General features: G+C 35.2%; 10 protein-coding genes, 2 long non-coding RNA genes and 1 other non-coding gene across 21 annotated transcripts in view; 5 read left to right on the plus strand and 8 right to left on the minus strand.

The window, feature by feature from the left end:
• Window positions 1-2997: 2997 nt before the first annotated feature.
• LOC130470202 (uncharacterized) lies at window positions 2998-4074 on the minus strand. Its single transcript, XR_008930135.1, has 2 exons — window positions 3842-4074; window positions 2998-3148 (listed from the first exon to the last, which is right to left on the minus strand). It is a non-coding gene; the product is annotated as an uncharacterized lncRNA (long non-coding RNA).
• Window positions 4075-14013: 9939 nt separating this feature from the next.
• Window positions 14014-58308, plus strand: LOC110791764 (protein DETOXIFICATION 27-like). Of its 2 annotated transcripts, XM_056841024.1 has the most exons (9): window positions 14014-14527; window positions 15595-16136; window positions 23566-23652; window positions 23943-23999; window positions 25511-25749; window positions 26488-26606; window positions 26797-26886; window positions 28141-28214; window positions 58001-58308. In XM_056841024.1, the coding sequence occupies exons 1-8, from the start codon at window positions 14216-14218 to the stop codon at window positions 28186-28188; spliced, it is 1494 nt and encodes a 497-aa protein (XP_056697002.1). In that variant the 5' UTR covers window positions 14014-14215; the 3' UTR covers window positions 28189-28214; window positions 58001-58308. The 2 variants fall into 2 exon arrangements, with proteins under 2 accessions (XP_056697002.1, XP_021852221.1); XM_021996529.2 differs by lacking the exon at window positions 58001-58308 and having other exon boundaries at window positions 14015-14527; window positions 28141-29097.
• TRNAA-UGC (transfer RNA alanine (anticodon UGC)) lies at window positions 29730-29802 on the minus strand. Its single transcript has one exon. It is a non-coding gene; the product is annotated as a tRNA-Ala (tRNA).
• On the plus strand, window positions 39832-49050 carry LOC110791763 (protein DETOXIFICATION 27). Its single transcript, XM_021996528.2, has 8 exons — window positions 39832-40253; window positions 40796-41337; window positions 42895-42981; window positions 43332-43388; window positions 44810-45048; window positions 47620-47738; window positions 47863-47952; window positions 48769-49050. Exons 1-8 carry the CDS (start codon window positions 39939-39941, stop codon window positions 48814-48816), a joined length of 1497 nt encoding a protein of 498 aa, XP_021852220.1. The 5' UTR covers window positions 39832-39938; the 3' UTR covers window positions 48817-49050.
• Window positions 51977-58142, plus strand: LOC110791765 (protein DETOXIFICATION 27-like). The gene is made up of 8 exons (XM_021996531.2): window positions 51977-52395; window positions 53180-53721; window positions 54663-54749; window positions 55359-55415; window positions 56180-56418; window positions 56834-56952; window positions 57131-57220; window positions 57890-58142. The coding sequence occupies exons 1-8, from the start codon at window positions 52084-52086 to the stop codon at window positions 57935-57937; spliced, it is 1494 nt and encodes a 497-aa protein (XP_021852223.2). The 5' UTR covers window positions 51977-52083; the 3' UTR covers window positions 57938-58142.
• Window positions 58309-58971: 663 nt separating the features above from the next.
• LOC110791753 (putative clathrin assembly protein At4g40080) lies at window positions 58972-60513 on the minus strand. The gene has a single exon (XM_021996510.2). It carries the CDS (start codon window positions 60303-60305, stop codon window positions 59265-59267), a length of 1041 nt encoding a protein of 346 aa, XP_021852202.1. The 5' UTR covers window positions 60306-60513; the 3' UTR covers window positions 58972-59264.
• A 4339-nt stretch (window positions 60514-64852) lies between these two features.
• LOC110791752 (E3 ubiquitin-protein ligase ATL31-like) lies at window positions 64853-66110 on the minus strand. The gene has a single exon (XM_021996509.2). The coding sequence runs from the start codon at window positions 66071-66073 to the stop codon at window positions 65030-65032; it is 1044 nt and encodes a 347-aa protein (XP_021852201.1). The 5' UTR covers window positions 66074-66110; the 3' UTR covers window positions 64853-65029.
• A 16118-nt stretch (window positions 66111-82228) lies between these two features.
• Window positions 82229-83635, plus strand: LOC110791751 (protein MIZU-KUSSEI 1-like). Its single transcript, XM_021996508.2, has one exon. It carries the CDS (start codon window positions 82277-82279, stop codon window positions 83066-83068), a length of 792 nt encoding a protein of 263 aa, XP_021852200.1. The 5' UTR covers window positions 82229-82276; the 3' UTR covers window positions 83069-83635.
• Window positions 83636-90748: 7113 nt separating this feature from the next.
• On the minus strand, window positions 90749-91456 carry LOC130470208 (uncharacterized). 2 transcript variants are annotated; one of them, XR_008930136.1, is made up of 4 exons: window positions 91403-91456; window positions 91123-91264; window positions 90903-91022; window positions 90749-90801 (listed from the first exon to the last, which is right to left on the minus strand). It is a non-coding gene; the product is annotated as an uncharacterized lncRNA (long non-coding RNA). The 2 variants fall into 2 exon arrangements; XR_008930137.1 differs by having other exon boundaries at window positions 91409-91452.
• A 5664-nt stretch (window positions 91457-97120) lies between these two features.
• Window positions 97121-104968, minus strand: LOC110791762 (probable glucan 1,3-beta-glucosidase A). Of its 3 annotated transcripts, none has more exons than XM_056841026.1 (10): window positions 104708-104968; window positions 104472-104620; window positions 104219-104338; window positions 102524-102715; window positions 101582-101740; window positions 100425-100594; window positions 100173-100328; window positions 99261-99613; window positions 98471-98650; window positions 97121-97955 (listed from the first exon to the last, which is right to left on the minus strand). In XM_056841026.1, the coding sequence occupies exons 2-10, from the start codon at window positions 104595-104597 to the stop codon at window positions 97849-97851; spliced, it is 1563 nt and encodes a 520-aa protein (XP_056697004.1). In that variant the 5' UTR covers window positions 104598-104620; window positions 104708-104968; the 3' UTR covers window positions 97121-97848. The 3 variants fall into 3 exon arrangements, with proteins under 3 accessions (XP_056697004.1, XP_056697003.1, XP_021852218.1); XM_056841025.1 differs by having other exon boundaries at window positions 104472-104587; window positions 104708-104959; XM_021996526.2 differs by lacking the exon at window positions 97121-97955 and adding an exon at window positions 98000-98175 and having other exon boundaries at window positions 104472-104587; window positions 104708-104956.
• Window positions 104969-111713: 6745 nt separating this feature from the next.
• Window positions 111714-113829, minus strand: LOC110791761 (RING-H2 finger protein ATL52-like). Its single transcript, XM_056841027.1, has one exon. It carries the CDS (start codon window positions 113672-113674, stop codon window positions 112274-112276), a length of 1401 nt encoding a protein of 466 aa, XP_056697005.1. The 5' UTR covers window positions 113675-113829; the 3' UTR covers window positions 111714-112273.
• A 5568-nt stretch (window positions 113830-119397) lies between these two features.
• Window positions 119398-131171, minus strand: LOC110791758 (ATP-dependent RNA helicase DEAH11, chloroplastic). Of its 2 annotated transcripts, XM_021996518.2 has the most exons (4): window positions 130220-130360; window positions 128733-128872; window positions 122216-125369; window positions 119398-120858 (listed from the first exon to the last, which is right to left on the minus strand). In XM_021996518.2, the coding sequence occupies exons 3-4, from the start codon at window positions 125364-125366 to the stop codon at window positions 119633-119635; spliced, it is 4377 nt and encodes a 1458-aa protein (XP_021852210.1). In that variant the 5' UTR covers window positions 125367-125369; window positions 128733-128872; window positions 130220-130360; the 3' UTR covers window positions 119398-119632. The 2 variants fall into 2 exon arrangements, with proteins under 2 accessions (XP_021852210.1, XP_021852209.1); XM_021996517.2 differs by lacking the exon at window positions 128733-128872 and having other exon boundaries at window positions 130220-131171.
• A 6333-nt stretch (window positions 131172-137504) lies between these two features.
• Window positions 137505-144179, plus strand: part of LOC110791760 (ribosome biogenesis protein BOP1 homolog) — a 10638-nt gene continuing 3963 nt past the window's right edge. Inside the window, exons 1-11 of one of the 4 annotated variants that reach the window (XM_021996522.2) lie at window positions 137505-137853; window positions 138063-138117; window positions 138240-138361; window positions 138467-138621; window positions 140000-140117; window positions 140242-140343; window positions 143001-143157; window positions 143246-143354; window positions 143471-143573; window positions 143729-143879; window positions 143979-144111. In XM_021996522.2, coding sequence (XP_021852214.1) covers window positions 137611-137853; window positions 138063-138117; window positions 138240-138361; window positions 138467-138621; window positions 140000-140117; window positions 140242-140343; window positions 143001-143157; window positions 143246-143354; window positions 143471-143573; window positions 143729-143879; window positions 143979-144111 — 1448 coding nt within the window. In that variant the 5' untranslated portion in view covers window positions 137505-137610. Of the gene's footprint in view, window positions 137854-138062; window positions 138118-138230; window positions 138362-138466; window positions 138622-139999; window positions 140118-140241; window positions 140344-143000; window positions 143158-143245; window positions 143355-143470; window positions 143574-143728; window positions 143880-143978; window positions 144112-144179 lie in introns of all 4 variants that reach the window. The other 3 variants (XM_021996521.2, XM_021996524.2, XM_021996520.2) reach the window with 3 other exon arrangements.

Genomic DNA, 144179 nt, shown 5'->3' on the forward strand with positions numbered 1-144179 from the left:
AGATATTGACATGTGTCCTACGGGGACCAAAATCATTGGTTATCTATTTAAAAAAAATTGCAATGTGATTTATGACATAGATTTGTTGTGTTAAAAATACATACCTATTGCAAATTTACAATGTCCATAAAATAAAAATATTACAACTCAAAAACAAAAATATATTATAAATGTCTTTATTTTTTTTTGCTCTACAAATAGACACTAATATTGATCCATTTTAGATCACAAAAAAATCTTTATTTTCTTCTCTCTTGTTTAATTTTTTTGTTGTTAACAAAAACTTAAACAATGGCTAACAACTCATTTTTTGTTGTTTAATAAATATGCACTCTAGTACTCTACTATGATCCAACACAATATGAGGAACAACAAATAGAACCTTCAACTAGTACAAGGCTAAGGCAAAATAGGACGAACACCGATGAACCTTTTGAATATTCCTCAAACCGCGCATTGCAAGTTTATCAACATATATGGCCAATAGAGCTCGAGTGTGTGATCATGAAGTACACAAATCTCTTAAGGAAGACCTTATTGAAAATGTATGGCAAAAATGTAGACAAACTAGTGATTCATTAGTTATATGTTAGTAGTATGCAATACCACTTATTTAAGGGTTGTAATGATCGAGTTTTTAGGTAACAAGTTAAATTTATTATTAATATAAATTATATACCTTAACAAGTGAAGTTTTACTTAGTTTAATTTTTAAGTATTTTTAATTAAATATTTATTAGCTGATTATAAAATTTAATTAATAAACAATTAATATGTCATTAATTAACAACGATTAATTATGCCACTAATAATTTGATTATATATATACTTATCCATAACAATATCATGAGATATAAATGTAGGTGAGGTAGGAGAGATATGAATTTTTATGGGTGATGTAGGAGAGATATGAATTTTTGGTGTTTGATAAATGTTGTTAAATGTTGTTGGTGTTGAGTTTGGTGTTGGGGAGAGAGAAATGAAAAAATATTATATTTTATTAGGTTGAAGACCAAAACCAAGGTGTTTGATAACTATGCTCTTAAGATCGAATGTTATCGGGTGCAAAATATGGAATATTTGACTACTTGAGTGATTTTAATGTAGATTTGCTAAGCTATTTGAGATAGGTGTTGATTCAGTAAAGTCCTTTCAAATTATGGAAAAGAAAAAAAATCATCGATGACGTCTAACCCGATAAAACCGTCCAGTTTCTATCTTTTATGTTTGTCAATACATATTTTATGCTCCGTAATATTTTTATCGCAATATGGCCCTGTTATGTTCACCTTATTTCCACTAATTTCAGGAAAAATACGTTCAGATAAGTTCAGATAAATTCAGATAAGATAAGTTCAAGAAAAATAAGGGTTGACCAAGTACAACTTATAACTAAAATAAAGGAAATTTTGTGAAACACTACCTTAATATTTGGACGTTTTGTGAATTACTACCTTATAAAAACTTTTTTATATTTTCCTACCTTATAAGTTTGATATGTTTTAGTAACACTACCTTGTAACAGAAAACGTTAAATCTCTCCGTTTGTGGGCCCAACTCAACGATTTTATTCCATTTCTCTTTCCTCCTTCTCAATCTCTGTTTTCTACTTATCTTTCTCAATCTTTGTCCTCTAATTTCTCAATCTCTTTTCTCTTTCTCATCCGAATTCAATTCTCCTTCTTTCTTCTTCTTCTTCTTCTTCTTTCCTCATTCCCCATTGTTTTTCTGTATCTTCTTCATAGTTGTATGGATTCTGTCCGAATTTTAGTCGCGACATTATTAATTAATTCTTATTACACTATCAATACAAGTATTACTACCGGATGGAGCATTCTGTGCCAACATTGTTATATTATATGTCAAGATTGACTTGATTTGCATGTCTGAGATCCAACTTTGCTGTAATAAGCATGATTCCAGCCTTTTAGTATGACCCATGTTGGGTTTGCATTACTTAAGGTTAGTTGCATTAATTCAATTTAAAAAATGTTGTCAAAATTTGAGTCAGAACCTTTTCCTCAAGACAAATCTGGTCTCTACTCTGTTCTGGCTCTTTCTTCGCTTCCTTTTAGTACCAAAATACAGTACTTCGTATTATTTTTGATGAATTTTGTCTATCTACTTTTGAATCATTACTTAAAATTGTAATACTAGCATAATTGAAGTCAATTACAGTACAAGATTTAGTTTCATGAAAGAAGGTTTTTCATGTCTTGTTGTAGGAGATTGGGGGAATGCCATTTCTCTGTTCATTTTAGTATAATATAAATTGAAACAAGAGCAAATGCTGCCTCATATATAATTCGCATGTAATTAGCCATAACAAATTCGACTAATGTAAGTTTCTTAGAACATGGCTGCAGAAGAGATGCACCCAGTATACAGCAGGTTAAAAGCTAGAACAATTGTTTGTCAAGGAATTGTTTCTGCTGGTGATGTTCAAACCCGGCAAAGAACTCCTCCATTTCCTGGTTGTGTTTTCTTATAATTGTCCTGCAAAATATACGTATGCTAGTCCTTTGCTGAAAACTGAAAAGTAGTAACTGACTTTTCTCTTTCGATCAGTACGTACAACACTTGCATCATATATCTCAGATTCATAATTTCATATCATACAACTATATTACCCTGCATTATACTGTCTATTTCAGCAGAGGCCACTGAAAAGAACAAGAAAAAAAAAGAATTGAATTCAGATGAGAAAGAGAACAAAGATTGAGAAATTAGAGAACAAAGATTAAGAAAGATAAGTAGAGAACAGAGATTGAAAAAGAGGAAAGAAAAATGAAATAAAGTCGTTGAGGTGGGCCCCACAAACGGAGAGATTTAACGTTTTCTGTTACAAGGTAGTTGTAACACCCCGACCTCTAATTACATTATTAAAGCATAAGTAGCAGCGGAATTAACCTAATTGGTCGGGGCATTACCTGCCGTAACTCCCTCTTGGGAATTACAAGGCAACCTTCAATCATAAGATATTAAATCCCAAAAAAATCAATATAATAATCTTTTATATTACCAAAATAAAGGTACATAAATTACTAAAAGTCTGTAATTAAACTATTAAAACTTAAGGCATAAACTAGGTGGGAATTATTAAAGTGAAATCCTCGCCACTACTCGTTCCCATCGATCCCAGCGGTACCTAAAACAGAAAACAAAATAAAGGTGAGCCGAAGACTCAGTAACGAACTATTCTAGCAACGTAAATTCATTTCAATTCGTTTTATTTAATAACACAGGGAGAATAGAATAATGTAAAACATTTTATAAAGTCCTTTATTTAATTCATTTTCAACTTTAGGGTGCACATGCTAGTCGTGGCAAGTATGACATGGTGGAACGTCTTCCACGATGGACCGCTGTCCATAAACATGGGGCCTTGGCCCGAAAACATGAGAGCCTTGGCTCAATGGGCGAATGCCCCATGGGTACATGCATGACCGAGAATCGTAACCTGTGAACATATACTGCCAAACGGACTAGGAATTTTCACTTTCATTTATCATGTTTCGTTTAATTTTACATTTTAGCCTTTTACTTCAGTTGAAGTAACATATTTCCTTTGGATCATAAGATCAAACATCCTTTCTTTCCTGGTTTCTTATAAAGAACATTTTATAAGAAATTCAATCAATCATCATAGCATTTTATAATCAATCATAAAATAAGGAATAATTCCATCAAATCATATTATAATAAATTATTCAATAAAATCATATTTCATTTCCCGCAATTCATAAAACATGTCAAAACATTCATTTAATAAATCAATCATACGTTGTAATTTCATAATCACATTTATAAGGGAATTGCGGGTACTAGCAATAGCCGTTACCTCACTTCCGCGATTTGCTAAGGGTTTTCGTTGGTTCGTTCGTCCTGAGCTCCGAGTCCAATTTCTTTCAAAATAATAAATCATTGAATTAGTACTAGATCGATAATTAATTTAAAATCAATATTTTATAAAATTATAAATTTTATAAGTAGCGAATTTATAAATAACGAATTTTAATATAATTTCGAAATTTGATGAAAATATTATTAATCTAATTTTCAATCAAAATATATATATATATATATATATATATATATATATATATATATATATATATATATATATATATATATATATATATATATTTTATAAATTGTTTGTCATGAATATTATTTAAATTCCATTTTTGTTAAATAAAACTAGTAATTTCCTTTATTAAAATTGATAATTAAACCTGAAAAATAATAAATAATTTTATTAGTAAATATTTATATCATAGAAATAAATTAAAACATGAAACTAATAAATTAGGAAAATCTGAAATCATGAGTTGGTTTCTTACCCAAGGCCCAAATTAATTTGGCCCAATTGATTTTGTGGGTTTGAGGGAGGATAAGAGTCAGGTTTCACAAAGAAACTGATTCCCCTTTTTTTTGAATAGCGCACGAACAGGGCAAGGGGAGGGGATGAAACAGGGGAGGCGGAGCAAGGAGGGCACGAGGAGGAAGGAGGAAAGGGGGCGGCTGGGCGACGCGGTCTGACGCGACGGTGATGGTGGGCGGTGGTTCGCGGCGGAGCAGTTAAGGGGATGGGGGTGGTGATTTGCGAAACAGGGGAGGGGGAAGGGAGCGAACGGGGAGGAGGAGAAAGAGGAGGGAGGTGGCTGGGTGGCTCGGTGGTTTGGCGCGGTTGCTAGTGGTTATCGGAGGGATAAGGTGGTGATGGTGGTGCGGTGGTTGCGTGGGGCGAAAGAGGAGGAAGAAGAAGGAGGCAGGGGACGCGAGAGCAGGGGAGAGAAGGGGAGGGAGTTGTGGTGGTGGCGTGGTGGTGTTCGGTGGTTCTGGGTGCTCGGGAGATGCTGGGTGGTGGAGTGGTGGTGAGGATGGTGGTGCGCGGTGGCTGCCGGAGGTGGTGGTGGTGGTTGGTCCGAATCAGGGAACAAAAGAGGAGAGAAAAAAAATTGAAATTGAATTTGGTTTTTGAGATTGAAACTGAAATTGTGTTTTGTTTTTGTTATTGAAATTTCACTTTAAATTTCTGAATTTGTAAGTAGGTATACTTGGGGTCCAAGGATTGAATTTGGACTGAATTTTGAGGGAAGGAAGGAAGTATTGACTTCCTGGTTTGAGCGTGGGGAGCAAGAAAATAAAGCTGACATTTTCATTTTTTTTTTTTTTTTTTTTTTTTTTTTTTTTTTTTTTTTTTAATAGTAAATTCACAATATTTGGCAAAAATCCAGAATTTGTAATAAAATGTTTAATTAAAATAATTCCTTAAAAATAAATAAATTATCGTTAACGAAATTAAATAATTTCGGTTTATAAATTTATCGTTTAAAATAATTCGTAAAAATGATTAAAATAACGAAATTCGATTATTCGTAATTTAATTAAAACGAAATTAAGTTAATAAATATTTTCAATTTTAATAAATCGAATTTAAAATTTCGGGGTATTACATTCTTACCCCCTTAGAAAAAGTTTCGTCCTCGAAACTGGAGCTCAGTCGAACTAGCCATTCATACTTAATCGTTCTATTTGCTATACAAACATGGCGGAATAACATTATAACATAATCATTCAAATAATATATTAACATGCATACATCTTATCGTTTCTAAACGAATAACTGGGGATATTTCGCTCTCATTTGCGCTTCGACTTCCCATGTGGCTTCAGATGTCAAGTGATTGGCCCACAAGACTTTAACCATTGGAATTACTTTGCTTCTAAGTCGTTTCTCTCTTCGTTCTAGAATTTCAATTGGCTTCTCCTCGTAAGTTAAATCGTTTCGCAATAGCAAGGGTTCGTGCGTAATCACATGGCTAGGATCAGGAACATATTTTCTTAACATCGACACGTGGAATACATTATGCACCTTTTCCAAGTCGGTTGGTAAAGCTAGTCGATATGCTACTGCACCTACTCTTTCTAGTATCTCATATGGCCCGATGTATCTTGGGCTCAACTTTCCCGTCTGACCAAATCTCATTATTCCTTTTGTTGGCGAAATTTTCAAGAACACGTGATCTCCGACCTCAAACTCTAGTGGTCTTCTTCGTTGGTCTGCATAACTCTTTTGCCTACTTTGCGCTGCCATCATTCTTGATTGGATTAAACGAATCTTGTCAGTAGTTTCTTGAATCAATTCTGGTCCTATAACACGCGCCTCATCGATATCACTCCAACATAATGGTGTTCGACATTTCCTTCCATAAAGTGCTTCATAAGGTGCCATACCAATGGTGGCCTGATAACTGTTGTTGTACGAAAATTCAACCATAGGTAAAAACTTCTCCCAGGTTCCTTGAAAATTCAAAATACATGCTCTCAACATATCCTCGACAATTTGATTGGTGCGTTCTGTTTGTCCATCAGTCGTTGGGTGAAATGCGGTACTGAAGTTAAGTTTCGTCCCAAGGGCTTTCTGCAATTCTTTCCAGTAGGTTGATTGATACCTCGTGTCACGATCAGAAACAATCGAACTAGGCACTCCATGCAATCGCACAATAGTGTTCACATATAGCTCGGCCAGTTGATCTAAACTCGAATTACTCTTCATTGCTAAGAAATGTGCTGACTTCGTTAATCGATCAACAATAACCCAAATAGCATTCATTCCCTTGGTTGATCTTGGTAAACCTATGATAAAATCCATTGAAACTGAATCCCATTTCCATTCTGGCACATCCAGAGGTTGCAACAAACCTGCTGGTCTTTGATGCTCGATCTTGATTCTCTGACACGTCAAACATTTAGCCACATATTCTGCCACTTCTTGCTTCATGTTGCTCCACCAATACACTTGCCTTAAATCCTTATACATCTTATTTCCTCCAGGGTGAATCGAGTATGGTGAACTATGAGCTTCTTCTAAAATTCTCTTTTTCAACTTCTCATCATTAGGCACACATAATCTTCCCTGAAACCTTAACGTGCCATCTTCTTGAATGACAAAACCAGGTGACTTCCCGTTTTCCACTTCACTCCTTATTCTTTCTAATTGCAAGTCCTTACATTGCGCTTCCTTAATCTCATCAATCAAAGTTGGTTTCATTACCAACACATTCAAGCAAGCATCTCCTTTGATAAACTCAATTTCCATCTTTTGTAGATCATCTTGGTTGACTCGGGAGAAAGTTAGGATAGAATTTAAGTGAGACTTTCGACTTAATGCATCCGCAACAACGTTAGCCTTTCCGGGATGGTATTGAATATCAAGGTCATAATCTTTAAGAAGTTCTAACCACCTACGTTGTCTCATGTTGAGTTCTTTTTGGGTGAAAATGTACTTAAGACTCTTATGGTCGGTGAAAATTTGACACGAAACTCCATACAAATAATGTCTTCAAATCTTAAGGGCGAAAACAACAGCTGCAAGTTCGAGGTCATGGGTAGGGTAATTTTGTTCATGAACTTTGAGTTGGCGTGAAGCATAAGCTATAACTTTTCCGTTTTGCATCAAGACACATCCTAACCCATTCTTGGAAGCATCACTATAGATTACAAATCCGTCAGTTCCAGATGGAAGGGTAAGAATAGGGGCAGTGGTAAGACGTTTCTTAAGTTCTTGAAATGCACATTCACAATCATCATTCCACACAAATTTGGTATTCTTTCTAACTAATCGGGTTATGGGCAAGGCAACCTTAGAAAAATCTTGAACGAATCTTCGATAGTATCCAGCTAAACCCATAAAACTCCGTACTTCTGGTACATTAGTTGGTCTAGACCATTCCACAATTGCTTTTATTTTCTCGGGATCAACAGATACACCTTTCTCAGAGATAATATGTCCTAAAAATGATATTTCCTTAAGCCAGAATTCACATTTCGACAACTTAGCATATAACTGGTTTTCAATCAACATATCTAACACTTTTCTCAGGTGCTCCTCGTGTTCCTCATTACTCTTAGAATATACCAAAATATCATCAATGAAAACGACTACAAACTTATCAAGGTATGGTTTAAAAATACGGTTCATCAAATCCATAAATACAGCGGGCGCATTGGTTAACCCAAAAGGCATCACAACAAACTCATAGTGACCATATCTAGTTCTAAAGGCTGTCTTTGGAATATCCTCAGGTTTAATTCGAAGTTGATGGTAACCTGACCTCAAATCAATCTTAGAAAACACCTTTGCACCTCGAAGTTGGTCAAACAAATCATCAATACGAGGTAGAGGATACTTATTCTTAATGGTAATCTTGTTTAACTCTCGATAATCTATGCATAACCTCATAGTTCCGTCCTTTTTCTTCACAAACAAGACAGGGGCTCCCCAAGGTGAAACACTAGGTCGAACATATCCTTTTTCAAGTAACTCATCTAATTGTTTCTTTAATTCTTGTAACTCAGCTGGTGCCATTCTATATGGTGCCTTAGAAATAGGGGTGGATCCGGGAATTAATTCAATGCTGAAATCTAACTCTCTTGGTGGGGGCATACTAGGTATTTCTTCTGGAAAAACATGTGGGTATTCACAAACAACAGGTATGTCAGTAATGGAAGGTACAGGGGTATTTAGGTCAACAACACTACATAGGTAACCAGATAACCCACTCTCAATCATTTTACGTGCTCTCAAAGCATGGACAATTTGAATCGTTGGTTTTCTTACTAATTTATGGAATGAAACTCTATCTCCACTTGGTGTTCTAAGGGTCACACTCTGCCTCGAACAATTAAGGTTAGCTTCATACTTAGTCAACCAATTCATTCCCAAGATTACATCAAATTCAGATAGGTCAAAGGCTACTAAGTCTGCTAGAAACTCTACTTTTTCTATTACAATGGGACAATCTCTATACATGGTTCTACATTTCACTATTTCTCCACTAGGAAGGGAAACACTCATAGCATGAAAGTCACAACATGGTTTCAAACTTAAACATTTAGCAAACAATGGTGAAATAAAGGAATGTGAAGCTCCAGAATCAAAAAGAACATGGGCAGGTAACGAATGGATAGAAAAGGTACCGGTGATAACATTATCATCCTCATCTGCTTCATCTTGTCTCATCACAAAAACTCTTCCAGTTGGCGGTGGTCGAGGTGGGTTGCGGTTTGGACCTCCTACATTGTTGTTCCGACCACGATCGTTGTTAGTTGAAACTGGTCCTCTCATGGTTGGCGTCACTTGATTTGGGCAATCTCTGACGTAATGATCATGGCTTCCACATCGATAGCAAGCATTCGTGCCAACACGACATTCACTCTCCACATGACTCCTTTTTCCACATTTGGCACATCCTTGCGACCGATTGTTCCTTCCTTGAAATCCTTGTCCCCTATTATTTCCTTGATTACCATCATTCCTCCTTTGATTTCCCTGGTAACTTTGGTTGGGCTTCTTTGCTCCTCCTTGACTTTGGTTATCATTTCGCCTTTTATACCCAACATTCTTCGCTTCTCGAAGTAGTACCACTCGCTCCACATTAGCTGCAATATCAACCATATCCTGGTATGAAGTAAACCTCTGAGTGGACAACCTATCCTGGTACTTAAGGTGCAGACCTCGTTCGAAACGGTTCATCCTGGACTGCTCTGTCGACACCAAGTCTGGTGCAAACCTTGACAACTCCATAAACTTATTTGCGTATTCCAACACGCTCATTGTTCCTTGTTGCAAGTGTAGAAATTCATCTTCTTTTTGTTTCCTCAAGGATGGTGGATAAAACTTGTCTCTCATTAACTTCTGTAGTTCGTTCCAACCAAATCCAGGCCCATTCTTTCGTTCCTTGATAACTTTCCACCATAATCCTGCTTGGCCTGACAAGTAGAACACTGCGAAATCAACTCTCCATTTCTCAGGGCACTGCAGGGTTTCAAACAACTGATCAATGCGATTTATCCAATCCTCGAACTCAACTGGATCAGGCTTGCCATCATAGGATGGTGGGTTGAGTGACGAAAAGTTCTTGAACATCGTTGCGCTCCCGTTTCCACTAACATCTTTCTTTTTCCGAGAATCATGGACTAATTCGGCCAACATTGAACTCACATTTTCCAATCGTTCCATCCTTTCCTCGTGGCCATTAACATGGACATACTCTTCATGAGTGATGTCGTTATCATCGTGAACATGATGCTCGTTGCGAGCTCCGTTGGTAACATCGTTGATAGCATCGATGGTCGACATTCTGCATAACATATCTTATCAGGTTGAAGCGAAATAATAATATAAAATAGACCCTTTGATCCCGTTCCTACACTCACACTCATATTCATTTTAACTTAGCAAGATTTTAGAACATTATTTTTAACTCATTCCTTAAAATTCTTTACTTAAAGCCTAATGAATTCTATTCGTGCGAAAACCCGTAAGGTTTAGCACTTATGGTCCAGAACCTTTGCTCTTGATACCAAACTGTAACACCCCGACCTCTAATTACATTATTAAAGCATAAGTAGCAGCGGAATTAACCTAATTGGTCGGGGCATTACCTGCCGTAACTCCCTCTTGGGAATTACAAGGCAACCTTCAATCATAAGATATTAAATCCCAAAAAAATCAATATAATAATCTTTTATATTACCAAAATAAAGGTACATAAATTACTAAAAGTCTGTAATTAAACTATTAAAACTTAAGGCATAAACTAGGTGGGAATTATTAAAGTGAAATCCTCGCCACTACTCGTTCCCATCGATCCCAGCGGTACCTAAAACAGAAAACAAAATAACGGTGAGCCGAAGACTCAGTAACGAACTATTCTAGCAACGTAAATTCATTTCAATTCGTTTTATTTAATAACACAGGGAGAATAGAATAATGTAAAACATTTTATAAAGTCCTTTATTTAATTCATTTTCAACTTTAGGGTGCACATGCTAGTCGTGGCAAGTATGACATGGTGGAACGTCTTCCACGATGGACCGCTGTCCATAAACATGGGGCCTTGGCCCGAAAACATGAGAGCCTTGGCTCAATGGGCGAATGCCCCATGGGTACATGCATGACCGAGAATCGTAACCTGTGAACATATACTGCCAAACGGACTAGGAATTTTCACTTTCATTTATCATGTTTCGTTTAATTTTACATTTTAGCCTTTTACTTCAGTTGAAGTAACATATTTCCTTTGGATCATAAGATCAAACATCCTTTCTTTCCTGGTTTCTTATAAAGAACATTTTATAAGAAATTCAATCAATCATCATAGCATTTTATAATCAATCATAAAATAAGGAATAATTCCATCAAATCATATTATAATAAATTATTCAATAAAATCATATTTCATTTCCCGCAATTCATAAAACATGTCAAAACATTCATTTAATAAATCAATCATACGTTGTAATTTCATAATCACATTTATAAGGGAATTGCGGGTACTAGCAATAGCCGTTACCTCACTTCCGCGATTTGCTAAGGGTTTTCGTTGGTTCGTTCGTCCTGAGCTCCGAGTCCAATTTCTTTCAAAATAATAAATCATTGAATTAGTACTAGATCGATAATTAATTTAAAATCAATATTTTATAAAATTATAAATTTTATAAGTAGCGAATTTATAAATAACGAATTTTAATATAATTTCGAAATTTGATGAAAATATTATTAATCTAATTTTCAATCAAAATATATATATATATATATATATATATATATATATATATATATATATATATATATATATATATTTATTTTATAAATTGTTTGTCATGAATATTATTTAAATTCCATTTTTGTTAAATAAAACTAGTAATTTCCTTTATTAAAATTGATAATTAAACCTGAAAAATAATAAATAATTTTATTAGTAAATATTTATATCATAGAAATAAATTAAAACATGAAACTAATAAATTAGGAAAATCTGAAATCATGAGTTGGTTTCTTACCCAAGGCCCAAATTAATTTGGCCCAATTGATTTTGTGGGTTTGAGGGAGGATAAGAGTCAGGTTTCACAAAGAAACTGATTCCCCTTTTTTTTGAATAGCGCACGAACAGGGCAAGGGGAGGGGATGAAACAGGGGAGGCGGAGCAAGGAGGGCACGAGGAGGAAGAAGGAAAGGGGGCGGCTGGGCGACGCGGTCTGACGCGACGGTGATGGTGGGCGGTGGTTCGCGGCGGAGCAGTTAAGGGGATGGGGGTGGTGATTTGCGAAACAGGGGAGGGGGAAGGGAGCGAACGGGGAGGAGGAGAAAGAGGAGGGAGGTGGCTGGGTGGCTCGGTGGCTCGGTGGTTTGGCGCGGTTGCTAGTGGTTATCGGAGGGATAAGGTGGTGATGGTGGTGCGGTGGTTGCGTGGGGCGAAAGAGGAGGAAGAAGAAGGAGGCAGGGGACGCGAGAGCAGGGGAGAGAAGGGGAGGGAGTTGTGGTGGTGGCGTGGTGGTGTTCGGTGGTTCTGGGTGCTCGGGAGATGCTGGGTGGTGGAGTGGTGGTGAGGATGGTGGTGCGCGGTGGCTGCCGGAGGTGGTGGTGGTGGTTGGTCCGAATCAGGGAACAAAAGAGGAGAGAAAAAAAATTGAAATTGAATTTGGTTTTTGAGATTGAAACTGAAATTGTGTTTTGTTTTTGTTATTGAAATTTCACTTTAAATTTCTGAATTTGTAAGTAGGTATACTTGGGGTCCAAGGATTGAATTTGGACTGAATTTTGAGGGAAGGAAGGAAGTATTGACTTCCTGGTTTGAGCGTGGGGAGCAAGAAAATAAAGCTGACATTTTCATTTTTTTTTTTTTTTTTTTTTTTTTTTTTTTTTTTTTTTTTTTTAATAGTAAATTCACAATATTTGGCAAAAATCCAGAATTTGTAATAAAATGTTTAATTAAAATAATTCCTTAAAAATAAATAAATTATCGTTAACGAAATTAAATAATTTCGGTTTATAAATTTATCGTTTAAAATAATTCGTAAAAATGATTAAAATAACGAAATTCGATTATTCGTAATTTAATTAAAACGAAATTAAGTTAATAAATATTTTCAATTTTAATAAATCGAATTTAAAATTTCGGGGTATTACAGTAGTGTTACTAAAACATATTAAACTTATAAGGTAGTAAAATATAAAAAAGTTTTTATAAGGTAGTAATTCACAAAGCGTCCAAACATTAAGGTAGTGTTTCACAAAATTTCATAAAATAAATTTTAATAAGTTCAGTTAAGTTCAGATAAATTCAGATAAAATAAGTTCAGAAAAAATAAGTAAAAATCAGGTGAATAGAATACCTTATTTATTTACGGAAAAAACATAGGGAGTATAAATGAAGCACCATTATTTACGAATAAGGTATTGGCGTATTGCTCTTTTGGGTCTTTGAGTTGAATAAAACTAAACAAAACTTAATAGAGTGAAGTAACCCAAACAAGTATGGAACAAGGCATGTGATTAAAATATGGAAATAAAATTGATGGAAATTAGAGTGAAGTTGGTATCAGAACTTCAGAAGACACAAAAGTAGAAGTCGTGGGAAATTAGTTTTTTTAAATTATTTTGAAATAAGATTTAATCCCAAAACTATTGTTATATTAGACTGTTTTACAATTATTTAACAGACATGTTATATTCAACTTAGTTGGATAAAAGGCGAATGACTACATGAACCTAATAAGAAATACTGTATGTCCCTGAAAAATTACCCCATATTCCTTTATGAAATGTCGTTATTTGTTTGTCTCATATCTTATTTAATAATTTTTTCCACTTACTTTTTATCTGTCTCTCTACTAAAGAGTCCACTTTACTAATCCACGTACACATTTTACACTCACATAGTTTTTTTTTTTTTTGGTTCTACTACGAGAAGTTCCCACCGTCTTCAGCTAGTGGACTAATCTCACGCGGGAGTTTGCATGGGTATCTCAATAGGCAGTATCCCTCCCATTTGAGATTTTTACCATTCTCAAGGCTCGAACCCGAAACATTGATTAAGGAGCAAGAGGCCCTTAATCGCTTATATCAACCTCAATTGGTATTTTACACTCACATAGTGAATACACTATAAAATAATATATTAAGAACAAGAATAAATGTCTTCCCTCAAAAAAAAAAGCAAAGAAGAAATGTCAAAAGTTTATTAATGACCAGACAATCATTCAAGACATTCAAAAGTTAATAGTAAACGTATCCTTTTACAATTTTGCCATCTCTCCTTTATATTCCCTCTCTTTTAAAATCTCATTCGATTCACCAACTCTTTAATTGTCTTTTAGATTAGCAAATTGGACTCTAAATATAGTCCTTAAAAAAAAGCTTACTATGTCTAAAGACAACATCCCCAACAAATTTGAAGACCAGAAAATTCCCCTTTTAAAAAACCACCATAATAATCATTTTTATAATGATGATGATGATGATGAAGAACACAACAATAATAGTAGTCTTGTAAAACGGGTTCGGGTCGAATCCAAGAAGTTATGGAACATCGTCGGCCCGTCGATTGTGGCCCGTATTGCTTCTTACACTATGTTTGTTGTGACTCAATCCTTTGCCGGCCACCTTGGTGACCTTGAGCTTGCTGCTATTTCTATCGGTAACAATGTCATCGTTGCCTTCGACTACGGTCTCATGGTACTGCCTCTGTCCCTTAATACTCGCACCGTTTTGACTTTTTGTACTATTAACATAATTCAATTTAACCCTATTTTATTTCTAATATATGAAAACAAATGTTAGTATATAAAATATTGTTGGTTTCATCTTAATATATATTTTCAAAATCTTAGTATTTTTATAAGTTTTTATAATATGTAGTTAAAGATATTGGTGGTGAAAATTGTGCATTGACAAGCATGTCCAGTCAAAACGGTGCGAGTATTAAGAGACGGAGGGAGTAACTTATATGCCAACTTTATGTTAAAACAATAAACAATATCTATTGATTTATTCATAATTACTATTTATTGGTTCATTCATAATTAGCTGGAGTATAATTGAATTTGACTGAAATTAACTTTGTCTGAAATTATTTTTGCAATTTTTCTATGTTTATGTGTTTTTTTTCCCTCTGTAAAACTTACTGTAATAATTCAAAATAAGTTGAAGCAAACAGACCCTAAATAATTAAATATAGTTTGATTTGGTAGTTACATGATGTTGATGGTTGATTAGGGGCGGAACATAGGGGGCGGGAGCATCGACACACGCTAAGTTTTTTTTTTTTTTTTTTTTTTTTTTAAAAGCTTGTTTAAAGTAGGTAATTTTCTTATTTGGAGGAATATATAGATGGAAAATTAAGGTTTTTGGTTCCGTTTCTATAATGACTAGAAGCTAGTATAAAGTTAAAATGTTAAGTTGATTTGCTACTCAAGTTTAAGGAAAGTAAGGGTTAAAATCTAAATCTAGTTTACAACTCAAATAAGTTTTTATAAATTAAGTTAAGTCCTGATAAATGAAATTAGAAAAAGTAAGTGTTAAAATCTAAATTCGATTTACATCTCAAATAACTTCTTATAAATTAAGTTAAGTCCGAATAATGAAATTAGGTGAATATGACGCATCCTTGATGTTAAGTTGTTTGATTTTTTATGTTTTTGATAAAGTTCAATGATTAGTTGATGTTTTTCCCCCCAATTTTAAGCCAAGAAATTAAACAATAATGGACTAATACAAATGAGGAATTTTGTTAAACAAAATAGTTGGGAATGGCAAGTGCTTTGGAGACACTATGTGGGCAAGCATATGGGGCAAAGAAGTACCACATGTTGGGCGTATACATGCAAAGGTCATGGATTGTGTTATTTGTATGTTGCATCCTTTTGTTACCCTTGTACATATTTGCAACACCTTTGTTAAAGCTATTAGGCCAACCGGACGACGTGTCCGAGATGGCGGGAATGGTTGCGTTGTGGATGTTACCAATTCATTTTAGCTTTGCCTTTCAATTTCCGCTACAAAGGTTTCTGCAATGCCAACTTAAGGCCAATGTCGTGGCGTGGGTCTCAGTGGTCGCACTGGCGGTACATTTATTCGTGTCCTGGTTGTTTGTGTCCGTGTTCAAGTGTGGCATTATTGGTATCGCCGCCACCCAGAACTTTGGGTGGTGGGTGGTGGTGTTTGGGCTGTATGGTTACACTGCTTTTGGTGGGTGCCCCATCACTTGGACTGGTTTCTCTATGGAGGCCTTTTCTGGCCTTTGGGAGTTCGTCAAGCTATCAACCGCTTCCGGCGTCATGCTATGGTAATACTCTTATTTAAACTATCTCCATTTCAAAAGTATCTTTACACTTTTCGTTTTAATATTGTACTCCCTCCGTCCCAAATTAGTTGTTACACTTTCTTTTTTCGTCCGTCCCAGATTAGTTGTTACACTTCTAAATTAGGAATGACCCCACAATTATTATATTGTCTATCTCTTCCCACTAATTTATTTTTGTCCCCACACCCTCTCTCATTCAATTAAAAAAATACCCCACTAACTTCTATCATATCTACTTTTTCAATAAAATAACAATTGATAACCAAACAACCACTTATCACCTAAAACTTTGTGCAAAGGTAAGTGTAACAACTAATCTGGGACGGAGGGAGTATATTTTTTTGTTGGAAAAGTACAAATAGATTAAGACATAGAAGTCATGACCTTATGCCTATTATAATCCGTAATTAAAGTGTTCTAACAATTATTAGGGGGTTAGAGACATTCTTCTTCTTTATACTACTCACTAGATTGATGGTTGACTAATTGACATTGCTAATCAATTTTCTAAATATGGACATTTAATAGGAAGTTTAGTTACATGTAACTACATAGTACTAGCCGAGTAACCCAACAATTTTACATGTTAATCAAATAGTCTTAACTTACATTTGTGTTATTATTTTAACACTATGTATGTTCTAAACATTAGAGCATTATTTTAGTTATAGAATGTTGTTGTTTGAAGAACTGATGTGGCATCCCAAAATATAATGATATTAGCTAACGATTAAAGTTTCATGAACAAAAGTTTAATACTAGTGCAACAACCTCGTATTAATTTGCAACCCCTAGCAACTTTAGTGACGACAACAACAATAATCACATTATAAAATAAATTTTGTTATGAATTAAGGACCTTTTGAGTTTGAATGTTGATTTGTATGACAAATTTGATGTTGGAATAATGAGAAGAAGTAAATGAACAAATTAAACACACACACAAAGATTTAAGGTGGTTCACTCTTCAATGAGCTACATCCACCATGAAGGAGTGTTTGGAGCTTGTATTACTCTTCAATGGAGAAAGAATTACAAAGAGGAATCCTCAAAGGTGAAGAAGAGAGAATTCTATGTATGCTTAGATCTATGGTTTCAACCTCACTTGTGTTTCTCTCTCTTAATTATGAAATTCTCAAACCAATCTAAGGGACAAGAAAAGTCCACGTCGATTGAAACTTGCGGAGAAGAAAACAGTTCACCCGTAGGGTTCGGTCGAACCGAGGTCAGGTTAGGCCGAACTTACCCAAAGTTCGGGCGAACCTCCAATATCTCAAAGCTACTGACTCTCTTCAGGTTCGGTCGAACCATCTAAGAGTTCGAGCGAACTTCCAGCAGGTTCGGCCGAACCTCCAGCATGTTCGACCGAACTTCCCCTGCTTCATGACATCTTCTCGTAAAATAGTCATAACTCCCTCATTTCTCATCCAAAATGAGCTATTGAGCCAAGATTTTGCCTCCAACTTGAATCAACTCAATCTAATGAGTAGATAATGAGATATGTCCATTTGAAGTTAGACCTTCCACTATAACACTCTAACATCCTTCAAGTAAGATTCGAGGCACACATAACAATTCTCCACCTTGACTTGAATCCTCCACACTTTCTCATAATGTAATACCAAAACATACTCAAAACACACTCCCAACAAGCCCTTATCGACTTACATCGAACATGGAGAAAGACCAACTAAATCCACACACAAAGTGTACTTATTTGTCGGCAAAAGTTTTGTCAACATATCGGCGAGATTCTCCTCATTACCAATCTTCTTCAAGAGAAATTTTTTCTTAGCTATCACATCTCGAAAAAAGTTAAATTTTATGTCAATGTACTTGGTTCTCTTGTAGAATGTGATTTGATTCTTAGCCAAGTGTATGGCACTTTGACTATCACAAAACAAGGACACCAAGCTTGAACATGGACTAAACTCTCCCACTAGTCCTTTGAGCCACTTTTCTTCTTTGAATGCTTCGGTAATGGCCATAAACTCAGCCTCCGTAGTTGAAAGAGCTACAACATCTTGTAGCGTTGATTGCCAACTCACGGCCGTACCACCCAAAGTAAAGACATAACCGAAAGTAGATTTCCGGTCATCCAAATCACCTCCATAATCCGAATCACAAAAGCTTTGAAGTCCATTTGCATTTCTACCAAACTCAAGGCAAACGTTTGAGGTACCCTTCAAGTACCTCAACAAACACTCCACGGCTTCCCAGTGGACCTTTTCCGGTCCTGACATATACCGACTAACCATACTCACCGCATGAGCTATATCTTGTCTTGAACACACCATGGCACACATCACACTTCCAACCGTACTAGTTTATGGAATGTGAGCCATTGACTTTTCTTCTTCCTTGGATTGAGTACTAAGCTCCTTTGAGAGCTTAAAGTGAGAACTCAATGGAGTGGAAACGAGTTTTGCATGCACCATGAAGAAGCGCTCAAGCACCTTCTCAATGTATCTCTTTTGATTAAGATACAAAACACCCGCATTCCTATCATGAATTATTTCCATACCAAGAATCTTCTTGGATTCACCAAGATCTTTCATATCAAATTAACTTGCCAACAACTTTTTCAAGTTGTCAATTTCAATCATATTCTTGCAAGCCACCAACATAGCATCTACATATAAGAGCAAGTAGATGAAGGAACCACTCACAAGTTCTGTGTAAAAGACACAACTATCATAAGAGCTCCGTGTGAAATCATATGCCAACATGAACAAATCAAATCGTTTATACCATTGCCTTAGGAGATTGTTTCAAGCCATACAAGGACTTTAAAAGATGACACACATGATTTTCCTTCCCTTTCTCCTCAAAACCTTTCGGTTTCTTCATGTATATCTCCTCCTCCAAATCCCCATGGAGGAATGCGGTCTTCACATCAAGTTGGTGTAACTACAAGTCTTCCATAGCTACCAAGGCAAGCAACACCCTTATGGATGAGTGTTTCACAACCGGAGAAAATACTTCATGAAAGTCAACACCATCAATTTGTGTGAAACCTCTTGCAACAACTCTTGCCTTGTAAACGGGACTACCCGATTTCGGTGTACCTTCCTTCTTCTTGTACACCCACTTGCACCCAACAATTCTTTTGCCTTTCTGTGCAATGCATAGGCTCCCAGTATTGTTCTTGTGCAAGGATTTTCTTTTTCCATGGCTATCAACCACTTGTCGGCATCATTAGAGACATTGCTTTCTTGAATAAACAAGGATCATCATTATCAGTCTCCACTTGACTTACAACGGTGAGAGCATATTGGACATAATCACACTCCTCAATGTACCTACTTGGAGGCTTGATTGGTCTCTTTGCTCTTTCTTCGGCAATATATTTCTTTTGAGCTTGTGGTGTCGCTTCACGAGGTCTCCTTGATGAGGGGCCATCTTCATGTGAATGCTCATCTAGCTCCACCTCCTCCTCGGTATCATGGTGTGAACCTACATCATTGCAAATAGAAAGCTTCTTTCCCGGAGTGATCATACAATTTTCATCAAAAATAATATCTCTAGAAGTTATGACTCTTCTAGATTGGTTACACCATACTCTATAACCTTTAACTCCTAAACCATAGCCAAAAAAAATACATTTTTAGCTCTAGGTTCAAGTTTAGCATCGCTATCATGAATATAAGCAGGACAACCAAATACTCTCAAACTAGAATAATCAACGGATTTTTTTCGTACCATACCTCAAGAGGTGACTTGAAGTTAAGAGCCGAGTGAGGAGAGCAATTCACCAAGTAACAAGCCATTGCAACGGCTTCCGCCCAAAAAAATTTCCTCAAATTTGCTTGTGAAAGCATACATCTAGCCCTCTCTAAGAGGGTTTATTCATTCGCTTCGTAACCCCATTTTGTTGAGTTCTACCCGCAAAAATTCGACGCCGCATAATGCCATGCTTGAGACAATACTTCAAAAACTTCTTCTCTCCGACATACCATGCTCTCCTATATGGCCAAGTCTCAAATGCCATAACTTGGTCTCACTATCACTCATAGTACCCGTGGAAACATTTGCCGAGCCTACCATGGTGGATCCTTGCAATGAGTACAAGCTTCCCACTTTAGAACCCTTCATAAACACAAGAGCACCTTTAATTCACAACCATCATTACTCCACCTTCCGATATGCATTACAACCGTTAGTGTCAAGAGTGTCAAGAGATATCAAATTCTTCTTTAGCTTCAAAACATGACGAACTTTAGTTAAGGTTCTCACAATACCATCAAACATTTTGATGGCTACCGTCCCAATTCCAATCACCTTGCAAGTTTCATTGTTTCCCATGGTGAAATTACATCCATTATACTCCTCATGGGAGCTAAAGAGATCCTTGGGGATCATATGAAACGAGCAACCTGAATTCAAAATTCATTCATCCTTACCCTTGATTCTTCCATGAGTGGCAACCAATGTACCACTATCACTATCGGTATCTACATAGCTAGCCTCGGCGGTAGCATGAGATTCTTTTCCCTTTCCGGACTTACCATTACCTCCCGATTGTTTATTTTGCCACTTCCAACATTCCGACTTAATGTGGCCTATAGTGTGACAATAATTGCAAGACTTGTTACGGTTAGGATTCAGTTTCTTTGACTTGAATTGACCCCTATTCGTTTCCCCAATTACCGCCATTACTAGTAGAAGTCTTCTCATGATTTCTACCCCTCCCAAATAATCCATCATTGTTATTTGATGATTTAGAAATCAATTGATTATCAATTAAGTCATTTTGGGTCAAAGCATCTCTAACATCATCAATACTCATGTCATCTATACCATGCAAGATAGTTTCACGAAAATGTTTATAGAATGGTGGAAATAAACATAACAAGTAAATTGCAAGATCCTCATCATATAAAACAAAATCAATATTTTGAAGATCCATAACAATCGAAAAGAACTCATCTAAAAGATACTTAAGAGAATTACCTTCCTCAAGTCGAAGATCATAGAGTCTACTCTTGAGTAGTAGACGATGGGTGACACTTTTAGCCATATAAAGAGCCTCCAACTTCGACCATAGATCATCCGCGGTTTCCTCCTTGGCAACGTCCCTCAATACTTCATTCGAGAGGCAAAGTTGTATTGTCGACAAAGTCTTCAAATCAATCTCCTCCCACTTCACTTCCGTCATGGTAGTGAGTTTCTTATCCTTCCCTTCAAGAGCCTTGTGTACACCATTTTGTATCAAAATAGCTTTCATTTTCAATTGCCAAAGACCAAAGTTGATTGACCTATCAAACTTCTCAAAATACAACTTCATTGTCGACATGAGTATTCAATACTCCCCAAGAAATCAAGCAAACAACCCAAACACAACCTTAGATCTGATACCAATTTTTATGAATGAAGAACCTTTTTGGGCTTGAATATTGATTTGTATGACAAATTTGATGTTGGAATAATGAGAAAGAATAAATGAACAAATTAAAAACACACACAAAAATTTAAGGTGGTTCACCGTTCAATGAGCTACATCCACCATGCGGGAGGGTTTGGAGCTTCTATTACTCTTCAATGGAGAAAGAATTACAAAGAGTAATTCTCAAATGAGAAGAAGAGAGAATTCTATGTATGCTTAGATTTAGGGTTTCAACCTCACTTGTGTTTCTCTCTCTTAATTCTGAAATTATCATTACATTTGGTATTTATAGTGTTAGACAACAAACCAATCTAAGGGACAAGAAAAGGCCACGTCGAACCTTGCGGAGAAGAAAATAGTTCCGCAAGGTTCGGTCGAACCTTTAAAGGGTTCGGCCGAACCAAGGACAGATTCGAACGAACTTACCCAAAGTTCGGGCGAACCTCCAAAATCTCAAAGCTACTGACTCTCTTCAGGTTCGGTTAGGGATGGCAACGGGTAGGATCTGGACCGGATCCTCTAGGATCCAGATCCAGACCCGTTTTTTAGGCAAGGATCCAGATCCTACCCGGATCCGCTGGGTAATTAAATTGAGGATCCAGATCCAGATCCGACGGATCCTACGGATCCGGGTCCAAAACGGATCCAAAACGGATCCTAACTTATTTTTTCATCAAACGAAACTAATTTTCATTTTAACCTTAAAACATAGTTTAATAAAACTTCAATAACAAAGCTATTTTTCCATACAAGCATTTACTAAAATAAAATTTAACAAATCCAACATAAATAATACTAAAAGTTCAAAAACTTCAATAATACTACAAGTCTTAAGTCTTTACTTTTATATTTTTATATATTTTTTTTATAAAAACGGGTAAACGGATCTGGATCCGGGTAATGACTTAGGACCCGATCCAGATCCGTTTTTAAAACCAAGGATCCATATCCTACCCGGATCCGTCGGGTCCAAAAATTGAGGATCCAGATCCGTTGAAAACGGATCTGGATCCACGGATCCGGGTCGGGTCCATTACCCACTGTCATCCCTAGGTTCGGTCGAACCATCAAAGAGTTCGGGCGAACTTCCAGCAGGTTCGACCGAACCTCCAGCAGGTTCGGCCGAACTTCCCTTGATTCATGAAAGCTTCTCATAAAATAGTCATAACTCCCTCATTTCTCATCCAATGAGTTTATGACCATGCGTTGAAAAGTTATGAGCCAAGCTTTCACCTCCAACTTGAATCAACTAAATCTAATGATTAGATAATGAAATATATCCATTTGAAGTCAGACCTTCCACTATAACACCCTAACATCTTTCAAGGAAGATTCGAGACACACATAACAATTTCAATAGGCCATTTGTATTATTTTTCTCTGCCTTTAATTTAGTGAGGGCCATGATAAAATCTCATGGAGCTACACATGAGTCCGTATTGGAGGACACCTGAGAAATTAGAAACATATAACTATGGTTTCGTTTATTCTGTAATAGGTGGAGTAAGCCACCAATCTTATATTGTATTTTGTGTTAATCAAATATTCTCAACTTAAATGTGAAAAGAAGGGAGTGTATTCATTTTCTTGTACACAATTCATTGGAACTTTTTGACTCTTGGTATTTAGGATATTTTTGTTATTTAACACCTTAAAAAAAATCAGTTTTTGTAATTAACACCTTGCTTAATTTTTGTTATATTTAAACATCTTAAAAAATAAAAAAATAAAAATCGACCAACTTAACGATCTTCGTTAAGAAAAACGTTGGTTTTTAAGTCTATGCTATACTTGCAAGCAATAAGAAGGAGTTGTCTACCATCAAATCATACATTGGAAACTACTACGTGTAACATAGTTAAAAACCAACGTTTTTTTTCTAACGGAAATCGTTAAATGGTGTTAAATTTCAAAAACTGGTTTTTTAAGGTGTTAAATGACAAAAAAAACTGGTACTTATTTTGATTATTACCGAGTATAATATCTCTAATAACAAGTTTAATGTATATAATTATGAACATGCAGTTTGGAAAATTGGTACTACAGAGTATTGGTACTGATGACTGGAAATCTGGAGAATGCTGAGATAGCCCTTGATGCGTTATCCATATGGTATGATTAATTCAATGCTTCAATTTAATGGACCCGTTTTATTATTCCTGAAATCACAAAACTTTCAACATTAAATCAATCAACAAACACTTGTAGTTATTGAAGACCAATCATTTCCTACTTTTTTTTTTTTTTTTTTTTTAACAGAATGACACTTTTTTTAATATGAATGGTACTTCTTTTTTTCCCCCTATTTTGTCTTTTAGCTATTTGTCTTTTACTCTGCACATATCAGATATTCGAAAATACTTCATCTAATAGTAACATGAGAAACGTTGTTGATTGGACAGTACGAGCATCAACGGATGGGAGTTGATGATTCCTATGGCATTCTTTGCTGGTGTCGGGTAAGTTCGTATCTTCGCTTTCTTTTTTTACCGGCAAAATTAACTCGTACTATCTCCGTTTCGTAAAGTTCTTTACGGTTACTATTTGCACGGAATTCAATGCAATAGTTAACTATTAATATATCCAATTTCGTATGTGAAAAAATTATAAAAAGTTGATATTAAGAAAATACATACCGATTGGTGTATATAATAGTAAAAGTTTACGGTCAAAGTTTTCATGCTTTGGACACATATTTCAAAGCGTAAAGAACTTTAAGAATTCGAAGGTAGTATCAACTGCTCAAGTTGGATGGGTCACTTATATTGACAAAGAGATAGGGATATGGGGGGCTACGAAAATTGTTCCAATTTGTTTCAGTTTGAGTAAACTCGACTTATCATTAATTTAAGTGACCCATCCAAACATGTTTAATTAGGATGAATACATGACACAAAGTTTTAGAATGTTGAAAACGTTGAAAGGAACAATTGCTTGAGTTACTTACGTAGGTATTACTCCGTTGAAAGAAAATCAGAAAATGAATGATACAACTAATTCGAGACTTCCGAAATAGGACAAGCAATCAAGAATTAGAGATAGGACAAGCAATCAACAATTAGAGACGGGAGGGAGTATGTTAAGAATAAAGATAACATCGAGTTAGGTTAGGTTTGATTGGGTCAGGTCGGGTCAGGCTTCATGGTAAGCTTAAGTGCCTTGGGTTTGAACGGGCATGTCCCACGTCAAACCCACATAATTCGTGATAAGCCCAAGTGTCTTGGGTTTAAACAGGCTTCATGATGTCAAGTGTCTTGGGTTTGAACGGGCTGGAAATTTTAAAAAGGAGGCCCAAACACGATCCAAGCTCATTTCCACTTCTGTTGGGTCGAACTTTTGTGTCTATGTCTTATTTTAGTTAATATAACTAGTGTGTGGCCCGGGCTTTGCTCCGAATTTTACTTTTTTTAAACATGTGCCTATTGTTAAAAGACTGTATTTTACATTTATATTGGAAAATATAACAAATATTGTAGCTAGTTGAGATGGTAGGAAATGAAACTTTAATCCATGAGGTTTGATGTTCGATCCTTGCTACATGCTTTTTTGGTTGTCAATAGCAAACCGTGATGCTTATTAGTGGTGACGTGGCGTATAAGGAGGGGGTATACGTGACACATATACGTTTTCCTAAACGCCTTTGAATATATTAGTATAGATAGATGTGATTTATCGTGTCGTGTATTGTCGTACTTTTTCCCAAGAAAGTGCTCCAGTCTATCCCACGACCCACGACATTGTGCTTATGTTGGATCGTGCCTTTTCCGTGCAGGGCCTCGGGTCGCGTAGGGCCAGGCCAATGCCATCTTTAATTGTATATTTGTATATGACAAACAATCGGGAATTAGAGACGAACTTTATTAATACGCGTATGTTAGCTTGTTGCACAACTTTGAAATACAAACTAAACAGTAAACATCAGTTATGTTTTTAAGACATTATTAATGATTGGTTTGTTAAATGTGAACAGAGTAAGGGTATCAAATGAGCTAGGAGCAGGGAATGGAAAAGGAGCTAAATTTGCAACGAGGGTAGCAGTTTTGACGTCTGTTGCAATTGGGATTTTCTTTTGGTTGCTAGTTTTGATTTTTCACGAAAAGATTGCTTTTATTTTCTCAACCAGTCCACCCGTCATCGAAGCGGTTAAGAAGCTTTCCGTCTTCTTGGCGTTCTCCATCCTACTCAACAGTGTCCAACCCGTCCTCTCCGGTAATTTCTCTTCTCCATCTATACAATTACATTTTCTTTTAACAAATACAAGTTGAAGAAGTTGGTGGAAACTCAATTAGATCTAGTAGGTCACAAAGTTGAGCCCCATCAGCTAAGAATGGGTTGGTCGGGTTATAAAAAAAGATATTTTTTGGTTCGATCAGGTCGGTCACTTTAGGGTTCGGGTTTACAAATGTTGGTTCAACACCCATAAATTTTGGGTTAGGTTCGACCCAACGGGTTAGATATATTTTTAAGCGAATAAATATACAAAAAAAAGGCGCATAAATTAACAAATTTTCATACACAAGTTTATATTTAGTCAAATTCAACCATAAAATAAGGTATAAATTCAAATCAAAATGAAATTACACCCAGCAACCGTAACAAGAACTTGTTTATTTTGTTTAAATTTCATTACAATCTCATTTATTACTAAAGAACGATTATATATCATTCAATCGGGTAAAAAACGAGTCCCGTCGGGTTTTGACCCAATACTTTTCGTGTTGTTCGGGTTCAGAAATTGGGTTACGGGTCGCAATATCTTGTTCAAGATCCAGTATTTTCAGGTTGGTTTCAGGTGGGTTTCGGGTCTGATCGATTTTTAACAGGTCTACTTGGAAGTGACATAAATGTTGATTCAGTAGGGTCGTTCTTCTTACACAATTGTTGTAGCTAGCCAACATTTAGTTGACCCATGCCTTGTGTTCTCATCTTTATGCCTTTGTTTTATAGGTGTCGCGGTAGGATCAGGGTGGCAAAGCACGGTGGCTTACATTAACATCGGATGTTACTATTTGCTCGGGGCACCACTTGGGTATTTGATGGGCTGGACATTTGACCAAGGAGTTATGGTAATTATTTTCCCATGGTACCCAATTTTCTTTCAACCGACTATGTGGTTTTACTACATGATTAGTTATCCTAGAGTATCTTATGATTCTTATATGATATTTTAATCTCTAGGATAACGTAGTTATTTTTAATATTAATACACATTATATTTGGCCTTGTTGCTAAAAATTAAAATTGAATTGATTTCAGGGTGTTTGGGCTGGAATGATTTGTGGGGGGACTGCAGTTCAAACGCTGATATTAGTTATCATCATAATTCGATGTGACTGGGATAAAGAGGTAATTAAAGTTCAAAGAGTGAAGTTTAGTATTTACTCCATCCGTCCCTCAATGTTTGTTTCATTTGACTTTTCATATCGTACATGACACAACTTAACACGTAAATATCTCTAATTCTATATCCGTCAAAATTATAAAAAATGGATATTCATATGCATTTTACCGAGTCTAACAAGATCTCACATGATTATGTTATTTCTTATAGTTTAGTGAGAATCCATGGTTAAACTTTTGAAAGTTTGATCCAAAACAATGCAATAGGGTAAATATTGAAGGACGGAGAGAGTATTTGATAAACGTTTTTCACCTTAAAAAAAAGGCCAACCGGAAAGATCTGAATAAGCCCAAAACTCGATTTTCAGGTATTTTTACAGTTTTACATACACTTTTGGCCTGAAGCTCAAACCCCTTTGGGCCAAAAGCCCATTAAGCCCAGCTCGAAAAGACTGTTAACTCTATATCACCCTGTAGTTTTGACGGATTTTCAGCGCGGCCCTTTGCTCAGTCTTTAGGGGGCATTTGGTTGTGGGTCTTCAAGAAAAAGGAAAGGGAATGATGGGTTTGCATTTCATTTGTTGTTATTTGTTTGGTGGTTTTTGTCATTCCCTTTACCCTCTTTACACTCCTCGGGGTCGGGCCTACAGGTTAGCCAATTATAGGCTTTTTCATCGAACATTGTCCGACTTCTTAAACTTTTATTGTGGCAAACTAGCAATGAACATTGTCCTACGAGATGGAGCGATTTCCTTCAATATTATTTAAAGAACGTCAAATTTCAAAATGCTCCACTTTCTAACTTAATTCTCACCATACCGTCCACGTCAACATTAAAACAGATCTATTTTTTCTTAACAAAGCGGCACGCTATCTCAGGTTGGTACATAGCGGTTTGGAAAAAAAACAAAAACTTAACAAAAAATAAACTTACAGTACACCCGTTATGTTTTAAAGCAAACTGCCATCTGAGATCATCAAATGACAACACAGACATTGAAGCAAATCGCTTTAAAACATAACCGCTATCTCAGATAGCGGTTTATAACAAAATCTCCATTTGAGATGGCGGTTCAACGCTGAACCGGAAAAAAAAAAAAAAAAATCTCTTTTTACCTTGCTTACGTGGATAGTATGGTGGGAATTAACTTATAAAGTAACGTTTTGGGAATTATTGGATCTTTATACAATATTGAAGGAAATCGTTCCATAAAATGATAAATGATTAGAATTTTGAACTATGCATGGTGTGAATTACAGGCCAACAAAGCAACCATCCATGTAGAGAAGTGGGCAGAAGGCATCTAACTTCAATATGAGAAACCATTATTTAGGTATAAACTAGTGTGTGGCCCGGGCGATGCCACGGATGCTACATTGAATAACTAAAGTTTTAGATTTTTCTTGAGCTCAATATTTGACCAAAATACTTGTCTTCTATAGAATGAAAAATATCTGTTAAGTTCATCAACTACACAGACACGCTAAGTCATTTATCATGGCAAGTAAGTTTTCAATCATATCATCTTACAATGTGTATAATTTATTTTCTCGTGGAACTAAGTGCGTCAAATTTATAAACACCAAATTAGATATATATACAGCTATGTAAGGCAATCCTATAGTTGATTCTTATGAGACTTATGACATCATGTTTCTTCATGGTTGTCATAATGCTTTAATTTTTCTTCTTTTCAAAATAGTCCATAGAAATTAAAAAGTCATTTAAAAATTTATTTGTTTTAGATTTCATGTGAACATTTATTTATAAATTAATGTGAAGATATGAACCACAATTGGTAGTTGGTTAAGATGGTAATGAGAATTATCATCCACACTTGAGGTCTGGTGTTCGAACCTCATTGTATTGATTTTTGGTTGTCCATTACATAATACTTGGTGAGTGGATGATGTGGCGTGAGGAGAGTACTACGTGACACATATACATTTTCCACAACGCCTTTTAATATATTAGTATAGATATAAAGGAGAAAATGTTCCTTATTAAGAATATACAGTACGGAATACATGTCTCGAATATGAGCCAAAGGCAACTCAAGTCACCGGAAATGTAATCAATCCCATCTTCAATGGAATGAACATTATTGCAGTTTGAGTAATGCCAACTTTATATGTACACCCGTTTTATTAGGTATTTTGTTTGGAAATTATACTAATCCGTTTCAAAATGATATTTACACTTTCTATTTTGATTTATCTCATAATGTTTTTTTACTGTGCTTAGGCATGCATAATTTACTCTGTTGCCTTTTTTACCCACAATATTTACAACTTTCTACTCCCTCTGTATTTTATTAGAAGTCACATGTTTACCGACACACGTATTAAGGAAGAAAAATTGAATCTAATAAAAATAATAAAGCAAGTGGGGGAGAGAGTAATAAACAAATAGGAAAAAGAATGATGGAAAAGTATTTTAATAAAAATAGAGAGAAACTTTAATATAGCGGTGGTCCCTAAAAGAAATTAGATATATTTAGTAATTAGAATGTGGGTAGAAAAGTTACTAAAAATTAAAGTGTGACTCCTAATAAAATATGGCCGAAAATAGTAAGTGTGACTCCTAAAAAATACGGAGGGGTTGTGATCGAGCTTTGGTATAAAAATGCGTATTTGAGGATACCAAAACTCGCACTTTTTCGTGTCGGGTCAGCGAGCCGGGCTATAGTTGATCTGTTCTACCTAATTCCCGAAAATAGAAAAGAACAAAAAATAAAAACCGGCTAGGTTAATTGTATATTTGTATTCCATCTAAAAGCACAAAAAGTTGTTTTAATTTTGGTATAGATCCTATAATTAAAGTTTTTTTTTGTTTGAAAAATTAGAAATGGAGATGCGGGGGATCGAACCCCGTGCCTCTCGCATGCAAAGCGAGCGCTCTACCATTTGAGCTACATCCCCTTAATCAACTAATTAACTTGTTAAGTTAGATTTAATGATCGATTAAATAAAAATACAATTAGAATAAAACATCTAGATGATGGAATAAATCAAAATTCATTTCAAGAAAATCATCGCATAAGTCTAAATCTTTTGTCCCCCACAATAAAAATTAACAAATCATTAATGTGTTATACTTATAATTGAGAAAATAAAAAGTATACAAATACAAAATTACGATTTCTAAATCTAATTGGAATCTAATCTATATAATATACTAAAAGAGGGGAAATCAATGTGGTGATGACAAATGTCATTCCATGATTTGCCTCTCTTTTAATTTAAATAATATATTTTTTAAATTCATCTCTATTACTCCGTATAAAAAAGGTTAATTATTATAATTTGATCCCAAGTATAATAATGGTAACTATAATTAATGAATATAAAAAACATATATTTATGTTTCATAGTCAACGATATTAGTATCAAATGTATGTTAATTATGCACGTAGTTACCTTATATATTTGACAAAAAAATCTCCTAACCACATGACATTTGTTAAGAAGGTGACATGTATACATGTTAACTTTTTTAATTAACACAATTCTATTGCAACTTTCATCTAATATCACGCGTAACGTAATTCTACCTAATACTCCGTATATTTGTATATTACATATAAATTAATTAATAGATAAATTATGGTCATATTTAGCTGATTGTATTTAATGATAACAATGACTTATAAAATCTGAACATGAAATATATTTTTCCCCCTTTCCTCCTCCACTGTGGGTGATGTGATCAAGAATATATTTGTCTTGGGTGACAAGGGATGATGAATTTTAAATTGGAATCGTCTCCCTCTCTTATCATGCATCTAATTGATACTCCCTCCGTATTTAAATAGCAGATACATTTGACCTGACACGGGTATTAAGGAAGAATAGTTGAATGAAATATAATAATAAAGCAAGAGGGTTTAGGGTAAATATTTTGATCAAGTAAAATAAGAGGGGATCATTAAATTTTGGATGGGTGTGGGGTGGAGGTGTATAAAATTAATTGTTTAATGTCGTAGTTGGTCATAGGGTAAATTAGATATATTATTTAAATAGATGGTGGGGTTGAAAATTTACTAAAAATGTAAGTGTATCTCCTATTTAAATACGGCCGAAAAGCTAAGTGTATCTCCTATTTAAATACGAAGTGAGTAATAAATATATCAAGATTTTTTTCTTACTACTAACCTACATATTATAATGTTTTGTTTGTTTACTTAATTACTCTGGTAGACAATTGAATTGCCAAAGACTCTATAATTGAGTTTTAAAATTCAAAACTCTTTTACCAAAAAAAAAAAAAAGTTTTGTGTCTAGAGTTGGGTTTGAGGCGGGTGTTAATACACGGGTGGCTGATGGAGTGGGAATTGGAAGGGGTGGGTACCGTCCCTAACATTAGTGTTGGGGATGGGGATGAGAATTTTAGGCGGGTACGGGTTGGAGACTCTGCTTCGCCTCAAAGCTATCTTAACTGAGAATAATGGTGGGGGAGGTGTTAAGTGATCAGGTAATGAGGTAGATGAGACGAGTATTAAGTGAGTATGACTATCAAAGTGAATGGTGGATGAATATTTTTATGCTTGATACAAGTGTTTTTTAGGGATGAAAATAATTTTGTATATGTACCCTTATTTGTTAGGAAAATTTGTTAATATTAATCCAACCTTTGGCCGATTTTCTTTTATAAGCCCACCTATGACATATTTTTCAATAATCTCACCTTTACTACCAATTACTTTTATTGGGCCTAACCGACCGGTTACTGGATAAAAATTCAACTTTTCTAATTTATTTATTTTTAATTTACTTATTTTTCTTTTTTAGGGTTTAGAGAAGAGAGAGAAAGAGTACTGACACGTAAGGATATATTACCACCTACGACAGGTTTATGACATGTTAGGTCCAATAAAAATAGTTGGGTAGTAAAGGTGGGATTATTAAAAAAAGTATGTCATGATTGGACTTAATAAATGAAAATCGGCCAAAGATTGGAATAATATTAACAATTTTTCCTATTTTTTTTTATAAATAAGAAATCAAATGGAGTTACAACATGTCCATCATCGATTTTTAATTACGAGAGTATCTATAAGCTATATTTTGATGATAATTTTATACCATTGTAGTTCAGATTTCATATAAATTTATATTTATATTGTACACAGTGCATAAAATTCCCGAGTATATAGATATTTTTGTTTCAATGCTAATTTTATGTCAATATGCTCAGAAGTGGGTTTATACACTTACATAAATTGGTATGTAGGTAGTGGAGTAAATAACAAAACGGGTTATGATTATAGTGGTAGATATGATGAAGGAATGATGTACGTGATAATTGAATTTTATACCTAACAAAGGCAATGGGAGAAAAATGAGAATGAAAATAACTATTTATCTTGTACTTTCTTTGTTTCCTTTTTAAATTGTAAAATAGATAAATGACACACAATTGAAAGAGGTTAAAAAATGATAAATGATTCATTTAAAAATTAAGCACGAATAAGAAGTAGTTATAACATGTCCATCATTGATTTTAATTACGAACTAGAGTATCTATAAGCTATATTTTGATGATAATTTTGTACCATTGTAGTTCAGATTTCATATAAATTGATATTTATTTTATACACCGTGCATAAAATTCCCGAGTACATAGATATTGTTTTTTCAATACTAAATTTATGTCAATATGCTCAAAAGTGGGTTTATACACTTATATAAATTGGTATGTAGGTAGTGGATTAGATAACAAAACGGGTTATGATTGTAGTGGTATATATGATGATGGAATAATGTGATAATTGAATTTTATACCTAACAAAGACAACGGGAGAAAATGAGAATGTGAATAACTATTTATCTTGTACTTTCTTTGTTTCTTTTTTAAATTTTAAAATAGATACATGACACACAATTTAAAGAGGTTAAAAAAGGATAAATTAATCATTTAAAAGTTAAACACGAATAAGAAGTAGTTGTGTGATTTAGGTTTAATTTAATTAAATTGTCCTTTAACCTTCTTTATATCCCTCCTTAAGTTGTGTATCACAAAACTATGTTGCAAATAAAAAAGAAGTACCATAAAAGAGATTGAAAAAGAAATAGAGGAAATATCATATAGTGAATTCCTTTTTAAATTTCTTTTTGGTTGTAAAACATAAATTGCTAAAAAATACATAACAGTTCTTGATATGACCTATTATCCATATAAATTTTTTTGAAACCCCTATTTTGATTTTTTTTTTTTTTAATTGAAGACGAATAAAAAAAGGCCGTACATGAATACATTAAGTAGTACTCTGTACTCCCTCCGTCCCGGAATACTTGACCTGTTTTCCTTATCGGGTCGTCCCTTAATACTTGACTTGTTTCTAAAAATGAAAATATTCTAACAATATTATATTATTTCTCACTCCATCCCTATTAACCCACCTACCCCCTACTCCATACAAAAAATAATTAAAAATTCAACCCCTACTCTCCCCCAACCCCACCTCTTAACCCACCTCCCACTAACTACATTAAAATAATACCCTACTATCAACTACTACCTATTAAATTAAATAAGTCAATTCAAGTCCCTTAAACTCTGTGTCGGTAAAACCGGGTCGAGTATTCCGGGACGGAGGGAGTATATATTATCAGTATTTTAGTATATTTCATTTGGGTTGGAAACATTGAAGATTCCAAACAGATAGTACAAACACTTAGAATCAGAGGGAGTATGTGTGTGTGTAGAAGATTCAACTTCTCTTCATGACATAAGCCATATGACTATATGAGGCGATGGGATAAAATAAGAGAACATGGAGAAGAAAAACCTAGCTTATTCGAACCACATATCTAACTAAATTCATGTATTCACCATTAAACCTACATACGTAACAAAATGCAATTTTTTGAGAGTCTGTATTTAATTGGTAATTAATATTACCAAAATAATGATTAATATGTTAATGTAAAGATGTCCTCTCCTACACATTAAATTATACTCTTTGTGTAGTTTTAAATCTATGTAAAACTATTATTATAATTAGTAAATCGTGCATCGCACGGGTACTATACTAGTTAGGTACTAGGAGGTGGAGTACATGTATCCAAAAAAATGAAAATTCGAACTAAATCTTGTAGGACGTGGAGTTCATGTATCCGATTTCTACTGTCAAGTAAACCGATAAATTAAAATTGCAATATTTTAATAAAATTTGAATTAAAGAACAAGTAAAATATACTCCGTAGTATAATAATTTTCAAAAATTTTATTTTTGTAATTGTCATTTTTAAGTGCTGAAATAATATGAAAATTTGCCTTTTTCGATATGAGAAATGAGAAAGATGCGCTCCCTTGATCAAATATTTCGATATATAAGTCACCATCATATAAAGCCAAGTGACACAAGTCAATAACCTTCTACATACACTACAAGAAATTGTACTACTATCGACGGGAAATTCCGTCGCTAAAGGCCAATATTTATTGATTAACGACGGATTCCGTTGCGAACCCGTCATAAAAAGGGGTCGTCATTAATGAAAAATCCCGTTATTAACCCGTCATAAAAGACATTTGCGACGGTTATTCCCGTCTTTGTTGGGTTGTTATCCCCGTTGCAAAAAGTCACTTTACGTCGGGATTTTTACCCGTTGCTATTAGGTTGTCATAAAAGATACAAAATTTTGTAGTGATAGTAGCTGTGCACGAAAGAGTTGCGCACACATCACTCCCATTAAGTTGATGGTGTGACTGATCACACAGAAGACGCGTTGTTTTATTAGACTTGTGTATGGTCCTCGTCGCTTGAGGGCCGAGCTTCGACTGTCCTCCAACGCAAGTTTGTGCAAATACGCCGTGTGTAAATCAAAAAAGATTTTGTATGGTACTAAAACTACTAACAAAATGTTAAGATTCTGCCAATGATATGTCACAAAAAAAAAATGGGCCATTGATCATAAATGAGAAAATAAAAAGTTAAAACTACATATTTGGCGAATAAAGTCCTACCTTCTAGGATTACAGGGCTATTTGTTCTTGTCAAATGGTAACCATAACCGTGGTATTGTTCTTCACCTCAGATCCCTCTACCTAATCGTGTTGTGTTCGATTTGATTCATGTTCACATATACAGTGATGTGTCCCTATTATAAAAGTTTATGTCATGTTATCGTATCGGGCTAAGTTTATGTCATGTTCCTCACCTCAGATCCCTCTACCTAATCGTGCTAAGTTTATGTCATGTTGTCGTATAAGAAATTGTCAACTCTGATTTCAGCTCGGTAATCGGGTTCATGGTGTGTTGTCGCATTAGGAATTGACAACTGTTATAAAAGAAGCAAAATCACAAATAAAGAACACAAATATTTAACGTGGTTCACTTATAACAATGTGCTAGTTACGTCCACATGTAGTAACGATAGATGTTTTATCGATATCGGGGTGTTAGAATGTAAGTGTGAGTATTGTGTCCCACACAGGGGCGGATCTTGGTTCCCGATCGGAAAATTTTGTAGTGTATTTTTAGTTACGCCCCCCCCAAAATTTTGTGTATAATTGTATAATTACATAGTATATTGCTTAACTTTTTTCTACCGGACCCCCTCGTAAAACCGTTCAAGGTCCGCCGCTGGTCCCACATTGGATAATAATGCAAAGAGCTTCTAGTTTATAACCTAAGTGTGCTACTCCTCTTATTGTCAATTGGTTTTAGGATGGAACCTCAGTTGTGTTATGTAAGTGGGCTTCTGTTTACTCCTTGATTCCCCCATCTGTTATAACAAATTGGTATCATAGCTGGGCTTTTGATTAGTTGGGCTATTGCACCATCTGCTAAACACTATTGTCTGTGGGCTTATTCCGGTTATGGCCCGTTTGTTCGTGTCTCCTAAGTGGTTAGGGTTTGGGTGCTTTAGCCCATTCTGTTCAAGGGGGGGGGGGGGGAGTGACTTACACTTAAGGGGGGAATTTGTTAGAATGTAAGTGTGAGTGTTGTGTCTCACATGGGATAATGAAGCAAAGAGCTTCTAGTTTATAACCTAAGTGGGCTACTCCTCCTATTGTCAATTGATTTTAAGATGGAACCTCAGTTGGGTTATGTTAATGGACTTCTGTTTCCTCCTTGATTCCCCCGTCTGTTATAACACGAGGAGTACAAATTACATAATACAGTTAGATTGTAGCCTATAAAGTTCCAGAATATAGCATTCTCGAAACAAATCTGCGTGCTGGGTTTTCCAAAGGATTGGCCTCATTCTTCTGATTTTTATTTTGCTAAACTAAATGAAACTGAATTGAACTAAATTAAATTAAACTAAACTAAATAAAACTGAAATAAAACTTAAAAGAACAGAACTTACCGAAAAATAACCGATTCAAAACATATTCTAACATCTGATTCAAAACTCGGTGAATCGGTGGGATAAACTAATCCGATAGGGAAGTTTCAAGTTGAGCTAACAATCATGTGAGCTACTTATCAAATGACAAACTTTAATTTGTTTATGTTGGCAAATTATTCATCACAAAAAAATCGAAAAACAAAAGGACGAAATAAGACATAAATAGACAAAAGAAATCCAGAAGTATATATTATAAAAAATTGAACCATAGAGATAAATATGACTTTTAAGCAAGTACTACCTCCGTTTCAAAAAGTTCTTTACGCTTAGAAAAATGTGTCCAAAGTATAAAAACTTTGACCGTAAATTCTCACATTATATACATCAAAACGTTACATGTAAGATCTTGTTAGATTGGTCTCGGGATGTATTTTCAGAATATCAAATTTTTATAATTTTTTTACATTCGAAATTGGATATATTAGTAGTTAAATATTGCATTGGAGTTCGTGCAAATAGTAACTGTAAAGATCTTTTTGAAACGGAGGTAGTAAGACAATAGATGAATAGACAATTAATAATACAGAATTACAGATTTAAGGAAAACCACTAGTTTGCATGTAAGACAGACGTACATCGTCATTTATGGAACAGTACACATACACATTATTTGTGCTTTCATCATCGATGACGTGTACCTTGATAACACAGTCAAAACGAGTAAAATTAATTGACAATACGAAATTACGAATAGGACTAATTGAAGTTTATCTAAGTTATGAACTAATAACCTGTTAATGCAAGAAAGATAACTAAGAACGTGAGTTAAGAAGTAAGAACATAGAGATTTAACGTAATTTATTAATAAGACGGAGGAGGAGAAATCTTTATTGATCTTGAGCAGTTTAAATTACATACGGAGTATAACAATTAGGTTATAATCACTACAAGAAATTGTACCATTAATGACGGAAAATCACGTTGCTAAAGGCCAGTAATCGTTGATTAATGACGGGATTTTCTGTCGCGAACCCGTCATAAAAGGCGGCCGTCATTAATGGAAAATGCCGTCTTTAACCCGTCGTAAAAGACATTTGTGACAGTTGTTCCCGTATTTGTTTGATTGATTTTGCGACGGAATTTTTAACCCGTCGTTATTAGGTTGTCATTAAAAATACAAATTCTTGTAGTAAATATATATGCGAGATTCCCGTGCTGAATTGTTCCAAATTAAAAGGAGTGGACTAATTAGGGCCGCAACTGAGCCAACATGTTCACTAATAACTCGCGAACAAGTCCGGTCAAAGCTCGGTCAAAACTCGTTATTAATTAATGAACGAGTTTGAATGAATTTCTAGGCTCGATAAGTAAACGAGTCAAGCTCGAATAACATCACGTTCGGCTCGTTAATATTCATGAGCACTCATTTATATCGCATTAATTACTCGTTTATAAGCTCGTTTATAAGCTCGTTTATAAGCCCGTTTATAATTCGCTCAAGCTCGAAAAATAATTTAATGGATTAAAAAAAAAATTAAAGAAAAACTATGACCCTTAAATTTCAAGAAATTCATAAAACGATAGTGAATCTATCATGTAGTATAATATCTCATAGAATATTACAGTCATACATATATATTGTGAAGTTTCTCCTTGAGTCTAAGATTTAAATCAATTTCACGATTTCTCAAAGCTCGTTTATTAAGCTCGAATTCGAGCTCGAGCTAAACGAGCGTGCTCGAGCCGAGACAAGCTCGAACATGAAAAATCCTTATCAAGCTTAGCTCGAACAAGGTAAAACTCGGATCTGCTCGGCTCGTTTGCAGCCCTAGCACTAACATAGCCTTTCACTTCATTATTTTTTTTATATATATTTTTTTATTTTATTTTTATTGTTTATATCAAGCTAGCTCTATAACTACTCTTATAAAAAAAATTACGAAGTATTTGATAGGCACTTAACTTATAGAAATGTCAACTAATTTAGTTGATAAAATCTTAACAGTGTGGTATCATAAACATGAGATCATATCACGTCTACATATTTATCGCTTTACTTTTTATGGTTTTTTTTACACTAAAAAGGTCACTTTACTGATAATAATGTTCATTAATATGCTAATTAGATAAAAGACGAATGACTAGATAATACGTAGCCTAATAGTTTATTAATATGAAATCTAAATTAATTATATAAGAGGGTGTGTCAACATTTTGAAATTAGATAGATATATCTTATATAATAATAGAAGTTCAATCACGTATCCTTCTTGTTTTTATGTCGATCTCTTACATATTCTATCTCTCGATTCACCAACCACCTCGATCACTTGTCTTTTAGATTAGAAATTGGACTTAATAATAGTTCTTTAACTTAAGCTATGTCCAAAGACATCTTCCCCAACAAATTAGAATACTGCTACTTGTGAAGACAATCAGATACATAGTACTCCGTATATTATATTATATTATATTATATAAGAATAGTTTTTATAATTTTTTAATTAAAAAATTCGGTTATATTGTCTATGACAGAGATAAATCTTGAATCGTTTAACTAGGAGATCAGTAGAAGAATTAAACAATATATAGTATGAGATTTACGTAAATACACTAAAATTTAGGGGGTTCGTATACAAAAAATTTCGTTATAGGGGCCCCAAGCCATCACTAAGATACGCCAATGGTCTATGTAATACAGGGGAGGATACGGAAAATTTTAAATAAACATAATGTAATGCATTTGGAGTATAAATGAAATTGAAATTAAAATGTGAAATAAATAAAATTAATTTAAAGTAGAAACATCACATCTAATTAAGGAGGAGAAATAATAAATACTCTCTTTGTCTCTTTTTGCTCTTTACGTTTTCCTTTTTGGGTGTCTCAAAATGTTCTTTACATTTTCTTTTATATTATCATACAAATGTTTTAATATTCTATTAAAATTTGTGTCCATGATTATTTTAACCAATTAAATTTATTGGATCATTTAATCTCTCACACTTTTCTATTGGGACATTAAATTTTTCTCATTTTCTCAAGATCAGAATTTTGATAAGAGTGAAAACATTATAAATAAACGTAATTTTTCTTGTTTAAATAAAAAAAATAGAGGAATCTCAATGCACATTAATTATTCGTTAATAAAACATTAAAAAATCAAACGTAAAGAACAAAAAGAAACGGATGGAATATAAATGATGGTTTTAGGAAAAACAAAAATACCCATAAAGATACAATCATACATGTGACGTTATTATACTCCGTAAAATCTCATATTTTAAAATATTAGTACTCCCTCCGTTCCTTAATACTCGCACCGCTTTCTTTTTCGTACCGTCCCTTAATACTTGCACCGCTTCTATAAATGGATATCTTCACCAATATTATATTATTTCTCACACTTATTTACTACCCACCTACACCGCTACTCCCCACAAAAAATCATTTAAAAATCCACACTCCCCACCCACCATTCCCCACCTCTTACACATTTCCCACTAACTATATTAAAAAAAATAACCATTATCAACTAACACCCATTAAATTAATAAGTCAATTCAAATGTCTTAAATTCCGCACCAGTCAAACCAGTGCGAGTATTAAGTGACGGAGGGAGTATAAGATAACGTATCCTTTTGCCGTTTTGCCATCTCTCTTTTATATCCCCCATCTCTCATTCGATTCATCCACTCTTGTCTTTTAGATTAGAAAATTGGACTCTAATTATAGTCCTTTAAAAAAGCTAAGCCATGTCTAAACACAACATCCCAAACAAATTTGAAGACCAAAAAGTTCCCCTTTTGAAAAACCACCATAATAATCATTTTCATAATGATAATGATGATGATGATGATGAACACAACAACAATAATAGTCTTGTAAAACGGGTACGGGTCGAATCCAAGAAGTTATGGCACATCGTCGGCCCGTCGATCGTGGCCCGTATTGCTTCATACACTATGTTGGTTGCTACTCAAGCCTTCGCCGGCCACCTTGGTGACCTTGAGCTTGCGGCTATGTCTATTGGTTGCAATGTCATCGTTGGCCTCGATTACGGTCTCATGGTAATTTATATACCAATTTTATGTAGAAATCTTTCTTAAAACGATAAACAATATCTACTTATTAATTTCTTGTATAATATATTAGCACGAGTGTAATTGAATTTAACTGAAATTAACTTATCTGAACTTATTTTTACAGTTTTTTTTTATTTATGGGGTTTCTGCCCTTTATTTGGGCAAAATAAGTTTTTTTTTTTACTTGGGCTAAAGAGGTAAAAGTAAGGTTCCTGGTTGCGCCTCTGTAACGACCAGAAGTTGGTATAAAGATCAAATATTAAGTTGATTTGCTAATCAAGTTTAAGAAAAAGTAAGTGTTAAAATCTAAATTCACTTTACAACTCAAATAACTTCTTATAAATTAAGTTAAGTCTGAATAAATGAAATCAGGTGAATATGAAACACGCTCAGTTTTAAGTTGTTTGGTTGATTATGTTTTGATAAAGTTAAAATGATAAGTTTGATGTTTTTTTTCCCTTTTTAAGCCAAGAAATTAGGCAATAATAGACTAATACAAATGAGGAATTTTGTTAAACAAAATATAGTTGGGAATGGCAAGTGCTTTGGAGACACTATGTGGACAAGCGTATGGTGCAAAGAAATACCACATGTTGGGCGTATACATGCAAAGGTCATGGATTGTGTTATTCGTGTGTTGCATCCTTTTGTTACCCTTGTACATATTTGCAACACCTTTGTTAAAGCTATTAGGCCAACCGGACGACGTGTCCGAGATGGCCGGAGTGGTGGCGTTATGGATGTTACCACTTCATTTTAGCTTTGCCTTTCAATTTCCGCTCCAAAGGTTTCTGCAGTGCCAGCTTAAGGCCAACGTCGTGGCGTGGGTCTCAGTGGTCGCATTGGCGGTACATTTGTTCGTGTCCTGGTTATTTGTGTCCGTGTTCAAGTGTGGCATTATGGGTGTCGCCGCCACCCAGAACTTTGGGTGGTGGGTGGTGGTGTTTGGGTTGTATGGTTACACTGCTTTTGGTGGGTGCCCCCTTACTTGGACTGGTTTCTCTATGGAGGCCTTCTCTGGCCTTTGGGAGTTCGTCAAGCTATCCACCGCTTCCGGCGTCATGCTTTGGTAATGCTTTTCTTCATCCTACTCCAGTTTCAAAATAATCTTTACACTTTCTGTTTTAATGTTATAGTCTTTTGCTGGAAAAGGATAAATAGATTAAGACATAAAAGTCATGACCTTATCCCTATTATAATCTGAAATTAAAGTGTTTTAACAATAACGAGAGGGGTTAGAGATATTCTTCTTCTTTATTACTACTCACTAGATTGATGGTTGACTAATTGGCATTCCTAATCAATTTTCTAAATATGGACACTTAATAGGAAGTTTAGTTACATGTAACTACATAGTACTCCCTCCCTTCCTAAATAACTGTCACTTATTGGGAACGGCACGGAGCTTAATAAAATTGTGAAGTGTGTAAGATGTAATGATTGGGAATGTTTTTGTTTTGGGAAAGAAAAAAGTAGATAATTATTTATTGATAAAGTACAAATAAAAGCGGATGTGGAGATTGAAAAGTGGAAAAGTGTAGAATGTGTAAGTAAAAGTAATCATGATTTATAGAAAAGTGGGAAAGTGTATGGAAAAATGTGAAAAGTGTATGGAAAAGTGGGAAACTTATATGTTCAAAAATAGAAAAGAGACACTTATAAGAGAACGCCAAAAATAGAAAAGTGACACTTATTTAAAAACGGAGGGAGTACTATAAGCCGAATATGGTTTCTTCTTAGAAACATTGGGTAATAAGTCGAATAACCAACAATCTTATATGTTGATAAAATAGTCTTAACTTACATGTTCAAGTAGTTATTATTTTAACACTATATGCAGACCATTAGATAATTATTATAGCTAAAAAATGTTGTTACTTGAAGAACTGATGTGTCATTCTAAATTACAACAGTATTAGCTAACGATTAAAGATAATCTAAGGAGCTACGTCAAAATCTATAGAATACGTAGTATAAACCAAAATTAGTTTCTGAATAAAATTTAAAACTAGTGCAAGTGTGCAACAACCTCGTATTGATTTGCAACCCCTAACAACTTGCAACCCCTAACTACATGTGTAAAGAAGGAGTGTATTTATTTTATTGTATGCAATTCACTTAAATATTTAGTACTCTTTTTTTTTTTTGAAGGTATGAATATTTTATATTTAGTACTCTTAGTATTTAGTACTCTCTCCGAATCTAAATGTTATTCCCGTTTCCTTTTTTAATGTCCCAAAATAATCTTTCCATTTCTTTTATTTCCTTTTTAATCTCTTCCTTGTAATTTTAACTTTGTGATTCTATTGGTTTATCAATAAAAAACCTTGTAGTCTCATTGGTTGGTTTATATTTGGATGGATTAATGAGTTGGCATTTTTATTCCTTAAATTCTATTGGTTCAACTATTTTGTTTTCTTGTGAAAATGGAATCAAAAAGCAACAATTTCCCATAAAACTACATTAATAATAGTTAATCTTATAATGTTTCTTTCCTTAATAACCGCGTAAAATGACAAACGGGAATAACATTTAGGTTCGGAGGGAGTAGTATTTATTTTGATTATTACCGAGTAATATCTCTAAATAACATGTTTAATTTATATAATTAATTAATTATGAACAGTTTGGAAAACTGGTACTACAGAGTATTGATATTGATGACTGGAAATCTGGAAAATGCTGAGATAGCTCTTGATGCGTTATCCATATGGTATGTTTTTCTTTTCAATAGAAACAATATAGTTGTTTTTTTAGTGTGTACTACTACCTCCGTTTCTAAAAGTTCTTTACGCTTTAAAAAAATGTGTTCAAAGTATGAATACTTTGACCGTAAATTATCACCATACATCAAAACGTTACATGTAAGATCTTGTTAGATTGGTCTCGGTATGCATTTTCATAATATCAACTTAAATTTTTTCACATACGAAATTGGATATATTAGTAGTTAAATATTACATTAGAATCCATGCAAATAGTAACTGTAAAGAATTTTATGAAACGGAGGTAGTAATAAAGTAGTAGTACCACATTAACACGTGAGAAACGTTGATTTTACAGTATGAGCATCAACGGATGGGAGATGATGATTCCTATGGCATTCTTTGCTGGTGCTGGGTAAGTTTGTGTCTTCACTTTCCTTTTTTCGCTTAAAGAAACTGGCAAAATTGACTCGTACCTACTCAAGTTGGATGAGTTACTTGAATTTACAAAGAGATGGGGATAGAGGCGTAAAGATGGATGTGGGCCGAGCCGAGCCCCACGAGCCGTGGGCCTAACCAGACCGGGCCCACTCCAGGCCCATGTCGTGTCGGGCCGGACCGAAAAGTTAAAAAGAGCCCAGGTCCGGCCCAAGTCCACGGGCTTTCGTGTCGGCCCCTCGTGCCTAAGGCTAATTTTACTACATTTAGCGTGCTTTGTCGTGTCGTGTTTTTTCCAAAAAATTAAGGCCCACGGCTTCGTGCCTGTGCCGGGACGTGCTTTTTTCGTGCTCGTGTCGGGCCGGGTTTTTCATGCCGGGTCGAGTCGGGCTTTGGTCCGGCCCGGCCCACAACCATATTTAGATAGAGGTGCAACGTGTTGAATTCATCGTATCATTAATTTAAGTGACCCATAAAACATGTTTGATTAGGATGAATACATGACACAAAGTTTTAGAAAGTTGAAAACGTTGAAAGGGACAATTCATTGAGTTACTTAAGCTTGAAAGAAAATGAATGATACAACTAATTCGAGACCTATGAAATAGGAGAAGCAATCCAGAATTAGAAAAGGAGGGAGTATATGTAAAGCCTAAAGATGACATCGGGTTCAGGCCATGATTCATGCTAAGCCCATGTGTCTTTGGTATGAACGGCCCCGTGCCATGTCAAATCCACATAATTCGTGATGGTTGGACTGAGAATTTTGAAAAGGAGGCCCAGACACGATCCAAGCCCAATTTCCCTCGTGTTGGGCCAGATCTTTGTGTCTATGCCTTACTTTAGTTAATTCAATGTGCTTTTGTCATGTCGTGTCTTGTCGTGCTTTTTTCAAAAAAGGGATCAAGTCTGGCCCACGAGCTCGTACTCATGCTGGACCTTGCCTTTTCCGTGTAGGGCCTCAGGCCGGCCCAATGCCATCTTTAATTGTGTATATGATAAGCAACCGAGAATAAGATACGGAGAAAGTACATGCATAAATACGTGTATTGTTTTCGATCTTTATTAATACGTGTATGTTTAACCAAGTGTGTCTTGGCCTAGTGGAAAGGATTCCACCTTTCAACCAAAAGGTTGGGGGTTCAATCCCCACTAGGGGCACTTTGAGGGAGGGTTCCCCTTATCACTCCCTCCACTCTCAAAGTGTCTAGTCTACTAATCCGGACGGGTTAACCCGTGCGGGGTTCCGACCCGGTAGAACTATTCATCTTACCTTGCAAAAAAAAAAAAAGTTAATACGTGTATGTTGGCTTGTTGCCCAATTTTGAAATACCAAAATTAAACACCCTATAAGTTTTTAAGACATTGTTAATTGATGAGTTTGTGAAATGTGAACAGAGTAAGGGTATCAAATGAGCTAGGAGCAGGGAATGGAAAAGGAGCTAAATTTGCAACGACGGTAGCAGTTCTGACGTCCGTTGGAATTGGGCTTTTCTTTTGGTTGCTAGTTTTGATTTTTCACGAAAAGATTGCTTTTATTTTCTCAACCAGTCCACCCGTTATCGAAGAGGTTAAGAAACTCTCCGTCCTCTTGGCATTCACCATCCTCCTCAACAGTGTCCAACCCGTCCTCTCCGGTAACTTCTCTTCTCTATCTTACTCCGTATGTACTTCCTCTATTTTTTTATAATTGCACAACTTGAGGTTTCACGCTTGTCAATGCACAATTTAACCACTAATATCTCATTATACACTATGTACAAAAAAATAAAAGCCAAATATTATTAAATTACATTTTGAAACGATTATAATAAGATCCCATATGAATATACTTTTTTTTGCATATATTTCACAAAAGACGATCATATAAGAGTTAATGAGTAGTGCCAAAACTCAAATGGTGCAATGATTAAAAAATGGAGGAAATATGTTAACATATTACACATCTTTTCGTTTAGAAATATTGTTACATTATTGCCGCAACCAATTAAATAGTAGTACATTTTCTTTTAACCAACACAATTTGGTAGAGTTGATGGATAACTTATCTTGTGATGTATAGAGATCAGTAGGTCACAAAGTTGAGGCCCATCAGCTAAGAAATGTTTCGGAATCCTGTCAAATGGGCCGATCTTGTCGGGTTATATGAAAAATATTTCCAGGTTTGGGTTAACTCAACTCTGTCACTTTTGGGTTCGGATTTACAAATGTTTGTTCAAGACACATAATTTTTGGGTTCGGGATACTCAATGGGTTGAGAGATTTTTAAACGCGTATTATATTTTCATAAATTTGTGTAACAAATATACAAAAAAAAAAAAACCGCACAGATTAACAAATTTTCATACACAAGTTGTCAAATTCAACCATAATACAGGGTATAAATTCAAATCAAATTACACCCAACAACGGTAACAACAACTAGGGGTGTAAATGAGCCGAGCCTGCTCGTGAACTACTCGATGCTCGGCTCGCTAAAGCTCGGTCAAAGCTCGGCTCGGGTGGGCTCGACTCGAGCTCGAGTTCGGCTCGAGATCTTAACGAGCCAAGCCTGAGTTATCCTCAGCTCGGCTCGAAAGCTCGTGAACAAGCTCGAGTTTTTTTAAAATATTAATTTTTACTATGTGAGACTAGCTATCCCACATTGGTGGATTGCAACAGAATGAATAGTGTAGATGCATATAAATTAAACTCATTATATTGCAATATTTATTCTTTATTTTGGATATTTGAATATATCTTTGCAATGGGTTGTTTTGATTTACCGAGTTTTAAGAATATGTACTAAAACCAAAAGCAAAAGTGCGCAGAAAATCTAAAGCACCCATCTAATTCTACTTTCTTGTAAGTATATTGTTCTACCATCACCTTTCTTGTAATTATTTGAAGCTACCAGCCTACCATGTACTTTCTTGTATATCGTTTGGTGGAAAAGATTACTATGTATAATTTAGTGGAAAACCCTTTGTGATGGGAGTTTCTGATATTAAATAATGTTATGCTACTGTCAGTTGTTAATCGAGCTAATCTACCGTTGTAAAAGTCAGTTATTCAGGTGTTGTGAAATAATAATTATAGAGCCTTACTAGCTAAGTAGAGAATGATTGTTGATTACTGTAAGCGGATGGGCACTTGGGCTAATGTAGAGATTAAGAGCTCCACAAACTCGTCGTGGGAACACTGATGTCTTGTTACCATGAATGGTTGCAAATAGTTGTTGACTGCAATTAAGAACTTGGCGCTTTACATCTTTGAACAAAGTCAGCTTCGAACAAAACAGTGGTTCGATGGCCCATAGAAAGTTTAATAGGAGAAACCATATGATAAAAGTGAAGGGGTAGACGAAAGAAAGGGGAAGAAAGTTATTGCTTGAGCTTGCCATCAATCAATTTTTTTGAGGAATCTTTATTCTCCCACATCGGCAAAGATAAATAAGAAGCCAACTAGAAACCCTTATAAAATGAAATGCCTAGTATGTACACTGGATACGGCACCAAATATAACAAGTTTTGGGCCCTACAAAGTTTAATACTTTGGATATATTTTGACCTTTAAGCTAATTTTGAATTGGGCCGAGTAGATTTGGGTCCAGTAATTAAGTATTTTTATTTGATACGAGCCACCCACTAACTGAATTCAGTTTAAATTTACGAGCTTGTTTTACAGGCTTGTTAAACATCGAGCTCGAGCCGAATCAAGCCTAGTTTCGAGCCCGAGCTCGAGCTCTGTTTCCAAGGCTCGCCGAGCTTCGAGCTCGAGCCGAGCCTAAGGTTAGAAGTATCGAGCTCGAGCCGAGCATGCCTAAGTTCGGTCTCGGCTCGGCTCGTTAACACCCCTAACAACAACAACGTGCTTATTTTGTTTAAATTAATTATATTCTCATTTATTACTATAAATACAATGATTTTCAATTGGTCGGTAAAAAACGAGTCCGATCGGGTTTTGACCCAATATTTTCGGACTGTTCGGGTTCGGATAAAATTGGGGTACGGGTCATAATATCTCGTTCAAGACCCAATATCTTCGAGTTGGTTTATGGTGGATTTCGAGTCGGGTCGATTTTTGACAGATCTACTTGGGAGTGACATAAATGTTGATTCAGTAGGATCGTTCACTCAATCCTCTTACTCGTCGTTGTTGTAGGTAGCCAACATTTAGTTGACCCATGTCATACATGGTGTTCTCATCTTTATGCCTTTGTTTTATAGGTGTTGCGGTAGGATCGGGGTGGCAAAGCACGGTGGCTTACATTAACATCGGATGCTACTATTTGCTTGGGGCACCACTTGGGTATTTGATGGGCTGGACATTTGACCAAGGAGTTATGGTAATTCTTTCCCCATGGAACTCCATTGGACTATTTCACCCTTTAGGATAACTACGTGATCTTCAACATTATTATATATATATTTGGTCTTGTTACTAAAAAATTGAGTTTGAATTAATTTCAGGGTGTTTGGGCTGGAATGATTTTTGGTGGGACTGCAGTTCAAACATTGATATTAGCAATAATCACGATGCGATGCGACTGGGATAAAGAGGTAATTAAAGTTCAAAGAGTGAATCTAAGTAGCTACTTCTTCTGTCCCTTAATGTTTGCTTCATTTGAGTTTTTACGGTTTTCAAGACACAATTTAAAAATTAAATATCTTTAATTTTACACACGTAAAAGTTATAAAAAAAAATGGATATTCATATGCATTTATCTGGAAATTTTTTACCCCTTTAACATACAAAGCCACCAAATTTTGAATGTAATATTTCTGTTTATAATGTACATACGAGTAGCATATAACATGGACTATAAATTTGGGGCCTTATTATTTGGGAGGCCAGGGAGTTACTTCTTATTCACTCCTTAGGGTCGGGCCTGCAGGTTAGCCATTTATAGGTTATTGCATCGAACTTTGACCGACTTCTTAGACTTTTATTGTGGCGATGAAGTATTACGTATTCATATATGGTTTTCTTTTTGAGAGTGATGGATAGCTCAGTTGGTTAGAGCTTCCATCCCGGTTCCAGGTGATCCAGGGATCGATTCTCATTCCCGCCCTTGTGGCTCATTTGCACCAAAAAAAAAATATGGTATTTTTTTTTTTTTTTTTTTTTTTTTTTTTTTTTTTTTTTTACCAATGATGTCTTGGCCTAGTGGTTAAGACTGAGGGCCTGTGTACAATAGGTCTCAGCTTCGAATCTCTCCGCCCCCATTTGTAATTTATATTGCCCTCGTGGCTCATTCAATTCGCACCAATATATATATATATATACATATATATATATGGTTTTTTTTTTCTGATAAATCTCATGTAAGATGAACAATAATTTGAAATTTAAACTATGTATGTTGTGAATTGCAGGCTAACAAAGCAACCATCCATGTAGAGAAGTGGGCAGAAGGCATCTAACTTCAATCTGAAACTGATAAGATACTGAAAAATATTTTTATTTTGGAAAAACTATCATTTTAGGTATAAATATGAATGAGAAAATATTTCTAGTTTAGAATATACGAAGTAAGTACTTGTCTCGAATATGAGCCAAAGGCAACTCAAAGTCACCGGAATTGTAATCAATTCCATCTTCATTGGAAATTTAGAATGAACATTATTGCACTTTGAGTAATGCCAACTTCATATGTACACCCGTTTCATTAGGTATTTTGTTTGGAAATTATACTACCTCCATTTCAAAATGATGTTTACACTTTTCATTTTAATTAATTTTATATTCTGTAATATTTTTCAGAGTGTTCTGTATACTATTTTTAGACATGAAAATGTACCATTTTGAAACGGAGGTAGTAATAGTTAACTAGTTACTGTTTTGTGGGATGCAGCCGATTGGTCTGGTTTTAGGGTTTATTTTTTTAATAAAGTTAGCGCGCTTTGTAACTCTTATGAAGTACCATATTATCTGATAGTCACTTAATTGAGTGGGTGTCAACTGGTTAGCTTAGTTAATTGGTAAAATCTTAAAGGGATGGTATTCAATATTTAAAATCGAATCTCATGTACATCATTTATCGCCTTATCATTTATAGCTCTATCTGCACCAAAAAGAAATTAATTAGTCACTTAACTAATTTAATAGACTAGGTTCATTAATATGCCAATTAGATAAAAGACGAATGACTAAATAATATGTAGCCTAATAGTTTATTAATAGTCAAAGTATGCATTAAGAAGCGTAAATTCAACCATCGTGCAATATTTAAGGAACGGAGGAAGTAATAAAAGTTTAACTTATTTTTATAGTTTTTTAATTTTAAAATTTGGTTATATATTGCCTAAGTCAAATGTGGATCTTGAATTGTTTAACTAGGGGATCAATAGAAGAATTAAGCAATATAGTAATGCACAACTACAATAACGTTTTAGGGGGGACCGTTATACAAAAAATGTCGCCCGGACCATCACTAAGAACGCCACTAGTCTATGTTTTATAGGGGAGGAATGGAGGATACGGAAAATTTGAAATAATAAAATGTGTTGCATTTGGAGTATAATGGAATTGACATTAGAATTTGAAAAAAAAAAAAAAAAAAACTAACGTTAAGATAAAATCACATCTAATTAAGGAGGAGAAGTGAAAAATAATGAATATAAATGACACAAACTTTTCAGAATGAATATAAAATCGCATCTAATAATGAATATAAGGCCGATCTACGATAATATATTGTGTGGCGGCCCAAAAGAGGAAGGTTATCCGCACATGTTCTGTTCTTTTAGTTACCCTTATTGATGTTACTAGTCGTCTGACCCGTGCAAGGCACGGGCTATTCTTAGGATATAGGACATCTTATATGTGTCTTACTTTTTTAATATTTGGATGGTGGGTAGGGGTGAAATGTCGGTTTTCGGTTTGGATTAAGGCCCAAACCGAATCCAATCCGAACTAATTCAGTTTTCATTTTTTTAAAACCGAATCCAAACCAAATAACCTTTTAATCCAAACCAAACCAAATTAGATTTTTAATTTCCAGTCCCATGCAAACCATAAAACCGAATTTTCATGGGCCTTTCATTTGGGCATGTTTTTGGGCCTATACTATACCTGTTTTTAGCCAATTTTTGGGCCCTTATTATACTTTTTGGCCAAGTTCGGTCAATTCGATTTCAGACTTTCAGTCCAATCCAACCATAAAACCAATTTTTTTAAGATCTCAGTCCAAACCGAACCAAATAGGAAAAAAACCGAACCGAATTATCAAAGAACTTGCAGGATAAAAAATAACTCAACTCTAGCAATAGGAGATAGAGAAAACCTTCTATTTTCACCAAATGTTACAATTTACCACTATACTCATGTTATCCAATTAAACAAATTCAAGACTTAATTAACAAATTCTAACTATTGAATTATACTGGCAAAAATTGTAACTATTGAACTATACTGACAAAAATTCTAACTATTGAACTACTGACGAAACTTCTAATTATTAAAATGTACTGACAAAAATTTTCTTAAAGGAGAACTAAAACTAATTGTAAGTTCCATAAGTATAACAAAAATATGCAACTAAAACCCACCTAAAAGTCTCAAACCCCACCTTTAATTATTTTTCATGGAAACCATATATTAAAACTATCCTTCTCTGCAAAATGAATTGCATCATTAAGCAAGAAAAATCAAGAACAACGTGCTTAGAGAGAGAGAGACAGAGAGAGAAAAGGGAGGTGGTACTACAACTTGAATTCCTGTAGGATACAATTAAAATACCCTACAAACTCCTATCGTTTTAAAATGGATCAGTCAAAAAGTCTATTAGTGAAAGATGGTTAAATTTTTGAAGAATGCTACAGGAAAAAGGAGAAACATTTGGTAATTGAATTAATTTGACATTAAAAATAATTAAGGTTGGAGAATTAATGAGAAGGTGAAGGATGAGGAAGATGAAGGATGAGAAATATGAAGTACATGAGAGTAATAGATGGGAGTATGGGACACTTGTAAAGTTACAGATTTGTTAGATTTAATACACGTGTCATCTTAGAAAGATTGGTTTTCTTTTTTAAATACTAGGTATAGATTAGTTTTCTTTATTGTAGTTATAAGTCACTTTAATGTACAATATTGTACATGGTGTGGGTTCAAGCCCCAACATAACCCACTACCTATGTTACACTTGTGTATTGGTATATTCTCATTGTTGGTGTTGTATTTGTCATAATTATATCTTGTACAGTAACAAGCATATTACTCTTGATCGGGGTTCACTTCATTGTTTATTGTTGGGGTCACATTTTTCATTGGTTATGGTCACATTTATCTTTGGATAAGGTAATTTTAGTCATCGAATAAGGTCACTCTTTAATAGCTAGGGTTCACTTTTATCTTTAGTCTGGGTCACTTTTTACCTTGAGTGAGTTTTATTTTTCACTTTTTCCGCACTGGGTTGGATGAATAGTAAAATACCGTAAATCGGGGGAATACAATTTTTTTTGGTATAAATGGTGGTTTAACAAAAATAAAAAATATCCCACAAAGATACACGTGATCACATTATTATATTCACAAAATATCTTGTTTTAAAATATTAGTATAAAATATATGTATTTTTTTGCCATTTTGCCATCTCTCTTTTACATCCCCTCTCTAACATTCGATTCACCAACTCGTTGTCTTTTATATTAGATAATTGGACTCTAATATAGTCCTAAAAAGCTACTATGTCTATAGACAACATCTCCAACACATTTGAAGACCCAAAAGTCCCCCTTTTAAAAAACCACCATAATAATCATTTTCATAATGATGATGATGATGATGAACACAACAATAATAATAGTAGTCTTGTGAAACGGGTACGGGCCGAATCCAAGAAGTTATGGCACATCGTCGGCCCGTCGATCGTGGCCCGTATTGCTACTTACACTATGTTGGTTTCTACTCAAGCCTTCGCCGGCCACCTTGGTGACCTTGAGCTTGCTGCTATGTCCATCGGTTGCAATGTCATCGTTGGCCTCGATTACGGTCTCATGGTAATTTATATGCATTCTTTATGTAGAGATCTTTCTTAAAATTGATAGAGTATAAAACTAATCTTAAGATTTCAACCACCAGCTTAAGCTAAAATGATAAATAATAATCCGTATATAGGTTCATTAATTCATAATTAGTAGAAGCTAGTATAATTGAATTTGACTGAAATTAACTTATCTTAACTTATTTTTGTAGTATTCTTTTGTTTATGGGTTTCTTCCCCTTCTTTCGGGAAAAAAAACTTACTTTAATTATAATAAAGTCAAAATAAGTTGAAATAAACAGACCTTAAATCACTAAATATGGTTCAATTGGCTAGTTAGATACTAAGATGATGCTGATGGTTGACCAGGGGCGGAACATCGGGGGCGGGAGCATCGACAATCCCCAGGTTCCTTTTTTAAAAAAGAAAAATCTAGGTTCAAATAGGTACTTTTCTTACTTGGGGAAAAAATGTAAAAATAAGGTTTTTGGTTCCGCCGTCGTGGTGACTATAAGGTAGTATGAAATTCAAATGTTTAAGTTGATTTGCTACTCAGGTTTAAGGAAAAGTAAGTGTTAAAATCTAAATTCAATTAACAACTCAAATAACTTCTTAGAAATTAAGTTAAGTTCGGATAAATGAAATCAGGTGAATATGACGCACCCTTGATGTTAGGTTGTTTGGTTGATTATGTTTTTGATAAAGTTTAATGATTAGTTGATGTTTTTCCCCCTATTTTAAGCCAAGAAACTAAGCAATAATGGACTAATACTAATGAGGAATTTTGTTAAACAAAATAGTTGGGAATGGCAAGTGCTTTGGAGACGCTATGTGGACAAGCATATGGTGCGAAGAAATACCACATGATGGGAGTATACATGCAAAGGTCATGGATTGTGTTATTTGTATGTTGCATCCTTTTGTTACCCTTATACATATTTGCAACACCTATGTTAAAGCTATTAGGCCAACCAGACGACGTCTCCGAGATGGCCGGAGTGGTGGCGTTATGGATGTTACCACTTCACTTTAGCTTTGCCTTTCAATTTCCGCTACAAAGGTTCCTGCAGTGCCAGCTTAAGGCCAACGTCGTGGCGTGGGTCTCAGTGGTCGCGTTGGTGGTACATTTGTTCGTGTCCTGGTTATTTGTGTCTGTGTTCAAGTGTGGCGTTATTGGTGTTTCCGCCGCCCAAAACTTTGGGTGGTGGGTGGTGGTGTTCGGGTTGTATGGTTACACTGCTTTTGGTGGGTGCCCCCTTACTTGGGATGGTTTCTCTATGGAGGCCTTTTCTGGCCTTTGGGAGTTCGTCAAGCTATCCACCGCTTCCGGTGTCATGCTTTGGTAATACTTTTCTTCATCCTACCCCTGTTTCAAAATGATCTTTACACTTTCTCTTTAAGTGTTATATTCTTTTGCTTCAAAATGATCTTTACACTTTCTGTTTAAGTGTTATATTCTTTTGTTGAAAAAGGACAAATAGATTAAGACATAAAAGTCACGGCATTATGCCTATTATAATCCGAAATCAAAGCGTTCAAACAATAATTAGGGGACAGGGATACTCTTCATAGTTATTACTAATCACTACATTGATGTTAGACTAATTGGCATTGCTAATTAATCAATTTTCTAAATATGGACATTTAATAGGAAGTTTAATTACATGTAACTAGTACATAGTACTAGCTATAAGCCAAATATGGTTTCTTCTTAGAAATATTTGGTAATAAATCGAATAACCCAACAATCTTATATGTTAATCAAATAGTCTTAACTTACATGCAGTTATTATTTTAAGACTATATGCAGATCATTAGAGCATTATTATAGCTAAAAAATATTGTTTCTTGAAGAACTGATGTGCTATTTCAAACTACAACGGTATTAGCTAACGATTAAAGATGATCTAAGGATGTATGTCAAAATCTATAAAACTAGTGCAACAACCTCGTATTAATTTGCAACCCCTAACAACTTTAGTGACGACAACAACAATAATTAAATTTCAATGGGCCATTTGTATTATTTTTCTCTGCCCTCAATTTAATCATGGGGCCAAATATAAGTCCATATTGGAGGACACATGAGGTTAAATATGGTTTCAGATTATTCTGTAATAAGTGGAGTAACCCAACAATCTTATACAGTACTTTATAAGTTAATCAAATAGTCTCAATTTAAATGTGTAAAGAAGAGAGTGTATTTTGTACTCTTAATATTTATTTTGATTATTACCGAGTAATATCTCTAATAACAAGTTTATGTATAATAATTATGAACAGTTTGGAAAACTGGTACTACAGAGTATTGATACTGATGACTGGAAATATGGAGAATGCTGAGATAGCCCTTGATGCGTTATCCATATGGTATGTTTTTTTTCCTTCTCCGGAATAAGTATAACGAAAATGATAAAGGTCGCAACATGCGACCTTTTAAGCCTTAACATAATGATGACATGACATCATTATGTGCCATGATTTAAATTGAAAACTAAAATATTTAACTTATATAACCTATTATACATGTTACAAAAAAATATAGGAAAATCTTAATATTCTTCTTTGTTTCTTTTTTCATAACGACTACTTTATTTACATATTTTCATAGTAAAAATATTGCATTGATATTAAGGATATTCAGATGACGTATAACCTACATGGCGCCTATATATACCAATTAAACTCCAACACGTAAAATTGCGACAACTAAATGTTATCGCAACTTGCGCCTCTTTATTTTCTCCGAAATAAGTATAATTCAATGCTTCAATCTAATGGACCCGTTTTATTAATTCCTGAAATCACAAAACTTTAATATTGAAGCAATCGATCAACAAACTACTTGTTGTAGTTATTGAAGACCAATTATTTCTTTTTATTCGTATAGTTGTGTAATCGTATTCAATAGAAACGGTTGTTTGTTTAGATCGTACTAGTTGTAGCAGTAACACGTGAGAAACATTGTTGATTTGACAGTATGAGCATCAATGGATGGGAGATGATGATTCCTATGGCATTCTTTGCTGGTGCTGGGTAAGTTTGTGTCTTCACTTTTCCTTTGTTTGGGTGGGTCTAAATATTTTTGCAGTGTAAAATAATTTTCATGGAAAATAATTTGTAACGGATTTTCAAAATTAGATTTTCGTTGTTTGGTTCCATGTTAAAAGAATAAGGAAAATGAAAGGGAAATTAAGCAGGTAGTGATAGGAGAATACTCCCTCCGTATTTATTTAAGAGATACTCTTGACCGGGCACGGGTATTAAGAAAAATAATTGAATGAAATAAAATAATAAAGCAAGTGGGGTTGGGTAGATATTTTAATAAGTAAGCAAGTGGAGACCATGTCATTTTGGTGTGAGAGGTGGGGTGGGTTTCTGAAATTATTTGTTTAATAGGATGGTGGATCATATGGTAATTAGATGTATTATTTAATTAGATAGTGGAGTTGATAAATTACTAAAAATGGCAAGTGTATCTCTTAAATAAATGCGGCCGGAAAAGGCAAGTGTATCCCTTAAATAAATACAGAGGGGGTACAAGAGAGATAAGGAAAGGGAAGGAAAACAGCTTTCCCTTCATTTTGAAAGGAAACTGACTTTCCATCATTGGAAGAACAATTTTACTCCTAAGGAAGATGGTTTTATATTTGCAAACCAAACAATGTAAAATTGAAAAATAGAAGAAAACTGTTTTCCAGGAAAATATTTTACTCTCTACCAAACAGAGCCTTAAAAAAACTAAACACTCTTTAAGTTTTTAAGACATTATTAATGAAGGGTTTGTGAAATGTGAACAGAGTAAGGGTATCAAATGAGCTAGGAGCAGGGAGTGGAAAAGGAGCAAAATTTGCAACGACGGTAGCAGTTCTGACGTCCGTTGCAATTGGGCTTTTCTTTTGGTTGCTAGTTTTGATTTTTCACGAAAAGATTGCTTTTATTTTCTCAACCAGTCCACCCGTCATCGAAGAGGTTAAGAAGCTCTCTGTTCTCTTGGCATTCACCATCCTCCTCAATAGTGTCCAACCCGTGCTCTCCGGTAATTTCTCTTCTCGATCTATAGTAGCACATTTTCTTTTCACGCGTAAGGTAATGTTCTTTTATCGATATACGTGTGTTCTTAAGGTGCACCATGCTAACTGTTCACCATGGTCCACCATCTAAATTGCTTTAAACATCCTTTCGTCTAGAAATATTGTTATATTATTGCCGCAACCAATTATATAGTAGTACATTTTCTTTTAACCAACACAAGCTGCCAAGCTGGTGGAGATGGTCACCTTGTGACATAGAGGTCAGTAGGACAAAGTCGATCCCCAACAACTAAGAAATGTTTGAGAGTGACATAAATATTGATTAAGTATGGTCCTTTTTCTTACTCGTCGTGGTTGTAGCTAGCTAACATTTAGTTGACCCATACCTTATGTTCTCATCTTTATGCCTTTGTTTTATAGGTGTCGCGGTAGGATCGGGGTGGCAAAGCACGGTGGCTTACATAAACATCGGATGCTACTATTTGCTCGGGGCACCACTTGGGTATTTGATGGGCTGGACATTTGACCAAGGAGTTATGGTAATTATTCCCCATGGAACTCAATTTTCTTTTAACTATGCTTTTTTTTATTTATTATGCGAATGAGTCACAAGTGAAATATTTTTAAATTTTAACTATGTTGTTTTGCTACATGATTAGCACATACATCATATATATTTGGTCTTGTTACTAATAATTAAGTTTGAATTGATTTCAGGGTGTTTGGGCTGGAATGATTTTTGGGGGGACTGCAGTTCAAACATTGATATTATCTATCATCACGATGCGATGCGACTGGGATAAAGAGGTAATTAAAGTTCAAAGAGTGAAGCTAGATATTCTCTCCGTCTTTTAATGTTTAATTCATTTGATTTTTAACGGTACTTTAAGGCACAATTTAGGCATAAATGTTTCTAATTCTGCACTCATTAATTTATAAGGAATAATTGATATTCGTATACATTGAATCTAATCTAACTAGACCCCACATGACTATGTTTATAGTTAATGAAAATTCAGGGTCAAGAATTCGACCCAAAATAACGCAATGAGTTAAACATTAAGGGACGAAAGGAGAGAGTATTTGCTAATCGTTTGTTACCTATAAGATCCACATAAGCCCAAAACTCCTTTTCCAGCCCTTTTTATGTTACCCTTAGCCCGAAGCTCAAACCAGTTTGGGCCTAAAGCCCATCAAGCCCAGCTCACAAAGACCTTTAACCACCAAATTACCTTTTTATTTGGCCGGATTTTTAACAGTAAGGCACTAAGGCAACACAATTTGGCTGACTAAAAACTTTTATTTCGACAATAAAGTACTCTTTGTCTTCCTACGTCTCTATTTGTTTTTCCTTTTTTCCTTTTTTTTTGTATTATAAAAAAATCCAAATAGAAAGAATAAAATGAGACGGAGAAAGTATTCGGTATTAGTTATATGATGTTTTATAATTAATCTCTCGCATGTTATGAATTGCAGGCTAACAAAGCAACCATTCATGTAGAGAAGTGGGCAGACGGCACCTAACTTCAATCTGAAACTGAGAAGATGCCGAAAATTATTTTTATTTTGGAGAAACTATTATTTTAGGTATAAATATAAAGGAGAAAGTGTTCCTTATTTAGAATATACGAAGTGCATGTCTCGAATATGAGCCAAAGGCAACTCAAGTCACCAGAATTGTAATCAATCCCTTCTTCAATCATTGCTCTTGGATATTCCAAGTTATATATATTTATGTGTGAAAAGATAATATTTAATGGTTGGCTAAGATGGTAACATATCAACTTTTTGTGTGACAAATTTCAAGTTCGGATCTTATTGGAAGAAATTTTTGATGTATATTATACGTGGTACATTTATTGCCAAGGAGCTGACATGGTATGTTTTAATGATTAGAGAGTTCTACGTGACACGTATCCATTATTAGAGACCTTTTTTAATATATTATTATAGATTATTGTTAGGACTCCTTATGACGAAATTTAATTTAACTTTTCATCCCTCAAATTTTATTTAAGGTTCTGTTCTGTTCGACTTATTTTGACTTATTTCAGACAAAATAAGTTCAGATAAGTTAAGATAATTTCAGGTAATATAAGTTCCGCAAAAATAAGTTTTTTTCAAATATTTTCACAAACAAATAAGTTTATTTCAGACAAAATAAATTTTTTTCAGATAAAATAAGTTCAAATAAGTTCGATTAAGTCTAATCTTAATATTAATTGACTTATATGTCATATCAGCATAATTCAAATCTTAACGCCTGAGGTTGATCATGGTCTAAGTTTTTCTAAACAAACCATATATTTAGCTACATCATCATTTAGGGCTCTAGTGGTTTTTTGGCTTTTTCCTAGAGTAGTTCATTAGCCGTTATCATTCAGCTATCGATTGTTGTCATCATTAAATTCTATTTTTGTATAAATCTTATGAGTATTTTTCTTTAATTTCCGGCCACGAACTTTTTATATTTTTTGTTCGCTTTATTATACTTGTACATTTTAAACTATCATGTTTGGATGTCATTTTCAAATGTCAAGGGGAAAAAAAAGAAAAAATTCCCATTTCTTGGTCTTTTGTTGACAATCCAATAGTATAATAACATACAAAGCCTTTTTAAAGTTTTAATCAACCTAAATAATAAAATTAGTGACACATTTTTGCTAAAATACAGAGATTTACATTCAAAAAGTAAACCCCCCTCCCCCCACCAATTACACCCAAAAAAACCAAAAATAAAACAAAAAATAAAAAAATTAAGACACCTAAATGTTCCTAAATTAATCAATATCGACTCAACTCATTCAGTACATATAAGGTGCACACGGATACACTTAGTAATTTTCACAGCTCATCGGACAAGCTCACCATAAGCAAACTGAAACGCAAACCGGTTAGAAGCAAACTGAACCGAGTCTTGCGGCTTAACCCGTTCCCCGAACCGAGCCGACTCGAACCTACCCCAACTAAGCACCATCTTCTCCTCTTTAAACCCTTTAACTTCACCAACCTTATCCTTCATCTCACTCACCAAAACCCACAAATCATCAACCAAACCCGACCCGTTAACCTCGAACAAAGTACCCAATCTCTCTTTACAATCATCCAACCTTTTTAGTGCACAAACCAACTCGACCGAGTCAACAAAACTGAGGCAACTCAGCCGTTCCTTAAACTCCTCAACTCGGATCACAATCTCATCAACCGTAGTAAAATAGTCTTCCCCTACTAAACCCATAACTTCAATCAACAACTTGTTCCCTTCCAAATGAACAATATCTGGACACTTACAGATTTCTTCTAGAACATTGATTAAAGCGTCGATTTCTCGTAACAAATCTTTACATAAAAGCGACGCAATAATTTCCGTCGCTTTTTCGCGCTCTAAACTACAAGACGTCGAAAAGAGAAAGTACCCAAGTACCCTCGAACTAGACAGGATTTGTTCGAGGTACTTACCGTACCACCTTATCCACGTGGACAACTCCCATGTTGTCGGAGACGATGTATCCCTAAAATCCGACAACTTTAAGTAGTTCCGCCCCCCTGTCGCCGGGTACACGGAGAGTTGGTCGTGTAATATGAAGTTGCCACGTCGGACGATGACGTGGAGTGATAAAAGACACTTGATTGCCACGGCGGAGGAGGAGGTTTTGTGTAGGCGGCGCATGAGGACGTCGATGACTACCGCTGCCGCCGTGCGTGGACCGTCCCCCGCAGCGAGGATGGCGGCGAGGTGGGTTTCTGGTGGTGGTGTGTCGGCTTCGTGGCTGGTGGCGCGTAGGACTGTGAGGCGTAACGCCGCCGTGTTGTGGTTGCGGGAGAGGAGGGCGGCTTTGCCTATTGATGCTTTGTCTTTTACCTTGCCTATTATGTCACCTAAGAGTCCCATTACTTAGTTTTTTCTTTGGCTTTTTTTTGGTGGGATTTTAAATTTTTTTTTGAGTTGAAAATTTGAAAATGAGGAAATGGAGGTGGGAAGTTTTAATTTAAGGTATGATTTTTGGATAAATAATGAGGTGGGAAAGAAATGATCAACGGTTATGTGAATTTTTTGGTTCAAGTTAAAGTGGGTGGGAGTGTTAAAGAGAAGAAATAAAGAAGAGGGGTCAACTATTCATACAATGATACAACATACAAAGATAAAGGGATTATTAAAGATACAAAATTTATCGGCAAATGACTTTTTTGGATTACTTATGAAAGAGAAACTTCCATGTTCCATCTCATTCTTCTTAATTGGATGCATGCATAAATTAAAAAATTTTTATTATACAATCGGTTATATTTTGTGTTTTAAATTTTAATTTCAATCTGGTTGTACCATGTATTAAGGGTGAACAAAACAAGGTACCCTATCAAAATTATAAACAATCAAATTTGTTACAACGTAACAGGTTCCTGAAATTCCGAGACTCCTGTTATAACGTAACATAATTGGATCCCGTTGCAACATGTTCCAAAATATGTTGTAACAGGCTCCTGAAAATGAGAATGGAATCGGAACTTGTTGCAACGGGATTCAATTTAGCGTACCCTGTCAATTCACGAATTTAAGTAAAATATTGCTAATTTATTATTTTTTTAAAAAAAAATCTAATTTATGGTTTAGGCTTTGATTGGCCGGTTTATAGTTTAGACTTAAATCGTAAATAACTAAATATATACTCCGTACTATTTACATTTTTCAAAAATGAGTTTGGATTATTTTATGTTTTGGGCATATGAATTATTTTTATTTGGTCCCGGTTTCTAATTTTGGTACTCCATGTTAGAACTGGTGTGTACAGGGTATCCAGCAAGATACCCGTTCCTAGAAATTGAGAAACAAAACCGAAACATGTTAAAACAAGTTTCCAATTTTGTTACCTGGAATCGAAACTTCAACAACAGGTTATGATTCCAGTTCAGGATATCTAGAGTTTTTCTCACCCCTACTTAATTATACTCCATATTTTACAAAGTAAAACTACAACCTATACTACGAAGCAAATAAACAAAAAAATGAATAATAATGATATACTCCCTCCGTTCCTTAATGTTCTTCCCATTTGGAATCTTGACACTATTCACCATAGAAGAGAATCTTTTAAATTATGTTCAATATATAAGAAAAAAGCATAGTCATGTGGGGTCTTGTTTGATTCATCTCGATGAGTAATTTAACAATATGAAAATTATATAATTTTTAATAACATGTAATTAGAGATATTAACGATGTAAAATGCGCATTGACAAGTATGTCAAATGAAAATGGGAAGAACATTTAGAAACAGCGGGAGTAACTAATTGCACCCTGCATGACATGACCTCATGAGTCCCTCGATTAAGTGTTCAAATTTGCCGGCACACCAAATCTTTTTTAAGAAAGGTGATTTTGATTTGCAATCTACTCTTAGCATTTATTAAGGTTTCAAGGTGTGGGGTCAATTTTTTGATATTGTTGTTTAGAACTTCTTCTACCTAATACATTATCAAGTTTAAGATATTAATTTCTTTTTTTCTTCTGAGACAGCTAAGTGTTACTTGCGATCAAGGAACGATTCCCTGAATTCTTAATCCGGATAAATCTTCATTCATATGCGTAATACGGAGTAACTAATAAGGTACGGTGTAAAATAAAGAATAACAATATACAATGACACTAATTTGCACCAAGATACATGCACCAGTAAGATACAAGACGAGTCACAAACATGACACAACTACAAGTCTACAATGCCCTGATTCTCTAGACTTAATTCGAATTAACCTTTTTCATATGCGCAACAAGGTGTATGTTAGAATATGCCTTGCATCAGTCATTCCCCTTACTACAAGGCCTCCAACATGGATTATCTGTTTTGGGCATATTGTATGCTAGAGTCATCTGTTTTGGACATAATTTCAGGGCTTTTTCGCATCTGATTAGAGAGTAATATATAAACTCTTTAGGTCATAATCTAGTTGTAATTCTGTAATTTGCAATACTCAAGATCAATGAAATTTCCATCTCCATTGCATGTGGACGTAGCTAACATTAGTGAACCACGTTAAATCTCAGCGTTCTTTATTTACGTTAGCTATAATCTTTTTTACTTCTATTATAACAGTGTAAAACAAGGAATAATATTACATAATAATACTAACTCGCACCCAAACACATGCATCAATAAGATTATACGACAAGACGAGTCACAAACATGACACAACTACTAACCATAAAACATTAACAGGGTAGGGTACACTTTGCTTTTAATATAAAATCTTCTAATTAATATGAGTATCAACTTGGGAGTTAGCTACCCATAATTATTCAATCATCATCATCATTAATCCTTGTGACCACCGGTCCCACAATACTGTAGGCTGCATCTGTTTCACTGAATCACTGCCAGTACCCTTCAATTATTTCGAATGTATTGAGCGGCGTCACACCGTCATTAAAAGTATTAAAAGTATATTCTCATCTTTTACTTTTGTGATATGGAACTTAAGAAATGTACGGAAACCAGTATTCCAAATTTACACAATCGAGATTTGGAAAAAATAAATTCAAATGGGTTATTAACTTACTCCCTCCGTCTCTTTTTGTTTTTTTCGTTTTTCTTTTTGGGTATTTTAAAATGTTTTTTATATTTTCTTTTATATTATCACATAAATGAGTTATTATTCTATTGATCAAAATTTATGTCAAATTATTATTTTAACCAATTAAATTCATTGGATCATTTAATAACTCACACTTTTCCATTGGGGCATTAAATTTTTCTCATTTTTCAATATCAGAATTTTGATAAAAGTGAAAACATTATAAATAAGCGTAATTTATCTTGTTTAAATAAAAAAAAAATTGAGGAATCTCGATGCAAATTAATTAATCGTTAAAACGCGTGAAAAATACCAAAACGTAAAAAACAAAAAAGAGACGAAGGGAGTAGTATTTTATTCATTTGTAAGTTTGCAAGTGGGGAAAACTTAAAAAGCAATGTTTTGAACACTAATACACCCCACTCTATAATGTAAGGTTAGTAAACAAAAAATGAATTACGAAACATGACATAATTTATATTGACTAATTTTAGACATAAGTTGAGACAAAATAAGTTTTTTCATACATTTTCACACAAAAATAAGTTTATTTCAGATAAAATAAGTTCGGATAAGTTTAGTTCATATACATTAAGATAATATAAGTTCAGACAAAATTAATCGAATAGAACGGAGCCTTAATCTATCAACTACTTCATAGTATTTATTTATCACTTGAATTATTATTCACGATATATGGATAGAGGAAAAACAACAAATTAACCTCTATAGTCTATATATTAATTACACAAATCAAACTCAAATTCTACTTGAATTAGTTTAGATCCGCAATGAAAATTATAATACTCTAATTCAACGGGCTGGGAGCCCATTAAATCCGGATCCAGTCTAATTAAAAACGGGCTCAAACCGTTATTTAATAAATGGGCTATATAGCCCATTAAGCCTACGCGTTCCCTTTTCACTAAAAATATGGGCCTTTTGTTTTAGAAATATATTGGTCTTGTATTTAAGTTTTACTTAAATTACAATTTACAAGTTACATGAAACGGGCCTTTTATTTTGGGCTAGTATGAGGATTTATGAAACAGTTGGAAGTCCAATGGGCTTTGGACAAAGCTGAACTGCTCTGATCTTCCTTCTCTTCATCTGAAAATCTCAAATAAGGTGCTCAAATCTAAATTTTTAAGGTCTAGTCTGATCTAATTGAAAATTTAGTCTGATATTATCTAATCTCCTAATTTGACTTGATATTAACCATACTTATATATTAATATATTATGTAGGATCCTGTTAAATCCGTTTTAGTGTGTTCTATAATATTTATTTTTTATAATTTTTACAAATTACCATACCGATCCAAAATTGGCCCGAAGTTCGCTATTTTTGGCCCGAAATAGAGGGTTTTGGGCACACGAAATTGGCCCGGAGCTTGGCTCGGCATGGCCCGACATAATGGGTTTTCGTCATCGTCCCGACTAGGACCCGACCCGACGTGCCTTTTGATCAGGTCTACTATGAACTTGTAGGTAAATAGTGGTGATCTCTAAATAAACAGAAGTGTGTTTATATGTTAATAAACAGTTTCAAAAATCATCAAATGGGCCCGTTAATAGAGGTTATCTCTAAATAGACAGTGTAAATATATGAACAATTTCATATGTAAATAGAGTTAATAGAGGTGATATATGTTAATAAATAGTTTTACATGTAAATAGAGGTGATCTCTAAATAAACAGCGTCTTAGAGGTTGTGTTATATTAGATATTTTAACACTATTAGGATTTTCAATGTTGTAAGTCTCATATTAATATTGATCAATGAGAATCACTTGGATCGGGAAGTTCCACTGTATCTAATAGGATTCAGGTTAGACTTCCCAGGATATAATGTATTGACTATGCAATATGAACAATTGAATTATTTCTTTACACTTAACAAAACAAGTATTGACAATCTTTCTACAAAGATAAAATCACCTTTAAGTGAGAGGGGTTACTACTCACTAGGACTAATAAAGGTACTTAATGTTTTTGTAATTAAATCAAAGAAATAAATGTATAATTACAACAACGAGTCAACGAGTCAAACAGGAAGCCGAGGCAAACCCTCCACCGGTGTCACAACCGTGCCAAAAAACCTCTTCGACCTCGAATCTCCATCTCCGCCACTATCTCCACCATTATTCCTCGCCGTCCACCTAAAAGACCGCCCGAAAAACCGTACATAACGACTACTTCCACTCCCTTCCCCACCACCACCACTCCGATACCCCCGTCGCGAACTCGACACCCGCGGCAAAGCCACAAAGCTAGCTGACCGCTTCAGCTTCGGCGGAGCCACCACCACCACCAACTGCTTCCGAATCTCATCCGGCAACCTCAACGTAAACCTCTCCCGATCCTCACCGAGTCCACTCAGTGAGTGACCCGTCGAGTGCGATCTCAACACTCCCAGTCTCCCTTTCGTCATCAACTCTGGTACAATCGTAACTTCCACCCCATCGGAAATCAAACCAGGATCCAACTCCGGGTGAGTTTCTTCTTTGCCCGACAACTCGTGATCCGGGTCAGGAACAAGGTCAGCTCGGCAAACGGGGCAAGTAGTGTGCCCAGAAAGCCAAACATCAATACACTCAGGATGGAAAACATGATCACATTTCGGAAGCAAACGCAGCGTTTCATCCTTCTCAAACTCGTTAAGACAAACAGCACACTCCAGATTTCCTTTTCCGATCTTCAACTCCTGAACTTCGTCGGAATATACAAAAATCGGAAACGTGTCGATCACTGATTGGTCTAACCCCCGTCGAAGATTCATCTTCATTACATTCCCATTTCCGGCGATATCGGAAGAGGAATTATTGGAATTGGAACATTGTTGAATGTAAATGGAAACACACCCAGTAACAAAAAAACCCAGGACTAAAACGATTACGATTAACGCCATTGACGGACTTATTTTATTGCCGTCTAACCCATAATCGTCGACCGGTAACGACGGCGATGACGGATCATACGGCGGCGGCTGTGCTTCCACGGTGTTTATCAAGGAGGTTGAGATTAAAATGGGTAATAATAATGATAAAATATAGAGGTGGTTGATGGTGCAACAATGGCGGATCTTCATTTAGAGAGATTCTAATTTCTAATTTGGGTGAATTTTAGATTTGAATTGGGTGTTACTTAAAAAGGGGGAGTAGGAGTTGGCGTGGGAAAGAAGAAAGTGGGGTCCAGTAGAGTGTTGTGATGACGTAATGAGTGAGGGAGTTTGTTGATAGGCGGCATTTTGGGAGGAAGAAGGGAGGTTGACTTTATTAGGATTTGTTTGGGGAGTAGACAATTGACTTTCTAGAATTTTGAATTTTGAGTTTGACTTCTACTACATATTCTAGATTCTAGGGTTTAGATTCAAAATAATGCATTATTTTGTTTTTGGGTTAAGGTAAAAATGAAGGTTAGATCTATGAAGAAAAACAAATGGATCTATAATGTAAAATGGGTTGAGGAAAGTTCATTTCAAATTTGAGTCTAAGAGCAAGATTAGCGCTAGTATAAGCTAAGACTTCCACATCATCTTTTTATTAATCAGATTCTTGTCGAGATCCTTTCAGATTTACTTAAATTTTCCACTTCACCCCTCGTACTCATTCAAGACTCCTAAAATAAAAAAATAAAAAAGAAAAAATAATAATAATAAGATTCAATTTACAATTTAAACGTCTTCAGTAGAGTCTTGGAATTCCAAGACTCTTGCTCAGACTTTTGTCATACTCTTCCACTTAAATGGGAGGTCTTAGGTTAATACTCAATAAGACTATTGTTCAGACTACTGCTCAAACCAGCGCTAATCTTGCTCTAATGAGATTCGATGTATTGTAAGTAGAGGTGACAAAAAAATTAAAATTTGGAACGGGAGATCGGGGAAGACATTAATATAAAAAATCACGCTCTAATTCAAAAATTTGGTAAGGGCTTTTCTTCTTGGATTCGGCTTTGGTCTAAAAATGTATATTTTAGGCTGTCCAAAATTACATTTTTTTTTGGGTCGGGCCAGTGGTCTAGGCTATAGTTGATCAGGTCTAACTGTAAGACCTCGAACCTATTATCCGATTGTACATACCAAATAATAGGTACATCCAAATCAAGGTTAGTCAAATCGTGTTTCTACTTCAAATTGGAAAAAACTTATTGTTGTTGAATCGTAAAATCGTAAGATTCAATTCTATGGATTTGGAAAATTGAGATTCTATGATTTAATTTGTAAATTGTTATTTTTCAATTGACCGCACTTAAAATTAAATTATTTAAATTTAATATTTTTTTAATACTTCGTATAGTTTTAGAAGAGAATAGGGCGTATGTCGTAATAATTTATCATTGTTGTATTAGATTGTTGCATTATAACATGTAAGATCGTGAATTTGAATCAGTCACGTATTAAAGAATCGTAACATTCTAAGATTCAATTAGTGATTTTAACAACTGTTCATCCAAAAATATTATATTTGTCATTTTATACACTACTAGATGCGCCTGTATAGCTAAAACTTTACAGAATCGAATATTCCCTAGCTCGAATTTCCGAAGATATTTTTTTTTGTTCTATTACGAGGAGTTCTCACTGCCTTTGGCGAGTAGATTAATCTTCCGCGAGAGTTTGTTTGGGTATTCCGATGGACAGCATCCCTCTCAGCTAAGGTTTTTTTTTCTATACCCAATTCTCAAAATCGATATTTTAGTTAAGGAACAAGAAGTCATTAACCATTCACGCCAACTCCAGTTGGTTTTGAAGATATGTTGTTGTGTCAATATTAGAATGCCAAGTTTGCTTCCAAGTAAGTGTCATTTGGGTAAGAAAGGTGCTTGCAAGTCACGCACTCCACCAAAATATTAATATGATCGATTTCTCTTTGTTCATTGATGACTTTGAAAGTTTGATGTTGTGTTTCTACAAAGAAACTATGAGTAGTTAATTGAGTGGGGATCTTTGCGGAGTTGGCGACCGACATCTTATTTTGGACTACTCAAGACTTACAAAATCAAGAAAATGAACTAATTCGGGGTTGTTCTACTGTTCTCAAGAAACTCACTCTGTCGTTTAAGTCAGTTGCGTGTTTCAAAGTTAGAGAGAGGAGGTTTGCGTGAAAGAATTGAGTACTTAAAAAGCTACTCCCTCCGTCCCGGAATACTCGACCCGGTTTGACCGGCACAGAGTTTAAGGGACTTAAATTGACTTATTTAATTTAATAGGTAGTAGTTGATAGTGGGGTATTATTTTAATGTAGTTAGTGGGAAATGGGTAAAGAGTGGGGTTGGGAAGAGTAGGGGTTGAATTTTTAATTATTTTTTGTATGGAGTAGGGGGTAGGTGGGTTAATAGGGGTGGAGTGAGAAATAATATAATATTGTTAGAATATTTCCATTTTTAGAAACAGGTCAAGTATTAAGGGACGGCCCGATAAGGAAAACAGGTCAAGTATTCCGGGACGGAGGGAGTATGTGACTACGAGTATTCCTATGTATGCATGTGGGCGGATGTACTGTGTAAGTTGGGTAGATAATTGTGTACCCAGTTTCGTAATTTAAAAATCAATTTAATAGGCTGAGTATTTAAAAAAAAAAAAAAACACACACACAAATTTGTTAAATCTAGGAGTTAACCCATGACCAAAGGGGTCATTAACATAACTAGATTTCCTCCCTAACCATTCCAACATCTTGTCTTTGTGTTTATTTGTTAAGATTAAATATATAAACCATGCACCAATTGAGGTTGGCATGAGTGGTTAAGGGTCTCTTGCTCCTTAACCAAGGTCTCGGGTTCGAGCCTTGGGAATGGAAAAAATCTCAACTGGGAGTGATGCTGCCCATCGAGGTACCCATGCAAACTCCCACAGGAGATTACCTCGCCAAAGCCAGTGGGAACTCCTCGTAGTAGAACAGCTCGTGAACAGCTCGTGAACAGCTCGTGAACAAGCTCGGTCAAAGCTCGGTCAAAACTCGTTCAATAAATAAATAAACGAGCTTGAACAAAAAATTTAAGCTCGTTTAATAAATGATACTAGCTCGAACAGCCTAGTGTTCGGCTCGTTTAGGCTCGCGAACAACTCGTTCATGTTCATTTTCAAGCTCGTTCGTGTGTTCGTTTATAAGCTCGTTTAAAAGCTTGTTCAAGCTCGTTTATATTAAATTTCTAAAAAATATATGACAAATTTTTATTTATAAGTAAATATAAGTTGCAATTATTTCGTTAGATTTTGATTTTTAATAGATTATAATTTATGAAATAGTATTAGTTAGTATACTGTGCTAACTTTTTATTTAGGTATGGTTATGTTTTTATGTTTTATACGGAGTAATTTTTTTTAAAATAATATTTTATATTTAAATTCGATCTTGCTTGTTTATTAAGGCTTGTTTGTTAAAAGCTCGTTTGTTAATAGCTCGACTCGGCTCGAGCTTGAACTTAAACAAGCTACTCGTGAGCTAAGCTCGAACAACGAAAAACTTAAACGAGCCAAGCTCGAACAGGGAAAATGAAAGCTCGGTTAAGCTCGGCTCGAGCTCGAGCTCGAAAATTTGTTATCAAGCCTAGCTCGAACAACCAAATACTCGGCTCGGCTCGGCTCGTTGACATCCCTAATCTTTTTTTAAAAAAAAAATTGTAATTTTTATTTCTTTTAAAAGTGTCTAACCTTTTTCGAAATTCTGGATACGCCGCTGTATGTATGTGTGAGGGCATTGATAGTAAATATTTACCAAGCAATGTATTGGCATAGTGGAAAGGATTCCACCTTCCAACCAAGAGGTTGGGGGTTCAAACCCCACTAGAGGCACTTTAACGGAGGATTCCCCTTACCATCCCCCACTCTCAAAGTGTCTAGCATGTTAACTCGGGCGAGTTGACCTGTACAGATTTCCGATCCGATAGGACACTTCATCTTACCTTAAAAAAAAATTGATAGCAAAATTTTTGCAATTGTTGGGTGTTGGGCCTTTATAAGCGTGTGAGTATGGGCCTTGAGATTTATGTAGAAGTCCATCTAAGGAATGTCATTAGTGGTACTTCAACAATTTCCTTCTAGATGATATTTTGATATTTTCCTTTTTCATAAGCGGCGCATGTGGAGGCCTGAACATTATACTTCCATGTTTCACAAGAGTATTTTCACCATATAATCAATTTTGTTTTTTAGCGCATACATAGGGGTGTCAAATCGGATTATCGATCGGTTACGAGTCGAGTATAATCGGTTCAGGTATAATCGGATAATATAGTTGTGTGGGCCATTATGTTTATGCGGACTGGATGTGAGAATTTTATTTTTCGGATCACTTCAATTTTTGTCAGAAATCGATGGGTCGGATTAGTTTTTTTGGTGGACTAAAAAATAATGAATTTGGTTGTACTATAAGCACATGAACAAATATTTTTTTTGGTAATGAATTTGGTTGTACACCATGGTGTATAAAGAAAATTGTCTTTACTACTCCATTAGACCATTACTTAATCTATACTTATGCAATTAAAGCCGAATTAGTGAGTGTTAATTGGTTAATGCTGCTTCCACATTTCCATACTCTTGCTTTCTTGCAAGAAAACCATCAAAAAGTAAGTTGAACAAACATTTTAAACTTTTCCTCAAAAAAAATAAAAGAAAATAAACATTTAAAACAATATTTTTGGGCCCACAGAAATTAAGCACAACTGAACAAGCCCAAGCAAGGTAATCATATTAGAAAGTCCAACCCAAATACATTAAACAGAAGATACTATTGGCCCAACCAATGTCATTTTCATTTGAGACGTATTTTAATAATTGGGCCTGAAGGCAAAGCACATATCGCTAACTGCTGTACCCGGGTACAACCAGCTTTGGCTGTACCTCAAAAACGATGCGCTCATATTGTTTGTTCATTCTTGTCGATTGTTTGTTCATTCTTATTGTACTGTTTGTTCATTCTTATTGTACTGTTTGTTCTTTCTTGTTGTACTGTTTGTTATTTCATGTTGTTTTTCAAATTCATCATCAAATTTTCATAATTGTTGTATTTTTTGTTATTTCTTCTGGAATTTTATGTTCTTTTTTATATTGTTTGTTCTTTCTTGTTTATTTGTTTGTTTATAATAATAATATGGTTAATGTTCAAAATTAAACTCTTCATTAATCTTTTATTCTTTCTTTTTGTATTGTTTGTTCTTTCTTGTTGTACTGTTTGTTCCTTCTTGTTGTTTTTTAAATTCATTCATCAAACTTATTGTTAATTTGTTTGTTCTTTCATGTTGGCTTTAAAATTCATCATAAAATTGTTCATAATTGTTGTATTGTTTGTTCTTTTTTTTTTGGAATTTAATGTTCTTTTTTATATTGTTTGTTCTTTTTTGTTGAATTATTTAATCTTTCTTGTTTATTTGTTTGTTCATAATAATTATCTGCTTTATTGTTTGTTCTTTCTTGTTGTATTGTTTGTTCTTTCATGTTGGCTTTAAAATTCATCATAAAATTGTTCATAATTGTTGTATTGTTTGTTCTTTTTTCTGGAATTTTATGTTCTTTTTTATATTTTATGTTCTTTTTTGTTGAATGATTTGTTCTTTCTTGTTTATTTGTTTGTTCACAATAAATATATGGTTAATGTTCATAATGAAATTGTTCACTTCATTGGTCTTTTATGTTTTTACAAGCGCCTATATTGTTTATTTCCAAATAAATAAATAAATGTTCATTTCCAAAATAGTAAATGTTCATTTTTGTAGTTTATTTCCAAATAAATAAATAAATGTTCATTTCCAAAATAGTAAATGTTCATTCCAAATAAATAAATAAATGTTCATTTCTGAAATAGTAAATGTTCATTTTTGTACCATTATTTGTTCTTTCTTGTTGTATTGTTTGTTCTTTCATGTTGGCTTTGAAATTCATCATAAAATTGTTGTATTGTTTGTTCTTTTTTCTGGAATTTTATGTTCTTTTTTATATTGTTTGTTCTTTTTTGTTGAATTTTATGTTCTTTCTTGTTTATTTGTTTGTTCACAATAAATATATGGTTAATGTTCATAATGAAATTGTTCACTTCATTGGTCTTTTATGTTTTTACAAGCGCCCATATTGTTTATTTCCAAATTAATAAATAAATGTTCATTTCCAAAATAGTAAATGTTCATTCCAAATAAATAAATAAATGTTCATTTCTGAAATAGTAAATGTTCGTTTTTGTAGTTTATTTCCAAATAAATAAATAAATAAATGTTCATTTCCAAAATAGTAAATGTTCATTCCAAATAAATAAATAAATGTTCATTTCCGAAATAGTAAATGTTCATTTTTGTACTAGTATATTAATGTTCATTTTAAACAACACAAATCGACATCGTTTTGGATGGGGGTACAACCAGCTTTAGCTATACCCGGGTATAGCCAAAAATTTGCGGCAAAGCACACACTATTGATTTTTTATTTTATTTATTTTTTATTTTTTACACGAGTATAATTTACAAATGGGTGGTGAGTTGCGAATTTGAAACCTATTCTACACATACCTTCAGTTTTAACCACTTGGTCAAGATCTCATTGGTACAACATATTTTATCAAGTCGTAATCGTGTCGAAAATAAATAAGTCCTCCGTTCCATAAATATTCATGGACAGTTTTGCGCTCTTCAAAACACGATTTTGAACCTTAATATCTCAAATTGTGCATAAATAAAAATGATTGAAAGTTGATATTTGGAAAGTATATATATCAATACGAGTCTAACAATAAAACACATAGTCGACTTCATTTTTCTTTATGTATAAATTACAAAGACAGTCAAGTGAGATCGCGTGAATAGTGTCAAAATTCAAATGGTGACATATGTTTTTTATATCTCGTGTATTATTGTTGGGCCGTTGGCCTTGTAGTAAAAAACTAATTATGCCAAGTTGTTTGAATTCGATATTGATATTCTCAACACTAATCTAACACGCGTAGTATTTATTTAAACTAGTTTTTGGGCCCGTTCGACGAACGGGCTGGTTATATGTTGGTCGGGTAATGAAATTTAGAAGTTATGTTGTTCTTAAGTAGGTGTTAGAAGGAGTTTAAACCAAATGACAATAATTAAAACTTTAACATATGAAGTCTTGTCTTTTTAATCATTACATTTTTTTTGCTTATGTTCATCTTCCCTGAAAAAATAGATTTACTTTAAATCGCTTATTACCACCAATAACATATCACTTGTACAAAGACCTAACAAATTTGCAACTGTTACAGTTTACGACTATACTCATGTTATCCAATTAAGGGAAAGACTTAACAAAGTCTAACTATTGAACTATACTGACAAAACTTTTCTTATAGGAGAACTAAAACTAATTGTAAGTTCCCCTAACAACAAAAATATACAAATAAAACCCACATAAAAGTCTCAAAATGTCGATGACGATTTACCCACCTTTAATCATTTGCATGGAAACTATACATTATAAGATTATCCTTCTCTGCAAAATGAATTGCAACTAATTAAGTAAGAAAAATAAATAACATACTTCAAATGTGCTTAAGAAAAATCAAGACCAACGTGCTTAGAGAGAGATGGAGGGGGAGGGGAGGAGGTGGTATATATTACAGTTTGAATTGCATGCATGAAAATAAACAATAGAAATGTTGAATTAAAGCACCCTATAATCTTCTACCGTTTCAAAACGGATCAGTCAAAAAGTTTATTAGTGAGGTTAAATTTTGAATTAATGCTACAAGAGAAGGGGAGAAGATCTGGGGATTGAATTAAATTGACATTGAAAATAATTAAGCTTGAAAAGTTAATGGAAAGATGAAGAATGGGGAAGATGAAGTAGGGGACGGTAGTTTAGGCATAATCAAGTTGAGTATCGATCCTAATATTAGGTAATCCCTCCGTACCGTTTTTTTAGTCCTGATTCTATTTTAAGCGTCCCAAAATTATAATCATGTTTCTATTTCTGGCCATTAAATTTTCCACTTTCCCATGTACTATATTAATTAAAAATGCACTGAAAACCCAACACAATTTCTCCATGTACTATATTCCTTTATCCATGTATTATATTTCACTTTCTCATACAAATTAATTATCAACGTACTATATTCTAAATTTCCGTGAACTATATTACACTTTTCTTAAAAATCGTGTTTTTAGTCAAATAATACTATAAATATGGGATGGATGCAGTACAATTCTAGTAAATTAAAGAGACGAAGATTAGTAGTATACTATGTAATAACTAATGACAATAATATAGATTAATTAATGACCATTATTTTTTTATAACAAAAAGTAAATAGAAATATTAATAAGATTGAGAAACGTGTCATCAAAATAGTATTGCTTATGTGTCATTGAAATTATGATGGTTATGATTTTTAAATACTAGGTATTGATGTGTCTTTTTAACCCACTTAGTTAAATAGGTTGATGATTCTTTTATTTCTTTTTTGAATTCATATCGAATTTATTAGTTGTTTAAATTCGATATTGACATTCTCAACACTAATCTAACACGCGTAGTACTTATTTAAATGTGTCTTTTTATCTGCTTAGTTAAATAGGCCGATGACTCTTATTTCTTTTTTTTAACTCATATAGAATTTATTAAGGGTGAGCATGGGTCGAGCACCCGAACCAATAACATTATCAGATCGAGTAACCGATAATCAATAAGGCTAAAATTGATATTCATGGACCGAACCGTTAAATTTGGGTACCCAAATTTTCGGATTGGATATCGGGTACCCGTTATGTTATCCAATTGGGAAAAATAGACTTATAAATAGATTATTGTAATATCATTCAACACTAAATACCAACATTAACACATGATTTTGACTACATTACTAATGAAATTAGAATTTATTCAAATTATACATTGATTATTACTAGCATTTAGGATTTTGAGCTCTTGGAAAAAATATATTTAAATTGGAAAAAACATAAAAAAAAAAAAGGACTTATCGGATCGTTATCGGGTACCCGTTATTTATAAACTATATCCGTAACCATATCCAATAACCAAATTTCGAATTGGGTACACGGACCAATAACCATATCGATTCGGGTACCTACTTTTTCGGATCGGAAACCGATTCGGGTTTCGGATTTTGGTTTTTCGAATATGATAGTTTTTCTCAGCCCTAGAATTTTGTAAGTATAGTATTATTGTATCGTGTTAAATTTCTGAGTTCTGGTATTCCTCTTCAATTCTCCCTAGTTGACATGTTGGAAATTTGTCAATCTGTAATGTTTCCTAATTAAACATCAAAAACTGATTAATATGATATAAAACAGACAAGATTATATGTTAGCAACCCAACAACATATATTATACCCAAAACTGAGATGGCACTCACTATACTTTGTCTTAGATTTGGTCATTTTCCTTTTTAATTTCCTACTCAACCCACCATAAAAAAAAAAAATTGACACAAATTAGTTGAGTACATGTGACTATTACGTATTAATTAATTAATTAATTAATTAATTGATCAATTAATTAATTAATAAAAGAAATGGACGCAAAGCTACGACTTGCACGGTGACACGTCGTACATTCAATAATGGTTTCAAGCAAGTTAATTAACTTTATTTTTATTTTTAATCTTATTTTATTGGTTTTGCAATCCAGGTCAAACAATATCTTGTAATTATTTTGTTGGTTTTGCAAGCCTTGTCAAATAATATTAAGGAAACAAGTTATGGGATTGAGTATGTTAATCAACAACATAGTGAGTTAGAGATCGAATATGTTATTTTTATTTTTTAGGGTTTGCATATCTCAAAGGTTTTCTAGGCCGATCCTTTTATTTTAATTTATTTATATTTCTGTAAATAGATTCAACAAAACTACATCGTTTGAATGTAATAAGTTCTCTATGGTGGGATTAGTTAATTTAATTTGGGTTTAGTATAGTTTTGGTGGAGTATCGTCGTGAATTTGGTTCGTTGATAAAAACTTAAGCGAGATCAAAACAATTATTAATTTTTCAAATTGACTAAGATGAATCAAATGGAAATCGACCTCGCAGCTACAAAAAATTGTTAGACCGTCTGATCCCACAACGCAAGATATTCCCAATGACTGCAGTTTTGGTGAAGGAATACCTTATTTTGAGCCAATTATTAATGCATTTGTTAAATTCGATTCCAATTGTAAATGTCGTATAATATTTTTTATTTATTAATAAACCGATGTTAATTACTATTAAAAAGAAAGATACCCTTGATCATATAAGAAATGAAAAGGGATGTTTTCTTTCTAAATACTCCTTCCGTCCCGGAATACTCGCAACGTTTTGGCTGGACACGCTTGCCAATGCACAACTTTGACCACCAATATCTTTAACTACATATTATAAGAACTTATAAAAATATTAATATTTTGAAAATATATATTAAGATGAAGTCAACGATATATTATATACTAACATTTAATTTCATATATACTTGAAATAAAACAGGGTTAAAAGTGAATTATATGAATAGTGCAAAAAGTCAAACCGTTTCAAATATTTCGGGACGGAGAGAGTAACGGTATTTGATCGATTAAGCGCGGGGAAAGCTAGGGTCGACGAGATCGAACAAAGTGGGTCGAAGCATGTGGCAAAAGAAAGAAGCAAAAGAACATGAATGGGAAAATCCAGCTAAAAAGCCAAAAGATAGATCACAAATAATTAACTGCTACTAGGCTACGACTACTACTATACATACTATTAATGTTTCCTAATATTTATCATAATTTTTATGTATAAATTCAGTTATTATTTAGTTGGCTACGTTGCATCCAAACTAACCACGCAATATATTTACTCTATTTTTTATTTTTCATATATCAATAACATCCACTATGCCAAAAAAAATAAAAGAAAATATAAGTGGATGTAGTCAACTATTATTTCCGTCCCTTTAAGATTGCTTCGTTTTATTTTTATTTTTGGGCGTCAGTTAAAAAGTGTTATAGTTTCTCTTTTGTTAATTAACACAATCTCTAGCGTTTATCGTGTCTGCTTTATTTAATTTACTATCCTACGTGCTAATAAAAAACGAATCTAACCATCCACTCAATACAACTCTTAATAAAGTGAAAAAAATGGGTTATATATGAAAAGTCTTAACAGAACGGATGAAGTAACTTAGTGAATTGGTTAAATTAACTACGGTATGTTACCCAAGACATGAAATCAAATCTCATTTACATCATCAAATTCATCATTACATGTGCAACTCTCTCAAGTATCTACATACACAGGTACGTACACAACAAATTAAGGATGCAAAATATGAAAACTATATATATATATATATATATATATAGCAATGTAAAGATGGTTGTGGACGTGTTGGACCGTGTGTTGGAACATGAATTGCCACCTGGTTCAATTTCGATTGCTTCACGTGTCTTTGGCTAAATGGACTCGATCCATCACAAGCTCACGTTTTCGTGTCATGCAGAAACTTTCAAAAGAGCGGCACAACTACTGCCATGTCCACATGCCCTCGTGTTGAGTTGTCACAGACCCCAGTGCTTAATTCAGCTACTCAATTTAACGTGTTTTGTCGAACCGCACCATACACGGACATTGTTGTACATTTCCCAAAAAAAGACCAATTCCAACCCTCAACTTTATGATCGTCTCATGCCGTGTTTTTTTCATGTTGGGCCGTAACTCACACTGAACCGGGCCGGACTCATGTTGATCAGGTCTAATTCCACCTAATGCCATCTTCATATTAGCAATGTATCATCCAAGTATCCAACCAACAACATACAACCTCGATATGTGGGTTTTCTTTTTCTTTTCAAAATCTCCCACATTTTGTATAAGCCAAAATAACACATAGTAGACCATAATGCCTTGATTTAAATTATATAAAAACTTTAGAGAAATTGTCGTTTATCCAAAAATTGATATGATAAGAGTATCTTTTCCGGGAACACCGTGTTAATTTGGAGGGGAGTATAGGACGTCCTTTCATCAATAAAACGTTAATTAATGTTTTGCGTAAAAATTGTCCAAACACTAACAAACACTTTTTTTGAGGGGTTTTTGGTGGGAGAATGTCTTTTAATCATTATTATTTTCCCAACCATTTTCTTACAAATTTACTAATTGTACGGTACTATCCCCATTATTCTTCTCTATATCATTATTGTCCTTGTTTTTTTGCAATTCAAATTCCTATAATTCTTCATTTCCATTATTGTTGCAATCTAGGATGAACAAATTAAGACCATCTTTTAGCCTGTAGGCTTAAATTGGGGCTCAAAAGAAAAAAAAAAAAGCGTTGTTAAAGAAGAAATCTCATTGGACGAGTTATAAAAACAGGCAGCAAATTAAAAATATTTTTTTGATAACTTTTCTTAAAAGGTAATTTTTCCTCTATTTTGTGGGGGAAAAACTTTGGATTTTCCACCCTTACATTAGTAAATGGATTCATTTTTTTAAGAGTCTCACAATTGGATGTTTGAGTCTAAAAAAAGGGTTTAAAAAATAAAGGCTCGTCATTGTAAAAAAACAAGCAATTGTGAAAGGTATTTGTTCCCAAGTGAAAACTTATCAATGGTAATGTTCTAAAAATGTTCAAATATAACCATATTTTTACCATTATATGGAGTACTATTGTAGAATTACTATCGCACTATGTTGGAGGTTATGTAAAGGTGGGTGAAAGTGCTTACTATCTTAGGGAAAAGTATTCGTTTCACATTGGAAGAAAAAAGAATTTGAATTGCTACCCCTAGTGGTGTGGGCTAGTACGTAGAAGGCACCCCCACGCCAGCTGCCGCCGCCACCGTTCGATTTGGCTTTGAGTTCGTGACATGTGTGCGGTGTACTGACTCACATTTCAATTATGAATCTCATTCCACTAGTCTTGTTCTTCTTGTTTCCTGTCTTCTGTTTAAGCCTCCTTGATTTATTCTTTCCACTACAAGAATTTGTATATTTTATAACAACCTAATAACGTCTGGTCAAAAATTCCGTCGCATTTCCCGTCGTTAATGATACTATTTTTTGTAGCGATTACAGTTTCTTTTTGTTATTATTTAGAGGATGAGATAAATTCTCCTACTCTTAGGTTCATGTTTGCAGTGTCAAAGTCTTTTTGGTTCACCCTTAGGGCTAATCCGGATTCGGGGTGAGTTATGGGTGGTTTGGTTTCAGTTCCCTCCCAATTATTGTAGCGGGGGATCGAACACGGGTTCTTCCTACCAAGTTCAGCCCCAATCACCATTGAACCAACAAACAATTGGTGTCAAAGACTTTTAATTATTGAAATAGGTGTTTTAGTATCCAATTCTCAAGCCATAAATTAACCAATTGAGCATTACAGACTTAATTAGTCCACCTTGAGATTTAAGTTTGACAAATTTTGCACTTTTTTACTTTGCAAAGGTTGAATATATTCACATAAAACATATCGACATTTACACCTCATTCTCGCAAATCTTTGTAGGAAACATATATACAAGTACAGAACTCCTCAACATTATTTTTTCTAAAAGAAAAAACTGTCCACTTTGCATTACTTTGCACCAATATTCAAATGGGAAAAAAAGAGAATCAAATACAATGATCAATATGAATGATTGAAATCAAGAATAAAAAAAGCTTAGCACCTTCTTTTACTAATTCAATCATTCCATAATAATGTAATTAGTGTCAAAGATAAACTAGATTAATATTCCGTACTCATTATTTAGTGCGCTAACTAGATTCTCATAAACGCACGTAAAGTATACAAAAATTATTATATGATGGTCTAATGTATAATTCCAATATATTACCAAATATTTGTATTTTCTAATCAAATAATCCGTAGTTACACATTGAAATCAACATGGCCGTCTTTGCAAACTATTTTTTTTATTATAATTTTTTTTTTATAATGTGGTAGTCATTTTCTTAAGAAAATGATTAGTAACACTAAAAAGAAAAAGAAAACGTGTACATATTGGAAGTCGATCCGTCAGCAACCTATGGAATATTAAGAGACGTACCATTGATCCACAAATAATTATGTGTCTTCTATTTACACGATTTACTATATAATTAACCAATATTTGCACCGTACCTTGATAATGATTCCCTCAAGCTAATTCAAGCTCATGAGGTAATGGAGGACCCTGATGTCGAGGATTTGCTATACTGGGATGATGGGCCGAAAGGCAAATTTTCAATACGACCTGCCATTCGTATTTTGAGAAAGGATACTACTGAATTTGAAGAAGCAATCTGGAATACTATTTGGCGTGCACCGGTGCAGCAAAGGGTTCGTGCTTTCCTATGGCTTGTATGTCATGACCGGCTTATGGGTAATGTTAACAGGTACAAACGCAGGCTAACTGATGAACCTAAATGCTACCTATGTGGAGGAGAGGAAGAGTCTACTCTCCACATCTTGCGTGAATGTCCAACAGCCCACACATCACTCTTCTCTTAAAGTGATCTGAAGAACTGGCTATGTCATAACCTTGAACAAGATGATTCGGAAGCTTGGCACACTTACTTTTCTATCACACTTTGGTGGCTATGGCAATGACGTAACATGTTTGTGTTTGGTCGAGGCAATGAGGTGCCTGTTGATGTGGCTGCCTTCCTGAAAGTTCGCTTTGAAGAGACATGGAATAGTATCCATGATGATATGGGTGACCATGAGGAACCAAGCAACCGAAAGCAAGCGAGGTTAATCACCTGGGATGTGCCACAGATTGGATGATACACCCTTAACACAGACGGTGCAACTCTTGGGGCTCCAGTGGAGGCGCAATAATAAGGAATAGCAGTGGGTCCTTCATCTCAGCATTGTCAGCCAATTTTGGCAGATGCAGTGCGTTTAGGGAAGAGGTTATGACTCTTATCAGAGGGCTTGAGCTAGCACGTCACGTAATCTCCAAATTAGCCAACTGATAGTCCAACTAGACAATCTAACTTGCGCGCATGCTATTCGTGCTGGTGCGAGTAGCTGCAGTGGACGGTGGTTGTACCCACCTCATAAGACAGTGTCTTGCTTTGATTAATAAGGATGATTGGATTGTGAAGGTGGTTCATATCTTCCGGGAGGGCAACCGAGCTGCTGATTGGTTGGCTAATCGAGGAGTGGATCAAGGTGGTGGCATTGACATCCTAGAAGAAGCTCCCCTAGAGCTCTCTAGGATACTTCAAGAGGATGCTCGAGGCGTGGCGTTTCCGCACTTGGTTCCTTGCTAGTTTACTGCTTTATATTTAGTTTGTAGTGTTTTCTTTTTTTCATGTTTCTTTTATTCGGCTTTAGCCTCAATTGCATCCAAAAAAACATTAGATTATGTGAGTTATCACTAAATTTTTATAGGCCCCAAAAATTTAAGGCCCTGTGTTGGAGGTCCTATTAGACCTTCTTTTAGACGGGCATAGAAATCAAATATTCATGCTCAATTATTACAGTCAATCAAATAATTACACACTTACACTTTATCATCGTATACCATTTTTTATTGCTGACACTAGCAGTCTCATGCATACGACGGTCTGATAAGTAGCAGTCTCATGCATATGACGGTCTGATAAGTAGCAGTCTCATGTATACGACGGTCTGATAAGAGACCCATGACCGAGTCCCGTAACCCGATCCAAAATACCGGGTCTTGAACAAGATTTGTGTCCCGACCCGAAAACCGGCCCGAACCTGAAAACTAACCCGAACCCGACCCGAAGAATACTGAGTCTTGAACAAGATTTTGTGTCCCGTAACCCGATTTTACCCGAATCCGAACAATCCGAAAAGTAATGAGTCAAAACCCCACTGAACCCATTTTTAACCTGATCAATTGAAGATCGTTTTTTTGTAGTAAAAATGAGATTATGAAGAATTTTAAGAACATTAAACACGTTGTTGTTATTATTGTTAGGTGTAATATGATTTCGATTTGAATTATAAGCCATTTTATTATTGAATTTCAGTAAATATAAACTTGTGTATAAAAATTTGTTAATTTATGCAAATATTTTGTATTATTATTCCCCAAATTAGGAAAATATAGTACGCGTTTTAAAATCTCTCAACCCGTTGGGTCGACCCGAACCCGAAAATCCTGGATCTTGAACAAGCATTTGTAAACCCGAAGTGGAAAATGACCGACCCGAAGAACTAACACGAACCCAAAAGTATTTTTTTAAAAACAATTCGACCCGATCGACCCGTTTGACAGGTCTACCTATGACCTATCCAATATAATAATATTTCGTAATATCTCATCCTCTCTCTATATATAGGAGTACCACATCAAGGCTCTCTCAATCCATTTCCAACACAAACAAAAAACTTTCAAGTCACCATGCCTTCATACCGGAGCATGGGTCCAACACACATCGCCACCAACGTCACCACCGTCGAATGCCACAAACAAGTCCGATCATGGCGGCTCCTCCGTGCCATCATGGAACTCCTCATCCCCACCTGCAATTGCACCTTCATCCAAGAACAATCCAATAACCGCCACCACCAAACTACAACAAACCACCAACCACGGCCTAAAAAACCCACTCATTCAAGAACCTCCTCCTCATCTTCCTCTTCATCATCATCATCATCATCATCTTCTTCATCTTCATCTTCATCTATTCTTACAGGAACCATGTTTGGTTACAAAAAGGGTAAAGTGAAGTTCTGCATTCAATCAGACTCAAACTCAGAAACCCCAATCCTCCTATTAGAGTTAGCTGTCCCCACCAAAGTTTTAGCCCGGGAAATGCGGGGCGGGTTGTTAAGGATAGCCTTAGAATCCTCCACCACCACCGCCACTCATCCTCCGCCGTCGTCGTCGTCTTCCGCCCTACTAGAAATGCCGGTGTGGAGAATGTACTTCAACGGAAGAAGGGTGGGTTTCGCTGTACGACGGCGGCCGTCGACGGCGGACATGGCGGTGTTGAAGAATATGAAGGAGGTGGAGGTGGGTGCCGGAGTTGTTAGTGGCAAAGAGATCGGGTGTGAAGAAGATGATATTATGTATTTGAGGGGGAATTTTGAGAGTGTTCGTGGATCGTCTGATGCTCAATCTTTTCACTTAATTGATCCTGATGGTAATATCAATCAAGATCTTAGCATCTTTTTTCTTCGTTCGAAATGATCGATCTTGAACAGTTTTACGAGGGAGACCAATAAAAAAAATTAAGCAAAATAATAGTATGAAATTCATACCGTTATACTCAAATTTTAAGGGACAACACTAAAAATGCATTACGGAATTTTACTTCCCTTAATCGGGCCCACCCAAGTAAAAACTGGCCCTTTGGTCAAAATCGGACCCACCCAGGTCAAAAGAAAGATACAATCGTCGTCGCCGCTGCCGTCATAGTCAAGTGATATCACCTCCTTTGGAAATTCAGTACTCCATGTTGTATTTTGCAAAGTTTAATTTGCATGGGTTTTTTGTTGGGTTGTTGAAGGAGGAGGTTTTTTTACTTTTTTTTTGTTTGTCAATAATTTTCATTGTTTTCTCCCAATTTAGTTGGTTCTTTAGCAAATTTCTCCTAGGTTTTTAGCCACTAAAAGAGAATAACTTTTAGTAGTTGTCATTTTTTTGGGGGAAATTTGTATGTGTATTAACCAAAAGGGGTTGTAATAATTATATTGTTGGCCTTTTATGTATTAACATGTAAATTAAATGGTTGAATTTGCATTTTGAAAGATACTACAGAGTACTGTGTTTCATACGTGTAATAATTTTTACACTTTCTGTTCTTGTTTGTTTCATAATTTTCACGAATTATGTAGCTCAAAAACGTTTTGTATTTATTATGAACAAGAACAATACAAATACTTTCCTCGATCAAGTTATAAAATTTTTCTATTATACGACCAGTTGTACCTGTCAAGATACGATGACTACTAATTTTTCCCCTCATTTGCTTAGCCCTCGAGTAAGAACATTACTATTATTAAACCAAAATTAATCAGCGTTTATCTGGCTTAATTTAGTTTTGAAATTGAAATAAAAAAATTCCATCGAGGTTTAACTTGGGTTAATCCAGCCATTGTTTATTTCCTTTTATCCTCGTGGCTCATCCAATTTTTGTTAGGATCTTAGAAACTACGTAGTACGTACTAATTACCAGATTTAGCTACAAACAACAAAGAAAATTACATAAACTAGATTTAAGGCGTGCTTACACTACTTAGGATATTTTTAGTCTCATTAATACGTTATATTGGGATTAAAATGGGTAATTACCACATTATTACTTAATCTATGGAACAAAAGTACAACAAATATCTACTCTTACCAATTGCTTGTTGGTTTGATTGATGCTGAACTTGTTAGGGAGAACTCGTGTTCGATCCCCCGCAACAATAATTGGGAGGGAAATGGAACATAACCACCCAGAACTCGCCCCGAATCCGGATTAGCCATAAGGGTGAACCGGCTGCTGACACCAAAAAAAAAAAAAAACTAACTACTCTTATTAGGAAGGAAGTTTCAAAATAAAATTAACGTTAAATCTGTCAACCAATTTAATTGTCTAACCTTTGCTAGTTCAGTAGGGTCCCTTCTACTTATTCTTCCCGTGCCAGACAAAACTCGCCACTGAAATCTACTTTTTTTAATGGGTGACTAGCTCTTAATTTATCTGGGTTTCCTGTTTTTAGGTCTTCTTTCTTTGTCAAACAATACTACTGTAATTTGCACATAAAGCTCATGCATGCATGTTGTGTCTTTCGTTCTGATATTCTTACGGTAGTTGGCGAGCTATGTTGCCCGCTATGGAGGCAATTAAGCATTGATTTGATCGTGGTCATTTCAGTAGTTCTATCAAAGATTCAAAGGATTATCAAGCATACTCTGAACTTAGGCCCTGTTCGGCAAAAGTAGGGTAGCGGGTAGCGGTTGAAGTAGCGGGTATCGATACGATGAATAGTAGCGGGTAACGGTTAGATGTCAAAGTAGCGGGTAACTAATATGAGTGTTCGATAAAAGTAACGGTTGATATTGTAACGTAAAATAAAAGATGAAATATTATTTAAAACTTTACTATAAATTTGTCAAACGTTACCCACTACCTTAAACGCTACTAATTTTAACGTTTGACAAAAGCTACCCAACCGATACCTTTACCGCTAAACGCTGACTAAACTGCTACCTTGCCAAACACTTACAAATTCTACAAGTAGCGTCTTAACTTGTCAAAATAATTAGTGTCTTGTCTAGAGGTTTTGTAGTTGTTCCATTGACAAACATAAATTTCCGACGCGATTGTAGAGCCAACTGCATAGCTCTAGCCCACGCCATATAATTCTCATCACCCCATAGCAATACGTGAGTAATGATCAGTCCCGGTTGATCGCCAGAACTTAAGTAATACGGAGAACTATGATCGATTTTGCCATCATTAGCCATGATTGTTCAACAGTACACGTTGGTGAATCTTGAGGAAGAAGAGAGACGGAAAAAAAATTGTAGGTTTAGGGTTTGCTAGGCTGCTAGCTCCGATACCATGTTAAATACGGGTTTGGGCCGCACCCGTCATCGAGAGAGAGTCCACTTAATAAGACCGTAGGAGGTTCCACCTTAAAACTATGGCAATAAGTGGAGTAGCCCCTTGGCATTATTAAGTGATTAACTCTCTTCTCTTTTGTCAATGTGAGACTCTCACACGTGATGTTTCATGGGTCAGATCTTAACACTTCCCCTCACGTGTGAGGTCCCTTTTCAATAAGGGTCGCATGTGATGTTTCATGGGCCAGAGTGTCTTTATCACTATCCCTCACATGGATCCAGTTCAGTTGGCCCAGAATACAGTACAGTAAAGTCCCAGCTGTGGGCCTGGATCTGATACCATGTCAAATTAATTACGTTAAATTATTTCCTTGATTATATTTCACAGTAAAGTTTGTTTAAATTATATATTACAGCTCTAAGTTATGGGCTCTAGGGTAAGCACATTAAATACAAACGTAGCCTTAAAGCCCAAATACAATTGCTAAGCCCTAATATAACTAAGTCAAACGCTACCCGCTACGTCAAACGCTACCGCCGAACACGCCTTTTTTGAACTATCTCCAATCTACGGAATTTCATCTACCTTTTTTGTTTCTTAATAGATGAATCATATTGATTTTTTATACTATTTAGGATTTTTTGGTATTTACTACCTTGAAAATACACCACTTTTGTATTTACTACCTTATGAAAATTGTATTTTAAATTACTAACTTAAAGTTCCAATTTTTTTGTATTTACTACCATTTTACAGTTTTCTCATTTTAAAACTGAGATATTTCTTTCGTTTCTTAATCATTTTAAGTGATTCAAAGCCCATTCTTCTCATTTATGTGTAAAGACTCCATAGGGATCTTGCTTTTAAAATTTTGTAAAAGGTAAAACGAGTTAAATATTATTTGTAAAAGTTTAAAATATATATGAATTATCAAACGAATTATTTAATTTGTAATGTCGTTCTCAATGAAATCCCTATAGAGCAAGGAGTAACGAACTTTGAATACAAACTTTTGTATAAGGCGGTCTTTCTTATAAGACCGCCTTGTTGTCACCAAGCTGTCATGTATGAGCTGAGTCAGCGTTTTTTCCCCCCAAAAAATATATTTACATATTTTCCATTTCTTTTTCATTTTTATTTTCATAACCCTAATTCTCTCTCCTCCAAACTTCTCTGACCCTCTCTCTCTCCTCCAAACCTCTCTGACCCTCTCTCTCTCGTCCAAACCTCTCGGCCAATGCCGGTGATAATCGGGTTCCAATCTTCGAATCGTGTAGCAATTCGTAGGAGCAAACTACAAATTTTGGCTGACGGAGGAGGCCAGTTTCTGGAGAATCAAGGTCGACGGCGGAGGATACCGGCGAGGCGGTTAGGGCGGAGGTGAGAATTGTTCACTCGGCTTCCATCTGTCTCCTTCATTTCTCCTTCATTCTTCATTTAATTTAGTTAGGGTTTTGATTTTCCTTTTTATTGTTTAGTTTTGTTGATTTTGTAGATTAATTTTGCCGGAAAGATGAGAATGTGGTGGCCGGCGAGCAGCGGTGAAGGGAGGAAGGAGATCGTGCGATGTTCGGGAAGAGGAGAGGAGAGACCGAGGAGGTTGCGCGATGAGTCGCCGTGGCTGCTGCTGCTCCTCGTCGGACAACCTGGTTAGGAAATTGCATGAGGAATATGAGGTGTTCGTTATGAGGTGATTCTTTATCTTTGACATGTTGACATGTTGATTTGTTGATTTAGATTTGATTTTGTTTTGTTTCGATTGAATTGATTAAGTTTTTCCAATCTCCTCTTTTGATTTAGATTTTTTTGATTTTTGAATTCATGGCAGGAGGAGGCGGATTTGCCATTGGTTGATGGTGGTGGTTGCCGCTGCCGCAAGCAGAGGAAGGAGAAGTCGCGCTTCAGTCATGCGGTGGCTGCGAGGCGAACGAAGCGAAGCTGCTAAGCCTCGCTAGGGTTTCGTAGCTGGAAGGAAGCGCTACTTTGTTGGTCGATTATGCTGTTGTTGGTGTTTAATTTCGTTTTAGTTAAGAATTGTAATGTTTTAGTTATGGTTTTCCTGTATTTAGTTAAGAAATAAATGGTTTAGTTGATTTTTTTTTGAAGTGAATAATTGTTTAGTTAAAATTCATATGATTTTAGTCAACATTTTGGGAGGTTTAGTTAATATTTTTTGTGTTCCATTTGTCGGAGTTTTAGTCGTGGTTTAAGAAGTTTTAGTTAAGAATTATTTTGTTTTAGTTATGAATATTGTCGTTTTAGTTAAGGTTAAATTTATTTTGGTTGAGAATATATTTTTGTTTTAATTAATAATCACTTTTTAGGTTTTTTGAGTTTTAGTTAAGATTTCTTTAGTGTTAGTTACGATTTTCTAGGAATTAGTTAAAATTTTTTGAGTTTTATTTACCTATTTTGAGTTTTAGACAACGAATTTCATGGTTTTAGTTAAGATGCACACTTTTAAACATGCAATTAAACTAATTAGTTAAGTAATGGAATCAATTAGTTAAACATTGAAACCAAGTAGTTAAGCAATATAACCTATTAGTTAAGCTATGAAAACACTAAGTTTACAGATATAAAGAAAGTACTGTTAAGCCTGAAATTCAATTAGTTAAGCAATGAAACCAATTAGTTAAGAATTGAAACCAATTAGTTAAGCAATGAAACCAATTAGTTAAGAATTGAAACCAATTAGTTAAGCTATTAAACCAATTAGTTAATATTTTAAGAGTTTTAGTTAATAATAAGTTTGTTTAAAAATAATAATTATTCAACTCATACGTTTAACTATTTGTCTTTGTACCTTATCTATTTTGTTATTCGATTAGTTAAGATTTTATTACTTGTAGTTATGTTTTACACTAGTCTAGTTATGTTTTACACTAGTTTAGTTAGTACCAAAAAAAGTTTGAAAACTTTATTTTTTTTAAAAAATAATCTAAAAAAGGAATTCGGGAAAAAAAAGTTCGGAAAAAAAGAAATTCGAAAAAAGAATTTCTGGGTTTTTGTTATGATTTTCTTAGGTTTAGTTAAGAATTATTTCGTTCTGTTTAAGATTTTTCTTACTTTTTTTTCTTAAAATAGTTTTAGTTAACCTTTTCTGAATATTTGTTACTCCGTGTATGTTTTTAAGTTTCAGTTATGATTTCAAAAGTTGTAGTTAAAAATGAAATCGTTTTAGTTAAACAAAGAAACCAATTAGTTAAGCACTGGAACTAATTAGTTAATCAATGCAACCAATTAGTAAAACAATGGAACCAATTAGTTAAGCACTGAAACTAATTAGTTAAGAAATACAACCAATTAGTTAAGCAATGGAGCCAATTGGTTAAGTATTGAGGCCAATTAGTTAAGCATTGGAATCGATTAGTTGAGCTTTGTAACTAACTAGTTAAGCAATGAAACCAATAAGTTTACAGTATAAATAAAGTATTAGTTAAGCCTGAAATCCAATTAGTTAAGCAATGGAACGAATTAGTTTAGCAATGGACCCAATTAGTTAAGCAGTGTAACGAATTAGTTAAGCAACGAAACCAATTAGTTAAGAAATGGAACCAATAAGTTTACATATATAATGAAAGTATTAGTGAAGTTTGAAATTTAATTAGTTAAGGCCAAAATCCAATTAGTTAAACAATGGAACGAATTAGTTAAAACCATGAAACCAATCAGTTAAGCTTAAAATTCAATTAGTTAAGCACTACAAATAATTAGTTAAGCAATGGAACGAATTAGTTAAGCAATGGAACAAATTAGTTAAAACAATAGAAACAACTAGTTAAGCATTGGAACTAATTAGTTAAGCATTGGAACTAATTAGTTAATCAATGGAACAAATTAAATAATTTACAAATATAAAGTTTGTTACGCCTGAAATTCAATTAGTTAAGTAATGAAACCAATTAAGTAAGCAATAAAACCAATTAGTTAAACAATGAAACCATTTTAGTTAAGCAATTGAGATTTTTTTTTTTTTTTTGGTGTGTAAAAGAGGAATAAGACCCGGAAATAAACTAAACGGCATGATGGTCCTCAATTCCATAAACAAAATAATTCTAACTTAAAAACAAATCTAATCTTAACTAGAACAAATTTAATCATAACTAAACGAAAGTTATTATTAACTAAATATAACTCAAGTATAACTAAAACAAAGTGACTTAATTAAATTCCAATAAAAGAAGTAACTAAACCATTACATTTTATAACTAAACATATTATAACTAAAAACAATACATCTTTATCTTTTAACTAATTCCATGAATAACTAAATGAAATTAAAGAAAAACAAGCACATTAAAGCTTGATGAAGCGTCGACGCTTAGAGAGTGCTCAAGAGGCAGACCAAATCAACAATCATCTCAACAACTCAAAGTCTGGCCTCCCAATTTTTGCCCACCTGACAACTCCTTATCCAACCAGGCTGCTGAACTCTCTGTCAGACCAACAGAAGGTGCAGCTAGTGCAGTTCCATGTACTCCCTAACTTTATTTAATGGTGAAGGGTTGTCCAGCAGTTGCCATATTACTAAATCGAAAGGGAAATACGGTTGCAGGATGTTCTCCAGTTTGCAAAGGGAGTAACAAAACTGCAGAGAGAAAGAGCAGCACCAGCAGCAGCAGTACTCATGATGGAGTCGTTTGTTGCCTGATATCACTCGGTCTGTGGCCAAATATAGCTCGGTCACAAACACTATAATGCCGTCTATGCCGGGGCTGCAATGTGGAAGGATCATTATCCATCTTCCTGCCTTGTACACCAAATTGACAGCAACAATGCGTGTAGTTGTAGAACTCTGGGAGTTTGAGGGTGTATTATCAGTTACCAGATTGATAAAACAAATCTAATTGTAATATGTAACTAAAGCAAATTTAATCCTAACTAAACATACATTATTCTTAACTAACATGATATTATTCTTAACTAACTATAACAAAAATATAACTAAAACAAACAAAAAAGAATTATCAGTACAACCCCTGAATTTTACCAGTTCACTAGGTTAGAACCAGTCAATCTCTTCTTGTTGATATTAGTCCACGTTCATGTCTGTCCCAAAATCATTGAGAAATCCCACAACTTCCACAAAGCTTAACTAAACAAATCAAATTCTTAACTAAATATGACCATGACTTAACTAATTCATACTGAAAAATAAACACAACAAAAACATAACTAAATATGAGAAATCTCTTTGATAGCACGGTGGAGGCGACGAATACACCGGTGGTGGTTGGCGGGACTGAAGAAACAATGGCAACAACAAATTAATCATGGATCCATGACTCATCAAGAATTCAGATGATAAACCACCACCGCTACCGCAACTAATCAGAGGCAAAAAAGACCTAAAATCAAAAACCTAAATTCACCTAAATTAATTTCAAAAATTAAATTGAAAAATCAAAATCTAAAATAACTGAAGAATAGAGGAGAGATGAAGGAGAGAGATGAAAGAGTTACCTAATTCCGAGACAACGCCGCCGCCGTCCTCGCCATTTTCAGTTCCGCCAACCTAACCACCACCGCCGTGGATTCCGTCGCGAAGCGATTTCGCTTCACTCTTCATATTCCTTCTTCAGCCTCCCCACCAAAGACGTTGAAAAAAATCAACAAAATTTATCAAAAACCTAACTAAGTGAAGAATATGAAGGAGAGACTTGGATAGAGATTGAAGAATTACCTCAACGGCGACCTAACTTCCGCAGTTTTCCGATCTACATCGAGCGCCGCTACTCCGTGTGGATCTAGGTCTTGCGTCGCCGTCGGCATCTGAAAACCTACTTCATCACTGTTGCTTCGCCACTATTTCAACGGTGGTGTGGCTGTGATGGAAGGAGGAAGAGAAGAGAGAGAAAATGAGGTGGGAGGGGGAGGAGGAGGAGAGAGAAAAGAGAAACCAAAGAGAAGATGAAGAATAGCGTATTGCAGGAGAAGAATGAAGGAGAGAGAAAAAAATCTACTTATACTGCGCGTGAGGCCACGCGCGCGTGGTTGACTCACTCGGTCTTTCCTACACGCACCCGTAGGGCGGTCCTACCGAAAAGCTGCTGAACTTTGAATCACATTAAACGGTTAAGAAACGAAAGAGATATCTTAATTTCAAAATGGGAAAAATGTAAAGTGGCAGTAAATAATTATTTTTTGGAAGTTTAAGGTAGTAATTTAAAATAAAAATTTCATAAGGTAGTAAATATCAAAATTTCCTACTATTTATTTACTAACTTTGAGCGTATTTTTTTTTTATTAAGGCCCTGTTCGGCAAAAGTAGCGGTAGCGGGTAGCGGGTAGCGGTTCAGTAGCGGGTAACGGTTGGAGTAGCGGGTAGCGGTCAATAGTAGCGGGTAACGGTTAGCTGTCAAAGGTAGCGGGTAACTGATATGAGTGTTCGGTAAAAGTAGCGGTTGATATTATAAAATAAAATAAAAGGTGAAATATTATTTAAAACTTTATTATAAATTTGTCAAACGCTACCCGCTACCTTAAACGCTACTAATTTTAACGTTTGATAAAAGCTACTCAACCGCTACCTCTACCGCTAACCGCTACCTAAATCGCTACCTCGCCAAACACTTACAAATTTTACAAGTAGCGTCTTGACTCGGTCAAAACGCTACCCGCTACCTCAAAAGCTACCGCCGAACACGCCCTAATATGTAAAGACAAATTATGTCTTTCTAACTTTTATTTTGTTAATCTCAATATATATATTCAAAATATCTATCTTTTACATTTTTTGAATACGTGAATTAAATATATTAATGGTCAACGATACAACTATTGTGGAGCGGAAGAAGTATGTAGTTTATTATTCATGTGATCAAAGTTATCAAACCGTAAATTAGAAAACTTGTTATTTTAAAGTGCGGTCTTATTAGATTTATAAAAGAACAAAAAAGTTCTTTTTTTATTCTTTAGCACAATAAGAGAATCACATAATAGTTAATAATAATCACTAATTGGAAAATCATTAGTATTTCTATATTATTGTTGCTTTTTAAAATAACAAGAAATTTTTTATTATTCAATGTGGTGCAATATATCTTCCATGTATAGACTAGGCGAACATAACAATTAGGGAAAGTTGTAACTGAAATTGGCTCATAGTGATTTAACACGATGTGTTAAAGCTACTCATTTTCGAAGTTTTGCGAAAAATGTCATCTATGAAACTAAAACTATTTCCGCCTTGCAATAATAATATCTGCCTATTTTTCCAACAAAAAATAAATAAATAAATAAAACTATTCCCATCCACCACCCACTTAAATATTCATACAATTATTAATTATACATGTCTAATATGCTAATAACCATTTTATCCGATCCGTCCCAAGATCCACCTCACGTCACTAATTTAGAGTTATAATACAAACTTTTATGTAAGGTGGTCTTACTCAAGAGACAGCTTTGGTGTCATATAAATTAAGCAATGAAACCAATTAATTAAGCAATCAAATAAGTCTTTCAGGTAAGGCGATACTACTCAAAAGTTGCCGGAATTATAATGCTACAAAAATAATTACTATGTATAAAAGAGTATAAATAAAATGAATTTAATGTCCTTTTTGTTTATTTACTAAATTTGGGATTTGTGATATATTTTTTAAATATTACATTAAGTACAATAACGAAAAATTACATGTAGTATATTTAAGATTAAAAGACTTCGGGGCGAGCACACCTTAAAATCCACACCCGTCCCATCTATCTATGCCGGGTACGATTTTTCTCCTCATCCTTACCTCATTGCCCGCCAAACTTTCATCTATTCCCGCCTAGTTGGGGCTGATACGTGATGGGTCTCCCACTTAGGCTGCGTTGTCTTCGCCGGATGATACTTGAACTTATTTGAACTGAATTTATCTGAATTCATTAACCGATAGAATTTGATTAAACATGATTGAAACTTATTACTCTTGATTTTTAAAGAGTAAACTCGAAAGAGTCCACTTATAAGATCTGATTTAAACTTATTAACCTAATATGACCTAGTGCGCGCAAACTTTCTAAAACTTATTTTTGTAAATTAAAGAGAAATCCCCTAAACCCATACTACTAATTAACTAAGGGTGTCAAATCGGGTCATCGGTCGATTACTTGTCGGGTATAGTCGAATAATGTAGTTATACTGGGCTATTTTGCTTGTGCAAATTGAATGTGTGAATATTTTTTTCAGGTCACTTCAATTTTATCAGAAATCGATTGGATCAGGTCAGTTTTTTACCGTCTTACTACTAATATCCCTATTACTTACATCTAGACCTGTCAAACGGGTCGGTCGGGTCGGGTTGTAAAAAATTATTTTCGGGTTCGGATTGAATCGGGTCGGTCATTTTCGGGTTCGGGTTTACAAATGCTTGTTCAAGACCCAGAACTTTCGGGTTCGGGTCGACCCAACGGGTTGAGAGATTTTAAAACGCGCATTATATTTTCATTAATTTAGGTGATAAATATACAAAGTATTAGCAGAAATTAACAAATTTTCCTACACAAGTTTATATTTAGTCAAATTCAACTATAAAATGACGTATAAGTATAAATAAAATCATATTACACACAACAATAGTAAAAACAACGTGCTTATTATGCTTAAATTTTCTCATAATCTCATTTTTTAGTATAAATACAATGATTTTCAATCGGTCGGGTCCAAAACGGGTTCGGTCGGGTTTTGACCCATTACTTGTCGGGTTGCTCGGGTTCGGATAAAATCGGGTTACGGGTCACAAAATCTTGTTCAGGACCCAGTATTTTCGGGTCGGGTTCGGGTCGGTTTTCGGGTCGGGTCGATTTTTGACAGGTCTACTTACATCCTTCCCAATATCCATAGACAAAAAAACAGATATTCAGATTTGATTGGCTGGCCAGGGCAAAAAAAGGAAGATATTAATGGAGCCCAATTTGCACTATACGAGAACCAAATGCCCAAACAAAATCGACAACACATGAAAATTTGTTGGGCTGATTGGCCCATTGGGCCCATTTATTTTGGAAGTTATTTAAAAGAGGATTGTCTACAATAAGACAACAGCCATGTCTAATCAATTATACCTTTTCTGCGCAAAGATCCGATTATTATTCATTCGTGTTTTCAATTCCTAGCAATTTTGATTTTTTGTGTAGCCCTAATTGACAATTTTACACGTAGATTTGTGGCCCCACAACACAAGCATCAAGCATATCCCTCCAAAAAACCCAAAATATATGCATACACAAGCATTTTGAATGACTGCGCGAAAAGGGCATTAATTATAAAACTAGGTCGGAGAGTAACGCAGTTTAGATGATGTACAAGTGTACAACTGTACAAGTAAAGATGGTCGTGGACCGGGTTGGGCTTCGGGTTGCTCCCACGGGTCGTGTGCCTAATCGGGACGAGCCTACGTCAGGCCCAAAAAGTTAAAAAAGGGCACAGGCCCGGCCCAAGCCCACGGGCTTTCGTGCCGGGTCGGCCCATCGTGCATAAGGCTAATTTTACTAAATTTAGCGTGCTTTGTCGTGGCGGGTCGAGTCGTGCGGTGCCTTGTCGTGCTTTTTCCAAAAAATTAAGGCCCAGGCCCGACCCACGATTTCGTGTCCGTGTTGGGCCGTGCTTTTTCGTGCTCGTGCCGGACCAGGCTTTTTTCGTGCCGGGTCGGGTCGGACTTCGTGCCGACCCGGCCCACAGCCATCTTTAGGTACAAGGATGCACGTTGAATAACATTCTATATCAAAGAAACACCAGTGTTTGTGTAATAGAACATGTATATATATTCTTCAGGTGATGATAAAGGTCGTATGTTGAGTATTGGATATTGTACACCTAAGGAATATAGTGCTTGTGTAAGGAACAAGGTATATATATATATATTTTACAGGTGATGATAAAGGTCGTATGTTATAGTCTTACGTGTCACTCTTTTAATGGTATCACAAGGGTAGACCTGTCAAACGGATCGGTCGGGTCGGTTTATAAAAAAGAAATATATTTCGGGTTTGGGTTGATTCGAGTCGGTCACTTTCTGGTTCACGTTTACATATGCTTGTTCAAGATGCAAAACTTTCGGGTTCGTGTCGGTCCAACAGGTTGAGAGATTTTATAACGTGTGTTATGTTTTCATTAATGTGCATAATAAATATTAAAAATATGCGTACAAATTAACAAATTTCCATACACAAGTTTATATTTAGTCAAATTCAACAATAAACTGACGTATGATTCAAATCAAAATCATGTTACACCCAACAATAGTAACAATAATGTGTTTAGTGCGCTTAAATATCCTCATAATCTCATTTGTTACTATAAATACAACAATTTTTCTATCGGCCGGGTAAAAAATGGGATCGGACAGGTTTTGACCCATTTGTTTCCGAGTTGTTCGGGTTCATATAAAATAGGGTTACGATTCACAAAATCTTGTTCAAGATTTTCGGGTCAGTTGCGGTGGGACGGGTAGATTTTTGATAGGTCTACACAAGGGTGTCACATAGTCCGAGTTTCATCAAATTATTTTTACTATCAGCGCCATACTTTTACGATGAAAATATTTAGATAAGGTAGTCCATAGAACAAGAAGTAAATAAATTTTATTATATTATTGTAAATATATATATTTCCTTTGTATATTAAAATTTTAAAAATTGTAATTACAATATAATAATATATATTATGGAATACTAAAATAAAATAGTTGCGAAACAAATAATATATAGAGGTGGTAAGTTACGACATTTATCACCTTGTTATTCTTTTATCCCAACGACGTGTACTTTTACCTATAGGTTTGTGTTATTTTGATGCGTAGTGAACATTGTGAACTATTGTCCATAGTCCGTGAATTGAATATCATAGCCAGTTATATAGTACTCCCTCTATTTCTTTTTGATGTATCCATTTCAAAAAGTGGGGAGTTTTTAAGAAAATTGGAATCTTGGTTTGTATTGGTATAAGTGTAATGATTGAGTGTAAGAAAAATGATTGTATGTAAGAGATTATAATAAAAACAAGAAGAGAGAAAATAATAAAGAAATAAGGTAAGAGAGAGAAGTGATAATGATGGGTGATAAAGGAAGTGAGAGAGTGGGTATATTTTTTTTGGTGTACCATCCGGTTCACCCTTAGGGCTAATCCGGATTCGGGGCGAGTTCTGAGTGGATAGGTTCCATTCCCCTCCCAATTGTTGTTGCGGGGGATCGAACACAGGTCCTCCCTACCAAGTTCAGCCTCAATCACCACTGAACCAACAGTCAATTGGTCGAGAGAGTGGGTATATGGGGAAGGGAAAAGAATTAAATAATAGGGGTGAGAAAATTTAGGTGGGGAATCTTTAGGTATTTTGGTAATTAGATAGAAATGTAAGGGTATTTTAGGAGAAAATGTATGTCCAAAAATAGAAACGGATACAAAAAAGAAACGCTTAAAATGAAAACGGATACAACAACAAGAAATGGAGGGAGTACTTCTATGTAAATTGTTAGAGTAGGGGTTTAATATAAGCTGCCAAACAGAACAAACTGAATCTAGTTTCTTTTCACATAAGGAGCAAACAATTTCCATCCATCAACATGGAAAACAAATAGAGGATCTTTTCTTTTGATTTTTATAGAAAGAACTGCATCTGTTATTCTGTTATCTTGTAAAAAGGGTACTCTGAAAGGGGCATTAGAAGAAGTGATGTGACTACAGTAAATAAGTGTTGGAGGCCTAAACGGTGTTTATAACGGAAGCAAGAAAGACTATAAAGAACACAGAGATTTAACGTGGTTAACTTAACAATGTGTTAACTACGTCCACGGACAGAGGAGAGGAATGTATTATTTGATCTTGATCGAACAATGCAGATTACATAATACAACTAGGTTATGTCCTAGAGAGTTTATATAGAACTCTCTAGACAATGCGAAAAAACCCAGAAAAATAGACCCAAAACAGATACCGTAAAATGGGGCGTTGCAGTAAGGAGCTTGACCAAAGCAGCTCATTACACAGAACTTCCTGTATACACTCTGGTACAACTTGGTCTTCCTTGGGACAGAATAGAAGAAAAAGTATGTGAGAAAGGCGCAGAGATGGTTCAGGAAAGGCTTGCTTGTGTTCGTATTGTGGAATTCGCCTGTTATTTCAATGGTAGATGTTACTAACATCACAATCCTCTGGCTTTAGACCTGATCAACTATAGCCCAGTCCATGGCTCGGCCCGACCCGGCCCAGCACAAAAGTGCAGGTTTAGGCAACCTCAAACACACAATTAGATCAAGCCTAAGCCCGACCCGAAAGCCCTAAAACCCATTTCGGCCTGAAAAGCCTGCACCGAATTTATGAGTTTGGGCATGATTTTTTTGTGTTAATGCCCGGCTTCAAATCTGGAAAAATAATTCTTTCATTCAGCATTATTTGTTGAAGGGCTGTTAATGCAGACCTTGATCAGAACAGAGAAAATCCCATTTGTTCTACAATGCTCATCTTTGCTGTTGGAAATGCAACCCCATTTACTGTGGTTGAACCTGTCATGGGATTTGTACACCAGCAAGCTAGGAAATTCACTTGTATAAGCATTCATTGACAGTGTACACGATTTAGGTAAGGCGCAATATTATGATCAACGAGTTAAAATTAGCCACATTCAAACTTCTTCTCTTGAGAAGAAGACAAGTGATGTCTGTTACAAAATATGATGCAAGAACAAGTAGCTACAAGTGAATACCAGGAACAAAATGACACCAGAAACTTGCAATCTGGGTGAAAAACTGCCTGCATAATTCAGATGCAATTTAAGAAAACACAACTTTAGTATCGTGAACATAAATAAACGAGTTGTTCATGAACATAAATAAACGAGCATACGTATGTTCATGTTCAAGCTCATTTATTAAACGAGTTTCAAAAGTTGTTCAAGCTCGGCTCATTTATTAAATAAACGAACATGAACGAGCTTTTACCGAGCCCGAACCCGAGTAGTTTATTGTCTCGGCTCATTTGCACCCTTAAGTATTTCTGAAGTATGGGACAAAATCAATGGGAAACATATGAAGTATGTTGTACTTACTGAATTCAAGATACTTGTTTCTGATATTCCATTCAAAATCCCAGTGCTTCCTGTCATTTTTGAGTGTCCAATAAGCCCATCCAAATGAAGCAGCATTATAAACATCTAACTGCACTTTTCCGAAACTCTGGTAATCTTGTTCTGATCCCCTTGTTACATTCCATTCATTCACCCATTCACCTGAAACTCAAAGCAATGCATTTGTAAGTATCTGGAAAGCTCGTTGATGAAGTTTTTCTAGACCTAATCATCTTGACCCCGGCCGCTGGCCCGACACAACCTGTCCCGGAAAATAGGGGGGTTTCGACAGAATTATTTGGCCCATTTTAAAAAAAAATCTGGACGGCTTTTGGGTAACTCAAAATTGGATTCCAGTTATGAATTTGAAATGGCCTGAAAGCCCGCTATTTTGGGCAGGAAAGAATTCAGCCCAAAGTTTGGCCCGACCAGACAGAAACGGGCATATTTTTTTGGCCATGGCCCGACACAATGGGCAGAAAGTTTTGGCAGTGGCACGACCCGAACCCAACCAGGAAAATAGCCGGTTTTCGATAGAATCATTAGGCCCGTTTTAAAGAAAAATTGGACAGGTTTTGGGCAACTCAAAATTGGATTCCAGTTTTGAATTTGACCCGCCCCAAAATGGCCTGCAAGCCTGTTATTTTGGCCCGGGTTTTGGGTAGAAAAAATCAGCCCGAAGTTCACCCGGCCCGAACCCGGCCCGCTCTTTGATCCGGTCTAAGTTTTTGCAAGGAATTTAAGAGGGAAATTGGGGGTGATTTCCCATTACCTATGAAAAGAAGTGGACCACTTGCATTGTTAAGCTGTTGCAGTTGAGCTTCCCTGCTCTTGTATACATAGTCAACATTCTGAGCTGAGCTCATATTAACGAAGAAAGTATCGAAAAGATTGTAGTAGTGCAGGTCTACCACGACGTTTGTGAAACCTATGTTAGCCTGATAAAGTTCAAGAGGATCTGCATTGCCTATTCGCTGGCAGACGATAACATAAGCCGTTGGGGAATACTTTCTTACAGTCTGGTAGCCTTTTTGGTAGTAGGAAACCAAAATATCCAGGGAAACTCCTGCAGCCGACGGCTCATTCAAGAGCTCGATTCCCAACAATGCAGGGTGCTTTGCGTACCTAACCAGAAAAATTTATAGCAAGTTGGTAATCCAAACAACAAAGCAGATTTAAAAACAGAGGTGTTATAACGGAAGCAAGAAATACAAAACAGAACGTAAATAAATAACACAAAGACAAAACGTGGTTCACTAACAATGTGTTAGCACGTGACCTACGTCCACAAGCAGAAGAGAGAAGTTTTATTCATCTTGAGGAGTACAAATTACATAATACAACTAGGTTATGAGCTAAAGAGTTTAGAATGACTTGATCAACTACAGCCCGGTCCGGCCCGAAAAAGTGCGGGTTTGGGCAGCCTCAGATACGTATATTTACTAATTTTAAACCAAAGCCCAAGGCCGGCCCTAAAAATACCCATTAGGCCCGAAAAGCCCGCACCAAATTTATGGGGTTGAGCATGTTTTTTGTGTCTAAGACCGGCCCGCCCCGGCCCGAATTTTGATCACCTCTAGGAATTTATATACTAACCTCTAGACAAGTGTGGAAAAGACACAGAAAATAGGTCCAAACAGATAATCCTAGTCCAGAATATCAAGAGCAAAACTGGAGGGTTTACCTGGAGGCCAAGAAATCAATAACATCCAATGTTTTATCAATATTATCTTGTGAAGTAGGCCAGTCAACTGAACCATCTCTGCTAGAACTATGTTCCATTCCGTTTTGAGAACCAGGGGCAGCATGAAGATCAACTATGCACTTTATATTATATGTTCTGAACAACAAATAATGTAAGACGCGTATCAATACAACAGCATAACTCAAAATTCACCGATAAACTATGTGTGTATGTCATAGAGAACAGACGTACTGGGCCCAGGAAAACGCGTTGTCTAATGCTGCCAATGATCCTCCAATGAAAGGTGCAGGAGGATCAGGATCGAAAGCAATCCACCAGCCAACAGGAATCCTCACCGTATTTATCCCATGCGTACTGAGAAAATAGAAGTCACTTATGGTGATAAAGCTATTTCTGTGTTCCTGTGGTTCAAAAGTTATAAAAAAAAATACGGAGTAATACGTATGAGAAAAGGGAGCAGGCCGAATGATAGATATGAAATATGGAAGAGATGACAAATACTGTGTGTGCTTTATCTATGTGGTTTTCTGAATTTCTTCAAAAAAATGCAAGTAAACTCACCCTTCTGAATTTAAAGCAAAGTTGCAGAACACTAGATGAGTTGCAAACTTGCAACTAGACCGGTCAAAAATCAACCCGAAACCCAGCCCGGAAATATTGGGTCTTGAACAAGATTTTCGAACAACCCGAAAAGTAATGGGTCAAAACCCGACCAAACCCGATTTTGACCTGACCAATTGAAAATTGTTGTAGTTATGGTAATAAATGAGATTATAAGAAATTTTAAACAGAATAAACACGTTTTTGTTATTATTGTTTAGTGTGTAATATGAATACAATATATGATTTTGATTTGAATTATATGTCATTTTATGGTTGAATTTGACTAAATATAAACATGTGTTTGAATTTTTTTTTAATTTGTGCACACCTTGTTTATATTTATTACACAATATAATGAAAATAAAATCCACATTTTAAAATCCCTCAACCCGTTGGGTCGACCCGAATCCGAAAGGTCCGGGTCTTAAACAAGCATTTGTAAACCCGGACCAGAAAGTGACCGACCCGAATTAACCCGAACCCGGAAATAATTTTTCATAACCCGACCCGACCGACCCGTTTGACAGGTCTAATTGCAACTAATATCATGAACAGAAATATGACTGAATGCCTCAGCCTGTCTAGGAACCAGTAAACTACTCCCTTCGTCCTGTATCTATAGGTTCTCTTCTTAGTAGGCTTCCTCTCTACTTTTTTTCTCTAAGCCCGACCACCTTTTCCTCTCTATTATTCCCCTCTTCTCAATTTCCGTGCAACTCCCCTTCACACAGATAATTACATGATACAACAAAGTGGATTAAAATTTTGTAACAGATACAGGATACCTCCAGAACTTCTTTGGCCTTGGCATGTCCATATCCATTTGCAAGCTGGAAATCACCATGAAGATTATTGGACACAATTGTCATCACAAAGGTGGCTGCATTATCATCCCATCCTGGGATTCCTTGATAATCTGCTGTAAGCTGGCTTTCTGTCAGAGCCTAAAATTAAGAGGTCCAACAATAATTTCTTAGCAACTAGTAATAATTTTCAGAAAAGAAGCCGACTACTGAAATAGGAATTGGCATTTGACTCAATTTTGCAGAACAAATGCTTTTATGTGTAAATTGTTAATGGTAGTACTCCGTATACTATGATCTTAGTCATCAGATAAGAATCATACATGGTATTTCCAAGTTTTCTATTAAAACTTTCAGATGATAAACCATCATTAGCCTCGTAACAAGCTACAGTAAAATAGCTACTTCGTATATTACATACTAAAACCCCTTGTTATATTCTCCAATAAATTACTGTAATATTTTGTGTCATGAATATTAGACCTGTTCAATGGGTCGGGTTAGGGCCGGGACGGCCGAAGTTAAAAAGGCCGGGTTGAGCCGGGCTGAGATATGTAAGAACATTAAATGGGCTGGGGCAGGTCGAATTTAAACAGGCTGGGCCGGCCAAACTAGTATCATTTCGGATGCTAAGCCATAAACACATAGCTTTCGTAAATCCGTCAGAAAAGTGTGTATTAGACTATCAAATTCATCAGTGCCTTGGAGTTCCAGCAGAAACCATTTATCAGTATAATTTTTTATCACTTTATTATTTCCATGAACTTTCTATGAACTTCCCATCAAACAAAGACTACGAACATACCCACATCATATTTATTAACAACCCAACAAACTAAGATCATTAGTTTCATAAACTAACCCTAAATCATATGAACCGACGATACAAACTAATTTATCAACATAGTACAATGCAAAATGTACCTGCAAATAAATGCCACTCTGAAGTTTTATATGAACTCTGCTGCTATTGTTGAGTTTTTCTATGAAAAACGTACTACCACTAGACGCTGGTGCATCTGTAGTAGCTGATACCGAGCTTCCTTGGCCATCACAAGTCCAGAATTGCCCTTCCGTGGAGCGCAATTGGAATTCAGTCTCGGATACTCTCCATAACTGCAATCACTTTGTTGAACGCACAACTCATTATTTTTATTATATAAAAGCATAACCTCGGTAGTCATTAACAATTTCTTTTAACATAGAGGCACGAGTTAGAAGTTGCTGAAAATATTTCCAAGAACAAATACTAATATTAGGGAAACAACTTCATGGTGGAAATAACAGGATATGACAGCATAACCGTATAAGCCTTTAAAACTTTAAGGCATTACTCATTCATCATTATCATTATCATTACCCCATTGCCTCAAAGAGGCTCCCGCAATAAGCGGGGTAAGGGGGGGGTCGGACGTACGCAACCTTACCCCTGCAATTGCAGAGAGATTGTTTCCAATTGACCCAAAAGCGATAACGGGACAACAACGGGACGACCATCTTCTACTTCATGGAAAGGAAGCGAATAGGTACTAAGAGCAATTTTGATTTAGTCCATTACATCCCACAGCCAAAAGAACAAATGAATCTTTGGCTCCATCAGAAATGGACACTTAAGGCATTACTCAGAAACAAAATTTTATACTCCGTACTCTATAAGTCAATCTTGCTGGATTCCCTAAATATTGAAAAAACTACAAGGATTTTGCACGAATCCTCGCATGTTGCATCACAATATAAAGTAGAGAAGTTTAGGCAAATTAGTTAATGACCAAAATTTCTGGCAGAAACAGCCGTTCAGATTACTATACCAAGCATGTTTTGTAAGTTCAGGTAACATAAAATACTTGACGATATCAAGTCCCGAGACCTTCCATTTTTAAGTTAAAGCAATTTGCAGGAGCGTGTTGAATTTCATGCTGTGAAGCATGTAGATCAGTAGATGTGAATGGTTTACACGTGCAAGAAATAGCTGGAGTAAAGTTCTAATATTCATCAGATTACAAACGAAGAATTTTCTCCGGATAAGCGAAAACTGATTGAGATGGGTTCTGATCAATTGCACATTAGTACTAGTCAGCCTCACTATTGCCATTACCAAAGCTATGATTACACGGCGAAGTCTTAGACAACAACAGTGAGGGTCCATTTTGGACGCTAACAACTTTTATAGGTACAAATTTGTTTGTTCTTGATAGTGAATTAGTGATGACTACCAATAAAGATTTTATTAGTACCAATATTGGTAGCAATTAGTAGTGTATTCGGTAGTACCAATAACATACAAATGTATACCAATAACATGGTAGCATCCAAAATGGACACTATCTGTTCTTGATTTAGCCAAACCCATACACTTACACACACACACACAATTACAATTCACATTCACATTCACATTCACAATCATATTCACATACAAAAATACATTGATGCAGGTATTGAGTTATACAACTGTTTATGATTCTGTTCTGGGTCATATATGATTAGCACTTTTAACCATTTCCAATGTAGGAGAAATTAATATGCACATAGAAAGCCAATCAAATCCAAACCAAACCGTGAAAATGTATGTAAAAACAATAATCTAAACTCTGAAGTGATAATGAAGGCGAAAAGAACCCGGAAAGTTTCCCAGGTAGAAGGTATATCCCTACTGACTGAGACATCTGAGCCACCTCCATTCTCAGCAGAAACATACTTCTGCAATGTCACTGACTTAAATTGCACCTCTGTCCCATCCTATAGCTCAAATCCAAACACATGCATACAAAAAAACTAATAAGCTGCAATTCAATCACCATGAACCAAAAAAAAACCAGAAACACAATTGAAAAACATCAAACAAATCACAGGTCAAATTAAGAAATCTCACAAGCATATCTCCATTGGAAATTCCATCAAAGAGAGAAGGCTTAATCCACCCTTCAATCACCAACCACCCACCTAAATTCACTCCTCTTACTTTGGAATTCCCCTTTAATCCTTCCACTTCATTCATTCAGTATTAATCAAACAAAAACACTGCAAATTATCAAAATTTGAGGCAAGTAATTGCAAAAATTGAGAAGAAATAACAAATGCAAGTTGAACTTTGTGGTGTTTTCTTACCTGACAGTGCAACTGAGAAGAGGAGCCAAAGGGTAAACAGAAATGGTAAGACCCATTTTGAGGAAACAAATTCCATGTGAAATTAAAGGAAGAAGAAGAAGAAGATTACGGTAAAGGAAGAAGAGGATTATCCAAACCCGTTAAATACACCCATTTTGAACGGAATCTATGGTGATTCCTTTCTTTGAGAATTAACCAATCCCCAAAACCGTTTTGAAAGTATATGGAATTTTAGTTGCGTTTTGAAATAACGGGGACAATTTGAAAGCTTATAACGGGTTCGCCTCAATTCGGGCAACCTACATGCCAGCTCGGATGGTTTGAAAGCTTATAGCGGGCTCGTGCCGGCTAGGGCAACTTACAAGCCAGCTCGACCCATGCATAACTCTAGTGACTAGTGTCAAACTTACCCTATATCTAGTCTGTATTTGAAAGCTTTAAAAATTGATAGTTTGTAGCACTTGACGATTGGGGTTGTCAATCCGAGTTTTACCTTGTTCGAGGTAAGCTTGATAAGGATTTTGACTGTTCGAGCTTTGGTCGAGCCTGATCAAGCTTCGAAATTTGTTGTTCAAGCTTTGTTCCTTAAGCATCCAGCCCAAACTCAATTTCGAGCACCTTTATTCGAGGTTGATAACGAGCTCTAAAAAAATCCTTCAAATTGTTTTGAATTATATAATCAAGGAGAAAGTTAACAAAATAATTAATATGACCGAAATATTGTATGTGATATTATGCTGTATCATTGATTCTCTTTCGTTTTATATTTGTTGATATTTGAAGGTCATATTTTTAAAACAAAACTTATATTATTTCATAATAAAATGATTTTTCGAGTTTAAACAAGTTATAAATGGACTTATACGAGAAATTAATGAGCTATAAACGAGTTCTCGTGAACATTTAAAAACCGTACGTGTTGTCGTTTACTTATCAAGCCAAATAATTTTTGTTCAAGCTCGTTCATTACTTAATAAACGAGTTTTAACCGAGTTTGTACACGAGTTGTTCGCAAACATATCAACTCATTTGCAGCCCTATTGACAACACGCTTCTAAAACTCAGTTAAACTTCCATTACCACACAGTGGCGGAGCCACGGTGCCCTCAGTGGGGTCCTTGACCCCACTTGATTTTTTTTTTTTTATAGTTAAAATTTCAATTTTTTTTAAAAAAATAAATAATTTTAGTGAAAGTTTCGTCAATTTTTAAATAGTGACCCCACTATCTCAAATTTCTGGATCCGCTACTGTTACCACATGAACCAACTTTCTAATAGACTCTTGTGCTAATTCAATGCACGTCCCTCTTGATTGTTGCTTTGAAGACAAACTCAACTCTTTCATGAAAGGGATGCCTGAAAAATTGAAGTCCCTTAAGCATTCAGGCATCCCTTTCATGTTTTTCAACTGTGCCTACTTGGCAATGCAAAATCGTAAATCCGCTCGCCTTATTTGACAGCCCTTGTTTCTCAAAAGAAGATGTTAGTCATGCTACGAGTTTCGCCCAATCAATCTCGATAATTGGGGAACAAAGTATATCAAGGGGTGTTTTCGTAAATAAATTGTCAAAACATACAACCTGAATATTAAATATTTCATTTGTTCTTATTTATAAGACACAATCGAGTTTTAACACTATTCATACAAGCACATAGTCGTGTGCTGTCTTATTAAATTCGTATCAATAAATATTTTTTAAATATCAGCTTTTTATAAAAAATTCTTATCCATATTTGGAGATATCTATTATAATATTTAATAGCAGGGAAATTTAAAGCCCATATAGAGTGCCACGTGGCACCCTTTTTGCATTCCACGTTTTTTTTTCTTTTTTCTGTTAAAAGAAATTATATTTGTATTCATCAAAAAGATAAAATAACTGAATAATCCATTCCCATTTTCATGTTTTTGAAAGAGAAAAAACTACTCCCTCCGTCCCTTAATACTCGCACCGTTTTGACTGGACACGCTTGCCAATGCACAACTTTGACCACCAATATCTTTAACTACATATTATAAAAACTTAACAAAATATTAATATTTTGAAAATATATATTAAGATGAACCCAACAATATATTATATGCTAACATTTGTTTTCATATACTAGAAATAAAATAGGGTCAAAGTGAATTATGTGAATAGTGCAAAAAGTCAAAACGGTGCGAGTATTAAGGGACAGAGGGAGTACCCTATTGTTTTACTGCTCAATCCCCTCACGTCGTTTCATTAGTATTCAATTGTAATTTGAAATTTTCAATCGTTTTTACAGGGTTTTTTTTTTCTGAATCGTACCCTTTCGGTTCATCGTTCATTTCAACTTCCCCTCTCTCCTTTTTCTCTTGAACAATAGATCTGTTTTCTTTAAATTCCACTTCAAAATAGATTTCAATCTTCTTTTAAAACTCAAATCCCATCATAAATTCATAACGTAAAGAAAAAGAGACGAGGGGATCCATCATATTGGAGATGGAAAAGCTTGGATGTTTACGCCATTTATTTGTGATGGTGTTTCTGGTATAATTTCAAAGAGCGTCACGTTGCCTCAAAAACCATCTTTATTTATTTTAATTTCAAAAATACAGTTTGGGGGTTTCTTTCCGTGAATCATGTCCCTTTGGTTCATCCTTGAATTCAACTTCCCCTTCTTTTTTCTCTTAAACAAGGGATCTTTTCTCCACCAAATGTCTCCTTTAAAACTCACTTCATAAAGAATTGCCAAGCATGAACTTCATTGAAGAATTTCCAATTGATAAGTGTTTCTTTTCTCTCTAATTAATTCGTAACGCTCAAATTCTTTAGTTTCATACAAAAAACTAATTAATTTTGAATTTTAATTTAATTTTTCTTCTAATATGTGCTTATGGGTTCTGGATTTCCGGCATTCCCCACCACCATGGGTATCAACCGAATTTGGGACATTTTTCCCCACATGCGAGTTTCTACATTCTTCGATCGCTATATTTTTCTCAATTTTAAATTCAATTTAGGTTTTGTAGATGTTAATCATTAAAATTGTCAATTCATACATATGATTTTGGTGTTTGGTACCTGTGTGCAGGTGTTTTTACGAATTCAATTTAACGAGTTAACCGTGGATGGGACGGACGGAAATCTGAGTACAGGTAATCTTCGGTAAAATTCAGTTTTTTATTCATTGATTGAAAAAAAATGTATAACAGAGTTGGGATAGAAGAAATTGGTTGGTATAGGTAATCTTCGGTAAAATTCAGTTTTTTACTCATCTCAAACATGTTTTATATACTCCGTATATGTTTGGTGTTTTTTAGCGTATTGGATTCAATTTTACTGATTTATTTTTCTATTTTTTCTTCTCTTTTTGTTATTTCGTGTAGTTATTTGAAACATAATGAATATGAATGAAAATGTAACACAAATTCAATAACCTGCAAGGCTTGGAGTTTGAGCAACTACTTTTGGAACAGTTTCAGGCTTTGTTTTTTTTTTGACATAGGAACTTTCAGACTTTCAGATCATATTACATCCAAATTTTTCACTTACATGAAACTTTAAAGTATTTTTGTTGTTTCATACAGAGTAGTATTGTCTGATTTTTTAGCAAAATAGTGAGAAATAAAAAGTCATTGCTTTTTTCACAAGAGTGTTTTTTCTTGACTTACTTCATTAAAAGTTTTTTAAATTATAAAGAGGTAAGTATCGATCTGAATGTTTTTGAATAAAGGAAAAGTTATTAGAAATTAACCTCCTGTAAAGACCATATCCTAGCGTAGTAGCGTATATACTCCGTACTTTGAACAGGCGAAATTTGATTGTTTGTTGACTACAAAATAAGTGTATGCCACGATGATATTGTGAAATGTATAATGTGCGTATCTCATATAGCTCATTTTCGTCACCGTAGTTACACAATAACAGTGTGGATGATGAAGTTGATCGTTTATATTGCATCATTATCTTTCAAGTTAAACTATAATTAATGCTAATTAGTTGTTCAACTATAGGCCTCACTAAATTGGCAAATAAAATCAAATTACTTTTACTCTTTGTTATGTCCAAATTACTTTGTTTCTTTTGATTGGTTGCCAAATTTGCACATTGTATTAGAATTAAGATTTGCAATTTGTATTTTGGACTTATTAAATATTTTACATATCTCAACAGGTGCGAAAAAAGACAACATCGTTGGGAAAAGAAATTATCAACCATCTTTATAGAGATTATGGAGAATCATGATGGAATAAAAGAAATCAAGCATCTCTTCAACTATTTGTATAAAAGAACAAACAATGTGTCAAGGTTAAGGGAAATAAGAAACCAATAAGGCTTTAAGTAAAATTAATTGTAAATGTAATACTTCCCCTGTTCCGAAAATATTGCACCATGGTTGACTTTTACTCCTCTAACCATTATTTTGACTCTTAATATCTGAAATCGTGTACAAGTAAAAATTACAAAAAATTAATATTTACAACGTATATATCGATACGAATCTAGCATTACCCCACATGACTAAAAAAAATTTATGTACGAATCACAAAAAATGACCAAAGTCGTAATGTAAATAGTATAAAAAACAAACAGTGTGATATTTTCGGAATGGATGAAATATGATAATTAGGTAACAACAATATAGATAGAACAGTATAGTTGATGGTTTATGTGATGATCTTTTGTTGCATGGGATGATGTTCGTAACTGATGCTTAACAAGGTTACATATTCCATGATGTTAGTGATCAATGCATAACAAGGTTACATAATCCATGTCATAATATTCATAATGAATCATTTCATTTTTGTAATGATTATAATCTATTGCGACGTCCAAATCCAAATATTAATGCCACTTCTCTTTTTACACTTGATATATTAAAGTCACCTTAAAAACAAAACAAGAATCGTGCATGGCACGGGTTAAAGACTAGTTAATATTTGAAATCGTACATTGGCAAACGTGCCTAAATAATTATGTCATTCAAAAAAGAATGGAGGAAATATGCAATATCATTTTATATTAAAATTATTTCGCAATTTTTAGATTGTGGAGTATATTAGTTCATTTTATTTACGAAAATACCACTTGATTGCCATATTTCGCCAATTAAGGGGATTGTTTAAAAAATTCTCGTAATGCTACACTCCAATAACAAAAAGTCTGAAGTACAGTATACGCAAAGACAAAAACCAAAATTAACAATAGGGAGTACCTAATTGAGGGAGAAAATAAAAATGTCAAACTCACTCCTTATTAGTCCTAATGTTCATACCTCTATAGTCGAAACTAGAAATCTTATTTAGTGGAACCAAGTAAAAAAAATTACCAATTTTTTTAAAAAAATTAGAACTTTTAATTAGTTTTTTCAAATAAAATCGGAATTTGGGGATGCCGAGACTCTCGCCGGCTCCCCGGCGTTCCGCCCCTGCATACCTCTAACATCAAAACAAACTGCTGTGTGAAGTTCTCAACAAACATACACCAAACAGAAAAAACACAAGGCAGAAAGTCTGTGCTTAAGTAAAATAAAAAGGGCTTAATTTTCTAAGCCTTAATGAAGATGAAGTGCTCATACCAGCAAAACCAAATATCCCTGATCACTGAAACTTGTTTAAGCATAATCAAACAGAGACAGTATGAAGAAGTACAAAGAACGTAGTAGCAGTAAACAAAAACCTATTGTAAATACTAGTAGAAATCTTTTAAGCCTGTAATCATGTAATGCATGATTTGAACTTGACATGGATTGAGGTGAAGCAAGGAAACAGCAACGTCGTCCTCTCGTTCAAACTGAAACAAGTTTCTCAAAACCAGAGAAAAAAAAAAGGAATATCCACCCAGAACAACAAGTTCAGTGGTGATTGAGGCTGAACTTGGTAGGGAGAATCCGTGTTCGATCCCCCACAACAACAATTGGGAGGGGACTGAACCTATCCACCCAGAACTCGCCTCGAATCCGGATAAGCCCTAACGGTGAACCGGGTGCTAACACACACACACACAAAAAAGACATTTCTAACTAGTATCAAACAGGGGAAACCAGAGGAAAATCTTATCAAACCAAAAGGCTTCTAAGGGATGAACCTGAATATACATCAAATGAGTTTATAACCACAACTCGGCAATTTTATCAAACCGAAAGGCATCCAAAAGGGTAATAAGTAACAACCATGGATACTACGGAGACCTAGAGCAGACAAAAAAGGAGTAACAGAACACGTAGTATACATCAATGAGTTTATAATCACTACTAAGTATATACTGACTCGTGAATCGTGATTCAGAAGAAGGAACATACTACGGAGTAAGAAGTAATAACCATCCAGTAGCAGAAACCAAAATGAGCAGGAAACCCAATATTGACCAAGTGTCTAATTAGGTGAAAGCAATTCCAAGTCGTTCCAACAAATAAATCGTGGTCTCGTGTTTTCTAAGATGTATTCATGAGAAAAAAAATCACATTTTTTTCTCAGAAACAAATATATAACTCCGCCTGTGAGTGTCGCGTATGCGGCATTCCCTGCCGGTCCCAAGCCCAGATAAAGGAGGAGGGTCGCGGTAGGTTGGTGGCGGCTAGCGGTAAAACTAAGTCACATATCATGACATGAGACAAATATATCAGAATTCCAGCAATAAAATGTTCCAGCAATAAAGTGGTGAATTTCTTAGCAGACATTTGCTAGAAAAAACAACTGCAAGAAATAACACAGAAGGAGACCTGGCTCTGCACGAACTTGTGCATCTGACAATGATGCATATTAGCCAGCCAAATAAACCAAGCTAATTGAAAATCCAACCTAACCAAAAGGAGATCAACTTGACTCTTGCACGGACTTGTGCGCTTGACACTGATGCATGTTAGCCAACCAAGTAAAACCAAGCTAATTGAAAATCCAACCTAATCAAGCCATGCATTCAAGAGCTGATTCCAAACGACAGAAACAAGGGATAATCAAATTGAAGACGAACAACATAACAATCAAATTGCAAGTACGTATATAGAGCTGACAAAATATGCACAAAACATTCACTTCAGAAAGGTAAACTTATAATCATTTAAACATTAACCATTACCCTTGAATCGGGGATAAACCTGATCAATAGTTTACGTCTCAATACACGAATTTATCAACAGATAATGTTGCAAGCTAGTAGTTGAACTATTTTCACTACAGCAACCAGATAAACCCATACAATAGCATATACTGAAACTTGTTCAAGTAAAAGCTGAGATTTTTATGAATATTAGATTTTTCTCATGACTTTATTAAGCGCAAATTTCAGAGGGCACTCTATTGCATATAAAAGTGGCTTCAATTTCAGTCAAGCACACCCATCATAGACATATAAATCTATCATATCTACATTTATTTTTACCATTTCGATACCCATGTCCGATACTCCTCCGATGTCCTTATTACCTGCATATGGTCCAACACAACAACACGGCCTTCGGCTACAGTTATTAGACCAAGATTTATACCTGGTATTCAGTTAATTGAACCATTTCACCAGTGTATAGTATTAGCAGTAGACTTACTCGAATCTACAATAGCAAGGAAACCCAATCCCAGATCTCTGTATTCACATTTCACAATGGAAGAATTGAGGCCGTGCTTTTCGTCCTGCGAAATGAAAAGAACCTGCTACTTGAAGAAGATAATGATCTCTTCATCGAAACAGGACCCTTTTGCTGCAACGAAGGATCAACAACGGAAGGACTCTTGATCGATAAACCAGACATACTCGTTCCCCTCTTATTATTACCCCCTTTCTCTGAATTATGTTTCTTTTCCTGCAAAACAACCTCTGAATCCCCTTCTACAGAACACTCTTCCTTTGAACTCCTATCACTAGAGTACCCTTCATTATTAGGACACCCACCATTAGAGCTCCCTTCATTATTAGGACTCCTATCACTAGGGTACCCTTCATTATTAGGACACCTACCATTAGAGCTCCCTTCATTATTAGGACACCTATCATTGGGAATCCTATCACTAGAGCTCAAAGTCCCTCCATTGTTGAATGAAATTGACCTTCTAACCGGTTCCAAAGCCTCATTATTGAATGAAATTGAACTTCTAACCGGTTCCAAAGCAACATTATTGAATGAAATGGACCTTCTAACCGGTTCCAAAGCATCCTCAACCCTTTGAAACCGGTGATTCTCACCCAAATCACTAAAAATTCGAAGGTCTCGATTCTTCTTCATAAGCTCAGCTATCCTTAAACTCTCTAAAATGGGGAATCTCCTTGAACTGCTACCCTCTCCAGCCAAGAAATTATCATCCAAATTCAATCTCACTGATTCCTCCCATGAACCAGAAACACTAGTAGTCAAATTCAACCTGGGAATACCCGAATTATTATTATTATTATTATCCCTAACAATCTCATTCACAATAGGAGCGCGACAAAGGGGGCAATTCTTATGCGATTTCAACCAAGTATCAATACAAGAAACATGAAAAGCATGACTACACTTTGGCAATAACCTAAGATCATCCCCTTCCTCAAAATCAGTCAAACAAACTGAACAAGATAAATCACTACCCTCAACGAAAAACCCATCAATTTTTTTATACTTAAACGCAGTTATGGAATCAATTACCGATTGTTGAAGCCCAATTGTAGTGATATGCCAAATAGGGTGGTCCACCACGGACCCACTACCGTTTTCGTCATCGTTGATCGTCGGAGAAACGTTGGTACTCCCACGAGAAACCCCTCTACGGCGGCTGGTGAAGCGGAGCCGTAAAATGATGGTGCAAGTAGAGAGGAGGAGGAAGGAGATTCCGAGGATGCAAACGGTGGCGATTAAGAATGGGGCGATCTGATTCGGTGGAGGTGGTGGTGGCGGCGGCGGCGGCGGCGGTGAAATGGGGATGAATGAGTTGTAGCAGGTGGTGAAACAATAAGGAGGGGGGTCTACGCAGCCGCGTAAGAAGCATGAAATGCTTCCGTAATCTGGATTTGATGGTTCTGCCATGGAAATGGAATCCTTTTACGGATTGAACAAAAATGGCAGAATTTTTGTGAATATTTTTTTATGGTTTTAGGATTTTCATGGTGAGAAATTTCAACGGGGGTTTGGGGGGGATGGGTGCGTTTTTCAGTTGAGTTGTGGAAGTTTTGTTGGGTGTCGGGGGTAAATAAGTCAAAATGGACAAATTTGAAGTCAGAATTTCCGCGTTTTTTATTAATGTAAACCGGTGGTCGGTATTAGTGATAAGGACTACTCTGAATAAGAGAGAAAATGAGGAAAAAACCTCATTGTCTTGTTGTTATTACTTCTCGATGATATTAAGCAGTGGTTGACTCGTTTCGACACTAGAGACTTACGACATGTTTATCGTAAGGTTAATCGTACAGCTGATTATGTTGTTGCTATAAGTCACCTAGTCCAGACGTATCAGGATATTAACCCATTTGTAGATAGTAAATTTTCTTAATTTCTTTCTTCTGATAAGTTAGGTTTCAGTCTTGGGAGAGACTTTCCTAACTTTTATATTTTTTCTGTTAAAAAAAAAAAAAAAATTGGGATGGTAATAGATCGGATTCGGACTGGGTGGGTTCTGCAGAGGAGCGACACACATCGTTGGTTAATAACAGGCAAAGAGCTATATTCACGGGTAAATTGGTAACTTTCAATAACATCTAATGAAGACAAGGCGACAAATTATATGTAGACGAGATTCAATCTCATGTATTGTGTACCACCTTCTCAAAGCTTTACCAACTAAGCTAGTTGACATCCATATTTATATAAACGTTAACAATTTATAGGCTAATGTCAACTGTATACCCATTCATTTAAGTGGGTCTCTTACTTTTTCTATTTTCGTTTCCTTTTTTCGGGTGGGAATGGTTTGTTGACCATTGATGTATCACGACTCGGGTTTTGTATTTATCCGTTTACCAATCTATTTTCACTCGTATTTATCCGTCACTCGTTTAACCAATCATGTGCAACATGAGTCCGTTATACCAGGATTAAACAGGTGGATCGGGTGACAAACGAATGAATGTTTTGTATTTAAATTTTTTTATATCAACGGTAAAACATAGTTGTCACTTTCTACCATAAAAAATATATTTTTTATATAGATAACAAAAAATGGTTTGGTAAAAATAATTTGCAACAAGAATTAAATATATTTTCTAAAAAGTTGTTAAAATTTTGGATGGAGAATATATTAGACGGATGGGTGGATGGTTAACGAATAGAGTGAAGCGTCCGAAGCGTTTTCCATCACCACATCTCACACATTTAATACGGATTTTATCCATTTAATAATTGTGGGTGGAGTAATTACTCACTATCCTTATACGTTCGTAAAACATATTAAAGGACATAAAGAAAATATTTTAATTTTAGGAGGTAAGGTGAAGGAACCTACTGCACAGGTATTTCCAGTCAGCTTTGCAGGTCAAACTTATTGGAAGTGAGGGGGATTATAGGAGAAATTCACACCTCCAAAGAGCCCATAATGGAGTTTAATCTCACAACCTTGAGGTTATGAGGCCAAACATTGCTTGGTACATAAAGAAAAATATACATCTTTGTTTTTTGTATATTGTATGTGATGCAATATTGTACTACCTTCATTTCATAATATTTTACGGAGTATTCACTTACTATTCATGGTCAACTAAATAAATTAACTTTGACCATATTTTATAAGTCACCTATAAGAACAAATATTATCACGTGAAATCTTGTTAGATTTGTCACGATGTATTTATTTAAAGTTTTGTAATTTTCAATAATACAAGTCACTAACCACCGTGTGGCAAGAGTTGGTGATTTGTTGGATCACTTGGATGAGGTTTGTTTGAGTGACACAAGTTACTCAACTAGCTAGTTGTGAATGGTGATCAAGAAAGAGATGATATTGGGCCGGATTTGACTGGGCTTTTGACAAAAGGGAAACCCATTTACGGCCCAAGAAGTTATGCACAAATCCGTTTAAATTGGACTAGGCAACTTTAGACCTGACCTGAATTATATTTTCGGGCCTGAAAATGATGTTCAAAGTTCAAACCCCAATAAATAAAAATTTGGATTGGGTTGGATTGGACTAGCAGCATGAGCTCATACTGATTAGGTCTAGTTCGTAATAATTTTTAGGCAAATTTGTTAAGAATGATCTTTTATAACCTAAATTTTGCGAGAAAGGACCTTATATAAAAAAAAAAATTGTGTATTCACACATTAATGTAATTTCTTTTTCCGAAAGACAACCAAAAGTAAATTTCCGGCATTGACTGAGTTTTTCTGGCCATTGACTTGCACTTGAGAAGCACGTGTGGCTTTATTTTGCTAATCACACCCAATTTTGCTCTAAAATTCTAAGTTTTAAAACCTAAAGTTGAAAAAAAAACCGAAATAAAATTAAGTTTGAAAATTCAAGAGTCGGGAAAATAAGTGTCTTTAACCAACGTAAGCCACGTGTGCTGCTCACGTGCAAGTTAATGGCCGGAAAAGCTCAGTCAATGCCGGAAACTTTCTTTAGGTCCTTTCTCGCAAAAAAACTTATTTTAAGGTGTGTTTTCACAAAAAAAGTTATATAAGGTCCTTTCTCGCAAAATTTGAGTTATAAAATGTCCTTTTAGGCAAATTTGCCAAATTTTTATTCAATTTTTTGCAACTTTTCACATGTTAAATTAAATTTTTATATTATAAAATATTTTTTTATGGACAAACTTTTTAAAGGGTTAAACACTTTTATGGTTACCTTTATACATTTTTGAAGTGATATTTTTTTTTCTTGTTATCACTTAAAAAATAAATAATTGTTACATTATATTAGAGACTTTTACACCCGTCTTACAATATTTATTGCATGCCGGGTGTAATTAAGAATTTTTGTTGAATCTCATCTCAATGTATATCTTTATTAAATCAAGTTTTTATACTCAGTAGCGTTTAACTGATCAACTCTTTATACACTTAAAACATGGGGAATTAGTGGGAAGAATAAGAATATAAAAAAGAAGTTATGTGGGAAACTTTTAAAAAGTGAATATATATAAAATTAAAAGAGATATTGAAAAAAATAATGAAATTTTCAAAAATAAATTATAAGAGAAATCGGTCTTCAACCACATTTAACTACATATACTCCTCAAGGTGATAATTTGAGAAGTGGGATGTTCTCGCATTAGTTTGTATTGTATTGTTGTTTATGCACCTCGGTTATAAATTTATAATTGGTGTAATTAAGACCATTTTTTTTTATAATTGGACATAGAACTTTCTGTGTGTTTATCAAATATCAAACGAATCAAAATCTCAATCAAGAGGCGATGAGGTGTAAAAATCGATGATTAATTTATTAATATTTGGCACATAAACACTAAGATATGTGGTAAAAATTTCACCTATTAAGACTTTTTTTTTTTTTAGAAGATATATTAAGACATTTCTTGTATCTACTTTTAAATATTATCGCATCCCAAATAGTTTACTTTTGATAGAACCCTAATAATTCGTTGAAAAAAAAGAAACATGATTTACAATAAAATAAAACAAAAAATCATTAAAGATTAGCATCTTGAATAAAGACTAGCTAATGGATAATGGAATATGATTGTTTCAAAGCATGAAGGTTGACCTTAGACAGATTTGACCACTCATTTTCAGTATCCTCCAAGTTCTCCAATGTTTAACCGATTTTTGAGTCCAATTATTACTCATTATTTAGAGTTGCTTCAATAGAGATGCACCTTGCGAGATACAATCGGTTGTATATAAAATGTTGTCCTAATAAATACGAAATAACAAATAAAACTTGTTACTATGCTCCGTATCAACTATAGATTAGCGACTCTAGGAACAATAGATCATACACTATATATATTGGTTCGTAAGTCTTAAGCATCGGTATCAATTTTTGTTTCCAGTTTTAATGATTTTTACAAAACTTAAAACCAAAATACGAAACCATAAAAAATGGTTTGTAGTTTTTTGTTTTCAGTTTTCATAATCAAGATGATTATTATAGCCTATATGTGTAACTATTTTTTGGTTCATGATAATCTAAATCATATGAATTCTAAAACCAAAAGACAAATAACTGAAAACTTATAGTGATACCGAATTACTCGTTTTTAGTGGAATCTTTGAATATAAAAAGCAAGAAAAAGTTGTAACGTTATGTCAATGATATGCATCCCACACACGCAAGCAAAGCATTTCTTGCGGCATCCACTTCTTTCTCCCAAGTCACAACCACCCTTTTTAACTTATATCTTCATCAACATTCAACACAAAATTAGTTTAATTTAAACAAAGAGAAGAGTCTATTTCTTTCACGCCACAAACAAAGAAAAACCCTCTCTTGTGTGTTAAAAAAACTAGGATGATTAAAACCCGAACTTCGCCGCTAAACTAACTGAACTCAGGTAGGAAACGAGACCAGACCAGACCAGGAGGAATTCAAATGGCTAACTGGGCTACGCCGAAGATCCAACATATGTTTAGTTCAAAAGGGTTTGATGAGAATGATATGATGATGGGAGTTATGCTGTCTCAGAAACCAGGATATGATCTGATTCAAAACTGTGATCTTCCTCCTCCTACTAAAGTCTTTTCTGGGTTATCTGACAATGTGAAAGTTATCAGGAAACTTGGGGTTGATGATGATGGTGATGGTGATGGTGATGATGGGGATAGGAAATTGGGTCTTTTGAAGGCATTAAGGTTGTCTCAGACCCGAGCTCGTGAAGCAGAAGCTAAGTATGCCGCGATTATAAAGGAAAGAGACGCGCTTTCCTGTGCTTTCGTGCAAGATTCTATGCAGATTTTCGGTTACAGACAGTTTGTGCAGTTGCTTGAATTCCAAGTTTCTCAGTTTCAGCAACAACAACAACAGCAGCAACAGCAACACCAGCACCACCAGAAACACCAGCAGAAGCAGCAACAACACCAGCAACAGCAGCAGCAGCAGAAACACCAGCAGCGGCAGCTAGTCTGGTCTGATTGTGGGAAGAGAAAGCAAAGCGAAGAAGGAGAAGAGGGTGATGATGGAAGTGAAAGTAATGGGTTGACATTGTTGCTAACTATGGCTTTCTGTTTGGGAATAGCCGGGTTTGGATTCGCAATTGGTTGCAAATATTTCTACTCTTAGATAAGGTGGGTGGTTTTTCACCCTTCTTGTTGCAATGGGGTTTTGTGTAGTATTAACTTTGGGGTTAACATTTCTGATTCTGATGGGGTTGCAATTGGTTATAATTATAATAGTAAATGTTTTCTGCAAGTGAAAAATGAGGGTGAATACAGTAGTTCAGGCTGCTTCTTTTTTACCACTTTCTGCTTCAAAATGCCCAAAATTGACATTTTGATGCTGTCCAGAATAACTGGGAATTAGAAACTGAAACCTTAGAATTTTAATTTGAAAAACCCTAATAAAAGAAAGGCATGAAAAGCCATATAGATATATCGAAACTGCCGCACGCAATTACACATTATATAACAACATTATAATAGTAAATGTTTCTGCAAGTGAAAAATGAGGGTAAATAATGCAGTAGTTCAGGCTTCTTCTTTTTTACCACTCTCTGCTTCAAAATGCCCAAAATTGACATTTTGATGTGGTCCAGAATAACTGGGAATTAGAAACTGAAACCCAAAGAATTTTAATTTGAAAAGTTCAAATCACCTGAATTGGAACCCTAATAAAAGAGAAGGCATGAAAAGCCATATAGATATATCGAAACTGCCACACGCAATATATTACACATATATAAACAACATTATAACCGCCACTCACGGTATTTACAGAGGGATCTGCAACTAAAAGTTATGTTCTAAACTGTAGTCTGAGCTATACATACATGTGGGTTGTGGAAATGTACAATGTGTTGAACCAAACAAACAAAGAACAGTTATAACATATAACTCTCGAGATTAAGATTAAGATTAAGATTAAGATAAATACCGGTTTCATGTAATTCCTTGATGAATAGCCCTCAAATGATTATAACATTCATCACTGTCAACAAAGGACTCCAAACAAACCCAACACAGATGCTTCCCGCATTTACACTCAATGTGATTGCATCCCTCTGCCTTCTCAATGGGGGTGCCACAACCCGGACATCTTTTTACATCTTTACCCCTCGACCACTCTCGTAAAGAAGAATCCGGATCTTCCTTAAATTCCTTGTACTTTTCACATGATAAGTAAGGGTGGTACTCCAAATTGCATTGAGTACAAGTTTCCGCGTAGCAAGCCTCACAAACAAAAGGCTCCCCTGATTTACCTGAACCATTTACCTGATAAACAGAAGGGCAATCAGGTGATGGACAGGATTGTAATTTCCCACCGCTACATGCCATAAAAGCTCGCATCGAAGCCATAAAAAGTTCGTCCAGTTTTTCGGATGAGAGTAGCGATTTCAAGTCGACGAGCCAAATAGGGACACCACAGCCTTCGTGGGCGCAACACATAGGGAAGCTTTTATCTGTGTTTTTTATTGCAGACTCACATTGTTCTACTAAACATGATCTGCAGAAAACATGCATGCAGCTTTCAAGTTGAATTTCATCTTCAACCTCACACAAACAAATTGGGCAACCCTTTTTACTGAAAGCATTATCCACTGAACTACTACTACTACTTGATTGTGCTACTATCTCATTGATAATTTCCTCCACCTTTTGCTTTGCCTCTTTAGTACCACAAACGGAAATGACATGGCGCCGTGTGTTGAGAGTGAACTCGGTTTTTTCGGGTACCTTCTCCTTCAACCCGTGCAGATCCGGGCCGAACCTCTTGACAACTTCCTTCATTAGATCATGAGGGAGATCAACTCCACGTAGATGGATTTCGAGGTGTTTGTTTATATGGAGGTTGAGAAGCCGCTGAATAAACTGCTCTTCTGCCAAAACAATCTTAGCAGAAGGGCCCACCATCCTCACATTTAGGCTTTGCCTATCAAAATACATGTATATTCCCATTTCTTGTTGAAGGGACTTCATTAATGTGATACCATCTCTAGTAAAGAGAAGCTGTAGTACAGATGGAGTGAGGCTGGGATGATTAACAATCTTCCCTTTCATCAGTTTTTCCAGTGTTCTTCTTGAATTGGCTACAACTTGAGTGGCTGTTGCTGATATCTTTACTCGGTAAGAACCATTGGCATTCCTGTCTAGAGTGCATTCAGTTCCTGGAAACAAAGTGTCTCGTAACAGTGAGCTCCAAGTAAAGCAGTGGCGTAACCAGAAATTATACATAGGGGGCCAAAACTTAACATACGATTTTTATAACAATGCAAAACAAAACAAAAATGAAAACAAAAAAAAGAGTATAAAAGTAAGGGAGACAAGATTTGATCCTTGAACCTCCAACAACCTCTAACTTTCAAGGAAAAATTACCACTTGAGCTATATTAGACATATCATAGGGGGGGCTGGCATGAAGTACAGATGCATATTACAAGGATAGTAGCTTCCAGCTGATATAGAATATACAAAGTAACAATACAGAGAGCAAATTAGATGACGAAAGTAAAGAGTAGGAAGCTCAAAACTACACTATTAAATTTCAGCATGGAAACTATGTATCAGCTTCCAAGGAGAGTAGTTAAGTCCAAGTTCAATTCTTTAGCACTTAGCAAAAGTGCACAGTGAGTTCTCTTTCTAGAATCAAGACCATGCAGAAACCGGTTCGTAGCTATTTTAAGGGTGGAACTAAAAACCTATTTGCAACTGTACAACTAAGGCAATGCAAACCTGGCCCCACCAAGCCCAGAGAGGGGTAATTCTTAGGAGTATTGCTTTATGAATTGGTAAAACAAAAAGAGATGATAGGATGAAATTAAGCAAAAGAATCATCTTAATCTGGAAATCTGGAATAGGTATGGGGAAAAACAATAGATTAATAATGACAGCATCGTATTTCCCTTTGAGAACTCTAGTAGTGTTCTTTGATTCTGTGTTCTTTTCAATGTTAAGGAAATGGATATATATGCCTCAAAACTTACACCACAGGGTCCCTGGCACACACCTGAACCTTGATAGCGGACTAAACCCTCGTCCATAGTGTGATGAGTACAGCTGTAATAATTAACTGGCATCAATAAGCTGATATATTTCATTTTAATCAGCCCAGGTACAACCGATAAACCTAAGTTTGTAATAAAGGTGAATCATTTCAACTTGTGAAAATCAAGTGAATTTGAGGAATTGTATTCATGATGATTATTACAGACATCATATAATCGAGTAAATAACAAAAGGTCCACGGTTTCCACCGTTCATAGGATATGTTTCCGACACCGATTGGAGTTTCTGGTTCTTGAAACACTTGTTTCATTTACTTAAGCTAGGAATTTCAGAGAGCTCAGCGGTATCACCATACAAAAGTGATAAATGAACGACGATCGACAAAGAAGATGAGTAGAAACGAGAAAGAGAACTAAAAGCCAACCAGTTGAAACAATGAAGACTGTGATTAAGGCAACAGAGAGAAAAATCAAATAAATTATGAACAGATAAGTGTAGTGTCCAGGAATTTACGCATACCTCTTTTGCAGTTCAAATAGGCCATTAATGAATCAAGTTCCCTCTTGATTACGAAGTAGACAGCGGAAGAACAGCATATTGAAGTGTGAAATAACCGTTGGCATTGTATTTTCTGCCATGATTGAAAACCAAGTAAAGCCTTTCCTTCAATCTCCTCTAATGCTCTTGCCGCCTCCAAATGTAACCTTCCATCAAAAGTAATCAAAGCTTTCATAAAAGCATTCTTGGGCTCCGGGGGAAAGACCTGAACTCTGCAGAAATTAATCTGTGGGCTCCCTGTTGGCATGAAAGCAGAAATCTCTCTGAAAAGAACTTCTTCACAAGCACGGCACGTTGGATCTTCCACAGCATTTCCTCTAACCAAAAAAAAGTCCACAATTCTCCGATCTGTAGCATTGCTCAATACCTGTAAAATTTCAGGTTCAGAAGCTTCCTTATCAATTCCATATATCACAACAGAATCAATATACTTGTCACTAGGTTCACATCGAACAAATTTTTCTCCAATCCGCAAATTTGAGAACTGTGAAACCAGTAAGCCTACATCACGCGGATCACATTTAACAATAGCGGAGCCTTTACTAATTTTACGAGGCCATGACAATTTTGCTCTGACAGCTGGAAACGAAAATGCTCGGTCAACTCCAAACGTTGCCTTTGAGAGATTCACTCTAATCAAAGAACCATTTAACTCAATGTTCTTCAATTCAGCTGCCCTTTTAGCAGAATCAGGCGTCAGAAATGTAATACTTCCCCACTTCTCTCTATCTTCAATCTCCGAACCATGGATTACAGATTTGTGGACGGCACATATTCCTGGGGCATAACTTTCAATCAACAATATCAGCTCTTTATCGTCAACATCATTGACATGGGGATGAAATACATCAACAGTCAAACATCTCTTGTCAAGCTCTAGATGCTTAATTTCAGCTCCAGACCCGAAAAGTGCAACAGGTGGGAACATACCAGGACCACCATGATACAAACATTTTTCCATGCATTCATTCTGTAATGAGTTTCTTTCCCAATCTAAAGAAGAATTCACATGATTTAAAACCTTTTCAGTGTCATCTGAAGAAGTAAATAAGCGAATTTCATCCTTATCATAGTCGACTTCAACACTGATCCTTTGATCCCCAAAGTTTGTCCGTAGTCGTGACACAAGACAAGTCAGACCATTATTGTATTTCCCACAGAACTTCTTGAGAACAGTTTTCCCATTACCAGATAATGTTGTCACCTGCAGTTTTTGGCTTACCAACCTAGAGACATCAAATAGAGGAGGAGGAGTAAGATCAGATAAGAAGTCCTGGTTAAATGCAGTCACACATGTCAAATATTTACAAGATGTTGATACAATTTCACCAAAGGTAACCCAATCAGGCTTTTGATTGAACATCAGCAGAGAACAGGAAGGATGAAGCTGTATATACTGCCCAGACAACGCCACTTGATAGCCGAGTTGATCACTACCAGAATAAAATGCCACATTTTCAGCAAGGGAAGCAAGAATGGCCATTTTAAGCTTACCATCATGCTCTGTGACTCTTTCAGGTGTCCAACACCAGTAACTTGGTACAATAATTTGAAGTTCACTTTTAAGACAGCTCTCCCATTCACAGACGGCATCATGGCATCTTTGCAGCGCTTTGGCATTGATGCTGTTATCCCAGCACCACTGATTCCTCTTCTTCCCCACTGGAACATCTTCCCATGCTTTGTAAACAGAGAGCAGAGTAAAGAGATCACCATGCGGGTGACAAAAAGGCACCTTGAGACGGTCAGACTTTCGCTTATCTTCAAGTTTACCAACTCGACAAAATATACTACTGGCATTTGCCATAACCGCCGCAAGAACAATACCTTCCTTTTTAAGGCCAAAACTGAAGCAACCAAGAATCAGTTTTCCTAAACGAGGCTCAATGCCAAGTTTAACCAGAGACTGACCGAGGCCAGTCATTTCAAAGTTACCATCTTTTGAAGTGACAGCTCCCAACTGCACAAGATTTCGAATAGCAATATCAATCGCCTCACTGGAGGGAGCATCAATGAAGTCAAAGTCACAAATGTTTTCTATGCCCAGTGCAATAATTTTCAAGGCTGCAACACCCAGATGCACTCTACGAATTTCGGGTTCTTGCTGGGCGGCCATCAAAGTAAAATCATCCTGCGAGTACAGCCGATAACAGCATCCTGGTTCCGTTCTCCCAGCGCGGCCAGCTCGTTGGTTAGCAGAACTCTTGCTGATCCAACATACCTTCAATACGTTCATGCCAGAACCAGGTTCAAATCTGCTCTCCTTGGCCATGCCAGAATCAACAACAAACTTGATCCCAGGAATTGTCAAGGATGTTTCGGCAATGTTTGTCGCAAATATAACTTTTCTTTTACCTGGGTAGTCCTGGAACACATGTGACTGCTCTTCATGTGAAAGTTTACCATGTAATGCCAAAGGCACTGCATCAGCCGCAACCAACATTTCACAAGCCCATTCAACTTCCATAAGAGACGTTAAAAATGCAAGAATTGTTCCTTCGTTCTCGGTTCTATGGATTTCTGTCACCAATCTTACAACGTCAAATACATAGGGGGCAATGTTACCAGAAGATGCAGTGTGTGACTGAGAAGTTCCTTCAGAGAAGCATGGGACATATTTCACATCAACTGGAAAGTTTCTGCCGACTACCGAAAGCATTCCACATCCAAAAAAATATTCGGAAAGCTGCTTAGAATCAGCTGTTGCAGACATGATAATAAGCCTCAGTTCAGGCCTCTGAGGAAGCAGTTTCTTAAGCATCGACAAGAGCAGATCAGTGTTTAGCGTCCTCTCATGAGCTTCATCCACAAGAATGCAGGAAACCCCAGACAACATCCTGTCCTTCATGCATTGCTGCAGTAAACAGTGGTCTGTCATATATACTATCTTGCCATCAAATCTTTTAAGACATGAAGAAGACCGATAACAGCTAATAGCGTTTTCTTCATAACACCCATAACTCTCTTCTTGAACTCGGCGTTCCAATGAAATCGCCGCAATCTTTCTTGGCTGAGTGCATATTAGAGATCCATCAGCAACTACACCTGAATCGGCAAGAAATTGTACCAACTGAGTACTCTTTCCCGATCCCGTTTCTCCTATCAGCACCATAATCTGCAAAAACAAACCAAACAACCAAAAAAAAATTACAAAAAGAAAACATACGCATACGGAGTATATACATCAGTATAGATGGCAGTGGGATGTGACAGCATGCTGATTGATATGGCCCAAATCCCCAAACAAATGCTGGCACTGTCAGGCACAACAAAAATTTTAAGTACTGCACAGCAAGAAGGCGTGATCGATGGATCATGCGGACAAAGGTTTTGCAAAAATAGCAAGGAAATGCACGTGGCATGGTGGGCGGCACGAAAATGGCCAGGGACTTCATTAGGATTACTTTTTCCAATTGCAGTATCAATTTATTATTCATTCATTAATAACTTTTCCAACTACATACTCTCTTTACTCCAATCTAGTCGTCAGTTTAAAAAAATAACTTACCATCAATATGAAAGGATAGGTTGCGTTTGGTATCGTTTTTTATTTCCAGTTTTCTGTTTTTTCTAGAGAACAAAAATAAGGAAACCAAAAAAATAGTTTCTAATTTTTTGCATTTTTACAAACCAACATAATTATAGACTCGACTATGTTTTAGTTCATGATTCAATCTAAATCATATGACTTTCAAATTCATGTGGCTAGGCTAGATCCAGCCAAGGTTTAGCCTAAGTCAGCAGTTTAACGATTCACAAAAAAAGGCAGGTTTCTTCACATCAGGGGTTCTTTTTTGGCCTTTCACACCAATTTCTACTAACAAATATATACAAGTTATCTTCAACAACATAGTAAATCAAGTCTCTTAAATCGTTTCTGACAGCTGTTCTTATCACCATTGTGATATTCTCACAATCTTGTCCATGTCTTTCCTCCATTACAAACCTTCCTCCTCGATAAATTGAGTAACATTATTTAGCAGTGTTTAGTTTTTCCCCCTTGGCTCATACGGAGTAAACATCTACAAGTATCTCTTTTTCTTCAATTTCATTACCACTAAGCACCACCTAAGTTGTAATTAAGTGTTAAAAAAAATTATGGGAAAAAAGAATAACACATGTTCAGAGATACATTTTTAAAGATAAATTATCAACAAAACCACCTTCCAAACAGATAGCTAGGGGTATGATCACTTCACTTTTTGTTAATCATCAAGTCTCAGCAAATTAAAGACAAACCAAGCATGTAAGCCACATATCCCTATTGAGAAAGAGCCACAACTATAATACAACATATAATCCACACAGCATAAAATTTGAAGGGACTCCGATTAGAAGTCTCCACTCCAAAATGGATTTAGCCACAACTATAACACAATGCTTAAAATCCACAACACAAAATATGAAGGATTCCAGATAGAAGTCTCCTAAAGCCATCTCCCAGGAGGCACAAGCAACACTGTTCCACATCAATTTTCTTTCAAGATGCTTCGCGACTGATAAGCATCTTAAATTTTTGGACAAAATCATCAATTTCCATAAGATAACAGAAATTCACGGCTAACGCACACCTTTAAACACGGAACAAGGCCTTTATCAAAGGCAGGTTCAGATATATTTCTGGTGCGCATTCAATTTCCACAAACAGAAGCTTGAATAAACAATTATACAATGATTTTAAGGTAAAAAAAGGGCTTCAAGAATGCACAAAAACCCATCTATAAATGGCATGTTAGGATAAGGACCAGGTGTATCCGCATATATGTATCAAGATTCATGACATGAGAGTTATTCTTTTCTATTAATTCACATGGATTACACAAAAACCAATTCCTTAATAATGTCTTCTTAGGATTCGGCTAGACACTTCATGAGTTATGACTTAACTAAAGAAAGGAAAAGACCATGATACCAATATAGGCCCGAATCAATTAGTGCAACAACACCCCAATCCCCCTCCCCCCCAAACCCCCTCCCCACAAACGAAAATACCATAAGGGATCAGTTTGACCAGGGCTCAAATCAGATTCTGTCCGCACATACAAGTTACAGCTCTATACCCCAACCAATCAAAATGAGTTCACACAAACTTATATCATATTCATGATAACACTTAAAAGCATTTATTACAGCAAGTTTTTGGCTATCTTTTTAATTAAAGCGAGTTTTAGTATCATAACATAGCATTTTGTAATACATCATTTTATGTAGATAAATATTCCCTATGTCCCAATTCAATCTCTATATTTAACTTAACACTTACCATTCCACGACTTTGACCATTAATACATTCAATTCTCTAATACGTAGTAGTAAAATTATAAATAGAAGAAATTATAACCAATCCAACATCTTACACACTGACATTTTATTTTACATAATTTTTTTTTTAAAATGCGGTCAAAGATAGTGCATGACTGATGCAAAAGTCAAATTGTAGCGAATAATTAGGACGGAGGAAGTACTTAGAAAAGACACAAAAAGTAAGTTGTATAAAACAAACTCTTCACTTTCTCCCGAGTATCCATCTAAACCCTCTGACATAGATAAGGATGGATATTTGAAAATTTGACACCCGAACTTCGTAATTAAAGGGAAATTTTACATAAAATAGCAAGTTAAACACTTGGACTGATACTCATACCTAATAGGAGTAACAGAATCAGAGTAACATAATAAATAAAAAATACGAAGAATATAATAACTAAGTGTATGAAATCAAAACACGGTGAAGAGACTATATTTTTAAAATCCAAGTACGAATCCGACTTCAAAATCCACGTAACCATTGATATATAATTATTAACCGGAATTGGTAACCAAAATTTATTTAAATGTACCATAATTATGATTCATTTAATATACAAACGTAAATAATAGTCAAATACTACCTCTGTGTCTGAAAGTTCTTTACGCTTTGGAATATTGGTCCAAAATATGAAAACTTTTACCGTAAATTATCACTACTATATACATCAAAACGTTATCGTGAAAGATCTTATTAGATTGGATCTTGGTATATATTGATATTTTCAAAATATCAACTTTTTATAATTTTTTGACATACGAAATTTGATATCAGTGGATTGGAGTCTGTGCAAATAGTAGGTGTAAAGAACTTTAAGGAACGGAGTTAGTATATAATAATGATACTGATAATCATAAATATTACATATTTATTTATTTGAACCTATCGGACTTTGTCAAAACTTAGGCTTTGTTTGGCAAGACTAGCTGAAATTGAACTGAACCTGATAAGGTACCTGATAGGTGGCTATTTACAATAACAGTTTGGTAAAACTAATATCTCGATTATTCTCCATTACCACGTGTTAATATTTTTGTTACAAGAATAATTACTCAACTAAGTACTTAATCAAATAACTCATAAACCTAGTATATGGTTTTACGGAAAATAAAACATAACCATAATTTTGTAACCCGCATAAAAGTAAAATTAAAAACAAAAAAGCCTAACCTTTGCCTTCAAACAAATGAAAGCTCAACTATGATCCCCACCTACCCCTCAAGGGCTCAAATCCCCGAGGACTTCTACCAAGCAACCAGCACTATCTCTCTCCTTCAGTTATCTTCTTGTCGGTCTCCTTCTAGTTCCTTCTATGGAAAAAAATGTAGATTCATGATTTGGTCGGTGAAAACTTTTGTTTTGATTAATTCTGAGAGTTTGTATCAAATTTGTGATCTTACTAATATAATCTCCTGCTAGTATTGATTTTGGGGATTTTTTTGTGTTGGTGGTTTGATTAACCAATTGCTATTTTATTATGGGTTTTGATTTTAAAGGAAAAACAAGATTTAGCTCCTCGTTTACAAATGTTAGATTGAATAACGTCTGGATTTCAACCCAAAAATCCACCTTAAATTACATTTTTCAAGTGACTTAAATTATTAACACCTAATCATTTAAGGTGACTTAAATTACTAGCACCTAATCATTCAATGTGACTTAAATTATTAGCACCCTATCATTTAAGGTAACAGAAAATGCTTGCCAAACAGAGTCTTATGGAACTTTATTGGAGCTTATAGGACCTTATTAATACTTATAAGACCTTATTAAAAACTTATAATACCTTATTGGAACTTAATAGACCTTGGGACCTTATTAGAATTTATCTGAACTTATAGCACGTGAAACTTATATAAAAGAGGTCTTATAAGTTGAAGAGAACACCACTGGCAAGGACATTCTAATACTTTTCCATTTATCTCCATTTCATGCCAAGCATTGGATATATAAATATAAACTTGTCCTATCCCACTCCCTAATTTTCATAGATTATTCTTGCGTGAACCTGGTCCACAATAATATTAGTCTGGACCCAAAATCAATAATTTTCTCTAGCACTCCTACTGCGTACATAGTGACCTTTGTTGTTCCAGTAACTATAATAAATTAAACAACACATTTCTTAGATATACTAACCATCTTTTGAATCATAGTAACCATGTATTAAAGTGAATTGTGACTTAAAAACTCATTATTCAAACACAATATGTATCAACGACAATAATTTGATACATGTGTTTCATAATAATCCTAATAAACAAGATGTTAGACTTTTTTAGGCATGATCCACGATATAGTGTGGATCAGTGATTCAGTCTCATGTAAGAATTGGTGTAATTTCATATCCTTCTCCCTCATTTTATCCCCCTTGTCTTTATCCCCCCTTTTATCCATATACCAAACACCCCCTAAAACAAGAGTTAATGGTAAAACAAGGAAATATTATGCATAGACAAAAATACCCTTGATACCTTTAAAGTGACAATTCAAACTTGAAAGTGGTGTTCAGTTATTCACACTTTCTTTGAGGGCATTTTTGTCATCTCACCACCCAAAAAAAAACTTTAGCTAAAAATCAGTAGTAATGTAGTACCAAACATAAATCTATGAATGAACTACACGTAGAAATGGGAGTGAGTGACAAAAAAATTCACCTGCTGAGAACTGATATGCCGGAGAAGTTCCCGCCGGTAAGCATAGATAGGCAAACCATCACGAAGCCGTCGACATTCCCTCAAAATCAGGTAATAAATCCTCGGCCAATCAACCCCATCGCCGTCGAACCGATACGGCGAAAATCCTTCTCCATTCCCTTTTCCTCCTTCAATATGTGTAAGTAAACAACGAACTCCGGCCTTAAACTCTTGAATGCGCTTTAAAATCAGCTCTTTCTCACCCCTTAACACCTCCTTCTTCTTCTTCAGCTCATCGAACAACTGCAGAGGATTATGCTTCCTCAAGGAAGCTAAAACAACAGCAATTTCTTTCTCTAAACTAAGCAATTTCCCCTCCCAACTCTTCACCTCCTCACAGGAATCCAGCCCTCGAAGCTTAGCCGAAAACAGCGGCTTCAACCTGCTATTCACCTCGTCTCGGTCCGATAAAACGATGACGTTTCTGATCAAATTCGGCACCAGGTTGTGGTCGCCGGAGAACAGCGATTCCCAGAATTTAACGAACGCGTCGCGGGCGCAGCTCCACTGAGTGAAATACAGAACAATTGCAAAAGGTTTCGGCTCGAAAACGACGTCGTACGGGTGGAATTTGCAGTTTTTCAGCAATAATCCCTCAACGAAAACGGAATTGCGGTAGTTGAAGGTGTCGCCGGGGAGAGGAGAAAGCTTTACGACGAAATTAGGGCGGAGAGGACGGCGGAACATCGGAGCATCCGGTGGCCTGCCGCGCGGGTAATCCGCCGGAGATTTAGGATTACGGCAAGGTAAATAGGACTGGTTTCGGATATTAGAGTGATAAACACGAGCCATGGTGGAGGAGAGAGAAAAACCCTACGAAAATTTTGGGGAAGAAATTTGAAGGTGAAAGGGGTTTAACTGTTTAAGTGTTTTCAGGTGTCAGAAAAAGAGTGATAAACACTTGTGTAGGGGTAGGCAGAATAATTATAGATTGATTTATAGGGGGTGATTTAAATATTGTTGTACTATTGGTTTTCCTTTTATGAATAGGATATTGAAAAGGTTTGCGCGCATTTAGGCTTTGTTCTATTCGATTTATCTAAGAAAATACGGAGTAATTATTTGTGTAAAAAGATGCATACTGTAGATAACATACTCCCTTTGTATTGCAAAAATATATACGGAGTATAATTTTTTCTCTTTTTATTACTCTCTCTGTCCCGGAATACTTGACCTGTTTTCCTTATCGGGCCGTCCCTTAATACTTGACCTGTTTCTAAAAATGTAAATATTCTAACAATATTATATTATTTCTCACTCCACCCCTATTAATCCACCTACCCCTACTCCATATAAAAAATAATTAAAAATTCAACCTCTACTCTCCCCCAACCCCACCTCTTAACCCACCTCCCACTAACTACATTAAAATAATACTCCACTATCAACTACTACCTATTAAATTAAATAAGTCAATTCAAGTCCCTTAAACTCGGTGCCGGTCAAACCGGATCGAGTATTCCGGGACAGAGGGAGTATAATAAATAATTCATTCATTATCCCCACTTTCATTTTATTTTAATAAATTCAACTCACTCTCTCAAAATTATGTGTTGGTCAAAGACTCAAAGTGTATCTATTTTTAAAATATGAAAGGAGTACTCTTTTTTTAACTTATATTATACGGAGTAATTCGAATGATTTAACTAAACTTATCTGAATTTATTTGAACTTATTTTGTTGTGTTTCATAAAGCGCTTCTTGTTTTCCTAATTGAGCGTTTTAAAATTATTTTCTGTTTTTATTAATAGGACACTTTTCCAGAAATTTGTGCCAAAATAAAGTTAAAGAAAATCATTTTTATTTTTCTAACACAATTTGTTTTATTCCAATTAATTATCCCCGTATCCGCTTTTTACAATTATATTCTTCGTAAAAGTACATATCAATGATTTTTTATCTTACATGCGGATATTTTCTTAATACCGACTTCTAAATAAAAGACGGATAAAATAAGTTAAAAACGGATAAAATAAGTTCAAATAAGCCGTACAAAGACGGATAAAAGCGGATAAAATAAGTTAAAATAAGCCGTACAAAATATAGTAAATAGGATTTTGGTGGAGGGGTCACTACTTTTGTCGTTTTCAATGGGTTAGTGACTAATGAGTAATGAGTGTACAACGTATGAATACTTTTTGGAATCCTTCTAGAATAAGCAAATACGCATAGGCACGTGATTTATGTGAAGGGGCACCGATTGGGAGTTTGACCATGGTACGGACTATGGTAAATGGTAAAAAGCATTGGGAAATGAAACAAGTTACGGTGTGCAACTAAATAATGTGCCTTGTTCTCCAAGGTCAAGCTCATGATTCATGATGGGCTTTGGAGTATGGTGTCAATTCGGACAAATGAATCGGGCTCGGGTTGAGTTTATTGGTTCGGTTAAAATTGGTTTATTTGGTTATCGAATTGGGTTGAAAATTTAACGAATCGGTTCGGGTTTAGATAGGCTGGCACGGGTTTATATCGGGTCGGCTTATGTCGGTTCGCGTTAATGTCAGGTCGGGTTTACATCGGGTCAGTGTATAATCGGATCGGGTCATATTGGGTTGGTTTGTAAACGGGTTTGGTCGGGTTGTATAGGGTCGGATTCATATCGGGCCAGATGCATATCGGGTCGGGTCAGGTCGGGTCGGATTATAGTCAGGTTGTGTCAGGTTGATTTGGGTTGGAGCCTTGTCAGGTTGTAAACAGGTTTAGCCGGGTTGTAACAGGTTCATATCATATCAGGTCGGGTTCATGTCTAGTCATGTCAATTCGGAAATTATAAACAATATCGGGTTATTACTAAAATCACAAATTTCAATACGTTTATGTTATAATATCGGGTTATTACTTAGATGGATGATATGGATTATGATGTTGGTTTTGCTACCTAAGAGAGCGTTGCACCAATCCGGTGTGAAAACATTATGACTGTGTCAGTTATAAAAATTCATAGTTTATTACGGAGTATTTTTTTTATTATTTTTTTTTTAATTTTTTTTTTACAATAGCTAAACCTTACATTAATTGATCATAAACTGCATTACAAATTAAAACACGGGGGGTGGGGCCATAAAATTTCTTTTTAACAGGAAACCAAGTATCTCCGGTGAGGCAAGACGAGCTTCTTTTGGGGCCAACCCTCTTCCTGCAAAACCAAGAGTTAGTAAAATCCGCGGGGCTTCTACTTTTAAGAGTACCACCTTTTCTTCTGATCACGGAGCGGTGAGAGGATACGGACTTCTTCATTTCTTTGGAGGAGTAAGCAGCGGGACGAATAATAGACTGCAAAGGGGAAAGGACTGATGCACTAGGGAGGATCTTCGGCGTAGCTTCATATGATGGTGCTACGGTTGCCATACTTGTGGCTCTGTCTTCTTGCGCCATCTGTGGAGTTGCTTCACACCTATCTTGCCCTTCAACAGGGGGGTGACTGATCTCCAACTGTGTATTAACTTCACGAGTCGCACTACAATCCATCCTCTTTGAAGGATCGAGAACTCGGATGCTAATCATACTATCAAGGGAAGAACCATAGTAATGTAAAGTTCTTCCACTGGAAATCACCCCATACATTGATGGAGTGAGATCCAAAAAGGTTTCATGTCGTTTCCGATTTGAAAATCGAAAACGGGACCCTGTAAGATTTGAGTTTTTTGTTTCTGAAGTTGACTTCAGAACTGGATTTTTTGATGTAAACTATTAGCCTAACTTTTATATATTTTTTTATCTTTCTTATCTTGACATGAATTTATAAAAATGTTATAATCAATAGTAGAACTTTTAATTTGAATCAAATAAAACGTGTTACGGTTGTCTTGTAGTTCGGGGGAGACAGGTTATAAATGGTTGACTTAAACGGGTTGTAAACAGGTAACGGGTTGTAAACGTTTCGGTTTGAAACAGTTAAGGTTGTAAACGGTCCGGATTGAAACAGTTCGGGTTGTGAAAGGGTTTTTCCCGGGTTGGAACGGTTCAGATTGAAACAATTCGGGTCATTAATAATTTTCGGGTCCATTGAGTTCGGGTAGAAACGGTTCGGGTTGCTGCATGGTGGTTTGTTATCGGATATCGGATCTTAATCGAGTTAGTATTTTCGAGACGGTTCGGGTTTAGGTTGAACATTATCGGATCGGGTCGGGTCGGGTTTCGGGTTTTAGCTCACGGGTTATTAACGGTTCGGGTTCCTAAAGATCGGATTAACCCAACGGGTTCAACGGTTCGGGTTGAGAATTGACAGCTCTAAGTGTGAACATTGTTTTTCAATTGTGTTTCCGATGCAACGGGTTCAACGGTTCGGGTTGAGAATTGACAGCTCTAAGTGTGAACATTGTTTTTCAATTGTGTTTCCGATGCAATTTTTTGGATTTGGGTAACAATATCTTATTTATTAGGTCTAGTGCACGTACAACTATTTAAAAATTATTATTTGGTAATTTTTTTATAAAATATTTAACTAAATATTTATTCCTTAAAGCTAGTGCGTAATTAATAAATTTTTAGCTTACTAATTTAATCATCTAATATAAAATTTATCCCAAATACATATGTAGTATAATATATTTTAAATATTGAAGATGATAATTTGACCAAAATATTTGATATGTTTAATATGTTAATTTGACCAGAATATTGAGTAAATATATTTTCTATAATTGATATGTCGATTTGACTAAAATATTAACAAAGTCGTATAACATTGTAATATTCTATAATCTTATTTTTTTTCCATACATAGTCGTTTATACAAAATGAGAGAAAATAAAATAATAAATTGAGTATATATGTTTTTAGGAAATAGTTTTTGGCGCAGAAAATTTTGCACCAAGAAATGACATGTGTCATATTAGGTTTCTGACATAGTATAATGTAAAATATCAATTTGACTAAGAAATTACCCGAATCGTCTAATATTGTAACATTCCATAACCTTATCTTTTTTTTTCCATACATAGTAATTAATACAAAATGAGAGAAAATAAATAATAAATAGATTAGATATGTTTTTTTAGGGAAGTGTTTTTTTGGCGATTTTTTTTTGCATCAGAAATGACATGTGTCATTTCCGGTGTCTGTTTCAATATAATGAAATATAATAGATACTCCGTATATTCCATACCACTTTTGTGTTTGCCTCATTTCTTTTTAGATTGTCTATTTAAATTTGCCACACACTACAAATGATAAAAAAAAAAAAAAAACCGTTACTTTACTCACAATTACACTCAATGTATTTGGTAGGGTTGTGCAAAAATATTGAAAAATCGAAACCAAGCCCGAAAAATGAAAATATCAAACCGGGAATATGGATAACCTAGCTTAAATATTAGGGTTAGGGCTAGTCTTTTTTAAATATTTTAGAAAAGTTAAACTGAATACATGGATAACATAACCGACTGAATATCACATGTACATAATCGTTGTTTTGAATTATAAATTGCAAATTCATTGGTTTTCCCTCCCGTTTATTTCACAATTTAATTTGAAAATTTTGTCTCTCATATGTTGTTGTGTTTTCTTGTCGAATGCTAATTTTTGTGTATTAAAATTTTCTTTTCATTGCTCCTTTTTCTGATTTTTTGTTTTGTTTGTTGTTCAGTACAATTAGTTCAATGTTTATAACTAGATACTATAAGTAGATGTGCTTTATTTGCGATCAATAAATGTTAGTTCTGGATCAAGTCTATTCTGTCCCGATTAAGACCCTTTTATTAGTGGATATTTTATTATTCGGGAATTGGTAATACTTTAATCGTTTAATATATCGTTCAAAGCTTGCATAAAAAAAATGTCGTTGGAATGCTCAACTCTACCCGACCAGATGCAATCCAATTTGACCAAAGGTTGTTGTATTTTAAGCGTTTTCAAGGCTAATATGAAAAACAAGAAAGTAGGACTTACGAAACTTGTTGTGTTGCGGAAACACAAGCATGTAGAATTTTTAAATTGTGACAAAAAGCAACTGCTAGGTCAACCTGCAAGTCATGATGGTATATATTTTTACCTTCCAGCACCAGAAAAGCAAACATCATTACAATTGGGGTAAGGTCCTGGAATTCGCGTAAGGCCATGGAGTTCATTAATTAACGGTACAATCGGAGTGCATAATTGTATTCACCGATTCGTTTCCTAAAATTTACACAACTCTCAACACACAATTGCACTATTGGGTTTGAGATGTGTTATTATAACTTATGCCCAAAAGAGAGGAAGAAGACAAGAAAATGATTTTTCTGTAAGTAACACAAGAAATGAAACATGTATTTATATGATTAGTGGAGGAGATAAAACAACCTAAAGAGATCAAGGGACTCAAAGGAATCCAATGATATTAATCATGACAATCAACCATTGATAATGAAGAGATAAAACCCCATAATCAAGAGAAATTTATACACACTTAACTCACCATAATCATAAAGGTTAATAACCCTTAACTCATACTCCCTCCACTCCTAAATGTTCTTCCTGTTTTCATAAATAGCGTTTCCATTTGATCTTCATGTTTCTATTTTTGGACATGACTTTTTACCATAGATTTCCCTATCATCCTTTATTTAATTCATTCACATTTCCCCATTACCCATCCAACCATACTTTTATGATTTTTTTTATTACTTTCATGAAAATATTTTCTCTCGGATTCATTTCTTTATTACTTTCCTTCATATCTTTATTACTTTCTTTTACACCCAATCATTACTCTTACACTTAATCATTACAAGATTCCATTTTCTTAATTTTCACCCATACCCCAAATAGGAACAAATTAAAGGAACAGAGGGGGTACTTAATACAGATATAAAAGGAATCACGAAAATCCAACGCCCAAAAGACGTCTTTTGGTAACCGCCCGATCAGGCGCCATCCGCCCGATCGGGCGCGCGTCCAACAAACCAAAAGTTTTTCCTCCGCCCAATCGGACGACCACCGTCCGATCGGGGGACCACAACAGTGAAATATTACGAGCTATTCACCCAATCGGGAGACGACCGCCCAATCAGACGAACTACTCACCCACTTTCACTTTGTACGGGCGTCCGATCGGGCCACATCCGCCCGATGACCATCGGACAGACTTCTTTTTCAAGCTTTACTTCCAACAAAGGCCACCCGCCCCATGAGGCCATGATCATCCAGCTCCAGCCCAACACTAGTTCATATAACACGGTCCATTAATTTACCATGGCCCAGAGTCCAAATAAAAAAAATGTCCAGAAAAAAAGCCTATAGTTAAAAGGGAGCAGAATAGAGGAAAAAGAAAAAGGAAAAGAAAAAGGGACTTAACCCTTTCTCTCCGTTTGTTTGCTAAACCCTAAAGAAACCCTAAAAGTCAAGCCATTCGCAGACTCAGAGCAACAATGGAGTTGAAGGTCAGTAAGAAAGCAACAATGGCGACGACTAAGAAGAAGAACAGTAAGAAGGAAAAACCAGAGAACACAAAGGAAATACCGAAGAATACAGAGGAAAAGAAGAACACGAAAAAGGAGGGAAAAGACAATAAAAATTTGCAGAAAAATAAAAAGGAGAAAAAAATTAGAAGTAGTTTGCAGAAAATCAAGCTTCGCGACGTAGAAGAAGAAGAAAAAGCACCTAAAAATTCAGTGAGTTTATATTTAATTTTAAACAGTAGTGTGATTTGTGATTTTGAGTTATCTGCTGATTTTTCTGTATTTATTGCCAGTTTCGATTAATTTTGTGTTTAATTGGCAGATTGTGATTTTGTGCATGTACTGATTTCTCTTTATTTATTGCTAGTTTCTATTAATTTTATGTTTAATTTGATTAATTTGCCGATTTTTTTTCGGGATAGAAGGAATACACAGAGGGGGGTGATTCAGAACATACCTCTGGAGATGAGGTACATGGTAATTTCCTCAATTTCTACTCTAAATTAAGCTCTTCAAATATAAATTTGTAACTTTTTAAGTAGTCTTTTCAAATGAATCGAGGGCTTAATTGAATATGAGGTTGATTTTAGTTAATGCAGGTGGTGTTTCGTCTAATGGAACTATTGTAGCTCGTGCCGGTAGTGATGCCAATACGAGTGCTAATGATGATGAAGACAACTCGTATCATTCGGCTGAGGAGAGCGATTCGTCAGAAGACGAGGTTTGGAGATTAGATTAGCTTAATTTCAGTGGCAGTGTGTTGTGTTTTTTATTCATGTACTTGTTTTTTAAAGATTGCATTGTTTTTTTTTGGGGTCATTTGTAGGTTGCTCCTCGGAATACTGTTGGGGAGGTTCCATTGGAATTCTACAGAGATGAGGAACATATTGGGTATGATGTTACCGGGAAGAAGATTAAAAAGAAGGAGAGGAAAGATCAACTTGAAAGGTTTCTATCCAGTGTTGATGATAAGAAATCCTGGTACGTGCGCATCCGTTACATACATTTTCTCTGCTCTTTGAAAATCTGTGTTCCATTGCTAGTATCTTTTGTTTCTCAGATCAATTGCATTTGCTGGAATTTTGAACCTGCTGCTTTGTCTCATTGAAACATAGTTTGTGTCATGTAGGCAGTATAAGTAATTTGAGTGATTTTCATTTAAGGTGGTGAGCTGTGAATCCTGTGATACTTTAAGTATTCATAACCAGTGTGAAACATGACATGAGCCTGATACAAATGCAGGAGTTGGGTTGGTCTCCGAAATAACAAAAGTGAAAATCTCTTTCCCATCCCCATCTCTTCTTCAAAAAATACGAACCATATCGCGAAAACTCATTGATGTCTTTAGAATATGTTAAGTATGACATTTACATTTGTAAACCCTAGAAGTAAAAGTTCTTATTGATTTGCATAGACCTAAATTCTATGGATTTTTGGTGAACCTCACTTAGTTTCTTTCTTACCAATTGGTCGTTAGTTGTGAGAGATATGTCACATATGATTGCAAAGTTAATTGGTGGACAGTAGGCCAAGGGTTGGCGGGAGGAGAGATAACATCTACTTTCTCACTCCTTTCCTTCCTCCCCCTTTTGGTTTTTCCGTATTTTTGGATAGCCCAAGCGATTTTTCGGAAAAAAAGATGGTTACAGTTAAGATTTGACCGGGCACAACCTCAAGATACATCCAATAGGTGTTCATTAATTACTTTTTGATAGAAAGTTAATAATCCAGTGTCCTCATATTAAGATCCTCAATTTAAGTACTTACTTTTGTTATCTGCTGCTGGGACTCCTGATACTTATCTTGGTAACTATTTCATTTCATGAAATAAGTCTAGATTCTGCATGTGGCCATCAATAGGATGAATGGAGAATACTGAATAGCGTTAGGTAAAAGTTCATCTACACCTTTTCCGTTTTAGATCTAATGTAACTATCCTTTGGGATGCAAACATATATCACATAAAAGAGTGCCTTGCTGCATGGATAACGAGGGAAAAACGTAAAAGACACCATTAACCTTTCTAGCCAGAACTTGCTATTCCTGTTAAGAAGAAATTCTGGCATTATGTTTGTCACCTGCCAATTCATTCCTTGTAGACATCAAAAGGCTATTCTTTTGGTGCGTTATTTTAGTTTTCCTTCAAGGGCTCTTTAGCTTCCGCTCTTTCCACTTTGGCTCTGCACTTTCTATTACCAAAGTCATTATTTGCTAACTTGGGCCAGGGCAGCGATTGGGGATTAATGAACTTTTGGGGACTGCTTCATTAAGTATTGTTCCTCTGCGAGTCTGCGTAGATGCTTCTTCCTTGTGATGCATTTAATGCATTTAACCCGATTTATATTATGTAACTTTATAGGAGGAGGTTTGTTGATGAATACAATGACGAGGAAGTAGAATTGACAAAAGACGAGATCAAGATGATACGCCGTATAATGAAAGGAAAAACACCACATGCTGAAGCAGATCCCTATGCGGTAGTCTGCTCTCTCTCTCCCCCCTCTATGCATTTGTATATTTATGGTGCTACTGTATAAACTGTCTGTTCTAGATTTTCATTTTGTTGTCTCTTTTGTTAACCGTACTAAATCTTCTCTGCAGCCATATGTTGATTGGTTTGATTGGGAAGGTAAAGGTCATCCTTTGTCAAATGCACCAGAGCCAAAGAGAAGGTTCATTCCCTCAAAATCAGAGGCTAAAAAGGTGAGTTTTTAGATTATCTGTATAGAGTGTCTAATTGATGCAGCGATGATTGGTGAATCACTTATCTCTATTTTCAGGGGCAGACAATAATCTCGGCATTTTTTTGGTAATTTAATCTAATATATATATATAAAGGAGGCATATTTGCTGAAATATTGGAGCGCCACCTAGGATTACTAATGGTTTCGGCCAATGAAAAATAAGATTTCTAATTTATTTTTGAATTAAAAAAATCGATTGCCACGTAGATAATTAATTAGGTGCCACGTAGATATTCTAATTAATTAATTACTAATATATACAACTCCATCCAAAATCAAACATTCTAAAAATTAAAAAAATAAATCTAAGATAAAATTCATCTAAAATCAAACACTAATCAAAAATAAAATAAATAAAATTCAATTTAAAATCAAACATTAATCCAATATTAGAGCGCCACGAAGGAAATTAATGGTTTCAGCCAATGAAAAATAAGATTTCAAAATTAATTTTGAATTAAAAAAGTTGAGTGCCACATAGATAAATAATTAAGTGTCATGTAGATATTTTTATTAATTAATTATTAATATTACGCATGTACAATTTCATCCAAAAACAAACAACGCTCATAATTAAAAAAATAAATCTAAAATAAAATTCAATGCAAAATAAAAAACTAATCTAATCTAATATATAAAATCGGTATATACATAGGAGTTCTATTTAAACATAAAAATTTAATAGAATCAGTGCATCGCACGGGATAAAATTATTAGAGTGCCACCTAGGATTACTAATGGTTTCGGCCAATGAAAAATAAGATTTGTAATTTATTTTTGAATTCAAAAAATCGAGTGCTACGTAGATAATTAATTAGGTGTCACATGGATATTTTAATTAATAAATTCTAATAAATACAATTTTATCCGAAATCAAACACTCTAATAATTAAAAAAAAACTAAAATAAAATTCATCCAATTAAAATCAAACACTAATCTAAAATAAAATTCAGTCCAAAATCAAAACGAATCCAATATTAGAGCGCCACGTAAAAAATCTAATGGTTTCGGCCAATGAAAAATAAAATTTCAGAATTATTTTTGAATTAAAAAAGTCGAGTGTCACGTAGATAAATAATTAGGTGACACGTAAATATGTTTATTAATTAATTACTAATATTACGCATATACAACTTCATCTAAAATCAAACACTCTAACAATTAATCTAAAATAAAAAAAATTTAATTTAATCTAATATATAAAACATAGCCGTTGGTATTTTATTTTAATTTAGCAATTTTATAAAATCCGTGCATCGCACGAGCTAAAATCTAGTTTAGAAATAATAGGGCAATAAAAAAAAGTTATATGGTGTCTTCTTGAGTTCTAGGAACCAGTGTTTAAAAAAGCGCAAAGCGCACTAAAGCGATATGAGTCCTAGAGCTTAAGCGTAAAGCGCAAGCGCAAAGCGCGAGCTTCATCGAAGTGAAGCGCACTTTTTAAGAATTCAAGGTTTCTTTACCATTATGGATATATATCTTACTGAAATAACCACAAAAACACAAAAACATCTGATTTTCTTCCCTATTGCTCCTTGTTTTAACAAAATGAAGCATATAACATAGTGTTTATCATGTAATATCCACTAGGAAACAAAAAAAACTATGCTAGTATTTTCAAAAGGATATGTCATCTTTTTTTCTTCTTTTTTCTTTTCTTTGGACTCTTCGCCCACTTTCTATTGTTAAGGATTAATAGGATGTGGTCCAATAGACAATAACAACATATAAAAAAAAGCTTTTAAAGTGAAAATTTGAAAAAAAAGAAGAATTTCACTGAAGCTCAAAAAAGCGCGCTTCATACGCTTTTTGCGATTCGGTGCGCTTTTTCACAAACGCTTCACTCAGACCTAATTAAGCCCTTTGCCCTAGAGCTTCGAGCTTCAGCGCTTAAGCGAGCTTTTAGCGCGCTTTTTTAAACACTGCTAGGAACACCCAACAACAAACGACACATTAAGACAAATGTATTTTAGATCTCCTAGACTGCACTGGTACATGTGTAGTATCAAATTGGTTATAATTTGTGTCGATGCGTTTGTTAACTATGTGAGGTACGCCTTTTGTGTTTGCTTTTCTTGATAAATTTTTGAAGGCATTTTTTTTGTTTTTACTAGGGGCTAGGATAATAAACTGTTTTTTGAACACCAAGTCCTATGAATCAAAAAAGTATATTCTGAAATTGTATGCCTTACAGAAGCATATGTTTTTTGTTTTGAGAATGTGCAATAATTTTTTCTTTCCAATTAGCTTTTGTGTTAATTTCCTTGTATGCCTTGCTTAGGCTTATTTCAAAAACATCATTCAGACTTTAAGACATAAGCCCGTCTGCGTTTGGACTTAAGAGATACTACCTCCGTTTCATAATTGATGCAAAATTCTGGCTTTTACGCTTATCAACACCCATCTTTGACCATTACTTTTTTTAATAATCTATTACATGTTACATATTATTATTTATTTTCAATATATTAGTAAAAAAAAGTCTAAGTTAATAAGTGAATAGAACATCAAGTCAAAGCAGCTCATTTATTGTGAACGGAGGAAGTGATAGGTATGGTTGTCCTACCAAGCTTATGCATTTTCTAATTATCCGATGTTACAATGTGAATGTGCAGATAAGTAAGTATGTGAGGGCTATCCGAGAAGGAAGAATCACATTTGATAAACCCAAGGAAAAGCCAAGATTCTACCTATTATGGGGTGATGATTCTAGCTCATCTGAAAAAACAAGAGGATTATCTTATATTCCTCCTCCTAAAGCGAAATTGCCTGGTATGACTACTTCAGGATGAGATAGTTTGTTATTTTTAAGGCTCGTGTCCCCAAAATTGGCATAAAATAAAATGCATTATGCTTTCAGGTCACGAGGAAGCTTACAATCCTTCCTTGGAATTCATACCAACTCAGGAAGAGATTAATTCATATCAGTTGATGTATGAGGAAGATAGACCTAAATTCATTCCCACGAGGTATGTTTAATGTTCCCATATGTGTTTGCTAGTATGTACCATTAACTTGAAAAGAACTCCACTCCGTCCATGCTGATGGTCTAACTGATGGATTTGTTTAATTTCTGGTTCATTAGGTATACATCTTTGAGAAGTGTCCCAGCATATGATAATTTTCTCAGGGAACGGTTTGCTCGTTGTTTGGATCTGTATCTGTGTCCTAGAGTTCGTAAGAAGAGAGTAAGTTTCTTTCCATTGGCGTAAGGAAAACTGGTCATTTTGTATGAGCCAAACATCCTATCTTGCTCTGTGTTATGTACTTTACCTGTGCCCACTGCACTTATGAACACACATGAGAACCTTATGTGAATCTGTTTTCATTTGAATGTCTCCAGCTTAATATTGATCCTGAATCCTTGAAAACAAAGTTACCGGAACCCAAAGATCTTAAGCCTTACCCCACAACATGTTATATTGAGTACAAGGGTCACACGGATGCTGTTGTCACAATTTCAACCGAGTCTTCAGGGCAATGGATTGCTTCTGGTATGCTGATCAGTTTATCTCGTCCTATCACACGTGCGTTATCTTGATAATGTCATAGAAGCTGAATATTGTCTTTGTTTGGGATATGATTTATTTAAGGTTCAACCGATGGAACTGTACGCGTTTGGGAGGTTGCAACTGGGAGATGTGTCCGTGTCTGGGAAGTTGGCAGTGACATTCGGCATGTTGCATGGAATCCTTTACCACATCAACCAATTTTGGCTGTCTCTGTGTATGTCTCTTTGAATTGTCTATTAGCTATGTTTTCTTCTTTATAAACTGGCGCATGACAATTAAATA

This window comes from Spinacia oleracea, chromosome 3 (genome assembly GCF_020520425.1).
Source record: "Spinacia oleracea cultivar Varoflay chromosome 3, BTI_SOV_V1, whole genome shotgun sequence".
NCBI classification, from domain to species: Eukaryota; Viridiplantae; Streptophyta; class Magnoliopsida; order Caryophyllales; family Amaranthaceae; genus Spinacia; species Spinacia oleracea.

Coding starts and splice junctions, on each gene's coding strand:
- LOC110791764 (XM_056841024.1), top strand. CDS start 14,216: ATGTCTAAAGACAACATCCCCAACAAATTTGAAGACCAGAAAATTCCC. Junction 16,137..23,565: donor GCTTCCGGCGTCATGCTATG/GTAATACTCTTA, acceptor ATGAACATGCAG/TTTGGAAAATTGGTACTACA. Junction 23,653..23,942: donor CTTGATGCGTTATCCATATG/GTATGATTAATT, acceptor TTGATTGGACAG/TACGAGCATCAACGGATGGG.
- LOC110791763 (XM_021996528.2), top strand. CDS start 39,939: ATGTCTAAACACAACATCCCAAACAAATTTGAAGACCAAAAAGTTCCC. Junction 40,254..40,795: donor GCCTCGATTACGGTCTCATG/GTAATTTATATA, acceptor AACAAAATATAG/TTGGGAATGGCAAGTGCTTT. Junction 41,338..42,894: donor GCTTCCGGCGTCATGCTTTG/GTAATGCTTTTC, acceptor AATTATGAACAG/TTTGGAAAACTGGTACTACA.
- LOC110791765 (XM_021996531.2), top strand. CDS start 52,084: ATGTCTATAGACAACATCTCCAACACATTTGAAGACCCAAAAGTCCCC. Junction 56,953..57,130: donor CATTTGACCAAGGAGTTATG/GTAATTATTCCC, acceptor AATTGATTTCAG/GGTGTTTGGGCTGGAATGAT. Junction 57,221..57,889: donor GATGCGACTGGGATAAAGAG/GTAATTAAAGTT, acceptor TATGAATTGCAG/GCTAACAAAGCAACCATTCA.
- LOC110791753 (XM_021996510.2), bottom strand. CDS start 60,305: ATGGGACTCTTAGGTGACATAATAGGCAAGGTAAAAGACAAAGCATCA.
- LOC110791752 (XM_021996509.2), bottom strand. CDS start 66,073: ATGAAGATCCGCCATTGTTGCACCATCAACCACCTCTATATTTTATCA.
- LOC110791751 (XM_021996508.2), top strand. CDS start 82,277: ATGCCTTCATACCGGAGCATGGGTCCAACACACATCGCCACCAACGTC.
- LOC110791762 (XM_056841025.1), bottom strand. CDS start 104,783: ATGGAATTTGTTTCCTCAAAATGGGTCTTACCATTTCTGTTTACCCTT. Junction 100,329..100,424: donor AACGCGTTTTCCTGGGCCCA/GTACGTCTGTTC, acceptor TTTGTTGTTCAG/AACATATAATATAAAGTGCA. Junction 98,651..99,260: donor TGGTCCACTTCTTTTCATAG/GTAATGGGAAAT, acceptor TTTGAGTTTCAG/GTGAATGGGTGAATGAATGG.
- LOC110791761 (XM_056841027.1), bottom strand. CDS start 113,674: ATGGCAGAACCATCAAATCCAGATTACGGAAGCATTTCATGCTTCTTA.
- LOC110791758 (XM_021996517.2), bottom strand. CDS start 131,050: ATGGCTCGTGTTTATCACTCTAATATCCGAAACCAGTCCTATTTACCT. Junction 125,370..130,219: donor GGCATATCAGTTCTCAGCAG/GTGAATTTTTTT, acceptor TTGTTTTTGCAG/ATTATGGTGCTGATAGGAGA. Junction 120,859..122,215: donor CTATTTGAACTGCAAAAGAG/GTATGCGTAAAT, acceptor CTTTGTTTCCAG/GAACTGAATGCACTCTAGAC.